This window comes from Dendrobates tinctorius, unplaced genomic scaffold (assembly GCF_039654945.1).
Source record: "Dendrobates tinctorius isolate UK_male_01 unplaced genomic scaffold, ASM3965494v1 ptg000032l, whole genome shotgun sequence".
In the NCBI taxonomy this organism is placed as follows: Eukaryota; Metazoa; Chordata; class Amphibia; order Anura; family Dendrobatidae; genus Dendrobates; species Dendrobates tinctorius.
In genome coordinates this window covers 27,283,092-27,427,270 of record NW_027361700.1, presented here as the reverse complement: position 1 = coordinate 27,427,270, position 144,179 = coordinate 27,283,092, and the positions used below count along the sequence as shown (strand labels likewise).

At 43.4% G+C, this 144,179-nt stretch overlaps 4 protein-coding genes and 1 long non-coding RNA gene across 6 annotated transcripts in view; 4 read left to right on the top strand and 1 right to left on the bottom strand.

The window, feature by feature from the left end:
* Positions 1 to 5,754, top strand: part of LOC141086529 (keratin, type I cytoskeletal 47 kDa-like) — a 13,906-nt gene extending 8,152 nt beyond the window's left edge. Inside the window, exons 7-8 of the mRNA XM_073572666.1 lie at positions 3,453 to 3,544; positions 5,654 to 5,754. Of these exons, the coding sequence (XP_073428767.1) occupies positions 3,453 to 3,544; positions 5,654 to 5,754 (193 nt within the window). The remainder of the gene's footprint in view (positions 1 to 3,452; positions 3,545 to 5,653) is intronic.
* A 78,197-nt stretch (positions 5,755 to 83,951) lies between these two features.
* Positions 83,952 to 88,461, top strand: LOC141086527 (keratin, type I cytoskeletal 47 kDa-like). The gene is made up of 8 exons (XM_073572665.1): positions 83,952 to 84,495; positions 84,912 to 84,994; positions 85,627 to 85,783; positions 86,464 to 86,625; positions 86,708 to 86,833; positions 87,168 to 87,385; positions 87,605 to 87,753; positions 88,219 to 88,461. Exons 1-8 carry the CDS (start codon positions 83,983 to 83,985, stop codon positions 88,317 to 88,319), a joined length of 1,509 nt encoding a protein of 502 aa, XP_073428766.1. The 5' UTR covers positions 83,952 to 83,982; the 3' UTR covers positions 88,320 to 88,461.
* Positions 87,479 to 118,840, bottom strand: LOC141086528 (uncharacterized). Its single transcript, XR_012231602.1, has 3 exons — positions 118,804 to 118,840; positions 96,662 to 96,750; positions 87,479 to 88,323 (listed from the first exon to the last, which is right to left on the bottom strand). It is a non-coding gene; the product is annotated as an uncharacterized lncRNA (long non-coding RNA).
* Positions 99,430 to 109,459, top strand: LOC141086525 (keratin, type I cytoskeletal 12-like). The gene is made up of 8 exons (XM_073572661.1): positions 99,430 to 100,113; positions 100,729 to 100,811; positions 104,395 to 104,551; positions 105,461 to 105,622; positions 105,705 to 105,830; positions 107,075 to 107,286; positions 107,371 to 107,786; positions 109,212 to 109,459. Exons 1-8 carry the CDS (start codon positions 99,502 to 99,504, stop codon positions 109,304 to 109,306), a joined length of 1,863 nt encoding a protein of 620 aa, XP_073428762.1. The 5' UTR covers positions 99,430 to 99,501; the 3' UTR covers positions 109,307 to 109,459.
* An 11,962-nt stretch (positions 118,841 to 130,802) lies between the features above and the next one.
* Positions 130,803 to 138,788, top strand: LOC141086526 (keratin, type I cytoskeletal 12-like). 2 transcript variants are annotated; one of them, XM_073572664.1, is made up of 9 exons: positions 130,804 to 131,121; positions 131,224 to 131,522; positions 131,958 to 132,040; positions 132,147 to 132,303; positions 134,702 to 134,863; positions 136,745 to 136,870; positions 137,033 to 137,250; positions 137,329 to 137,390; positions 138,558 to 138,788. In XM_073572664.1, exons 1-9 carry the CDS (start codon positions 130,875 to 130,877, stop codon positions 138,653 to 138,655), a joined length of 1,452 nt encoding a protein of 483 aa, XP_073428765.1. In that variant the 5' UTR covers positions 130,804 to 130,874; the 3' UTR covers positions 138,656 to 138,788. The 2 variants fall into 2 exon arrangements, with proteins under 2 accessions (XP_073428764.1, XP_073428765.1); XM_073572663.1 differs by having other exon boundaries at positions 130,803 to 131,522.
* Positions 138,789 to 144,179: the final 5,391 nt, after the last annotated feature.

Here is a 144,179-nt window from a genome sequence, read left to right as displayed (position 1 = left end):
GAGTAAGCCCTTTCACACCACAATTACAACAGAATGCAATGCTAATAACATGTCAAGTTGCTTATTGTCATTGGCCTACATCTACAGTTTATCTGGTTCACTTTCAAACCCAAATATGGCTATGATCTGGAAGCAATAAATCATTATGGTGCATGTGTCTGTAGGACCACAAAATGCCTGCATGTGGGATATACAGTGGGGCAAAAAAGTATTTAGTCAGTCAGCAATAGTGCAAGTTCCACCACTTAAAAAGATGAGAGGCGTCTGTAATTTACATCATAGGTAGACCTCAACTATGGGAGACAAACTGAGAAAAAAAAATCCAGAAAATCACATTGTCTGTTTTTTTTTCATTTTATTTGCATATTATGGTGGAAAATAAGTATTTGGTCAGAAACAAAATTTCATCTCAATACTTTGTGATATATCCTTTGTTGGCAATGACAGAGGTCAAACGTTTTCTGTAAGTCTTCACAAGGTTGCCACACACTGTTGTTGGTATGTTGGCCCATTCCTCCATGCAGATCTCCTCTAGAGCAGTGATGTTTTTGGCTTTTCGCTTGGCAACACGGACTTTCAACTCCCTCCAAAGTTTTTCTACAGGGTTGAGATCTGGAGACTGGCTAGGCCACTCCAGGACCTTGAAATGCTTCTTACGAAGCCACTCCTTCGTTGCCCTGGCGGTGTGCTTTCGATTATAGTCATGTTGAAAGGCCCAGCCACGTTTCATCATCAATGCCCTTGCTGATGGAAGGAGGTTTGCACTCAAAATCTCACGATACATGGCCCCATTCATTCTTTCATGTACCCGGATCAGTCGTCCTGGCCCCTTTGCAGAGAAACAGCCCCAAAGCATGATGTTTCCACCACCATGCTTTACAGTAGGTATGGTGTTTGATGGATGCAACTCAGTATTCTTTTTCCTCCAAACACGACAAGTTGTGTTTCTACCAAACAGTTCCAGTTTGGTTTCATCAGACCATAGGACATTCTCCCAAAACTCCTCTGGATCATCCAAATGCTCTCTAGCAAACTTCAGACGGGCCCGGACATGTACAGGCTTAAGCAGTGGGACACGTCTGGCACTGCAGGATCTGAGTCCATGGTGGCGCAGTGTGTTACTTATGGTAGGCCTTGTTAAATTGGTCCCAGCTCTCTGCAGTTCATTCACTAGGTCCCCCCGCGTGGTTCTGGGATTTTTGCTCACCGTTCTTGTGATCATTCTGACCCCACGGGGTGGGATTTTGCGTGGAGCACCAGATCGAGGGAGATTATCAGTGGTCTTGTATGTCTTCCATTTTCTAATTATTGCTCCCACAGTTGATTTCTTCACGCCAAGCTGGTTGGCTATTGCAGATTCAGTCTTCCCAGCCTGGTGCAGGGCTACAATTTTGTTTCTGGTGTCCTTTGACAGCTCTTTGGTCTTCACCATAGTGGAGTTTGGAGTCAGACTGTTTGAGGGTGTGCACAGGTGTCTTTTTATACTGATAACAAGTTCAAACAGGTGCCATTACTACAGGTAATGAGTGGAGGAAAGAGGAGACTCTTAAAGAAGAAGTTACAGGTCTGTGAGAGCCAGAAATCTTGATTGCTTGTTTCTGACCAAATACTTATTTTCCACCATAATATGCAAATAAAATGAAAAAAAACCAGACAATGTGATTTTCTGGATTTTTTTTTATCAGTTTGTCTCCCATAGTTGAGGTCTACCTATGATGTAAATTACAGACGCCTCTCATCTTTTTAAGTGGTGGAACTTGCACTATTGCTGACTGACTAAATACTTTATTGCCCCACTGTACATATAATGTATATGTATTGCCAGCTTGGATAAGGGCTGGTTTCTCTGCTGGGAAAAACTGCATCCACACATTTTACCTGATCCCTTACTGGAAGATTGTGCATTTTTGCCTGAACCAGGAAGTGTGCACGATCCCTCATGGGGGAGAAGGTGCTTCTGAGAGGCTGAAATGTGCAGAACAATGAAGATGTAGGAAGAGGTAGGAATATGGAGGTCCGCAGGCAGAGGAGAGGAGCGTGCTCTCCCTGCCAGTACAAGCTGCACAAGGCAGGGTATAGAGACTTCCAGGCTAAACTGAAAGACTACTCAGTTTTCATATAAGGAGCAGTAGTGTGCTTTTCCCCAGAAGCTCAGCAGCGCATAGAATCAGCGACATTGGTGTAAGAAGAAGCAAGTGTTCTGACAGGATTCACATTGCCTGGTCACTGGAATAGATCACAGATCCAGTAACTATTTACCTTGGACCTCTGGGGATCCAAAGAATTGTTCAGAGGTATAATTAGCAGCTGGAAGGCTACACAACCTCACATCAGAGACTCTGAACCCACACCATGCAAGACTGACAAAAACCCTGTATGTGAATTGTATGGATTTTTTTGGAACTGTTTGCAGAACTACAGTAATAGGTACCAACTGATCATTACCCTGCTTAAAACTGATTATTCTCTGCTGCATCATTCCTGCTCCAACTCCCCTGGGAGCCAGCTCTAGTTGGGAAAGGGTTAATCAACTGGCACGGTCCATCACCACCTAACTCCCAGGCACCCTCATCAGTGCCCGGCCATACCAGGCCGAACATCCCAACTTGTGTCACAAACGTTTTCATTTTTTTATTATTTACCCCAAAATTGACAAAGACTGGGGCGCGCCCCCGGTCGGACTCGACCAGCACTCGGAACCGTCGTGACCCAGTACCATTACTGCAAAAGACGGGCCGGGGCAGCACATCATTATTTCTTCACCTAGAGAAGGCTCCTGTATTCTGACTTAGTTGTGAATTTCCCTGCTTCCTTGGAAATCACATTTTACCTGTAGTATAATAGAAGTAGTAGTGGCATCTTTCACACATAGTAAAACTACACGGCTGTTCTAGGCTTTTGATTTCTGTTCCGTATTACAACTTTTCCTACCATAAATCTCCAATATATCCTGGCAAATACTCATGCTGTCTCCAAATCCTTCATCAGTGCTTTATTCACAATACTCCACCTGTAACTATAACAAAGAGTTCCATGTCCATGACTTAACACTTGATCCTGCTTTCTCTGTCATTAACCTCAGCTGTTTTCTTAGACAACCCTTGACAGAAATCCGTCTACTTTGGTAGATAGTACTGCTTAAACTAACCTGAACTGTTCATTAAGCGTTATTCTCCATTCAAAAATGAATGGCATATTGCTAGAATCTGACATCATGTATGACTGATGAGGAGACAATTTCAGCGACTGATACCAATTCCAAGAAAGCAGCGCTCAAACTACTCTCTAAATTACAAAAAACATACAAATATTTAAATCTCTTACCCACCACCTTCCTGTTGGCTTGTCCATGAAATTTGTTGAATGGATTTGTCTTTGGATGCACAGAATACAAAATTCATATTCAAATAGATAAGAAAACAATAAACTAATTTCTAATATTCCATCAACAGACAATTTTCAAGTGACAGCAAAAGCAAGTCATCTGCTGTATCATCCTCTCCCTCAGGGGTTGTGAAAACAGAATCAATTGATTCAAAAAAAGGTAATGTAATGTTTTCTTATTCCTCCCATACTTTTATGGAACGTACAAATATTCCTGTATAGGATAATTTCCTTATAGAAAAAAACTGCCTAAACGGGAAAAGTTTATCATATGACTTAACATATAGCTAGAATATTACCCTTAATTGTCCTACAGTTGGCCATGTTTCTAAAGCTTCAAAAGGAGATATCTAGGTAACGTGGCCAGATTATCTGAGTTTAAGACTAATATGAGAAACAGCACCACTCTTATTCCCAAGCCATGCATGGAGCGTCTTAAAAGTTATTGACTGGCAATATCAGATACAGGTTACAGAGAAGATATTTTTTTAAAATTAGGCATAGCTAACAAATAGTAAAATGATTGATCATCATCAGGTAGCACAATAAAAAAAACAGTAGCTTGTTGGTCATCTACTGCTTGGCAAAGTTTGAAAATATTTTTTCTTGGGTCTAACCAAATAAAATTTGTAAAAAAAAAATGTTTCAAACCAGCAACATGATTGTTCAATTATTCACACAGTGTAGATGATACGACCTTTGTGTTCATTTACACTGTTAGGATTGGCGGAACGCACCAAATATGAAATAATAATTAGGTGTGAGCGCTCTTGATCAAAATACCTTAGACGCACCAAACATGAACTTCCAAAAAAGACAGAAGCTACTACATTATACCCATCACTTGAAATGATATGTAATTTGATAAACATTTCATATTAGATGGGTTCTATGGTTTAGAAAATATTTCCTATTCAGTAATTCTAAGTTTATTGTGTGGGGTTCTCTGTTCAGGATCCTTATTTCTTAGCAGAGTGAGAGCAGTTACAAAAAGCCTTTCTCGTTGTGGAGGACCTTGAGTTAACTGGACAATCCATTAGTAATGAGCACTGTGTAATACTTATTTTCCTCTGTGGAGGTGTAGCGGAGAAACTGAACAACTACTGGCAGGTTTCCCCACAGAGTAAAGTTGAGGATAAGTGGGGATCCCAAACGTAGGACATTTTGTGGTTAGCATAATGTCACTGGACCATTTTCCTGTTATTGTCCAAGGTGGGCAACCCTTTTAAAGAAAAAATGGTTACAGAAAATCTGGTAATTTCACAACTATGTGAAGTATGAGAAGATCCATGAAGAACAAAATTATATAGATCTTGGAAGCCTACAAAAATCAATTAAGGCTGGAGGGACATAGTTGTGAACGTTATCAGAGCATGTGTTCAGCATGTTAGGAGCCAATCAAGGTACTAGGATATTTAGATAAAAGGCCAGGGCTGAATATGTGCCTTAGTGAAGCTAAGCCTACGGTAATTATAATATAGTTTCATAAAGGAAATGAAATTGTTATAGGGCATAAGATCTCCTCTGATTCAGAGAGTTTGCAGGAGTCTTAGGGTATGTGCACACGTTGCGGATTTTGATGCGTTTCCGCAGCGTTTTTGCACGCACAGAATTGCCTCAAATCCGCAGTGCCTTGTGCACACAATGTTAATGAATGGGAAATGCACAAACGCTGTGCACATGCTGCGGAAAATTCCGCGCGGATTCGTAGCGGATTATTTTCCGTAGCATGTCAATTCTTTTTGCGGATCCACAGCGCTCTCTCTCTCCACAGGCTAATCCGCAATGTGTGCACATACCCTTAAAGGGGTTATACAGGCTTTATAAATTCTTCATAAATATTATACAGTACGTGTGAAGGTTTGACTATTTACACCCTCTATAATCAGCTGTTTACATAGCATGCAGCACTTTTTAGAGTTTACTGTTGCTGCAGCCTGGTTCGAACTTGTCAGCACCATATTTTTTGTGGTTTTTCAAGCTGTTTCATTAAATTTATAATGGAAAAAAACTGCAATATCTAGATTGGCCAATTCAAAAAAAAAACTGCAGGTAAGTAAAAATGAGGCTACAGTCTATATAAACAAGGAAGATTGCAGCCCTTTCCTACAAAAGATCAGAGAAGGGAAAATATTCAGGCCTTCAATGATCTAACATTGATGGTTAATTCTAAGAATAAGCCATACATTTTTAAAGCTGTCATATGGAGAAATGTCCCTATTATAGAGAAGCAAACTATTATTCTGCTCACACAACCATTTCATTACAGACCCAAGCAAAAGCAAAAGGGTAAAAACCATCATTGAAGAAGTGGTAGATGGAAAGGTGGTTTCTTCTTCTTTCAATGAAGTTGAAGAAAAGTTGAATTAAGAAGATAGACCGAGACCTTCACCACAACTGGACACGGAACTTGTGGGATTCATGAAGCATAATTATCTGCTATCACTGTGATGAGAATGAATGGTATTGGGAACTTTACATGATCAAATAAATCTGTCTGCATAGTAATTCCTTTGCTTGAGTCTTTTTCTTCAGAGTGTCATAATAGTAGATTCTCCTACTCAATAGAACAAATAGAGGGTCCCTTGTGGTGATGGTCTTTTATGGAGGCTGGGGTTGCCACTATTGTGGGTACTGATCAGAAGTGTGACTGTTGCTTGAACTCTGGGAGGAGGCAGGGGGTTAGGTTTGGGATTTGGAGGGGAATCTTTATTTTATTACTCAGATTATATGGTTCACAACTTTAGCCTTTTGAAAACTCGTGTATAAAGTATTTATTATCCTATAGGCACACTCATATGTAAATAGAACTGATCCATCACTTGTGCACCAGATTTCATTTTTGAGGTCCATCAGTCCCATAAACTGGGGTAGAGGAGTTTAGAGGCAGCAACCAGGAGATACCTATATCACTTCAGAAGACATCAGTGTTATTGTATGAATGGCCCATTTTAGATGAGGGGTCCCTGTTACAGATTTTTGTTTTAGATCCAGGTATTTTAAGGTCTGCCTTTTGGAATTCATTATTTGCTATGATCTCTAAGTATTTTGTATATTTCCTACACCTCAAAAATACAGATAGTCCTAGTGGCACCTAGTAGAAGAGGTAAATCCTTCAGGTAGCCAAAATTTTATCCTGCAGGAAAATGCTCTCATCAGACACATTTAGTGAGGGGTACAGTTGTTGGAAGTACACCTAGACCATGGTCCACCTATGCGGTCAAAAAGTATTCTCCCACATAAAATGATAGCAGTACCATGAAAGGGTTTTCCCCCCACCTTCATTGATTGGTATTATTGAAAAGTGTTTGTAATGAAGAGCAATTTTGTAATTTACTAATTAGTAATATTCCCTGTTCACTGATTATTACAATTTTATTATTCCTTACTGATCATTGCCTAAGAGAGAGGCTGCAATCTAACATCAGTAGCTGAACATTTGCAATTTTTACAAGCTCTTTCGAATAGTAAGTGCTGCTCTGAAGCCGACCAAGATCATTGGAGCACACTGTTGTCTTCTGCTCTGGTCAGGTTCAGCGCCACTGCCCTTTTGATACTGCAGAGGCAAAGCTGCCTCTAAACTGTCTCATATGTCAGCATTGAGAGTGAACAGGTTTAGCCAGTGGCACAACAAATCATTCTGGTCTGAAAAGTCAATCAAGCGTAAACAATTGTTTAATCACTCTCCTCATACAGTATACTGTCACCTGCTCATTATATTGAGAGAATGGTGGATCTCATGAAGGGCACAGAAATTGTAAGGGAGGGATCAAATTGCTTGAGTGTAAGTGCTCATGACCCTGGTATTGTAGAGGTCCTTTTAGGAGTGAACCTCAACTGTCAGCCTCTTCCCGACTGTTCCCCTTGCCATGAGCAATACCCCCCCAAAGAACACGGACACCAATTTGTCTTTGGATAATTATGGCCACAGCAGCCTTTATTTAAACAAACAACCAAATAAATAAAATATAAATAACAGTTTACACACTGAGAGGAGTCCTTGAAGCTCACAAAATCTGGCTATTACCAAAATAAACCGATGGGATGGGAGGAAGGTAGATCAGGGTTAGAATTATGTGGTCCAGATTCTAGAGACTAGACTGTTTGGAAGACAGGGTCGTGGTGCGAAGCAGACTGCAAGTATTATTTGCAATTCAACCAACCACCTGTTCGCACTGTTCTGACTTCAAGAGCGGTGTCTGGCACACACCTACAAATTGGGCCATGAAGATAGATCTTGTGGATGAGCAAGTTTGCTGGGCTCCCGCAACAGGCACAGTTTCACCTGTCCCAGAGCCTCAGCCTCTGCATGCACCAACAAGAGCACATCTACTTCCTCGTCCCTTACCGCATGCCTTGCGCATTTTAAATTAAGCATACGGCTAGGAGCGGTATTAATATAGACTAGAATAGAAAAAATGTAGCCCTGATAATGACTGTTGGTTTTTGGTTTCTGCACCAAGGCCTGTAATGCACTTCTGGCCCTTCTCCAGCAGCCTGCCCTACACTAAATAGGACCTCTAACAGCAGTATTGGATAGAATAGATTTTTTTTTGTCTTCTGCAGCAATGCCTGTAATGCACTACTATCCCTTCGCCATCAGCTATCTATCCCTAGACTGCATAGTAAAGCTAAGGCCAGCTTCACATTTGAGGATGTCAGAGCTGCGGAGGGCTGCATAGTTCCTCCGTGAAGCACTGCCCACTGCCGCACCTCTTCCTTCAGCTACGACTACGACAGGCATGCATCCTGCATACCCCATCTTTAACATTGGGTACGCAGGTCGTGCGGATGTATGCGGATGCCTCCGCATGCATCGTTTTGATGCTGCGGCGACCTGCGTCGAACGCAACATGATGCATTTTGTTGCGGTCACCGCATTGTCAAACCGACGCATGCGGAGGCATCCGCATACATCTGCACAGCTTGCGTACCCAGTGTTAAAGATAGGTACGCAGGCAGCATGCAGACGTAGGTGGAGTTGAATGGTGGAGATGCGGCAGTGGCCGGAGCTTCATGGAAGATCTACGCTGCCCTCCGCAGCTCTGTTGAATGCTAGTATGAAACTAGCCTAACAGTAATATTGAATAGAATAGATGTAGCCATGAAAAGCACTATTTGGTTATAGGTTTTTCACCAACAAAGCCTCTTTACACTATTTCTGGGTACAGTGTGTCTTTTATAGACCCGATGATGCGATGTGACCGGCCAATCACAGTATTGCCAGTAACTAAAATGGCTATGGCTTTACTGTGGCTGGCAGGCAATTCCCGTATGTTTAGTGGCTAAAAAACAACCATAAAAACATGCAGGGCAGGGACTCGAGCATGTGCAGGACCACCAGGGATGCTCGATCGAGTATTGCGCAATGCTGAGAACGCTCGCACCTCATTAGTAATGTGCCTTTGCACAATATTGTACAGGTGTATTGCGTAAGTATGGAATTTGTATTATTAGTATTATTATTGTTTATGTTTAGAGCACTATTGATTCCATGGTGCTGTACATGAGAAGGTGTTACATACAAAACAGAAATTACAATGAACAAACTAATAGCGACAGACAGGTACAGAGGGGAGAGGACGCTGCCCTTGTGGACTTACATTCTACAGGATAATGGGGAAGAGACAGGTAGGTTTGGTGGTTGCAGCAGCTCCGTTGGTGAGACGGCAGCTCTGGAAGTGGTGAGGTGGCAACAACGTCATTGCAGACTTTAGGGTGTTCTGAAGAGTTCGATTTTAAATTTCCACTTGAAACTTTTGAATGTAGGGGATAATCAGACGTGTTGAGGCACAGTATTCCAGAGGATGGGGGATACTCTGGAGAAGTCTTGCAGGCAATTGGGCGAAGAACATACAAGTGCAGAGAAGAGAAGGAGGTTTTGGGAGGACCGGGGAATTGGAAGCCATTGAAGAGATTTGCAGAAGGGAGAAGCAGAGGAGTAGCGAGGAGAGAGGTGGACTAGTTTGGCAGCAAAGTTAAGGATAGACTGGAAAAGCTGCAAGAGTGTTATTACGAAGGCCACAGAGGAGGATATTGCAGTAGTCGAGGCAGAAGATGATGAGTGCATGCACTATTATTTTAATAGATTGAGGGTTGAGGAAGGGACGGATTCTGGAAATATTTTTATGTTGCAAGTGGCAAGAGGTGGATAGAGCTTGGATGTGTGTTTTGAAGGACAAGGCAACATCCACAGTTACACCATGGCAGTGGACTGTAGGTACAGAGGAAACTGTGATATCATTTATTGTGCTAAATAGATCAGGTAGGGACACATTTATTGAGGAGTACAGTTGTTGGAAGTACACCTAGACCATGGTCCACCTATGCGGTCAAAAAGTATTCTGCCACATAAAATGATAGCAGTACCATGAAAGGGTTTTCCTCCCACCTTCATTGATTGGTATTATTTAAAAGTGTTTGTAATGAAGAGCAATTTTGCAATTTACTAATTAGTAAAATTCCCTGTTCACTGATTATTACAATTTTATTATTATGTCTAACATCAGTAGCTGAACATGTGCAATGTTTACAAGCTCTTTTGAATAGTAAGTGCTGCTCTGAAGCTGACCAGGATCATTGGAGCACACTGTTGTCTTCTGCTCTGGTCAGGTTCAGCGCCACTGCCCTTTTGATACTGCAGAGGCAAAGCTGCTTCCAAACTGTCTCATATGTCAGCCTTGAGAGTGAACAGGTTTAGCCAGTGGCACAACAAATCATTCTGGTATGAAAAGTCAATCAAGCGTCAACAATTGTTTAATCACTCTCCTCATATACTGTCACCTGCTCATTATATTGAGAGAATGGTGGATCTCATGAAGGGGGCAGAAATTGTAAGGGAAGGATCAAATTGCTTGAGTGTAAGTAGAATCAAAGAATCATAGAATTGTAGAGTCTGAAGGGACCTCCTGGGCCATCTGGTCCAGCCCCCTGCTCAAAGCAGGATTCGCTAAATCATCCCAGACAGATATCTGTCCAGCCTCTGCTTGAAGACTTCTATTGAAGTACCACCTCTTGTGGCAGCCTGTTCCACTCATTGATCACTCTGTCAAAAAGTTTTTTCTGACATCTAATCTGTGTCTCCTCCCATTCAGTTTCATCCCATTGCTTCTAGTCTTTCCTTGTGCAAATGAGAATAAAGATGATCCTTCTGCAATGTGACAGCCCTTGAGATATTTGTAGACAGTTATTGTCTCCTCTCAGTCTTCTCTTTTGCAGTCTAAACATTCCCAAATCCTGCAACCTTTCCTCATAAGACAGGGTTTGCAGATTGGTCACCATTCTGGTCGCTATTTTCTGAACTTGCTCCAGTTTGTTGATGTTTTTTTTAAAATGTGGCACCCAAAACTGGACACAGTATTCCAGATGAGGTCTGACCAAAGAGGAGTAGAGGGCAAAAATGACTTCACATGATCTAGACTGTATGCTTCTGTTAATACATCATAGAATTGCATTTGCCTTTTTGCTGCTGCATCACACTGTTGACTCATTCAGTCTGTGATCTATTAGTATACCCAAGTCTTTTTCACATGTGCTGTTGCTTAGCCCTATTCCTCCCATTCTGTATATGCTTTTTTCATTTTTATTGCCCAGATGTAGTACTTTGCATTTTTCCCTGTTAAAAACCATTCTGTTAGTTGCTGCCCACTGCTCCAGTTTAGTTATTTCTTTTTGAATCTTCTCTCTCTCTTCTCTAGTATTAGCTATCCCTCCTAGCTTTGTGTCATCAGCAAATTTAATCAGTTTACCCTCAATTCCTTCATCTAAATCATTGATAAAGATGTTAACAATATAGGGCCCAGGACAGAGCCCTATGGTACCCCACTTGAGACATTCTTCCAACTGGATGTGCAGCCATTTACGACCACTCTTTGGGTCCGATCACTAAGCCAGTTATGAATCCACCTAACACTTGCCTTGTCCATTCCATACTTAGTCATTTTTTCAATAAGGATTGTGTGAGATACTTTGTCAAATGCTTTGTTGAAGTCAAGATATACTATATCTACAGCATTTCCCTGATCCACCCAATCAGTGATTCTGTCATAGAAAGAAATTAAGTTAGTCTGACATGACTTATTAGTTACAAACCCATGCTGACTCTGTTTAATCACTTCATTCTTATCCAGGTACTGACATACTTGTTGTTTAATAATTTGTTCAATGATCTTTCCTGGTATAGAAGTCAGACTCACCGGCCTATAGTTGCCTGGGTCCACCTTCTTCCCCTTTTTGAAGATAGGAACAACATTTGCTCTTCTCCAGTCTTCTGGGATTTCTCCTGTTCTCCATGAATTTTCAAAGATTATATAGAGAGCGGATCAAAAATTTCTTCTGCTATCTCCTTCAGTACTCTGGGGTGTAATTCATCTGGACCTGGAGACTTGAATTCATTTAGGTTAACCAAGTGTTGATTCACTATATTTCTGTCTATAGTTATCCTGGATTCCTCTATCCCCTTAATAGGACAGTGAAGAATAGTTGATGTTACATTTCCTTTCTGAGAAATATGTGCTCATGACCCTGGTATAGTAGAGGTACTTTTAGGAGTGAACCTCAACTGTCAGCCTCCTTCAGACTGTCCCCCCCGCCATGAGCAATACCCCCAAAAGAACACGGACACCAATTTGTCTTTGGATAATTATGGCTACAGCAGCCTTTATTTAAACAAACAACCAAATAAACAATAAAATATAAATAACAGTTTACACGCTGAGAGGAGTCCTTGAAGCTCACAAAATCTGGCTATTACCAAAATAAACAGTGAACAAAAAATACCACCAATTACTCCCAGCCATTACCCCGCTGGCTCGGGAGCACCACACCCACAAGAGTTCCAATGTTCACTAGATTTTCCCAACAACATTTCCCCAGATCCAAACCATGTTAAAACTCCAAAAGGAGGAAACCATATGCCCATGTATCCCCCATCCCAAAGTAAACCAACTTCAAGGACTCCCCCCAACTGCCACAACGAGGGCACTTGAACACCTCAAAGGTTCGAGATACCACCAGACCGAAAAGCTTGAACCCCTAGATTGTTACCACCCACATGTAAAACCAGGATATTGGGAGCTCAGTCCAAGCAGGCACTGTTATGAACCTCCTTCATGACCCTGTTCCAGGGAAAGTCGAGCTGTCTACCCGCCTTCCTTAGGTCGGCTCACAAAGCTCCCCAGTGGACATACGAGTGGCTGAAGATCCACATGAGCAATGGGGAAGAACCTGAAAAGAAACATATAAGGTCTAACAGACAACAACACGAAAAATCTTTAAGCAAAATTTTTACCCGCTGAAGCCTGCAACTACATCCTGTGGCCTAACGTAACTCCGATAACGCTTAGACCGCCATCCCCCAATGCGCTGAATATCTTCTGCCCTTAAGTCACCTGACGCTGCTTCCGTCGCCACGCCAATCTGGAAGGAATAAGGAGCGAAGTGGGACTCATCTAAACCCAACAGGCGAACGTCCTTCCTAAACATCACGGTAAATTGGTACCTAGACAAAAAAGATCCATCTGCATAACATAATAGTGCTCCCCCCACATTGGGCTGAAAATCCCAAAACAGATGCCAACACCTCACTGGACACATTAACGAATCTTCAACTGATACCAACATGGCCCACCTACCTTTGCCCTCCTGATCCTTTTTCGACTGACGCACCCGAAATTCTACACTACCCGACTTAGCTAGAACATCTTTGGCCAAAAGCCCACCCATCACCCTTTTACTGGGTGAAACCAGTTCTCCCACTTTCAACGCCCCAAAAAATGCAAAAGAAATGGCTAGCCTAAAAAGACAGACCTCAAAAGCTGACATGCATAACAATTCCAGTACACCACCCAAACTTTCCAACAAGCTGAATGAAATGGCATGCTTCCTGTTCCCTTAACCGTTAGAACTGCGAGCCCCTTTCACCACCTGTTTTACCAAAAAGGCCTTAGTGAAATCCTGTTGACCCCACAACATAAAACCAAAGGCCAAAGCTGCTACAACAAGTGAAACCTTTGCCGACGACCAACCTTCCGCCACACTTTGACTTAAACAGGGAAGCAAGATCACCACCTGATCGAACACTGCCAGCATGCTAGGGCAAGCAGCCAACAAACCCTCCCCAGTATGCCATGCCGTCTGGTTAGCTTCCCAGGTTCTGGAAGCCAATGACGCCCTAATCAGCGACTCTGTGGCCTGAAGACCACATTCAAAAGCTCCTCCGGACACTCCAGTCCTTGGACCTCCGCTTCTGGAGCTAACAACCGAAACCGCTCCCACTGTGAATGAGAGAGAGAATCAGTAATCTCATTACGAAGCCCCGGCACATGAGACGCCATCACATGATAGTTCAGCCCAACAAGCCAAACTAAGTGCCTTAGTGCCCAAACACCAAACCACCAGGGGTGACGACGCAGTGAGACCGTTAATTGCACAAACACCCCCCCATATTGTCACAATTAAACCGCACTCGTTGGTCCCAAAACTCCTGTTTTCACAGATGAATTGCAACCAGAATAGGGAAGATTTCCAGTAGTGCAATATTTCGAACCAAGCGCGAAGAAACCCACTCCTCAGGCCATTGCGCCACACACCACTGACCATTAAAATATGCCCCAAAACAAGGCCCTCCTGCTGCATCTTTGAACAAATCCAATGTTTCGCTATCAATCACCTCCTCCATGAGCAATGAACGTCCATTGTAATCCGAAAAAAAGTGTCCCAAACCTCCAAATCCGCCCTGTGCGCCGCCGAAAGCTGAACAACGTGGTGAGGCGCTCGAACATCCGCGGTAGCACTGGCTAACCTCCGCAAAAAATTCTCCCCATAGGCATAATCCAACATGCAAAGTTTATCTTCCCCAAAAGCGACTGGAGGTCCCGCAACGGCAATTTCCTCAAACATCGTGCCCTAGACACCTCCTCCCTCAGCGCCAAAACCTTCTTCTCAGGCAATATAAATTCCCAATTCACCATATCAATTACAATGCCCAAAAACGCTAACAAGTGGCCGGTCCTTCCGTTTTGTTTGAGGCCAACAAAACCCCGAAATGCCCAGCCACCCATTCAATTGCTCTCAAGATTCTGTAACAACATTTCAACTCAGCTGGACCAACGCAGAAAAAAATCATCCATATAATGAATGATAGAAACAAAACCCGAAACCTCCCTAACCACCCATTCTAAAAATGAACTAAAAGCCTCAAAAAAGGCACAAGATAAAGAATAGCCCATAGGCAAACACCTACCCACAAAAAAACCCTCTTTCCAGTAACAACCCAGCAGTTTAACACTATCTGGATGAAACGGCAACAACCGAAACGCAGATTCAATATCTGTCTTAGCCATGAGAGCCCCTTTTCCACACTTCCTGACCCAATTCGCTGCGTCGTCAAAAGACGCTTAAACCACAGAACAAAGTTTTGGGTTAATACCGTCATTAACTGACATCCCCCGAGGATAGGACAAATGGTGAATCAGCCGGAACTTATTGGGCTTGTTTTTCAGCTCAACCCCAAACAGAGAAACTACCAAATCCTCAAAAAGGAAGATCAATAAATGGACCTGCCATATGACCCAAAGCAACCACCTTATCCAATTTCTCCGAAACCACGTCCCCAAACAATGCCGCTGACTGAAGATTCTTAAGATCCCAAGGAATAGCAAAAGGAGGAGCTGGAATAACAAAACCATCCCGAAACCCTGAAAGCAGCAAGTCTGCTTTGCCCCTATCCGGATATCTATTTAGATAGGGGACAATCTTTTCCAGCTTCACAGGTGTCTCCCCCTTGTATATTACTACCCCCAGCTGGCAGCCCCATGCGAGAAGCCACTGCAATGTGAGCATAGGTGTTTAAATTTGCAGTTGGCCCCAAATTTACAATGGCCATCATTGAACTGCCAGCAAAAGGAGTTGTCAGACGCCGGAGAGTCGGCTAGTAGTGTTGAGCATTCCGATACTGCAAATATCGGGTATCGGACGATATTCGCTGTATCGGAATTCCGATACCGAGTACCAATATTTTTTCAATATCGAATACCGGAATCGGAAGTTCCCATAATGCAATGAGCCACTGGTGTGGCTGTGATTGGCTGCTGAAATGATGTCATCATGATACGCGGTCTGTGCGCATCATGATGCTGCGTGGGATCTTTCTCACACAGCAATTCCAAAAGTGAGACTAGGGACTATTTTTTTTTACAGTGGCGGAGGAATACAGTGCAGAAGGATACCTACCTCCCGTCATTGGATTTCTGGAGCCCCTAGAGAACAGTCACATCAGCTGATGCTGCTGTTCTCCACGGGAGATCGGTGTGGGACACTCGTGGATTTCTGCGGAACAGGGAGTATTTGGTGGTTGTTTTTTTCATATTTTTTTCACAGATGACACTGGCTTCGGGGAACAATGTGACAAGTAATGGTGAGTAGGTACTCTATGTTATATGTACTGTATGTCTATATGTATGTATTGTATGAATGCATGAATGTATTGTATGTAGTATATATGTTATATGTATGTATTGTATGAATGCATGAATGTATTGTATGTAGTATTTATGTTATATGTACTGTATGTCTATATGTATGTATTGTATGAATGCATGAATGTATTGTATGTAGTATATCTGTAGCATGTTTTATGTATGTATGCTGTATGAATGTAGTATATATGTAGTAGGTATGTATTCTGTATGAATGTAGTATGTATGTATGTTGTATGAATGTAGTATATATGTATTATGTATGTAGTATTTATGTATGTTGTATGAATGTTCTATATATGTAGTATGTATGTATGCTGTATGAATGTAGTATATATGTAGTATGTATGTATGAATGTTGTATATATGTAGTATGTATGTTGTATGAATGTAGTATATCTGTAGCATGTTTTATGTATGTTGTATTTATATATGTAGTATGTATGTATGCTGTATGAATGTAGTATATATGTAGTATGTATGCTGTATGTATGTAGTATATATGTATGAATGTTGTATATATGTAGTATGTTTGTATGTTGTATGAATGTAGTATGTATGAATGTTCTATATATGTAGTATGTATGTATGCTGAATGAATGTAGTATATGTAGTATGTATGTATGAATGTTGTATATATGTAGTATGTATGTAGTATGAATGTAGTATGTATGTATGTTGTATGGATGTATTATATATGACGTATGTAGGTTTTTTTTGTTTTTTTTGTTTTTACATTCAACACATTAGCTGGATGATGGGACTACTACTGTCCCATCATTGGCTAATGTGTCAATCACTGTCATTGTAGCAGGCATCGCCCGATGGGACTTGTAGTCCCATCAGACGATGCCTGCACACACACACAGACCCCCGGCAGTTGGCACAGACCCCCGGCAGGCCCATACAGACCGCCGGCAGAGACCCCCGGCAGCCGGCACAGACCCCCGGCAGGCCTGTACAGACCCCCGGCAGGCCCGTACACACCGCTGGCAGCCCGCACAGACCCCCGGCAGGCCCGCACAGACCCCCGGCAGGCCACCACAGACCCCCGGCAGGCCACACCGACACACACAGTGTCCGCCCACGCACCGCCCACAATTCCCCCCTCCCGAACTGGATGTACAAGGAAAGAAAGGGTTTTTTTTAAATCCGATATTTCTGTCCCATTGACTTGAATGGGACTTCCGGTATTGGAATCGGCGATACCCGATACTTTTTGTCTGTCGGGACGATCCAATCTGATCCGATATTTCTGGATATCGGATGGTATCGCTCAACACTACGGCTAGACATCATGCTTTGCTGATGAACGATTTTTCTTTGGGAAGGCTCTCCTCCTCTTTATCGACACGTCATACCTGTGACAGAGAGTAAGTTTCATATTTTAATCACTTTTATTTCTATCAGTTGTACATATTGTATTTTGTCTCCTTTTGTAATATAGTTTATATTTTTGAAAACACTGCCAATATTTTCTGGAGTAAACTTATACATTTACTAGTTTCAGTCTTTTTGCTCTATGATCGAACCGTCACATTCTCTGCGCAAAGTCCTGCTACCTTGGGTTGGTTCCTGACCCGATATAGGCTTTGGTATCAAAGACTCCTTGGACCCCTAATCTTCTACATCTATACCTTTAGCCTGGGAAAGATCATAAAGTCCTCTGCTATCAAATACCATCTATACATTGATGACATTCATATCTACCTCTCTGGTCCAGAAGTCACCACTCTGCTGTCCAGAATACCATAGTGTCTATCAGCCATATTCTTCTCTTTCTCCTCTCTTCCTAAGGTTCAATGTAGACAAAATTTAACTTATAAGCTTTCCTCCATCTCACCCATGTTTCCTACCTGATCTATATAGCACAATAAATGATATCACAGTTTCCTCTGTACCTGCAGTCCATTGCCACGGAGTAACTGTGGATGTTGTTATTCAAAACACACATCCAAGCGCTATCCACCTCTTGCCACATAAAAATATTTCCAGAATCCGTCCCTTCCTCAACCCTCAATCTATTAAAATAATAGTGCATGCACTCATCATCTTCTGTCTCGACTACTGCAGTATCCTCCTCTGTGGCCTTCGTAATAACACTCTTGCAGCTTTTCCAGTCTATCCTTTACTTTGCTGCCAAACTAGTCCACCTCTCTCCTCACTACTCCTCTGCTTCTCCCTTCTGCAAATCTCTTCAATGGCTTCCAATTCTCCGGTCCTCCCAAAACCTCCTTCTCTTCTCTGCACTTGTATGTTCTTCACCCAATTGCCTGCAAGACTTCTCCAGAGTATCCCCCATCCTCTGGAATACTGTGCCTCAACACGTCTGATTATCCCCTACATTCAAAAGTTTCAAGTGGAAATTTAAAATCCAACTCTTCAGAACACTCTAAAGTCTGCAATGACGTTGTTGCCACCTCACCACTTCAAGAGCTGCCGTCTCACCAACGGAGCTGCTTCAACCACCAAACCTACCTGTCTCTTCCCCACTATCCTGTAGAATGTAAGTCCACAAGGGCAGCATCCTCTCCCCTCTGTACCTGTCTGTCGCTATTAGTTTGTTCATTGTAATTTCTGTTTGTGTTTTGTATGTAACACCTTCTCATGTACAGCACCATGGAATCAATAGTGCTCTAAACATAAACAATAATAATACTAATAATACAAATTCCATACTTACGCAATACACCTGTACAATATTGTGCAAAGGCACATTACTAATGAGGTGCGAGCGTGCTCAGCATTGCGCGATACTCGATCGAGCATCCCTGGTGGTCCTGCACATGCTTGAGTCCCTGCCCTGCATGTTTTTGTGGTTGTTTTTTAGCCACTAAACATACGGGAATTGTCTGCCATCCACAGTAAAGCCATAGCCATTTTAGTTACTGGCAATACTGTGATTGGCCGGTCACATCGCATCATCGGGTCTATATAAGACACATTAACGTGATGCTCGCCACACTGTACCCAGAAATAGTGTAAAGAGGCTTTGTTGGTGAAAAACCTATAACCAAATAGTCCTTTTCAGGGCTACATCTATTCTATTCAATACTTCTGTTAGGCTAGTTTCACACTAGCATTCAGCAGAGCTGCGAAATGCTGCGTAGTTTCTCCGTGAAGCTCCGGCCACTGCCGCATCTCCACCCTTCAACTCCACCTACGTCTGCATGCTGCCTGCGTACCTATCTTTAACACTGGGTACGCAAGCTGTGCAGATGTATGCGGATGTCTCCGCACCCGTCGATTTGACGATGCGGTGACCGCAACAAAATGCAACATGTTGCGTTCGACGCAGGTCGATGCAGCATCAAAACGATGCATGCGGAGTCATCCGCATACATCCGCACGACCTGCGTACCCAATGTTAAAGATAGGGTACGCAGGATGCATGCCGATGTAGTCGTAGCTGAAGGAAGAGATGCGGCAGTGGGCAGAGCTTCACGGAGGAACTACGTAGCCCTCCGCAGCTCTAACATCCTCAAATGTGAAGCTGGCCTTAGCTTTACTATGCAGTCTAGGGATAGATAGCTGCTGGCGAAAGGTTAGTAGTGTATTACAGGCATTGCTGCAGAAAGCAAAACAAAAATCTATTCTATCAAATACCACTGTTAGAGGTCCTAATTAGTGTAGGGCAGGCTGCTGGAGAAGGGCCAGAAGTGCATTACAGGCCTTGGTGCAGAAACCCAAAACCAACAGTCGTTATCAGTTCTACATTTATTCTATTCTAGTCTGTATTAATACCGCTCCTAGCTGTATGCCTAATTTAAAATGCGCAAGGCATGCGGTAAGGGACGAGGAAGTAGATGAGCTCTTGTTGGTGCATGCAGAGGCTGAGGCTCTGGGACAGGTGAAACTGTGCCTGTTGCGGGAGCCCAGCAAACATGCTCATCCACAAGATCTATCTTCATGGCCCAATTTGTAGGTGTGTGCCAGACACCGCTCTTGAAGTTAGAACAGTGCGAACAGGTGGTCGGTTGAATTGCAGATAATACTTGCAGCCTGCTTCGCACCACCACCCTGTCTTCCAAACAGTCTAATCTCTAGAATCTGGACCACATAATTCTAACTCTGATCTACCTTCCTCCCATCACGTCTAGTTCCAGGAGACAAGTGATCTCAAACTTGGACAATCCAAGGAGCTCTTTACATATTCACTTACTGTTTCAGGCCTCTCGCCCTGCACCTTTCAAAAGGGACATGAGGAGATGGTGTGTAGCGATGCCCGCATATTTGAGCTGCCCACAATCAGAAGAAGACAACGGTGGGAATGGCAATTAGTGTCTCAAGAGGCAGATGATGATGAGACACAGTAACCAACAAGTTATGTTAAGTCAACTATTGAGGAGGACCAGAGTGCGGAAGTGGAGGACGAAGTGGTGGAGGATGAAGTCACTGACCCAACCTGGGAAGGTGCCATACAGAGTGAGCATAGCAGCACAGAGGGGGGGGAGGGATCCATAGCACCACAACAGGCAGGGAGAGGCAGTGGGATAGACAGGGGAAAAGATGGCAATTGTGCCCCAAGCACCCACACGTGGCAAGAGCCCAGCACAAGGGTTAGCTATTCCTCAGGCTGTTGCTTATTTACAGAGTGCAGAAGGCAAAAAAAAGGTCATTTGCAACCTGTGTCATACCAAGATCTGCAGGGACCTAACTAATACCAGAGTAACCACCACCAGTATGCTCAGGCACATGTCATCCAAGCACCTGACTAGATGGATCGAACACCTGAGTCCACAGTGTCTGTGAGTAAAATCACTGCCTCTTCCTCTGTGCTACGTGCTTATCAACAATTCCTTGTCCTAGGCGCCAATGCCTACTTTCCTTCCCCATATTGTTGGACCTTCATAAGCACCATCAGCAACCACGTCCTCTTCCTTGTCCAAGCACAGCATTCAGCTTGTGGTCAAGGATGCTACTGTAGAAGGAGAGGCCTCCGCCGAGTACCTGGGCCGGAACCGAGGGGGACCGTCTTCCAGGTTCCTGTGGTATCTGTTTCCAGGGAGCAGAGCTAGGGGATGGACTGCTGAGACTGACAGGGCAGTTGGGGGAGGAGTCCAGAGAAGAGGGGCGGAGAGGGCCAGACTGTGTGAGTCAGCAGAACGAGGGAGAAGGAGGTGGAGTCTTGGGGAGGGCCAGAGAGCAAGAGCCATGAGCAGCTTCCAGAGTGGAGGACAGTGACAGAAGGGAGACTCTCGGTGGACCGCAGGGAGACTGCGCCGAGCTTACCGACAAAAGAAGACTGCTGCCTCACTTCAGCTCTCGGCTGCGGCCTACTCGCAGCCGTCAACGGCCGACGCCGCCTCACTACAGCTCACAGCTGCAGCCTCTTCGCTGCTGCCCGCAGCCAACGCTGCTTTATTCCTGACCACGGCGGTGACTCCTCCTTTGCCGCCCGCAGCTGCCACTGCCCCGCTCCAGTCCGCGGTAGAGACTGGACCTGTGCCCGCTGGGGATCCTCCAGTGTGGCCATAGACTGCGCCTGTGGCCTATCAACTGCCACTTATCACTGCCGCTGCCAGTCCCTGTCAGAGAGTTGCGGCCTCCACTCTCCCACTCCCAGGCGGTATCCCGCTGCCTCCGCTGGGGGAAATCCCGCCAAAGAACTCTCCACAGACCTGTTGTGCCCCTACTCCTAATGGGCGTCGGAACGCCCGAAGACTACACCAGATCTTCAGCAGCTGGACCCAGCAGCTGCAATGCAGACACATCGTGGAACAGAACGCCGAGGGACCTCAGGACGGATAAGTGATACATAGTGACTAAGGACCCGTAGTCGGCCATTCCGCGGCCATATAGTGACCGGTCTTTGCTAGATTAGTCATGTTCTCCCAATCCTTGTTTATATGTATTGGCTCCCTGCGAGGACAACTACTGTTATTCTGTTGGTTGCGTAACAATAGCCCTAATGGCATTTATCTATAAAAGTTAACGTTTAAAGTCATATCTGTCTCGCGTCTTGTCACTGCATCCTGCATACCTGCTATTACCACAATACATTTCCCTCACGGTACACTGGGTGAACCTAGTGGAATCCAGGACCAGGTCGGACCCTGGGACGGAGGGAGACCAGCCTGTTTCCTCAGGCCCTCCTATACGTGTCTTCCAAGGGGTATTAAGTCCCTCATTCTAATTTTTGTCAGTCCTTGCACTTAGTGCATAGACATTACCATTGTTTTAAAAATTCTAAAAATAATTATTCTGAGATCATCTATATGTGTCTTCCAGGGTGTATTGCAATCCCTCCTTTACATTTGTGCTAAACCTTGCGCTAAGTGGATAGGCTTTACCAGTGAAGGGTCTCACTCTTTTTAAAATACTATCAAAATGTATTTATTATATCTCCTCTATGTGTCTTCCAGGGTGAATTGTATTCCATCCGTTAAATTTGTGGCGCCCTTGCACTTATTTTAAAGCCTTTATAAGTCTAGGGGTCCAACTACCTAACAATTTTAACAGAATGTGTATTAGGCTCTCCTGTATGTCTAATACAGGGTATATCGGAGCAGGGGTGAACCTAGCCTCTCTGCTGCCTGAGGCGAACAGCAAAATGGCGCCCCCCCCCCCTCGCACACAAAGTAAATTTTCATATCTATCCTGTAAAACTGAGTTCAATAGTGGACATTTTGATTTAGATAAATAGAAAAAAAGGTGTCCAAACACAAGGATGTCAGCGGCATCACACGCACATAGAAGAACAACACAGAAGTATCCAGAACAAGGGCCATTAATGGCAATGGTAGGCCTGGCACAGGGCCGGACTGGGACAAAAATGCAGCTCTGCCACACAAATCCCACCAGCCCACAAACTATAGCACTCATCACCCCGATAAGTGAATTTTTGCTATACTTTGTCGTCCCCATATCACTCGCTTTAAGGAGTTATTTGAAGAGCCACATGTGAATGGCACCACAGTGCGTATGATTGACCACAGCTCCATTTACATGATGCTCTTCAAAGCTATGTTTCCTAGGATCATGGGGGTCCCAGCGGTCAGATCCACAACAAACAGAAAGTCATCCCTTATCCCCACATAATGCTCTATACAGTATTATGGGGCCCATATATTACTGCATACAGTATAATGGGCACCATATACTACTTCATACAGCATAATGGGCACGATATATTACTTCATACAGTGTAATGGGCCCCATATAATGTTCCATACAGTATAATGGGCCCCATATAATTCTTCTCCCCAAACCCCGCTGCTCTGGTCTCCTCAGTGTATTCTGATCCTCCGCACTGCTTGGCACAGGGACATCGTTACCTTTACGTGCAGTATATAATTGTCCACTTGGACTGATAGTAATAGTGATTTGTTTGTACCCTGTTGTCTGGGGCTGGCCCTCTTTAAGGGGTGCTCAGGGCATATGATTATACACCAATAAAAAGTATGAGAGCCTCAAAGTGACCAGTGCCACCTAGTTTCCTACCCCCCTTATTCTACTGGTACTGTGGGCACGCTGACTGGTACTGAGGAAAAGAAAGAACAGAGAGAAAAAAGAAAACAGAGAGAGAAAGAAAGAAAGAACGAACACAGAGAGAGAGAGAGAGAGAGAGAGAGAGAGAGAGAGAGAGAGAGAGAGAGAGAGAGAGAGAGAGAGAGAGAGAGAGAGAGAGAGAGAGAGAGAAAGAACAGAGAAAGAAAGAACAGAGAAATAACAGAGAGAGAGAAAGAAAAAAAAAGATTAGAGAGATAAAGAAACAGAGAGAGAAAGAAAGATTCTATAAAGATACTATAGCAGCCCGGCTCCCACTGTAGTGCCCACCTGAGCCTCCCGATGCAGGACATATCATGATCCGCTCACATGGCCAGCATCCCCGAGTTCAAGGCGATCCTGCTATCCGCACTGTTGGAGGAGGACACGGTGATGGATCTGAAGCATTCCCTGAAGTGCCTCCATGGTTCCGTCACAATCTCCTCCTGAAATTACCTCATTTCCTGTCAGTTTCGAGCACGTCACTTGCGGTGGAACGTCACGTGCGAATTTTAAAGTGCTCTTCGGGGCCCCGCCATGTACGCCTGTGTCCATGGGAAAAGTAAGCTCCCAGCCGGGGCAGTATCTCTCTCAAAATCTGGACTGTCCCGCTGGGAGGTATAAATGCTCCCCACCATACACCTTGTACACGTATGGCTCCGCATACATCATACACACACGGTTCTGCTTTTTATGCCTCGTACACACGCCTCTGTTCTGTACACCTCGCTCACACATGGCTCCACTCAGAACACACATGGCTCCACTCCGTAAACCTCGTACACATGCAGCTCTGCTCTGTATACCTTATAGGCACGTGGCCACGCTCTAAACCTTGTACACAAATAGCTCCACTCCATAAACCTTGTACACATGCGGTTCCGCTCCATACACCTCACACACACGCGGCGCCGCTCCATACACACACGTGCGACTCTGCTCCGTACACCTCGTACACGTGCGGCTCCGCTCCGTACAACTCACACACTCGCGGCTCTGCTCCGCACACCTCGTACACACACACGGCTCTGCTACGTACACCTCGCACACACAGCTCTGCTACATCCACACTGTAAACCCTCCCTGACCCCACACATAAACTTCACCTCATCCAGGACGATGAGAACCAGCACAAACAGCAGAGTCCTGCATAAACCAAGGGCTGATACTGGGTACTGGGGGAACATTATACTGTGTATGGGGGGATGGCGGTACTGGGGGAACATTACACTGTGTATGGGGGGGATGGCGGTACTGGGGGAACATTACACTGTGTGGGGGATGGCAGTACTGTGGGAATATTATACTGTGTGGGGGGATGGCGGTACTGGTGAAACATTATACTGCTTGTGGGGGGATGGCGGTACTGGGGGAACGTTATACTGTATGTGGGGGGATGGTGATACTGTGGGAACATTATACTGTGTGTGGGGACAGGGAAGGGACATTGTAATATGTGTTTTGTTACTTCCTGTTTTCCATACTTGGGTCATATGCATCTATCAGAGGAAAAGCTGCAAAATGCTATGATTCTTAGTAAGTGACAACAAAAAAGCACCATGATAGTCTCAGCTCTGAAAAGGTTACTGCCCCCTGTGCCCAGTAATGGGGAATCTCCAGCACCTACCTCCACCCGCAGAGCCACACTCCACATGGAAGCCCCATTATTCTCTATGTGAATTGCAGCTCTGCGGGTGGAGGTCAGTGCTGGAGGCTCCATTATTCTCTATGTGGAGTGCGGCTCTGCGGGTGGAGGTAGGTGCCGGAGGTTCCATTATTCTCTATGTGGATTGTGGCTCTGCGGGTGGAGGTAGGTGCCGGAGGCTCCATTATTATCTATGTGGATTTTGGCTCTGCGGGTGGAGGTAGGTGCTGGAGGCTCCATTATTTTCTATGTGGAGCGTGGCTCTGCAGGTGGAGGTCGGTGCTGGAGGCTCCATTTTTCTCTATGTGGAGTGCGGCTCTGCGGGTGGAGGTCGGTGCTGGAGGCTCCATTATTCTCTATGTGGAGTGCGGCTCTGCGGGTGGAGGTCGGTGCTGGAGGCTCCATTATTCTCTATGTGGAGTGCGGCTCTGCGGGTGGAGGTCAGTGCTGGAGGCTCCATTATTCTCTATGTGGAGTGCGGCTCTGCGGGTGGAGGTAGGTGCCGGAGGTTCCATTATTCTCTATGTGGATTGTGGCTCTGCGGGTGGAGGTAGGTGCCGGAGGCTCCATTATTCTCTATGTGGATTGTGGCTCTGCGGATGGAGGTAGGTGCTGGAGGCTCCATTATTTTCTATGTGGAGCGTGGCTCTGCAGGTGGAGGTCGGTGCTGGAGGCCCCATTTTTCTCTAGCACCGACCTCCACCCACAGAGCCACACTCCACTTGGAGGCCCCATTATTCTCTATGTGGATTGCGGCTCTGCGGGTGGAGGTCAGTGCTGGAGGCTCCATTATTCTTTATGTGGAGTGCGGCTCTGCGGGGGAAGGTAGGTGCCGGAGATTCCATTATTCTCTATGTGGAGTGCGGCTCTGCATGTGGAGGTCGGTGTTGGAGGCCCCATTATTCTCTAGCTCCGACCTCCACCCACAGAGCCGCACTCCACATAGAGAATAAAGGAGCCTCCGGCACCGACCTCCACCCGCAGAGCCGCACTCCACATAGAGAATAAAGGAGCCTCCGGCACCGACCTCCACCCGCACTCCACATAGAGAATAATGGAGCCTCCAGCACCGACCTCCACCCGCAGAGCCGCACTCCACATAGAGAATAAAGGAGCCTCCGGCACCGACCTCCACCCGCAGAGCCACACTCCACATAGAGAATAATGGAGCCTCCAGCACCTACCTCCACCTGCGCTCCACATAGAGAATAATGGGGCCTCCAGCACCGAATTCCACCCACAGAGCCGCACTCCACATAGAGAATAAAGGAGCCTCCGGCACCGACCTCCACCCGCAGAGCCACACTCCACATAGAGAATAATGGAGCCTCCAGCACCTACCTCCACCCGCGCTCCACATAGAGAATAATGGGGCCTCCAGCACCGAATTCCACCCGCAGAGCCGCACTCCACATAGAGAATAAAGGAGCCTCCGGCACCGACCTCCACCCGCAGAGCCACACTCCACATAGAGAATAAAGGAGCCTCCGGCAGCGACCTCCACCCGCAGAGCCACACTCCACATAGAGAATAATGGAGACTCCAGCACCGACCTCCACCCGCAGAGCCGCACTCCACATAGAGAATAATGGAGCCTCCAGCACCTACCTTCACCCGCGCTCCACATAGAGAATAATGGGGCCTCCAGCACCGAATTCCACCCGCAGAGCCGCACTCCACATAGAGAATAAAGGAGCCTCCGGCACCGACCTCCACCCGCAGAGCCACACTCCACATAGAGAATAATGGAGCCTCCAGCAACGACCTCCACCCGCAGAGCCGCATTCCACATAGAGAATAAAGGAGCCTCCGGCAGCGACCTCCACCCGCAGAGCCACACTCCACATAGAGAATAATGGAGACTCCAGCACCGACCTCCACCCGCAGAGCCGCACTCCACATAGAGAATAATGGAGCCTCCAGCACCTACCTTCACCCGCGCTCCACATAGAGAATAATGGGGCCTCCAGCACCGAATTCCACCCGCAGAGCCGCACTCCACATAGAGAATAAAGGAGCCTCCGGCACCGACCTCCACCCGCAGAGCCACACTCCACATAGAGAATAATGGGGCCTCCAGCACCGAACTCCACCCGCAGAGCCGCACTCCACATAGAGAATAATGGGGCCTCCAGCACCGAACTCCACCCGCAGAGCCGCATTCCACATAGAGAATAAAGGAGCCTCCGGCACCGACCTCCACCCGCAGAGCCACACTCCACATAGAGAATAATGGAGCCTCCAGCACCTACCTTCACCCGCGCTCCACATAGAGAATAATGGGGCCTCCAGCACCGACCTCCACCCGCACTCCACATAGAGAATAATGGAGCCTCCAGCACCGACCTCCACCCGCAGAGCCGCATTCCACATAGAGAATAAAGGAGCCTCCGGCACCGACCTCCACCCACAGAGCCACAATCCACATAGAGAATAATGGGGCCTCCAGCACCTACCTCCACCCGCAGAGCCGCACTCCACATAGAGAATAATGGGGCCTCCAGCACCGACCTCCACCCGCAGAGCCGCGCTCCACATAGAGAATAATGGGGCCTCCAGCACCGAATTCCACCCGCAGAGCCGCACTCCACATAAAGAATAATGGAGCCTCCAGCACCGACCTCCACCCGCAGAGCCGCATTCCACATAGAGAATAAAGGAGCCTCCGGCACCGACCTCCACCCACAGAGCCACAATCCACATAGAGAATAATGGGGCCTCCAGCACCTACCTCCACCCGCAGAGCCGCACTCCACATAGAGAATAATGGGGCCTCCAGCACCGACCTCCACCCGCAGAGCCGCGCTCCACATAGAGAATAATGGGGCCTCCAGCACCGAATTCCACCCGCAGAGCCGCACTCCACATAGAGAATAATGGAGCCTCCAGCACCGAACTCCACCCACAGAGCCGCACTCCACATAGAGAATAATGGAGCCTCCAGCTACGACCTCCACCCGCAGAGCCGCACTCCACATAGAGAATAATGGAGCCTCCAGCACCGACCTCCACCCATGCTCCACATAGAGAATAATGGGGTCTCCAGCACTGAATACCACCAGCACTCCACATAGAGAATAATGGAGCCTCCAGCACCGACCTCCACCCGCAGAGCCGCATTCCACATAGAGAATAAAGGAGCCTCCGGCACCGACCTCCACCCACAGAGCCACAATCCACATAGAGAATAATGGGGCCTCCAGCACCTACCTCCACCCGCAGAGCCGCACTCCACATAGAGAATAATGGGGCCTCCAGCACCGACCTCCACCCGCAGAGCCGCGCTCCACATAGAGAATAATGGGGCCTCCAGCACCGAATTCCACCCGCAGAGCCGCACTCCACATAGAGAATAATGGAGCCTCCAGCACCGAACTCCACCCACAGAGCCGCACTCCACATAGAGAATAATGGAGCCTCCAGCACCGACCTCCACCCACGCTCCACATAGAGAATAATGGGGTCTCCAGCACTGAATTCCACCCGCACTCCACATAGAGAATAATGGAGCCTCCAGCACCGAATTCCACCCGCAGAGCCGCACTCCACATAGAGAATAATGGGGCCTCCGGCACCGAACTCCACCCACAGTGCCGCACTCCACATAGAGAATAATGGGGCCTCCGGCACCGAACTCCACCCACAGTGCCGCACTCCACATAGAGAATAATGGAGCCCCCGGCACCGACCTCCACCCGCGCTCCACATAGAGAATAATGGAGCCTCCAGCACCGAATTCCACCCGCAGAGCCGCACTCCACATAGAGAATAATGGAGCCTCCAGCACCGAACTCCACCCACAGAGCCACACTCCACATAGAGAATAATGGGGCCTCCAGCAGCGACCTCCACCCGCAGAGCCGCACTCCACATAGAGAATAATGGAGCCTCCAGCACCGACCTCCACCCGCAGAGCCACACTCCACATAGAGAATAATGGGGCCTCCAGCACCGACCTCCACCCTCAGAACCACATTCCACATGGAGAATAATGGAGCATCCAGCACCGACCTCCACCCGCAGAACCACACTCCACATGGAGAATAATGGAGCCTCCAGCACCGACCTCCACCCGCAGAACCACACTCCACATGGAGAATAATGGAGCCTCCAGCACCGACCTCCACCCGCAGAGCCACACTCCACACAGAGAATAATGGAGCCTCCAGCACCGACCTCCACCCGCGCTCCACATAGAGAATAATGGGGCCTCCAGCACCGACCTCCACCCGCAGAGCCACACTCCACACAGAGAATAATGGAGCCTCCGGCACCGACCTCCACCCTCAGAGCCACACTCCACATAGAGAATAATGGAGCCTCCAGCACCGACCTCCACCCTCAGAGCCGCACTCCACATAGAGAATAATGGGGCCTTCAGCACCGACCTCCACCCTCAGAGCCGCACTCCACATAGAGAATAATGGAGCCTCCAGCACCTACCTCCACCCACACTCCACATAGAGAACATTGGAGCCTCCGGCACCTACCTCCACCTGCAGAGCCGCACTCCATATATATGGCTGCTCTGTGCACACAGGACCTGTGATGAGGTCACAGGAGGGGAGGAGTCAGGGGTCACATGATCAGGGGGCCCTGACTACTTCAATCCTGTGAGGACCGCAGCACCAGCTGCAGACTCAGAGGCTAAATTGTAGGTGCTGCAGGTAGAGGAGTGCATAATGCCGCCCCCCTGCTGCCTGCCGCTTCAGCAGGTGGCTCAACTTGACTCATTATAGCTGCTGCCCTGTATCGCAGTCCTTCTTCCTTCTAATTTTTGGCAATTCTTCCATTATCTGCATAGGCTTTGTGACTTTGTGAGTCCCTCCTTCATAAATTAAACAGGATGTGTCTGACCATGTCACACACACCACATGCTCAGAAAAGGTGGTAAAATGATAAATTACATTAAAAGGTGAATGTGTTTTTCACCATTGAAAGCAATAAGAAATTGCAAACACGCAGCAAAAACACGCAGCCATGTATAAATATAATCTAAGGGGTGGATTATGCGGTTTTTTTCTTTTCTTTTTTTTCTTTTTAATTTTGCCTTATAAACAAGTCATTATACAGGAAAGAATGTTTCCTAGCATTTTTTCCTGTAAAATCCATTTTCTCTTCGGTTTTGAATGTTTTATTGTCACTCTATAAAAGTGACGCAATGCTCAGACATTGTTCGCAGAGGCGACTTAGGAGTCAGATATGTCCTGACGTCCACAACTCCCTATGCTGTTTCCTTTCATTTCAGCTCCTTTCCTGCTCTCCTGGTTGGGTCAGCAGGAAACTTGTTACTGACCAAGCGTTCGACATGCTTGATACGAGTAACGAGCACCAGAGCATTTTAATGCTTATTTTTCTTTTAGCTGCTCCATTTCTAGAAAGAAAAACTGAATGACAACTGAGCAGAAGGAGAGGCCCATGACTACAGACATTTCTATACTGTGCTCATCTAGTACACTTTGGACTAGTAAATGGAAATATTCTATCAAAATGTACAGCCAATCCCAATATCAGGCAATCTATCCACAAGTGATCTACAGACCTCTGTACTGAGCACTGACTGAGCAAAGGTAAATCATTAAATTCTGCAGATTTTTGCTGAGTAGTTGACATGTTTGACTGCCCCCTGCTGGTTGCAAATAATATGAACTAGCATTTACAAATAAAGCTTTAGTCAGATTTGTGGCTAAATACTGACATCATGTGAGTTTTTATTTCTACATTGAAAACTCAGCTTTTGTTCCATCCTGTTATGTGCTGTAGATCAGGGTTCCCCATCTCCAGTCCTCAAGGCCCACCAACAGGTCATGTTTTCAGGATTTCCCTTGTATTGTACAGGTGATGCAATTATCACCTGGGCCATACTAAGGAAATCCTGAAAACATGACCTGTTGGTGGGCCTTGAGGACTGGAGATGGGAACCCTGCTGTTGATTCCCTTAGTACTCTGTAGCCATCACAGCCTTTTAAAGTTAAATTTGATAAAACACCCACCTATTCTGTAGTACCGATCAGTCAGAGAAGTTTAACATGAAGTTTCTCAGCCCCAATGCAAAAGGTGTAATGGGGTCCCCAGCTACCATGTGCCATTTTGACCCATCAGATACCACAGACTGGCAGCGACTACTAGTTCTGCTCCCACTTAGCAGAACCCATGGTTACTCAACTCCTAGATGTCATGTTTGATGTTTTGTATTTGTCCTTGTATTTTTTTTACCAGACTGTCCCACCAGAGTACCAGAGAACCTCTAGCTGGCATTGTTCCCGCCAAGGTTATGTGCTCATGATGCCTTTTCCACGAGAAAAAGCACCTCCAAAAATGAACATAATGTACAGCAATGTAAAAACGATATTGCTGTGCACATGTTCCAGCTTTTGTTACTTCTTTTAACTGCTTCCAAAACTGTGAAGTGGTGAAAAGAAGTAACATGTTCATTCTTAAGGCAGGATTGCTACGCTTTGGACACTCTTTACGACGGAAAGTATAGGGAAGAGCCGCCTCAAGAACCGCCAGCAAAGCTGCTTTAGGAAAAAGACCACAGCTAGGAAAACTTAATGAGTTTTTTTCATGAACAAAGTTAATTTTAATCAACATTTTAATGGTTAGATCTTTAACCCCTTTACCCCCAAGGGTGGTTTGCACGTTCATGACCGGGCCAATTTTTACAATTCTGACCACTGTCCCTTTATGAGGTAATAACTCTGGAACGCTTCCATGGATCCTGGTGATTCTGACAATGTTTTTTCGAGACATAGTGTACTTCATGTTAGTGGTAAAATTTCCTTCATATAACTTGTGTTTATTTGTGAAAAAACAGATATTTGGTGAAAATCTTGAAAATTTTGCAATTTTCCAACTTTGAATTTTTATGCCCTTAAATCACAGTGATACGGCACACAAAAAACTTAATAAGTAACATTTTCCACATGTTTACTTTACATCAGCACAATTTGGGAACCAAAATTTTTTTTGTTAGAAAGTTATAAGGGTTAAAAGTTGACCAGCGATTTCTCATTTTTACAACAACATTTTATTTTTAGGGACCACATCACATTTGAAGCCACTTTGAGGGGTCTATATGATAGAAAATACCCAAAAGTGACACCATTCTAAAAACTGCACCCCTCAAGGTGCTCAAAACCAGATTCAAGAAGTTTATTAACCCTTCAGGTGCTTCACAGGGGTTTTTTGAATGTTTAAAAAAATGAACATTTAACTTTTTTTCACAAAAAAATTACTTCAGGTCCAATTTTTTTTTATTTTACCAAGGGTAACAGGAGAAATCGGACTGCAAAAGTTATTGTGCAATTTGTCCTGAGTACGCTGATACCTGATATGTTGGGGGGAACCACTGTTTCGGCGCATGGCAGAGCTCAGAAGGGAAGGAGGGGCGCCGTTTGACTTTTTCACTGCAAAATTGGCTGGAATTCAGATCAGACACCATGTCACGTTTGGAGAGCCCCTGACGTGCCTAAACAGTGGAAACCCTCCACAAGTGACCCCATTTTGGAAACTAGACCCCCCAAGGAACTTATCTGGATATGTGGTGAGAACTTTGAACCCCCAAGGGCTTCACAGAAGTTTACAACGTACAGCCACAAAATTAAAAAAATCTTTTTTTTCCACAAAAATGATCTTTTCACCCCCAATTTTTATTTTCCAAAGGGTAACAGGACCCCAAAAGTTATTGTGCAATTTGTCCTGAGTAAACTGGAAACTAGACCCCCCAAGGAACTTATCTAGATGTGTGGTGAGCACTTTGAACCCCCCAGGGCTTAACAGAAGTTTATAACGCCCAGCCGTAAAAATAAGAAAAACATATTTTTTATTTTTCTCACAAACATGATCTTTTAGTCCCCAATTTTTATTTTCCCAAGGGCAAAAGGAGAAATTGGACCCTAAAAGTTGTTGTCCAATTTGTCCTGATTACGCTGATATCCTATATGTGGGAGAAAACTACTGTATGGGCACACATCGGGGTTTGGAAAGGAAGTAGTGACGTTTTGGAATGCAGACTTTGATGGAATAGTCTGCCAGTGTCATGTTTCCTTTGGCGAGCCTCTGATGAGCCTAAACTGTTTAAACCCCCACAAGTGTCCCCATTTTGGAAACTAGACCCTCAAGGGAACTTACCGAGATGTGTGGTGAGCACTTTGAACCCCCAAGTGCTTCACAGAAGTTTATAACCTAGAGCCATAAAAATAAAAAAATCATATTTTTTTCCACAAAAATGATATTTTTGCCCCCCAATTTTTATTTTCCCTAGAGTAGCAGGAGAAATTGGACCCCAAAAGTTGTTGTGCCATTTGTCCTGAGTAGGCTGATACCCCATATGTGGGGGTAAACCACTGTTTGGGCGCATGGCAGAGTTTGGAATGGAAGGGGCACCGTTTGACTTTTTCAACGCAGAATTGGCTGGAATTGAGATCAGACGCCATGTTGCTTTTGGAGAGCACCTGATATGTTTCCAGGGACACGGTTGGAAAGTCATCCTGTGGGTCTCGTTCCACGCTGACGGCTGTCAGGTGGAGGAAGGAACCAGACTGGTCACAAAGGGAACGGCCCCTAGCCTAGTTCGCATTCCTCTGGGTGCCACTAGCAAGCCGATAGCTTTGGTTGCTTTATGGACCATCGCCCCTTCCACAGTTAGTCCGACCGGAAAGGTGGCTATATAGAGTCATGGAACAGTGGGTCATTGCCCGAACAGGATTCGCAGCTGCTGGTCCGGAACGCTAATTGTGAAGTGCTGGAGTGGAAGAAGGAGTTTAGGCAGCGTATAGTTTGGAGATGTGACATTTCCCATTGAAGTCAACGGGCCCAGCGCCGAGTACCCCACGGCCTCTGGGGCGTGTCATAGGCGTATTGCTCTACCCTGTTGAGGGAAGAGCAGAGTACAACAGTGCGCAGGCACCGGACCTCTCTGACCTTTCCCGGCGCCTGCGCACTGCAGTACTCTGCTCTGCCCTCAACAGGGCTGAGCAGTACGGCTGCGACGGGAAGCAAAGAAGAGGACATCATCGCTAGAAGATGGAAGGCGCCGGACCGGACCGCGACACCAATTGGACCCGAACCGCCCGAGGGTGAGTACAATATAACTCGTTTTTCTTCTCTTTCAGGTTACATCGGGGGCTTATCTACAGCATTACAGAATGCTGTAGATAAGCCCCTGATGGCGGTGGCCGCATCTTATATACAAAAAAATAGGTGACAGATTCCCTTCAATACATCAGTGAGTTTTCTTCCGTGAAAACGCTCAAGGGAAAAAAAAATTTCAGTTGATTTTCTGACCACTCCCCTACCGGCGTCTTTGCCCAAAGAGTGAACATTCTTTTAACCGCTTTCCAAACCTTGAAGTGGTACTACGGGATGAAAGTCCTATCAATGAATATGGAGTAGTGTCTCCAAGTCAGACATTACCTGGGTTTTCTTAAAGCACCACTCCTGCATTATCTTTTTAGTGCTTTAAAAACAAGTCCCCTGGCCCTGGTCACATACTCTTCTTTCGTCCCCTTCAGTTTTTTCCAGAGTCGCTCTGGTCCATCTACAGTGAAAAGTGACCGCTGGAAAGATGCAGTATCTGCTGGAGCGCGTTGGAGGTCACTTTTCAATACAAGTCTATGAGAGCCTTATTCTGGCCTCGTTCTGACTCTCATGGACTCTCATGGACTTGAATTGAGAGCTTGTATCGTAGCTTCTGACTTCTGGCCAGTCAGAAGCTATTGTCACAAGGTGGCGCCGTGGGACCGGAGCTGCACTGGTAAGAGATGAAGCCGCCAGAAGTTGAGTATATGACCGGGGGGCTAACATCTAAAACACCACTCCAGCGCTGATAAAAATGCTAAAGTGGTGCTTTAATTACCTGGCTCACTTTCCCGACACATCCCATTCACAAGTGCTACACTACCAGGCACCAGCACCTGTCAATGCTTTTTTCCATCATAAAACTTGCATAGAAACAATGATTGCGTGTGTGAACCTTGTCTTAATAGGGTTGGCCATTTTATCTTTAGCTTAGGATATGTGTAAGGCCACATTCACACGTTCAGTATTTGGTTAGTTTTTTACCTCAGTATTTGCAAGCCAAAACCAGGAGTGGGTGATAATACAGAAGTGGTGACGAGTTTCTATTATACTTTTCCTCTGACTGTTCCCCTCCTGGCTTTGGATTACAGATACTAAGGTAAAAAACTGTCCAAATACTGGACGTGTGAACGTGGCCTTATGGAAATGACCTTGTGGCAGTTACTAATATAATAGTATTGCAGGTTCTTATTTTCTCAAAATGACCACTGATGGGGGAGCCCAGGTCTGCAAAAATAGTTTTGTTATGTGCATTGTCTTTCCACCAGAGGAAGCTGATTGACCGGTCTGAGCACACGCTCCTCCATCAGTGGCCATTGTGAGAACACGAGAGCTGTGTAATTTGAGAGGAAGAAAAATCTGTAAAGACCTCTATATAAATACTGCCGAATCATGCCCCCAATATGTCTGTTAAAGAGGACAATCCCTTTAAATGGGTTATCCTGACTGGATAGTAGATGTAGAAGGGATTTGCCCCGTTAAGTTCCCCATCTGTTGGATAGAATGGCACCACCATGTACTACAGGGTCACCCATTCAGAAATATGTATGAAAGCTAGAAATTAGATTCATGACTGTCAGTAGAAACCTTAGTGTAATTCAGTCTGGGTGTGACCTTCTAGCATTTCCTTATACCTGCCAGTAGATGTCGCTGACAGCTTTATGTGCTGACTTAATACTTTTGTATGTTTTGTAGCCAAAAAAGACATAAATAGAATAGATGGAAGAAAGTTCCACAAAGTGAACTATCACTGCAGCCCTCCACCAGTCAGGCCTTTATGGCAGAGTGGTCCTACGGAAGCCCGCATAGAGTTTGTTAAAAAGCAAATGAAGGACTCCCAGACTATGAGAAATAAGATTCTCTGGTCTGATGAGATGAAGATGGACCTTTTTGGTGATAATTGTAAGTGGTATGTGTGGAGAAAATCAGGCACTGCTCATCACCTGCCCAATACAATCACAACAGTGAAACATGGTGGTGGCAGCATCATGCTATGAGGGTGATATTCAGGAGCAGGGACAAGATGACTGGTTGCAATAGGAGGAAACATGAATGCGGCCAAGTACAGAGATATCCTAGATGAAAACCTCTTCCAGAGTTCTCTGGACCTCAGACTTGGCCAAAGGTTCACCTTCCAACAAGACAATGACCCTAAGTACACAGCTAAAATAACAAAGGAGTGGCTTCAGAATAACTCTGTGACAATTCTTGACTGGCCCAGCCAGAGCCCTGACCTAAACCATATTGAGCATCTCTGGAGAGACCTGAAAATGGCTGTCCACCAATGTTTGCCATACAACCTGATGGAACTGGAGAGGAACTGCAAGGAAGAATGGCAGATGATCCCCAAATCCAGGTGTGAAAAACTTGTTGCATCATTCCCAAAAAGACTCATGGCTGTACTAGCTCAAAAGGGTGCTTCTACTCAATACTGAGCAAAGGGTCTAAATACTTTTGACCATGTGATATTTCAGTTTTTCTATTTTAATAAATTTGCAAAAACGTCTACATTTGTTTTTCTCAGTCAAGGTGGGGTGCAGAGTGTACATTATTGCATCTTATAGTTTCACCCTTTCCTGTCACATCTTACAATCAATAAAAGAAGGTTACAACTTTACAGCCTCTTTTTTCTTAAAGAAGACAGGGGGTTTAGCTACATGTCTCATTGCACACCATTCTAACGTGTATGAGGAAAGCATACCAGATCTCAACCCCATAGAAAACCTTTGGAGGGATTTGAAAGTCTGTGTTTGTTAGCGTTTGCGGATCGCACCAAATGCAAATTATGAGAAGATGCAATCGCAACCCAGGGTCCACCGTGCGGTGATGGAGAAACCACAGCTATAGAACAATGGCGGAGCTTAGCCGCAAGTAAACACCGTAAACACCCCAAGTTAAAAGTCACTCAGTGTGAACAGAGTGCAAAGCGCTTGACTCTATTACTCCACAGAGCAGTATGAAAACTGAAAGCACTCTAAGCCATGCTCTGTTAGATGTCACAGGAGCATAGTCGAAATGACGCTAGTGGGGTCCCTATAACTCACCCCCCTCTACGCTGGTGATTGAACATGCTCTGATACACAGTGGCTTTTAAGCCTGCGCCTGAGGATGGCTGGTGCAGACACTAAGTTCAAGCGGGAGTTCCCACCCTACACTGCCTGTCTAGAAACACATTCGTAGTGGTATTAGCGGCACACATGCATACAGGGTGGTAACTGACTCACCAACACACACACACAGCAAATATGCATGATCTTAGCGCGCCAAAGATCTTTTTATAAGCAGTGCCTATAAGAAAGGACCTTGCTAGGGGACCAATCCGACACAGGACCTCAGCAGCTGACAGCCGACCACCAATGAGAGGTCGCCACCTCACGAGCATGCTCATGGACTTAGCCTCAGGAACGACTGCTCGCCGCTGTCTATTGCAAGTTACCATAGCTGGACCTGGAGAGGTACCAGTAACAAAGCGCACAGCCCTAGTCTTAGCAAGACGCTGAGACCGATGTCTTTTCAGAGCAGCATCCGCTGCAGTGAAGACTGCAGGAGAAGATAAGACTTGGGATCCCTCCTGTGCAGGGTAAGAATCCCGGTGCCTAGCAGTGTTGCCCAACGACACACCCAAAACATCACTGCTCTAGAGGAGATCTGCATGGAGGAATGGGCCAACATACCACCAACAGTGTGTGTCAACCTTGTGAAGACTTACAGAAAACTTCTGTCCTCTGTCATTGCCAGCAAAGGATATATAACAAAATATTGTGATGAACTTTTGTTAATGACCAAATACTTATTTTCCACCATAATTTTCAAAATAAATCTTGCCAAATCAGACAAGGTAATTTTCTGGATTTGTTTTCTAATTTTGAATCTCATAGTTGTGGTCTACCTATGATGTCAATTACAGGCCTCTCTCATCTTTCTAAGTGGGAGAACTTGCACAATTGGTGGCTAGCTAAATACTTTTTTCCCAACTGTATATAGACAGGGGCGTGACTACCGCAGTCCCAGCTGCGACGGGCCCGGAGTGCTTAGGGGCCCGATCGCGGAGCTGCAGCACCTCATTGGCTGTGCAGCTCCGTGCTATGATTGGCTGCCAGGCTGCAATTGGCCTGACACGATGGCTGCTCTGTGCGCACAGGACCTGTGATGAGGTCACAGGAGGGGAGGAGTCAGGGGTCACATGATCAGGAGCCTCCGTGTATGCAGGATTCTGCTGTGCTGGTTGTCATGGTGCTGGGAGAGGGTAAGTTTATGTGTGAGGTCAGGGGGGTTTACAAGGTGGGTGTAGCAGAGCCGTGTGTACAAGGTGTACGGAGCGGAGCCGTGTGTACGAGGTGAGCGGAGCCATGTGTGTATGAGGTGAGTGGAGCCACGTGTGTACGAAGTGTACAGAGCGGAGCCACGTGTGTAAGAAGTGTATGGAGCGCAGTCGTGTGTATGAAATGTACGGAGCTCAGTCGTGTGTGCACGACGTGAGCGGAGCCGTGTGTGTACGAAGTGTATGGAGCACAGCCGTGTGTACGAAGTGTATGGAGCGCAGCCATGTGTGTTATGAATGGGTCACCGAGGAGAAAAAAGCAAGACAAGCTAAGTCACAGAAAACCAGAGAGGTTGGTAACTATGCAGATTGCAGATCCCTGATCCTACCACACAACTAGCAGCAGCCGTGGAGCGTACCTACGATGTTCCTAGACGCTTCGTCACAGACGGGGGACTAAATAAGCCTGAGGCATGAAAAGGGGAAGCTAACTGCCCCAGAGCAGACCCCAAAGGAATAGATAGCCCCCACACATGTATTGACGGTGAAACAAGATGAAGGCACAAACACAGGCAGGAAAATAGGCTGAGCAAACGATGGGGCCTAAATTAACAAGAAAGGAAAGGAAAGGAAAGACACTGTCTGCAACCTGCAAAAAACCCTACAAAAATAATGTCCAACACTTCTGATAGCAAAATTAACCCTGAAGTCACTAGACTTCTCCCACTATATCAGCACTCTGAAATATTCTGAGACAGAGCAAAAAGAGACCAAACTAGTAAGGGACAAAAAGCAAATTGGCAAAATACTGATAAATAAGAGTGGAAATTCAGCACAGCCCCCAGCCAGGGCTGGCTGACTACACAAAAAACTGAATAGACCAAAATCAAGTGTGAACATTAGCAGAAAAACTTAGCTTTAGATGACCGGAAACAGGCTGAAAACCAAGAGCTGACAAGCCAGAAGGAATCACCAGCAACTGAATAGGGTGTCGGCTGTCTTAAATCCAATCTGAGACTCCTGAGGTCCAATCGTCATCCTCATTCTCAGGTGGCAGATCTCCACCTATCAAATCAGCCTCACTACCTCCTGTTACCACCAGAGGGTGTCTGGAAGGAGAACTCACAACTGGCGAACCAGAGAATGAACTCACAACACGTGTGTGTACGAGGTGTATGGCGCGGAGTCGTGTGTGTACGAGGTGAGCGGACCCATTTGTGTACGAGGTGAGCGGAGCCGTGTGTGTACGAAGTGTACAGAGCGCAGCCATGTGTGTACGAAGTGTACGGAGAGGAGTCGCGTGTGTATGAGGTGGGAGGAGCGGAACCACGTGTGTACGAGGTGTGAGGAGAGGAGCCGCGTGTGTACGAGGTGGACAGTGCAGAGCCGCATGTGTACGAGGTGGACGGAGAGGAGCCGCGTGTGTATGAGGTGTACGGAGCGGAGCCGCGTGTGTATGAGGTGTACATTTGAAAGTTTGCATCGGGGCCCATAACTTTGCAGTTACGCCACTGTATATAGACATACTGTAGCACTCATATTTACAGTATATACACATAGCACACATACATGTATGCACACAGCACATACACACAGCCTACAGAGAACTTACCAGTCTGTTTATCTCTCTTCACTACTTCTAGACACATGCAGGGCAAGGACATTTGGTGACATGATGGTCACATGAAGGTCTCACTGCAGTTTAAACCTCAGAAACTACTCTGATAATGCATGAATGGTATTTTAAGGGCAGTTTCCACATGCAAACGCTTTGGTCCTTTATGTAGATGGCTACCCTGGGCAATTGTCCATTTTTTCCCAATCCCTCCCTATCGCCAGCCCTAATGTCAGAGAAAGAAATGTTCACTTGTCATTTTTGGAATGTATTTCTGCTATAATTTATGCTACTTTATTAAATGAGGTTATGATGAATTAATCATGTCATACTAGGCCATGCCCCTTCCAGTTAAGCTCCACTCACTTTCAAGCAAATTGTTAAAGCTATAGTGTAAAAACGCAAAATGTTGAACATTTTTGCTCAACTACATGTTGTGAAATAAATTTTACATTTGCAGCAGTGGTACACCAGTTTTCTGGCACCATCTGACAGATAAATCTGGGCTATAAAGTATGTACAAATAAGACAGAATACCACTTTATCACACTTCAACCCGAGACCCATTTTATGATACAAAACACAGTTTTATGATGATGGATGCCACTTTGTTACTTATAAAGTGGTTCTGTCAAAATATTACTTTAGGACGAAAAAAAGTTATATTTTTTTAAAATATAATTTTAGTTTGGAATCCAGAATACCATTTTGCAGTTTTTTTTGTTTGTAACACTATTCCCTATTTATTCAATATGTGCTGCTGGAGAATAATAGCGCAATAGGGTCTTATCCAGGATAAATGATTACTATGTCTATGGTCAAATTGCACTCACCAATTTGAGCCAAAAGACAAGCTAAGGCCGGGGTCACACTAGATAGAAATACGGACGAATGAGAAGCATTAAAAGCACGCATTACACATGGACAAATAATTCTCTATGGAGCAGCTCCCAACAGCCGTATAATTCTCGTCCGTATTCTACGGTCCGTGCCAAGCACAGCATGCTGCGATTGTCAGCGCACTATGCCCGTAGTACGCCAATGCAAGTCTATGGGTGTGCAAAAATTACAGATTACACACGGACCACACGAGAAATACGCAGGTCTTTTTGCAGGTGACAGGAAATGGGCCAATCCATCATCAGGAGGCTTAGACATGCTAATTAGCTCAAAAAGCGCTCCAGACATCCATGAAGTACGCCTCCACGGAGTCCTGCAGCGTCATGACACCATATTTCCTCAATGTGGAGATACTGATTGTATTAGTGCAGGAGCGCCCAGAAATCTGGGACCAATGTGATGCCCATTATCCCAACCGGGCAAAAAAGGAGGCATCATGGAGGCGCATATGTCACCAGATGTTCCACGATTTTGCTGATCGGCCACGTGAGGAGCAGCAGCAACTGAGTAAGTACAACCCAAAACTGTTTAAAATTACCTTACATCAAAAAAGGCATATAGAATCAGCCCCCCCTCCTGTGCTTGGACTTTTTGCCTCATGAGGCGGGTATATTTTTATGTGACCCATGGTTTTACACTGCCATAATTTGGCCCAGGCCACAAGCTCCTCATCCTCCTAGCCAACCAAGTTATTAAGTGTAGTTACTTGATACCTGAACTATTGTGTCCCTGTGTATCTGGCCTGGATGCCCCAATTATATATGCCAACCTGGGTAGAAAGCACACCCTACCCTAGAAGACCACATGCCTAAGCTACTGGTAGCAAATTTGACCTAGCAAATATGTGAAAATGAGATAATATGTTTTTCTAAAAAAACAAATAAAGCAAAAGTAAACATTTGTCTACTACATTTTACGTCTCTGTCTCAATTCTAAAAAAAAGGTGTCAGCATACTAACATATGCTTACCAATGCAATTACACAGTGATAGAATCATAAGGGGTTTAAATATATATAATTAGCCACACATAAACCAAAAAATTATAACATAGACACAGCATGTTCTTGCCAAGAAGTTTCACCCTCAGGTGACATAAAGTAATTTGTGAAAATATCACGCACTTTGAGCCCAGAGAGCGGTCTACGTTGAGGGTTGATAGGTGGTCTCGCCCTACGCACATTGTCCAACCCACGCACAACACCAGCAGAGGAGGAACAATCATGTATCCTGGGGAAGTTATGAAGAACGACACATGCTTTAATTACTTCATTTACATTTTGTTCACTCAGCTGAATGGCAGACTGGAGTACCCAACATTTGGCACAAAGAATGCCAAAGGAACACTCCACCAGTCGCCGAGCACGTGATAGGCGCAAGTTAAAAATTCTGCGCCGGTGGTCCAGGTTGCGCCGGGGATATGGCCTCATGACATTGTGTGTTAACTGAAACGCCTCATCTGCCACAAGGACATAAGGGACTGATTCTTGAGTGGAGCCTGGTAGCTGGTGTGGTGGTGGTAGATCCAACTGGTTGGTGCGTAGCCGCCGACCCATAATGGAAGCATTGAAGACTCTAGAGTCTTCCGTCCTTCCATAGGCCCCAATGTCAACAATTATAAACTTGTATTGCGAGTCGGCAAGAACCAACAATACAACAGAATAGTATTGTTTATAATTGAAGAATTGGGAGCCAGAGTTCGGCGGCTTACGCACCCGGATATGTTTGCCATCAACGGCCCCAATACAATTAGGAAACAGGCATTCCTCCTCAAAGTCCCTTGATATCCTCAGCCAGTCTTCCATCCTGGGCTTGGGCATGACGAGTTCATGTAGTCTTGACCATATTTCATTACATGTCGACCTGACTATGCCAGAAATGGTAGATCTTCCAATGAGAAACTCATGGTGGAGGGCGGCATAAGACAGGCCAGTGGACAGGAAGCTGAAGAACAGCAGAAATGGGACATTTTAGAATGCACAAATTAATAAAAGACCAGGTACATACATACCAAACTTGTTAGTGATTCAGATCTACTAACACACAGATATTTGGTCGCACAATGACTAAGTGATATTCAGTACATATTAGACATAACATTCTGGTCTGTAAGTTTAAACATATGTGGAATAAGATGAGGGCATTAAACTTAGTCCAAAAAGAAAAAAAATACATACTTTGGGCAACACATCATGAACATAGAGAATGTGGTTGTGTAGTACATACCGTAATGTGAGTAGAAGTCGCTCCTCTGCAGATATAGCTTTGCGCATCCTTGTGTCCTGAAAGGTTATCCCAGGGTGCACTGTCTCCAAGAGTAGATCAAATGTTGCAAGGCTCTTGCGACAGTATTGGTAAAATTTTTCAGGATGATCCTGCAGAGAAGAATAGAGGCGGTGAAAATTACCTCTTGTGAGTTGTTGCCTCAAAAGTGGATGGACCCACATGCGTCTCCTCCTCCGCGGATCCACTATCACTGGGTATGGTTGACCAAAGCGGCATGACAAAAGCCAGTTGAAGATAACCTGCTCAGTTGTGTTGAAAGTCAGACTGTCTGCCATGCTGCACATACAACACCAACACACCTAGTCAAGGCAAGGTCACAAATGGACAGAATGGAGGCAGCCACCTGTTCCTGAGCCAATAAATAGGGTGCAGGCTAATGATTTAAATAGTTTGCAGGCCTCAAAACCGTTAAATGTCCATTTTGCAAGCCTACGAGAAAATCTCGCCAAACGGATGCCATACGGATTACATACGGATGCTGACATGCGCAAAATACGCAACCACAACTTGCTTACGGATGACATACGGAGCACTATTTAGGGGTCATTCATCCGTATTACGCATGTAAAATACGGACCGTATTTTGCGTCGGTTAGTGTGACCCCGGCCTTATAGAGATATCCGCTGCTGCAGATCCACAGGTCCACTCGTGACCAACCGGAGATTAGCAAAAAAATGGGTAAATGTGGATTTAATCTGCACTGCTGAGTAACTCACCATCAAGACCATGTATCCATTAACCCCTTAACCCCCAAAAGTGGTTTGCACGTTAATGACCGGGCCAATTTGTACAATTCTGACCACTGTCCCTTTATGAGGTAATAACTCTGGAACTCTTCCATTGATCCTGGTAATTCTGACATTATTTTTTCGTGACATGTACTTCATGTTAATGGTAAAAAAATTTTATATAACTTGCGTTTATTTGTGGAAAAAAATGAAAATTTAGCAAAAATTTTGAAAATTTTGCAATTTTCCAACTTTGAATTTTCATGCCCTTAAATCACAGAGATATGGCACACAAAATACTTAATAAGTAACATTTCCCACATGTTTACTTTACATCAGCACAATTTTAGAACCAATTTTTTTTTTGTTAAGAAGCTATAAGGGTTATATTTGACCAGCGATTTTTCATTTTTACAACAGCATTTTTTTTAGGGACCACATCACATTTGAAGTCACTTTGAGAGGTCTATATTATAGAAAATACCCAAAAGTGATACCATTCTAAAAACTGCACCCCTCAAGGTGCTCAAAACCAGATTCAAGAAGTTTATTAACTCTTTAGGTGCTTCAAAGGAATTTTTTTGAATGTATTAAAAAAAAATGAACATTTAACTTTTTATCACAAAAAAATTACTTCAGGTACAATTTTTTTATTTTACCAAGGGTAACAGGAGAAATTGGACCCCAAAAGTTATTGTGCAATTTGTCCTGAGTATGCTGATACCCCAAATGTGGGGGAGAACTACTGTATCGGCGCATGTCAGAGCATGGAAGGGAAGGAGCGCAATTTGATTTTTTTAACGCAAAATTGGCTGGAATTGAGATCAGACGCCATGTTGCATTTGGAGAGCCCCTGATGTGCATAAACAGTGGAAACCCCCCTCAAGTGACCCCATTTTTGAAACTAGACCCTCCCCAAGGAACTTATCTAGATGGGTGGTGAGAACTTTGAACCCCAAGTGCTTCACAGAAGCTTATAATGTACAGCTGTAAAATTAAAAAATCATATTTTTTCCACAAAAATGATCTTTTCACCCCCAATTTTTATTTTGCCAAGGGAAATATGACCCCAACAGTTATTGTGCAATTTGTAGTGAGTACGCTGATACCCCATATGTGGGGGTAAACCACTGTTTGTGCGCATGACAGAGCTCGGAGTTGAAAGAGCGCCGTTTGACTTTTTCAATGCATAATTGGCTGGACGCCATGTTGCGTTTGGAGAGCCCCTGATGTGCCTAAACAGTGGAAACCCTCCACAAGTGACCCCATTTTGGAAACTAGACGCCCCAAGGAACTTATCTAGATGTGTCTTGAGCACTTTGAACCCCAAAGTGCTTCACAGAAGTTTATAACGTAGAGCCATAAAAATAAAAAAATCATATTTTTTCCACAAAAATGATCTTTTAGTCCCCAATTTTTTATTTTCCCAAGGGTAACAGGAGAAATTGGACCCCAAAAGTTGTTGTGCAATTTGTCCTGAGAAGGCTGATACCCCATATGTGGGGGTAAACCACTGTTTGGGTGCATGGCAAAGCTTGGAAGGGAAGGAGCACCGTTTGACTTTTTCAATGCAGAATTGGCTGGAATTGAGATCAGATGACATGTTGCATTTGGAATGCCCCTAATGTGCCTGAACAGAGGAAACCCCCCAATTCTAACTCCAACCCTAACCCCAACACACCCCTAACCCTAATCCCAACCCTAGCGATAGCCCTAACCCTAACCCTAACGGGAAAATTGAAATAAATAAATATTTTTTAATTTTATTATATTTCCCTAACTAAGGGGGTGGTAAAGTTGGGTTTGATTTACTATTTATAGCGGGCTTTTATATTTGGCAGCTGTCATATGCTAAAAGACGCTTTCTATTGCAAAAAATAGTTTTTGCATCACCACATTTAGAGAGCTATAATTTTTCCATATTTTGGCTCACAGAGTCATGTGAGGTCTTATTTTTTGCGGGACGAGTTGATGTTTTTATTGGTACCATTTTCGGGCATGTGACTTTTTTGATCGCTTTTTATTCCGATTTTTGTGACGCAGAATTAACAAAAACCAGCATTTCATGAATTTTGGTGGGGGGGGCGTTTACACCGTTCTGTGAGTGGTAACATTGATAAAGCAGTTTTATTCTTCAGATCGGTACGATTACAACAATACCTCATTTATATTTTTTTAGGTTTTGGCGCTTTTATACAGTAAAAATAATTTTATATAAAAAGTAATTATTTTTGCATCGCTTTATTCTGCGAGCTATAACTTTTTTATTTTTTCACTGATGCTGCTGTGTGGTGGCTCCTTTTTTGCGGGACAAGATGACGTTTGCAGCAGTGCCATATTTATTTATATCCGTGTTTTTGATTGTGTGTTATTGCACTTTTTGTTTGGCTGTATGATGATAAAGCATTGTTTTTTGCCTTGTCTTTTTTTAAGGGGTTCACTAAAGGGGTTAACTAGTGGGACAGTTTTATAGGGCGTGTCGTTACGGACGTGGCGATACTAAATATGTGTATTTTTATTGTTTTTTTTACTTACATAAAGAAATGAATTTATTGGGGATTTTTTTTTCTTTATTTACGAATTTTTGAAAAATTATTTTTTACGCATATTATTTTTTTTTACTTTATTACATTGTCCCAGTGTGGGACATTACTATATAAAGTCAGATTACTGATCTGACACTTCGCTGATCTGACACAGTGCAGTGCAATCTGACAGGCAGTGCAGGTGGCTTTCTCAGCGCCTTCTCTCAGCAGGCACTGAGAAGCCACCTCCCCACAGCCATCTTGGATTCGGGGGCCTGCATGGAGGAGGCTCTCGGAACAACGCGATCACATTGCATTGTTCTGATGGCCTCAGTGAAGCACACAGGGAGCCCTCTCCCTGCGCAATGCTTTCCTATGCCCTCGGAACACTGCGATCATGTTTGATAGCAGTGTGCCGGGGGTTAATGTGTCGGGAGCGGTACATGACCGCTCCTGGCACATAGTGCGGGTGTCAGCTGTGATAATCAGCTGACACCCGGCCGCGATCAGTTGCCCTCCCCCCGTGAGAGCAGCTGATCGCTATGACGTACTTTCCCGTCCATGGGCATCAATGCCCAGGGAACAAGGACGGGATAGTACGTCAAGTGTTGAGAAGAAGTTAAATAAGAATAAATCCACAATTTAATGGCTACATGGTCAGGATCCTGAATTATTCAGCAGCGCAGATTAAATCCACATTTACCCATTTTTTATTCTCTATTTATTAACATTAGTTACTGTTTTGTAAAACTATGACTGATTGATTCATTATTACATTTATGCCTTTTTTGTCTCATTTTTGGTGTTTTATACTTGTTTTTCAGTTGCACATTATTCATCTTTTAAAGTATATTTTAAATGTATTTATAACATGCTCTTCTCGTTTCTTTTTTGATTGTCATTGTGGGCAGAATTTTGGAGTCTCCAGATGTTTTCAGAAGATTCATCAAGTCACAAAAATATTTTGCAAGTGTCTTCTGCTCCCCCCTCTCACTTCCCCCCACTCTCTTCCTCGATGTGATTTTATTTAGGTCTGAATTTTTGGGGTGCAATTATTTTTAAAGATTTTAGTGAAACATGCAACATTTTTAACTAAAAAATTGAAAAAAGGGTTAAAGACAAAAATAAAGAGCATTATGATTTTGGGCAAAATAAGAAAAGTGACTTAACACATAACTGATGAATCAGGCCCTACATTTTTCAAATACAAAGGCCCCAATTCATCAAAGTTATTATGTCAGAATTAGGGAGTAGATCGTTTTGAAAAGTAGCAAAATTTTTAGGCAACGCTGAGTTGTGCAAAGATTTTCATACTTTTGGCAATTTCATGCCAGTTTTTCTCAGCTGTGCCAGAATGGACGGGCCTTGGGTGCGAAAAAGGTGGAATTACAACAGCTTGCCTAATTCATGACAAGCTGTGCCATTCCCCATGCCAGAAATCTTACTCCATTCTGCAAATAGAGTAAGATTTGTGGCAAGGTGCACGGAGTCGCACAACACTTATCAGACGCTCATATTTCATTAAGAGGAGTCCAATGTTAATGAAACAGGAGTGTTTAATGCCAACACGCGACCTCATCAACACTGCCGTTGTTCACGTCAGTGGTGATGAATCGGGGCCTAATGAAAATTTTGTAGAATTTTTTTTAGTTTGGTTTAACCTAATTATTTCTATTCATGTTTTTTCCATTGATAATTTTTTAATATTTTTATTCGTGTGGACATCATACAGTGGTCTTGCCAACTTGGACCCCCTTTTTTTCAATCACTTGCTTCTCATTTTCTCTGTCATGGTCACGTGTGTCAGGACGCAGATGTTTCCGCAAGGCGAACCCATGTGACACACGTGACCCTGGATACACCGCCTCCAGTGGGGCGCATTTAAATAATAAAACGTGCCGGTGGATACGCCGCCTCCACCTGGCGAATTTGGGTATTACACGTTATACATACAATCTGGAAACCCCGCCTCCAGAAAGGCGAATTTAAATAATAAAGGGGGAACCTGGGAAACTTTAACAATGGTGGGCCCTGCAATAGGGAATGGGGGACGTGGAGACCTCCTAAGCTCCCCTGAGCCAGTGTCCCTGCACTCCTTACATTCCCTATACAGGCTCCGCACCTGTCGCCGCACGCGTACCTTAACGCCCTTGCTCACCCTGACCCTAAACCCTCACTAGGGAATGGGTCGATGCGGAGACTAATCTCACCACTGCACTAATAACACACATGAGGAAAGAGACAATACAGGGGAAACACCACTTAGCTTTGCTCTGTTGCGTGCGCTTCTAGCAACAGAGCCCACCACCTGCGTGCGTCTTCTCCTCCACCCGGATCCATCACCATAACAGGATCCTTCACCTTAGTGCAGCCTTGGAGCAGAGTCCACCACCAGTTGCAGCTGCTTAGTAACAGAGTCCCAAGGACGAGTTCAGCTTCTGACACGAAGTCGAGCATGCTTGAGTCCAGCTCAGCGGCCAAGTCCCACATGGTGAGTGCCACTCTCCATAGTCGCCACTCCACCAGTCCATGCAGACACTTCCCGTTGACACCATCACTGCGACCCCACCACGCCATGCCAGCCCTTCGTCCAGACACCATAGCTGACACACATCCCCTCTGGCTAAGCTGCGCAGGACTCCTCACCAGCTCCATCCTTCCACCAGGCTCTCCAACTCAGAGTGAAAACAATCTCACAATATCACAGGCAGTGATTGCAAACCCCTAGCACACCTTTATAGGGTGTCACACCTGATCCATAATTAAGTGCACAAAAAACCTAAAGTGCAATACAACTAACCACCACCAGGGACAGTCAAGACACCTTGGAACTTTCCAAAGTAAAAAAGTTCACCTAGTGCAATTTAAAACTGTCAGATCATGACATTCTCCCAATGGTTTTTCCCAAATATTTTAATATGGTTCGGGCTCACAAACCTCACCAAGAGCAGGTCATTCATAAATGTCTACTGATGATTTTATTTCATTTCCTCAAATATTTCCTTTGAAAAATAATGATTTTACTACAATATACAGTGACATCCCAACAATGAAGATGAATCACATTGTTCCGATGAATCAGTGGGGGAGGGAGTTGGATATCTTTTCATCTAGATCTTTCTTAAGGTTATCAATCATTTTTGGAAACTTCTGAGAATGGTAGCAGGGCGAGTTATAGCCTCAGGGTAGTAAGGTTAGTATACTCACACAATCTATAGTGGTGATTCAGATTTTTACAGCCTCATTCATGCAAATGATACAGTGATAGTAAAATGGTTCTGTGTGAGGTTTTATTAGACGGTGACCATACATTTATAGATTTTTTGGGTTGGACCTGCAACATTTTTTTTTTTTTTACAATTTCTGGATTATATTTACTAGGTAAATTGAAAGATCTTTCAACAATGAGACATATTGTTTATTGCTGCATATTAGTTCTGCTCATCTACTGTACATTTCATCATGCCTTATCTAGTCCTAGAGACCTGCAGGGCCAGCGGAACTCACTTGAGTACATGCACTTGTGAGTGTGCATATAGCTTGTGCTGTATGGCATTAAGGCAGAAAAAGGAAATCAGAGGGACCAAATTAAGGCCACCTAGATCATTTCTTGACTCTGGAACATTTCTAATAGCCCCTTTGGATATTTATGTTATGGCAAATAAAGGGTGTAAAAAAGCCATGTGTGGGTCTGCCTATGCCAGATATAATAGCAGTCACTTTGATCACCTCTGCATTGAAGATTCTTTTAACAGCTTCTATTGCAGTTTATGTAAAATTTTTAAAAAATAGAAAAAAATTATGAACACTGTGGCGCAACGCAGTAAAATCAACCAAACTACAATGGGGTGTGTCTGGCGTCCAGGTTTTCTATCACGTGATACATCCATTACTGCACTGAATTCTGTTTTACTGATATGGTGGAATAGAAAAATGGAGTTTTTTACGTAGATGTGAATGCAGCGCTAGCTGAGAGCAGGGATACCTACGTATTGCTTCTAGCCTGTAAATGTAAATGTGTTTTCATTCACTGATCGCAAACACATCTTGAAAATGGTGGGAAATGAAAGTACATAGGCCTTGATCCATCAAAACTGGTGTTTTTGAAAAACGCTGTTTTGATTCATATGCACATTAGGTTTACGTGCTATGGGTTTGTCAAAGCACTTCCAAACCTGTGCCATTATGGCTTTTTTTTTTCCATAGAAGCACCATACTGCACCTTACTTTCCCATCTGTAATTGACATCATAGGTAGACCACAACTATTAGAGTCAAAATGAGAAAACAAATCCAGAAAATCATCTTGTCTGATTTGGCAAGATTTATTTTTCAAATTATGGTGGAAAATAAGTATTTGATCATTAACAAAAGTTCATCTCAATATTTTGTTATATATCCTTTGTTGGCAGTGACAGAGGTCAAACATTTTCTGTAAGTTTTCACAAGAATGGCACACATTGTTCGTGGTATGTTGGCCCATTCCTCCATGCAGATCTCCTCTAAAGCAGTGAAAAGGTTTCCTAAGCATTTAAATGGGTCCCTTAGTTTGTTTCAGTAGGCTCCACAATCATGGGGAAGTCCGCTGACTTGACAGATGTCCAGAAGGCAGTCAGAAAAGTTGAGTGGAAGGAAAATGTGTGGTGGAAAAAAATACACAAGCAACCAGGATAACCACAGCCTTGAATGGACTGTTAAGAAAAGGCCATTCAAAAATTTGGGGGATATTCACAAGAAGTGGACTGCTGCTGGAGTCAATGTTTCAAGAGCCACCACACAGAGACGTATCCAGGACATGGGCTACAAGTTGTCGCATTCCTCGTGTCAAGCCACTCATGACCAATAGACAACGCCAGAAGAGTCTTACCAGGAAAAAGAAGAAAAAGAACTGGACTGTTGCTCAGCTGCCCAAGGTGTTGCTTTCATATTAAAGTAAATTTTGCATTTCATTTGGAAATCAAGGTCCTAAAATCTGGAAGAAGAGTGGAGTGGCACGCAATCCAAGCTGCCTGAGGTCTAGTGTGAAGTTTCCACAATCAGTGATGGTTTGGGGAGCCATGACATCTGCTGGTGTAGGTCCACTGGGTTTTATCAAGACCAAAGTCAGCGCAGCCGTCTACCAGAAAATTTTAGAGCACTTCATGTTTCCCTCTGCCGACAAGCTTTTTGGAGATGAAAATTTAATTCTCCAGCAGGAATTGGAAACTGTCCACACTGCCAAAAGTACCAATACCTGGTTTAAAAGCAACAGTATCACGGTGCTTGATTGGCCCGCAAACTTGCCTGACCTTAACCCCATAGAGAATCTATGGAGTATTGTCAAGACGAAGATGAGAGACACCAGACCCAACAATGCAGACAAGCTGAAGGCTGCTATCAAAGCAACATGGGCTTCGATAAAACCTCAGCAGTGCCGCAGGCTGATCTCCTCCATGCCACGCCGCCTTGATGCAGTAATTGATGTAAAAGGAGCCCCAACCAAGTATTGAGCGCATTTACTGAACATACATTTCAGTAGCCCAACATTTCTGATTTTAAAATAATTTTTCAAGCTGGTGTTACAAAGTGCCATGTATACGCGTGTATATGCCGACCTGAGTATAATCCAAGGCACGTAACTTTGCCTAAAAAAACTGGGAATACTTATTGACTCGAGTATAAGCTGGGAATGCATTGTCCCCTAATCCCTATTCTGGTATGCATGGTTCCTCATCCCCATCCTGGTATGCATGGCTCCTTATTCGCATCATTGTATGCATGGCTCCTTATTCCCATCGTTGTATGCATGGCTCCTTATTCCCATCCTTGTCTGCATGGCTCCTTATCCCCATCCTTGTATGCATGGCTCCTTATCCCCATCCTTGTCTTTATGGCTCCTTATTCCCATCCTTGCATGCTTGGCTCCTTATTCCCATCCTTGTTTTTTGGCTCCTTATCCCCATCCTTGTATGCTTCGCTCCTTATCCCCATCCTTGTCTGTATATTTCCTCATCCCCATCCTTGTATGTTTGGCCCCCATGAGAAAAGCAAAAAAAAAACCTGCTTACCTTCCCTGATCACCCTCGCAGCATCTCGTTCAGATGCCATCTGCTCCTGTGGCCGAGCAATCGCATGTCCCCGCTCATTAAGGGAATGAATATTCACCTCTCTCCATGCCTATGGGAGTGTAGAGAGGTAAATATTCATCACCTCAATGAGGGGACACCTGTGATAGCCCGGTAGCTGCTGGAAGCTGGCAACTGCTGCTGATACTGTGCGCACACTATTAGAGAAATGAATGTTCACAGGAAGTGTAGTGAATATTAATTTCTTTTCAGCAGCGGGCACAGGCTTTAGCTGCAGCCACCGGCTTCTGCCTCCTGTTACCCGCTGCTGCGCCGCTCCCCCTCTCCTGTCGTATTCTGGGACAGTGATTCGTGTATAAGCCAAGGAGGGCATTTTCAGCATAACTCGGCTTATACACGAGTATATACAGTATTCTAATTTACTGAGATGACTATTTGGTTTTCATTGGCTGTAAGCCATAATCATTAACATTAACACAAAATAAACACTTGAAATAGATCACTCTGCTTGTAATGACTCTATATAATATATGAGTTTCACTTTTTATATTGAAGAAATGAAATAAATCAACTTTTTGATGACTTTTTAATTTAGTGAGAAGCACTTGTATGTGGATGACTTAATGTGTTCTTATAAATGTGTTAGATATAGGTAAAAGATAAGATTAGAACATAGGACATAGGCTATGATTCAGCTATAGGATAGGATTGATAAGACAGGTTTAGGATTGAAACAGTTAATGTGTTCAAGAAAAGCTCCAGTTTGTGAGGAGCAGGGCAAGTTAACAAGAGGAACACTTCGTGGTTAGTAAGAGATTGGATGGAGAGAAAGGAGTAGTTGGAGTTCTCAGGGCACAAGGACCATGGGTTCTTCAGCTGCAAGAGAACATCAGTCAAAACCTCGGAACAGATATTCCTGGAACGTTCAGGGCCTATGGTTCAACTGAGGCACAGAGAAGCACTCCTCAATATCTTCCTAGGAAGAGGAAGTCAGGCAGGAAATCTCATAAGGAAGTTGAGACAGAATTCAGGGACGCTGTAGGGCCAGAGGGAGTATCCCAGGGGTTAGAAATGCCAGAGAGGAAAGGGATAGCTCAGGGCGAGCAAACAGCGAACATCAGAATATGCTGTGCTATGGACTTTGAAGACAGAAAAGTTTGTGCTCTATACTGCGTGTTTCAATATGAAGAAAATGGACAGTTAAGTAAATTTCTTTATTATAAAACGAATTTGATGTCCCCTAATGTGTGTTCAGCGGTTCCTGAAGTTGAAGAACCAGATACAGTAGAGGCCTGCGACCAAATTGTTAGTGTTATGCACCCCATGCATAGAACAGGAGAATCAAGCCACCATTTACCTGTATTTGTAGAGTGTCAGGGTGTGGGAACACAGCAGCCCCTCGCTCATGAATACCACCATATGCTCCTTACAAGAGTATAATTATTTTTTAGGCACACTATTCATACTGACATGGTTGCAGGCAACACAGAGGCTTTTTAGAACAATACCCCCACAAGCAGGGGTGCAGAGTGCATACAGAGATTTATAGGCAAATCTTTACTTTTCCACCTCCCCAACCACTCCATATACCAGACCTCTGACCTTCCCTAATAACCTCCCTCTCCATCATAACTGGAGAGCTTACTCACCTCCTTTTCAAATCACACCTCACCACCTCTGCACTTGACCCCATCCCTTCCCATCCCACCTGCTCCCCAACCTCACTAACATGATCATTCCAGACCTAACCCAGCTCTTCAACCTATGGCTTCATACCCATCTTCTGGTACCTTCCCCTCTGCCTTCATGCATGCCACCATCACTTCCATCCTCAAAAAAACAAACCTTGACCCAACTGCTATGCCCAGCTATTGCCCCATATCACTGCTCACGTTTGCTTCCAAACTCCTTGAGCAGCATTCCATGCTCAACTTTCCTCCCACCTCTCATCTAACTCTTTCCTTGACAACCTCCATTCTGGCTTCCGCCTCCACCACTCCACCGAAACTGCCCTGACCAAAATTACAAATGACTTTCTCCCAGCCAAAGCTAACAGACAGTTCTCCATCCTCCTCCTTCTTGACCTGTCCTCTGCCTTCAACACAGTTGACCGCTGCCTACTGCTACAGATTCATTCTTTCCTTGGCATCAAAGACCTTGCCCTGTCCTGGATCGCCTCTTACTTTCCGAATGCACGTTTAGCGTTTCCCACTCCCACACTACCTTTTCATCCTGCCCCCTCTCTGTTGGAGTCCCTCAAGGCTCCTTCCTGGGGCCTCTACTTTTTTCCATCTATACCCTTGGCCTAGGACAACTCATAAAGTCCCATGGCTTCCAGTACCACCTGTATGCGGATGACACTCAGATCTACCTCTCTGGCCCAGATGTCACCTCTCTACTGTCCCGAATCCCAGCGTGTCTATCAGCCATATCCTCCTTCTTCACCTCTTGCTTCCTTAAACTCTATGTAGACAAAACCGAACTCATCATCTTTCCTCCATCTCACTTATCTTCCCTACCCGATCTATCTATTATGATAAACGGCATCACGCTCTCTCTCGCACCTGAAATCTGCTGCCTCGGAGTAACTCTCAACTCTGCCCTGTATTTCAAACCACATGTCCAAACTCTTGTCTCCAACTCAAAAATATTTCCAGAATCCGTCCCTTCCTCAACCCTCAATCTACAAAACTCTTTGCATGCCCTCATCATGTCCCGCCATGATTACTGCAGCACTCTTCTCTGTGGCCTCCCTGCCAACTCTCTTGCACAACTCCAGCCTGTCTTCAACTCTTCAAATCCCTCCACTGGCCCCCAACTCCCAAACTAATCCAGTTCAAACTACTAACACTGACCTACAAAGCCATCCACAACCTGTCCCCTCCCTATACCTCTGAACTAGTCTCCCAATATCTTCCCTCATGTAATCTTCGATCCTCCCAAGACCTCCTGCTCTCCTCCACACTTATTCGTTCCTCACACAACCGTCTCAAAGATTTCTCCCGAATATCCCCCCATCCTCTGGAATTCCACCCCTCAACACGTCCAATTATCCACCACCCTCGGATCCTTCAGACGGAACCTGAAAACCCATCTCTTCAGGAAAGCTTACAGCCTGCAATAACCATTCTGCACCACAACCCGAGCTGCTGCACCCTCGACCTTCTGTCTTTTCCCCATTAACCCGTAGAATGTAAGTCCGCAAGGACAGGGTCCTCTCCCCTCTGAACCAGTCCAGTCTGTCACTGCAAATTTCTTTACTGTAAACAATATCTATAACTTTCTGTGTAACCCATTCTCATGTACAGCACCATGGAATTAAAGGTGCTATATAAATAAATAATAATAATAATAATAATAAAAAATGCACAGTACTCCCACAGGCAGGGTGCAACATATACCCAGAAGTTTAAAGGCACAGTACTCCAACAGCATAGTACTCCCACAGGTGGGGTTTCAGAGTGCAGAGAGAGGTTTTTTGGCACAGTGCTCCCGCTCCCACAGATATGGGCACAGAGTGCACAGAGAGGCTTTAAGCCATTGTATTCCCACAGATATGGGTTCAAATTACACAAAGTGGCTTTTTGGCACAGTACTCCCACAGATATTGCAGCAGAGTACACACAGTTTTTGCAGAGTGCACACACACAAATTCTAATGCTGTCCCTCACTCTAGCTGCATCCTGTCCCTACACTAATCAGAGCAGAATAGCGGCTGCACCCATCATCCGGTATTTATACAGGCTGGATCACATTGTGCGCTGGCCGATCACAGGCATGCCAATACTTGGCATGTCTATGATGGCTCTGGACAGGACCAGCTGCAGGATTTAATTGGTCCCTGAGGAAAAGAGTCTCAGTGGGCCACTTTAATACATACCATGATTCATGATTCATAGAAAAGAAAAATAGGTATAGTACAATGCCAAACGATTTCAGTTACTTCTTATGGAGCGCCCTCACTCACCAGGGCCTTGGGGTACTCGGTACCGGGCCGGTTGATCTTCTCAACGGGGGGTTGTCACGGCAGCAGTGACCCGGTCCATGGCCCTGGGGCTCCATTACAAAAGGAGTTGTTTCAGTGTGCTTATGGTGGTGAAAGTTTATAAGTGATTCGTAGTTTCTAAGTGATTCGTGATGCCACCTGTGGTGTTCGGCAATGAAGATGTAAGCCGACGCTGCCGACAGATCCTCTGGGACAGATGGTGTGGTGCAGCAATGATGTTATAGCCCTCCACAGTCAGGGCTGTAGTCCCAGGGCAGAGTAGGTGAAGTGACACTTAGATGGTGTAGTGTCGGGCGCAAGGGATGTAGCAGTGGTGGACGGGTTGGCGCAGGAATAAGTGGAGGACACCAGGGCATGCAGTTCCAAAGCTTTACACACAGTCTGTTGCAGGTACAGGTGCCCGCGTCCTCCGGGTCAGGAGCTCAGCCAACTTCCAGGCAAGATGAAGTACTCCTTTCCAACACTCCGCCAACATATGTGCCTTTTCTGAACGTCTCCCTCTTAGCGCCTTTGAGTGAAGTACTCACAGTACTGAGTTACACTGGAGTTCCTCCTGTCAGATGTTCCTATGAACTCTATTGTACGGCAGACAGCTGTAGCCTACTTCGAGGACTCCTTCTACCTAGTCCCGGCTCACTATCGTTGCTGTTGTGCCCCCAAGTCTTGTGTGGGAATAAAGTGGTCACTACTTCTATTCCTCCGGTGTCTGCTGCAGGACCATTAGTATCCATACAACCTCGGGGACCGGGCCCCGGCCTTGCGCTTAGAACTTGGGAAGGGTTCTCCTCTAACCCTGGTCCTTGTTCTCTTATTCTCCTCACGTTCTATACTAATCCTTTCCTTCTTATGGAGAGTCAGGCTTTCCTTCAATGTTCCTTTCTTGTGCCAGTGGACCCAGATCACTGAGGTTGGCTGCAGCACTTCCTTCCTCCATCCCACTCAGGGGATCTCCTTTCACAGACCCCTGTGACTAACTAACTGACTAAATCCTATCCTCTTCCCGCTCTTTTAGTGCAAACTCAGCTCCACCCACCTCCCAGCACATTTCGTGTTCCAAGCAGGGAGCCACCATGGGGTGCTGTGCTACACTCCAAGCAGGGAGCCGCCGAAGGTGCTTTGCTACACTTCTTTGTGGTGTGGGGTGCAGGTGTTGGAGTGTGGTCAGGTGTCTCCACCTTACCTGGATAGTGGGGTACCACACCTCAGGAGGAGATGCAGTACCTCTGTGGCGACTGAACCCTCAGGGGCGCCACACTTACATTACATGAGTGCTATCTATATTAAATTCTATAGTAGATCAGAGACCGGGGAATCCGGTGTGAGTGCAGCCTTATCATTTTAGACCGGACCGTATAGTCATTCATACAGTATTATGGACACCAAATAGTCATCCATACAGTATTATGGGTACCACATAGTTCTCCATACAGTATTATGGGCACCAAATAGCCCTCCACACAGAATTATGGTACCACATAGTCCTCTATACAGTATTATGGGCACCACATAGTCCTCCAAACAGAATTATTCGCAACACATAGTCCTCCATACAGAAGTATGGGCAACTCAAAGTCCTCCATACAGTATTATGGGCCCTGTATATTGCTCCATACAGTATAATGCCCTCATATATTGCTCCATACAGTATATAGTGTCCTATATATTTCTCAATATAGTATAATGGATCCCATATATGGCTCCATATATGATTATGGGCCCCATATATTACTCCATACAGTATAATGGCCTCATATATTGCTCCATACAGTACAACGTGCCCCATATAATGCTCCATACAGCATGATGAGCCCCATATCATGCTCCATACAGTATATAACGACACCCGTATATTGCTCCATACATTATAATGGGTCCCATATATTAACATAGTAACATAGTAATTAAGGTTGAAGGGAGACTTTAAGTCCATCTAGTTCAACCCATATCCTATCCTAACTTGCCCTAACATGTTGATCCAGAGGAAGGCAAAAAAAACCCATGTGGCAACAATAAGCTTCACATTGGGGAAAAAAATTCCTTCCCGACTCCACATACGGCAATCAGACTAGCTCCCTGGATCAACGCAATATTATGGAGACTAGTGTATATACCCTGTAATATTATACTTTTCAAGAAAGGCATCCAGTCCCTTCTTAAATTTTAGTAGTGAATCACTCATTACAACATCATATGGCAGAGAGTTCCATAGTCTCACTGCTCTTACAGTAAAGAATCCGCGTCTGTGAGTATGCTTAAACCTTCTTTCCTCCAGACGTAGAGGATGCCCCCTTGTCCCCGTCACAGGTCTAAGAGTAAAAAGATCATTAGAAAGGTCTTTGTATTGTCCCCACATATATTTATACATTGTAATAAGATCACCCCTAAGCCTTCGATTCTCCAAACTAAATAACCCCAAGTGTAATAACCTGTCTTGGTATTGCAGACCCCCTAGTTCCCTAATAACCTTGGTCGCTCTTCTCTGCACCCGCTCCAGTTCAGCTATGTCTTTCTTATACACCGGAGACCAGAACTGTACACAGTATTCTAAGTGTGGTCGCACTAGTGACTTATATAGAGGTAAAATTATGTTCTCCTCATGAGCATCTATGCCTCTTTTAATGCATCCCATTATTTTATTTGCCTTTGCAGCAGCTGCTTGACTCTGGCCACTAAATGTGAGTTTGTCGTCCACCCATACACCCAGGTCTTTTTCAGTGACTGTTTTGCCCAGTGTTTTACAATTAAGCACATAATTATACAACTTGTTCGTTCTACCCAAGTGCATGACCTTACATTTATCCCCATTAAAGCTCATTTGCCATTTATCAGCCCAAGCTTCTAGTTTACATAAATCCTCCTGTAATATAAAATTGTCCTCCTCTGTATTAATTACCCTGCAGAGTTTAGTGTCATCTGCAAATATTGAAATTCTACTCTCTATGCCCCCTACAAGGTCATTAATAAATATGTTAAAAAGAAGCGGGCCCAAAACTGACCCCTGTGGTACCCCACTGCTAACCGTGACCCAGTCCGAGTGTGCTCCATTAATAAATAATAATTAATTAATATAATTAATAATTAATATTGTTCCGTACAGTATAATGGGCCCCATATATTGCTCCATGCAGTATATAATGGCCCCAATATAAAGCTCCATACAGTATAATGAGCCCATATAACTCTCCATACAGTGTAATAGTGCCCCATATAATGATCCATACACTAAAAAAAAGAAAATCAAATACCTCTTCGCAGGTTTCGCCACCTCAGCATCTTTTGACTTTCTGCACTGCAGTAACGTCATCGCGCCCTCTGCTTTGAGACGTCCCAAAGTCAGAAGACGGCAACGCTGAAGACACTTGAGCCGCGGGAAATGTGGAGAGGTGAGTAATAGAGGGGGCTCCCCTGACTCACGAGCTCCATAGCGTGTTGTTGTCCCTGGCGCCGAGTGGGCCCCCCCATTCATCCAGAGCTTTGGGACGTGCCCGGGTGCACTCGGTGGTGACGCCCCTGGCTTCAGAAAGGTCCACAGCCTAAAAGTTTGCTGAGTGGCTGCACTGCAGCCTTTCAGTAAATTTTATTCGTCACCGAACCCAAACAGTAAACAGGACATCGGGTAAAAAATCTGTCTTCGGGGTTCTTTAACGGACACTAGATGCCCGGTTCAAACCCCGAACTTTACAATCCAGGTGCGCCCATGCCTACTCATTAGCAGGAGTTAAATATTCAGCAAAAATGCTGAAAGAATTGACATGCTGCAGATTTAAATCTGCAAGTCACAAATAAGGAACATGTATATCAGACTTCAGGATTCTCATTCACTTTGCTAGCATCAAAAAGTCCCACAGGCATTGTGACAAATCTGTGCAGAAAAAAGCGACAAATCTGTGACAAATTTCCAATGTGTGTGCATAATAGTGAAGAAAATATATATTGATATTAAACGATTAAAAGGAATGTTCACATTATCTTTATTTTAACACATGTTGAGGACATGATTTTATGGCCCTTACTAAGATATACGGTAGGTATTACAGGTTCTCCTACTTCTTTTTAGTGTAACTTTCCTCAGACACTGCACAACTCTCCTGTCCACAAAATATTCACAGCTAGAGGCGCATGTGATCAGACCTGTCCATCAACCTTCTCCAAGTATGCACCAGACATATGCAAATATTAACAAAGTTATTCAAGTCCCTTTGCAAATTAGGTTTATTCGCAAATTTAACGAACTTCCTATTGTTTGCAAAAAAACAAATAAGAGCAAATTAAGAATCTCAAACAACTAAGGCCTGTCTCACTCCACGTCTTATATTATAGATGAAACAGTCTGATGCAAATGGATGTGTTTTACAGCAAGTATAGCCATTTTTGTTTAGCATGTACTATACGTAGCACCTCATTTTAAATAAAAACATGCACCCGTTTGTTCGTTTTTTGATTTTTTTTAAAGACATAGGAAGGAGCGTCAAGAAATTGTGTGACTTGTTTTCTGAAAAAAAAAATGAAAAAGGCGGCTGAAAAATCGGATGCAAACATATGACTATATGTTTGCATATGTGTTCCATGGACTGCAACGTTCTAAAAACACCTGTTTTTTATCTGTGTTTTTTATGTGTTTTTGCATCCTGTAATAAGCTGATGGAAGTTTATATGTGCACAAACATGTTTAGATACATGATTTTTCCCATTATGTTCCATGTAAAAAATACATTTTCAGTTAAACAGTAAACTACAAAAATGTGGTTTCTCTAAATTCAACACAAACTCACACTTTTATTGAATACTGCTACACATGTCTCAGAATTATTCAGACGCTTCATAACAAGCATCTTTAGTACTTAATAATGCCTCTTTGGCTATGGATGTATCACGTATGCAGAAGGTCGTAACAGACAGACACCAGCCTCTGGCAGAAGTCCTGAGTAGAGTTGAGCAAATTTGCTCGGGTCCCTGCTTATTCGGCAGGCTATAGCGCTTACCGAATAAACTGCAGAGGGAACTCGGCTTCCTGGATCGCGTCGGCTGATCAGCTGCTCGGCTCCGCATCTACCTGTGTCGCAGCTGTGTGACAGTCACAGCACATGCATGGAGAGCCCAACAAAAAGGCTTTCCATGTATGTGTCGTGACTTTCTATCTCTTTGTTTTTTTTTCTTTGTGTGTGTAATGTAGTGATCTCTTCTTTGAATTTTTTGAAGCAATCTCTTGATAACCTCAGAATATTAGTGGACTGGAAACCATTGCACAAGAATGGACTTAAAGGATATTTACACTGCAGGATAATAAAAAAACGAGCGCTGTTAACGATGTTCATTTCACAATTATCTTGTCGTGTAAACAGGCTGACAATGACCACATGAATGAGCAAAACGCTCACTCACTGGGTGAAGTGATCTTTTGTGCAGCACAAAAGACCAGTCATCGTTCTTGGTGGTGCAACGACCGATGTAAGTGGATGAGACTCGCACCGCAAAGAGCCATGGCAGCCTATGCACACTGCTTATTTTGTGAAAACAGGCTAATAAACAACCACCAATAAAAGTTTACTGATCAGCTATTGTATCATGCTACAAGTTGGCCGGTGTAAATGGACCTTAAAATTCCTCAAGAACTCTGTCACTGTCAGTGCTTATACTTTGCAGGCAAAAAAGAAAGTACACCACTGACCAAAAGAGCTTACAACTTACAGGTGAGAGAGAAGACCCTGCTGATCATAAGATCTTACACTCTACAGGAAAGAGAGGACCCTGCTGACCATAAAAGCTTACATTGTATAGAAGAGAGAGAGAGGACCACGCTGACCATAAAAGCCTACACTGTATAGAAAAGAGAGGACCATGCTGACCATAAAAGCCTACACTGTATAGAAGAGAGAGGACCACGCTGACCATAATTGCCTACACTGTATAGAAAAGAGAGGACCACGCTGACCATAAAAGCCTACACTGTATAGAAGAGAGAGGACCACGCTGACCATGAAAGCCTACAATTTACAGGTGAGTGAGAGGACTCTTCTGACCATAAGAGCTTAGACTCTACAGGTAAGAGAGAACAATGCTGACCATAAGAGTTTGCACTGTACAGAAGAGAAAGAGGATCCCACTGACCATAAGAGCTTACACTCTTACCCAGTGACTCTAGCCATTGAGAATGTCATATAAACTGTGCTCCAATGGGAACCGCTGACCTGTGATGACCCAGATACTGACCGCCACTGTACAAGGTATAATCTGCATGGTGTCATACCTGTAGGGCATTATGGGGAGGCCCAAGTGGTAACATGAAATTACATTAGCCTGCTCTCTGATGTTTCAGCAGCTTAGGAAATCGTGCAAGTCCTTTTCTTTTTGGAAATCGTAAATTGAATCTCAAAATGATCAAATTTGCATGAACTTCAGGAAATTCGACTCGAACATCGATCATAAATGAATCCATCTGTTCATCTCTAGTTGCAGATCCTGCTGTGACAGGCAAATGTGTTCCTACATTTACCCTTTAAAGTCTGTGAGCACATTAATGTATATGTTGGAAAGGATTACTGCAATATATCATGACACTGCACTATAGAATGATTATGTTGGCACCCAATAGATTTTTGTGAAACATTTGTTGGACTTATCACCACAATAGGTTGTGCGAAAGAAGAAAAAGAAGAATTATTCCTGATTAGTGACAATTGGGTTGTCTGAGATTGAAAAAAAGACACAGATATTCTTTCCAAAACAGCACCACTCTTTCCGTCTGGTATCACCACTCCTCAATATTTGCATGCAAGAGGCTGACATGTAATATTGGACACCACAAATGTACACAGCCCTGGAAAAACAAGCAGACTATTTTCTGAACTGAGACAAGTGCTCTCTTTAGTTTTACTTACCTTGGCTTCAGAACATGCGAAGTATTTATTCCGTGATGAATAACATGAGCTGTCAGGACATTATATAACGTTCTCCATTGTCCTTCCTGCTGCAAGGAATTGAATAGCTGACCCAAGATAAGGTCAATGACTGCCTAGACTTGCTTTGCACGTAGAGGTCAGAAGATCACTGAGGTGTAATGCCTGTAAGAAAAAAGTGCCCTTCCTTCTGGGCATGCTTCTGAAACTACTAAATTCCGGTGGGACCATCTTTGCCCTTAAATTGTGATGGTGACATATCATATATCCTTTAAAATTGAAGGTTTTCCAGAGAGACCTAAAATGCATGAAACCTAAAGACAGGGCTATAGTAGCTATAGTGATTGCAGGGGCACATAGAGGCCTGTTAGGTAATGGGGCAAATCACCCCATTGACTTATATGAGAAGAACAATTTTATTAGAGACCTGTCATAGTTGGGTACCCTGTTGGAAATTTCTATTTTGGGCTTTCACAGTCCTTTTTTATATGTTTCCAGGGAATGGTAACTGTCATCCAAGACACAGTTCTGAGCAATAAATCTAATTATTCAATGTTATTAGATTGTTGGATTTGTCCGCGTGTAGCTATGGAAAGTGCAGAGGTAGCAGTAACACCAAGCCCTGGTGCATGCTACAGGATTTTTAATAGTGTCACATCTAATTGCAGGTTCTGTAGAGTACTGCAGCTCAGCAACGGAATATTCACTTAAAACGGTTGTCCAGTACTATTTTTTTTTAATATGGATCTAAAAACTAACAGGCAGGTAGTTGCTAACAGAAGCAAATACCTGCCTGTTCAATCAGGTGGCGGTTCAGGGTGGTCACTGATCACTCCTGCCAGTGATTCAACTGCTCTACGTAAACAGAGCAGCTCTTCATCTGGGCTGTGCTGTCAATGGGGTGTGACTGCCGACATCTTGCTGATTGACAGCCGGCTCCCCGCAGTGGAGCAGCAGGAAGCCAGTTGTCAATCAGCATGACGTCAAATATCACAAATCATTCAACAGAGCAGAGCGGATGAGAAGCCGCTGCCCTGTCGAAGTGACATCAGCGTAAGCTGCTGATCACCAGCACGAGAGGTCTGTGATCGCTCGGTGCAAACAGAGGTTGGCGCCGGGCACAACAGGATGGTAATTAGAAACTACCTGCCTGTTAGTTCCTTGGCCCATAGTGAAATATTGTCATAGTTCTGGATAACCCCTTTGAACACAACTGAGCTGCTATATCAGACACACAGAGTGGACAAGAGTGGCGCTCCTCCTAGAAGAAAGCAACTACGTATTTTCAGTCTTGAATAAACAGCTGAAATGATTAAATTACTTAACAGATGTAGAGATGACAAAAAGAAGTACTAGACGACACAGTACTGTCCTAATTGTCTAATTGTCTCCTATTGTAGTCGCTCCATATCCATAAATCCATAAGAGAATAGCCTTCACTTTAACACACTTATTGCTCCTGAGTAAACTTGCCGAACACGTTTGATGCAGAAGTAATTTGTCAGCCTAAAAGAAGATAATGCAAATTCAGACAACGCCCTTACCAATAATTGTAATGCCGCTGACCCTGTCATCCGACATTCTTTAAAATTATGGCTCCGAGATATAACAGAATTATTCTTATAGCTAAGGTTTGCAATGGGTTTATTAGGGCAGATGTTTCAGTACACGTTTTGAAGCAAATGGAATTATGGACAACTAGATTGTATTCCTTTTTTCTTTTTGCTTTTCAGAATTTGAACTGCTAATTATATTAAAAAACACCGCCATATACTTCCCAAATATTACTTCTATCTAGATCCTATGTAGTGCTACTATTGAGCACGCTCCTAATACTGCTATATATGACAGACACGGTACTATTATTCAGAAACTAATATTTAGCTAATATAATATTGCCATACAATGGCCTAAATGAAACTCCATATAGCGCCACACAATATCCGCCATATATATATGTTAATCAGGATCTCTCGCAGTACAATAACACTTATTTTTGGTTCACTATGTGTAAATGAGCGCCCTTCAGACAATGGGACCTCAAAGTTTAGTCCAATTTTAGTAGAGGTTGAGTCCCCTGGCCCCCTAGGAGAACAGGTAATACCTGCTAGTACCAGTCCTTAGATGTATATGCTTTGCCTGTGATACACCCCGGGCATTATTAGGCTACGTGCACACAGAGTGTTTTTGGTTTTTTTTGAGGTGGTGAAAAACAATGTGTTTCCTAGTAGTACTGCTTCTTCAGTACTGCTTAAGCAGTTTGAGAAGTTTATTAAGTACTTCAGGAACATTTTTCCTGCAGTGTATTTTGCTGTCTTTTGATTGAACAATGCCTAATTTGGCGTGGATTGCATCAGAAGTTGCATGACAGAAGGGACATAGACTTTCTTTTTTCCCCAATAGTTTTTTTTAAATATAAAGGGAAAAAAACATGTTGACAGCATAGCATAGCACATTAGAAATTAATAGGAAAAGTCTTTCAAGCATTTTTGACGCTATTCTTCTGAAACTGACAATCTCACAGCCGCTCACTGACTACCGCTGACGTCAGTGAGGCTGTGCAGAGTCCCCTGGCTGACCTGAGGTGAACTGATGAGCGTGGGAAAAAGTTCAGAAACTTTCCCACGCTTATTAGTTCATCTCCAGTCAGCCGGGGTGCCGGCGCAGAGATGAATTCATTCTTTCTGCATTGGTTTACAGCGGCGCCGGTAGCATTAGCAACAGTCTCTGTTGTAAACTAGCTAAACCCTTGTGATGGACTGCAGCGGGGGACCTGACTGAATGGCGGAGAGGTATGGATATTGTTGTTTTTTTATTTATTTTTTTTACAGAATCCAACAAGGGATTCTGTTGGATTAGCAGAATAATAAATTTGGTCAAAAACTTTGTGTGATTATTTCATTAAAAGACTTTTTATTTCATATGTGTGTCTTTTTTAACCCTTTACTACTATAGGATTAATAATGGATAGGTGTCTTATTGACACCTCTCCATTATTAACCCGGCTTAATGTCACCTTTCAATAGCAAGGTGACATTAACCTATTATTATTAACCCATGAGCCACCACTAAAGGCAATGGGAGTAGAGAGGCTAAGTGCCAGAAAAGGCACATCTTATAGATGCGCCTTTTCTGGGGTGGCTGGGGGCAGATTTTTTTAGCCGGGGGGGGTAAAAACAATGGTCCCTTTCTAGGTTATTAATATTTGCCCTCACTCACTGGCATTCCCTCTCTGGTGGAGAAATTACAGCGGGAGCCCACGCAATTTTTATCAACGAATTTACCCATTAATTTAACACCTACATGTCCCAAATTTTACACACATACCCTAATCTAATTACTAGTCAAACACATAGAAAAAACTAAATTAAATGAAATGGTTTACTGTATGTAAACCATATGTCATTTCATGTCGGGTTTTGTAAAGATTTTACAGAAGCCGTCAATTGATTTAGTGGCTATGTAGAACTCTATGAAATGTAAATATATATATATACAGTATATATATATATATATATATATGTGTGTGTGTGTCGCAATGACATGTGTATTGTCATGGCTTGAACAGGGTTCTTGCCCTGCACTCACAGGGTTAAGTGTTCGTGGCCTCTTTCTGGATCTGGGAGGGGTATTTATACTCACTCTTTACCAGGGTTCTCTGTCAGCTATACTGTTGTTCTGGTGTGTCTGACCCCTGGTGTGCGTGTATTCTGCGTTGCTTGTTTGATTCCCGTGTATGACCCGGCCTGTTCCCTTACTCTGTACTCCGTCTCTCACTTTGGTACTACTGTCTTCTCCGGTTCTGACCTCCTGGCTTGGCTATCGTTACTCCGTTACAGTTTGTCCCTATTGTGCCGTCTATTGCCCGTTCTGGTTTTCTGACCTATTGCTACGTCCTGACTATCCTTTCTGTCTAAACCCCGTGGTACTGTATTGCTATCTGGTGCTTTGACCCTGGCTTCATCTGGTTTCTGTCTCTGTCTATGCCCCTTGGTAACATTGCCCCGTAGTTACCTTTCTAGGAGTTTCCCTGCAGCTCCTAGATCTGTGGAGCTTAGGCCACGCCCCCAGCAGTCATGTGCTTCAGGTCCTGATACTCTGAAGCACGCATCGTCACCGCTGCTGCCCTGCTCCACAGGTATCTGTGAGTACTGTCTTTGTACTCAGGACACCCGCACTGGCACAGTGAGCAAGTGCAGTGCGGTGTTCCTGACATTATAGCTGACCATTTCAGTTTTTTTTTTCCCCCTCTGAGAAAAAAAAAAAAAAAAAGTGTGTTATCCTCATGGATCCCATACAAGCCTTGGCTGATCAGGTCAAGCACCTGACCCAAATGTTCCACAAACTTAATGTGGAACAGCGCATGATGGCCCAGACCCAGCAACAGTTGGTGGATACGGTACAGGGGGCTGCCTCTACAGGGGATTCTTGTGCTGGGGAAAGAGATGTGTCATTGGCATTCCCAGAATCTCCGGTCAAATTGCCAGACCTTTTCTCAGGGGATAAAAAGGAGTTCAGGTCTTTCAGAGAAGGATGCAAGCTTTTTTTTTCTCTGAGGCCCCGCTCTTCCGGGGATGAGTTCCAGAGGGTGGGGGTCGTCATTTCCCTACTTCGGGGGGCTCCACAGGCATGGGCTTTCTCTCTCTCTTCCTCTGCTCCTGAACGCATGTCTGTGAATTTGTTCTTTGAGGCTCTGGGGCACATTTATGATGAGCCTGATAGAGTGCATCTGGCAGAGGATATGGTGATGAGTGTGACACAGGGAAGGAACTCTGCTGAATGGTTCTGCTCTGAGTTCAGACGCTGGGCAGCGGAGGTCTCCTGGGATGACGCTGCCCTCCGGGGTTTGTTCTGTAGAGGCCTGTCCGAACGTTTGAAAGATGCCCTAGCCCTTCATCCTCCACCGGATTCTTTGGAGGACGCTATGATCCAGGCTGTCCGCATGGACCGCAGGCTGCGGGCAAGAGGGGTCATGCTGCAGGAGACCCCTTTATTCTCCAATCTGAGAGACTCTGCATCTAGTCCTGAGCCCATGGAGGTTGGTGCCACGTCATTGGAGGAAAAAGAGAGGAGACACCGAAGAAACAACCAATTGTGCTTTTACTGTGGATTCGCTGGACATTGGAGAAGGAACTGTCCTTCTTGCCCTTCTTCAGTGAAGCCGTCAGGAAAACGACTGAGTCTGGGTAACAATCGAGGAGGTTGCCCAGACTCCCAGGTACCCTTTTACTCGCTTACTAAAATTCTGCTTCCGGTGGAACTGGAACTTACAGGCGGCCCGGTTGGGACTACCGCCTTTGTTGACTGTGGTTCTTCTATTAATCTGATCGATGCCAAAGTTGTGACTTTTCATAAGATAGGGACAGTCAGGTTAAAAGATCCTGTTAAAATCGTGGCAATTGATTCTTCTCCTATCACCCAGGAGGGAATTTGTTTCATGACTGATACCTTTTCTCTGAAAGTGGGTTCCACTCACGTGGAAAAATTAAGATGTTTTGTCATAAATAATCTGCCGGCTGGACTGATACTGGGTATGCCTTGGCTTCAACGTCACAATCCTACTATTGACTGGGTCACAGGGGAGATCATTCAGTGGGGTTGTATGGCTAATGGTCTATGTTGTAACTTGACAACCCTTGTCACCCCAGTAAAATCTGTGTCAGTGTCGTCTGTCGATCTGGAAGGTATTCCGGAGTGCCTGAAAGATTTTCAAGACGTATTTTCTGAAAGTGAGGCTGAGGCGCTACCACCACATAGACCCTTTGATTGTGCCATTAATCTAGTCCCTGGAGCCAAGTTACCCAAGGCTCGCGTGTTCAATTTGTCCGGGCCCGAACGTCTAGCCATGAAGGAGTACATTACTGAGAGTCTCCGCAAAGGGCATATTAGGCCTTCTGTTTCACCTGTGGCAGCGGGCTTCTTTTTTGTTAAGAAAAAAGATGGTGGTTTGCGGCCGTGCCTCGACTTTCGGGAATTAAACAAAATTACTGTGAAAAATACATACCCTCTCCCCCTAATTCCTGATTTATGTAACCAACTCACCGGGGCCAAGTGGTTCTCTAAACTGGATTTACGTGGGGCATATAACCTTATAAGAGTCTGTGAAGGGGACGAATGGAAAACAGCATTCCTGACGACTGAAGGGCTGTTCGAAAACTTGGTTATGCCCTTTGGTCTCACCAACGCTCCTGCTGTTTTTCAGAATTTTATTAATGTAATTTTCTCTGATTTAATCGGTCGTTTTGTGGTTATCTATTTGGATGACATTCTGGTGTACTCGGTGGACAGTCAATCTCACTTGCACCATTGGCGGATGGTTCTCATGAGACTGAGGGAGAATCATTTGTATGCCAAGCTGGAAAAATGCTCATTTTTCATGCAAGAAGTATCCTTTCTGGGGTTGATTGTGTCAGGAGAGGGGTTCTGCATGGATCCTAAGAAAGTCCAGGCTGTTACGGAGTGGGTGCAACCTCATGACTTGAAAGGGTTGCAACGATTTTTGGGCTTTGCCAACTTTTATAGGAAATTTATTAAGGGCTTTTGGCAGGTGGTAAAGCCTCTAACGGACCTCACTCTCAAGGGAGCTGATGTAAAAAATTGGTCTGTAGCTGCAAAAAACTCTTTCATGACATTAAAAAAGTGCTTTTCTTCAGCCCCTGTATTGGTACAACCCGACCCGTCAAGACTTTTTGTCGTGGAGGTTGACGCCTCGGAAGTGGGGGTGGGGGCAGTTTTGTCTCAGGGCCCTCCTACCCTTACTAACCTGAGGCCTTGCGCCTTCTTCTCTAAAAAATTTTCCTCTGCTGAGAGAAATTACGATGTTGGCAATAGAGAGTTGTTGGCGGTAAAGTTGGCTTTTGAAGAACGGAGGCATTTCCTGGAGAGGTCTGTTCATCCCATTACAGTCATCACTGATCACAAAAATTTGGCCTATATCGAGTCTGCCAAGAGATTGACCCCCAGACAGGCTCGGTGGGCACTTTTTTTTTCTCGTTTTCAGTTTACCATCACATTCCACCCGGGATCTAAAAACATCAAGGCTGATGCCTTATCCCGAAGCTTTGATTCGGTGTCCCCTCCAGAACCTCCCTCCTCCATTCTTCAGCCAGGAGTAGTGGTGGCCGAAATCTCATCTGAGTTACAGAGAGGGATTTTAGAGGCCCAGGCTCGGGCTCCTGGTGGTAAACCCCCGGGTAAATTGTTTGTACCGGAACGTTTCCGTCTCGGACTTATGCAGGAATTTCATGATTCTGTGTTGAGTGCTCATCCTGGGATTGCAGCTACCCGGGGGGCAATTGCGAGGGATTTCTGGTGGCCCTCTATGGTAACAGATATTAAAAAGTTTGTGACTGCATGTGGGGTGTGCGCTCGTTCTAAAAGTTCTCAGGTCCGGCCGGCCGGGGAATTGGTGCCTTTGCCAATTCCGGATAGACCATGGACACATTTGTCCATGGATTTTATCACAAATCTTCCCCCTTCCAGGGGCAACTCGGTGATATGGGTGGTGGTGGATAGGTTTTCAAAAGAAGCTCACTTTGTACCTCTCCCCGCGTTACCATCTGCTGAAACCCTGGCCCGCTTATTTATGCAGCATATAATTAGGTTACATGGAGTGCCTATGAATGTGGTGTCAGACAGAGGGGTACAGTTTGTAGCCAGGTTCTGGAGGGCTTTTTGCAAAAAGCTGGGGATTTCGTTGTCCTTCTCCTCTGCCTACCACCCAGAGTCTAATGGACAGACGGAGCGCACAAACCAATCGTTGGAGCAGATTCTGAGATGCTTGGCCTCTTGCAGGCAGGAGGACTGGTGTGAGGTATTGCCCATGGCAGAGTTTGCATTCAACGGTCGTGTGAGTCAGTCTACTGGGAAGTCTCCTTTTCAGGTCAACTATGGCTTTAACCCACATTTTGGAGAGTTTTCCCGTATGGATTCAGGTTGTCCTGGTGCTGAGGATGTGACACAACGTCTTCGAATTCTTTGGAGGGAGGTTCAGAGGAATATTTCCAAGGCCCAGGAAAACTATAAGCGGTTTGCTGACAGGAGGAGGGGGCCAGGTCCAGCATTTGCAGTAGGGGAGAAGGTGTGGCTATCCACCCGCAATATCAAGCTTAAGATACCTTCTATAAAGCTGGGCCCCAAGTTTATTGGTCCATACAAAGTTGTGGAGGTTGTTAACCCAGTAGCCTACCGACTGCAGCTGCCCACCTCCTTTAAAATTTCTAGTGTCTTCCACAGGTCCCTGTTAAAGACTGTGGGGACGGTGAGAGAGGATCCCTCATCAAATGCTCCGCCAGTGCTGGTAGAGGGGCAGCTGGAGTATGAAGTAGGGCGCATTGTTGACTCCCGGTGGGTGCGCCGGAGACTCCAGTATCTGATACACTGGAAGGGGTACTCTCTGGAGGATCGGTCATGGGTTCCGGCCAGTTCGGTGCATGCCGATCGTCTGGTGCGGGCTTTCCACGCCAGATACCCAGACAAGCCTGGGGGTCCAGTGGCCCCCCATTAAGAGGGGGGTACTGTCATGGCTTGAACAGGGTTCTTGCCCTGCAATCACAGGGTTAAGTGTTTGTGGCCTCTTTCTGGATCTGGGAGGGGTATTTATACTCACTCTTTACCAGGGTTCTCTGTCAGCTATACTGTTGTTCTGGTGTGTCTGACCCCTGGTGTGCGTGTATTCTGCGTTGCTTGTTTGATTCCCGTGTATGACCCGGCCTGTTCCCTCACTCTGTACTCCGTCTCTCGCTTTGGTACTACTGTCTTCTCCGGTTTTGACCTCCTGGCTTGGCTATCGTTACTCCGTTACAGTTTGTCCCTATTGTACCGTCTATTGCCCGTTCTGGTTTTCTGACCTATTGCTACGTCCTGACTATCCTTTCTGTCTAAACCCCGTGGTACTGTATTGCTATCTGGTGCTTTGACCCTGGCTTCGTCTGGTTTCTGTCTCTGTCTATGCCCTTTGGTAACACTGCCCTGTAGTTAACTTTCTAGGAGTTTCCCTGCAGCTCCTAGATCTGTGGAGCTTAGGCCACGCCCCCAGCAGTCATGTGCTTCAGGTCCTGATACTCTGAAGCACGCATCGTCACCGCTGCTGCCCTGCTCCACAGGTATCTGTGAGTACTGTCTTTGTACTCAGGACACCCGCACTGGCACAGTGAGCAAGTGCAGTGCGGTGTTCCTGACATGTATATATATATATATATATATATATATATATATGTATATACTGTATATGTATTCTATGTGTCCACTGTATATCTATTCTTTCCATGCTTTATTAAACATGTCAGTGTGATTTTACTGTATCGCGCACTGAATTGCCGGCTTTTGTTAAAGGACATCGGCGCGTATTTCTTGCAAGTCACATGTCTGGTCCGTGTGTAATCCATATTTTTCTCGCCCCCATAAACTTGCATTGGCGTATTTTTGGAGGAATATGCTGACAATCGCAGCTTGCTGCGATTTTCTCAGCCTGTAAAATACGGCTGAGAAATATACGGCTGATGGGAGCTGCCCCATAGAGAAACATTGGTCCGAGTGCAATGCGTTGCATTTGCACCTCTCACTCGTCCGTATTTCTCTCTAGTGTGATGCCGGCCTAAGCCCCCCATGCACATTAGACTAATATTAGCTGAATTCAATGGGTTCAGCTGAAATTCAAATACGTATGGGCGCCCCACATATTTGATTGTCGGGGTAGTCAAAAGTCTAGCATGTCTGATTTCGGACCGATGATCCTTTTGTTTACCCTGAGCTAAGCCACCATAATACATGTGTGGCAGCTGCTCTCTCATAGAGAACTTTGGAGTAAGCACTACTGTGTATGGGAGAGATGGCTGAGGCATCCATCTAATGTGTTTGGATGGGGTGTTAAGGTCAATATGAAGTCCAATTCCATTACAATAACACCAATACTGATTTACTGTCCACCCTTTATGTGCATATAAAGCCATCAGCTCGTTTTGTATTTTACTGGTCAAACCTCTTTTTCCCATTCCTGAAATAAGAGGTACAATAGGTGTTTGGCAACTACCATTAATCCTTTTTTGCTCTCAGGCTGAGCATGTAAAAGGCAAGGTTCCAAAACAGTGGAAACCATTGTAACTTGGGTGCTTTCCGCTATCGCTAATAAAGGGGAAACCTAAGCGGGGAACCCCTATACAGTGGGGCAAAAAAGTATTTAGTCAGTCAGCAATAGTGCAAGTTCCACCACTTAAAAAGATGAGAGGCGTCTGTAATTTACATCATAGGTAGACCTCAACTATGGGAGACAAACTGAGAAAAAAAAATCCAGAAAATCACATGTCTGTTTTTTTTTCATTTTATTTGCATATTATGGTGGAAAATAAGTATTTGGTCAGAAACAAAATTTCATCTCAATACTTTGTGATATATCCTTTGTTGGCAATGACAGAGGTCAAACGTTTTCTGTAAGTCTTCACAAGGTTGCCACACACTGTTGTTGGTATGTTGGCCCATTCCTCCATGCAGATCTCCTCTAGAGCAGTGATGTTTTTGGCTTTTCGCTTGGCAACACGGACTTTCAACTCCCTCCAAAGGTTTTCTATAGGGTTGAGATCTGGAGACTGGCTAGGCCACTCCAGGACCTTGAAATGCTTCTTACGAAGCCACTCCTTCGTTGCCCTGGTGGTATGCTTTGGATCAGTCATGTTGAAAGACCCAGCCACGTTTCATCTTCAATGCCCTTGCTGATGGAAGGAGGTTTGCACTCAAAATCTCACGATACATGGCCCCATTCATTCTTTCATGTACCCGGATCAGTCGTCCTGGCCCCTTTGCAGAGAAACAGCCCCAAAGCATGATGTTTCCACCACCATGCTTTACAGTAGGTATGGTGTTTGATGGATGCAACTCAGTATTCTTTTTCCTCCAAACATGACAAGTTGTGTTTCTACCAAACAGTTCCAGTTTGGTTTCATCAGACCATAGGACATTCTCCCAAAACTCCTCTGGATCATCCAAATGCTCTCTAGCAAACTTCAGACGGGCCCGGACATGTACAGGCTTAAGCAGTGGGACACGTCTGGCACTGCAGGATCTGAGTCCATGGTGGCGTAGTGTGTTACTTATGGTAGGCCTTGTTACATTGGTCCCAGCTCTCTGCAGTTCATTCACTAGGTCCCCCCGCGTGGTTCTGGGATTTTTGCTCACCGTTCTTGTGATCATTCTGACCTCACGGGGTGGGATTTTGCGTGGAGCACCAGATCGAGGGAGATTATCAGTGGTCTTGTATGTCTTCCATTTTCTAATTATTGCTCCCACAGTTGATTTCTTCACTCCAAGCTGGTTGGCTATTGCAGATTCAGTCTTCCCAGCCTGGTGCAGGGCTACAATTTTGTTTCTGGTGTCCTTTGACAGCTCTTTGGTCTTCACCATAGTGGAGTTTGAAGTCAGACTGTTTGAGGGTGTGCACAGGTGTTTTTTTTATACTGATAACAAGTTTAAACAGGTGCCATTACTACAGGTAATGAGTGGAGGAAAGAGGAGACTCTTAAAGAAGAAGTTACAGGTCTGTGAGAGCCAGAAATCTTGATTGCTTGTTTCTGACCAAATACTTATTTTCCACCATAATATGCAAATAAAATGAAAAAAAAACAGACAATGTGATTTTCTGGATTTTTTTTATCTCAGTTTGTCTCCCATAGTTGAGGTCTACCTATGATGTAAATTACAGACGCCTCTCATCTTTTTAAGTGGTGGAACTTGCACTATTGCTGACTGACTACATACTTTTTTGCCCCACTGTATGTAATACGGAGACAACCCCCAAACTTTGAATGCAATAGTTTTCAAATCATTATAATAGGTGAAAATCTGCATTCACCTTTATGCTGTTTTAATATAAATTGCACATTATAAATCATAACTCCTCAGTTCTCATACATTACATGCAACAGATGTTTAGTTTTTCAGCTTTAGATTCCATGTCTGATCTCTTCCAACATTATCCGTGTTGTCTTCAATAAGCTTCAACTTTGATATAATAAAATTTTGGAAAAACGCATGGTGCCAGGATGTGATTTTCTATCCAGTAACAATTTACTGAGATGTTTCTGTAAACTTGTCCATATATGCTCGGCAGGTGGTAAATTTGCCCAAGGTCACATCAATATGGGCTCTCATCAACCAGATGATGAAATATTATATACCGGGACAGTCTACTGCTTAGGAAGGTATGGCAGAGTAGTTTTACATTCTAACCCCTCAACAATCCTATGCGTGGTTGCTTATTCTTCCAATAAGAGACCCTGTATACCCTGTATAGACCCTTCAAGGGCTGAGTGTTGATTTAAGTTTCTCCAACTCTTTCATGGGTTAATGATAATCACTGAGCAGAGCATATGGATTCTCAGAGGCTACCCTCAGGAATGAAGGTTGTTAAAGTAAATCTGTTGAAAGAGATGAAATGTAATACTGTATAAACCAGGTATAGAGGAATGTAGAAGTGATAGAGGGAAAACTGTTGCCCAAATTAAGGTGTATGGTTTGTTTTCTGAGTCAGTTAAGTGTCTGTTGACACTATGCCTATTATTGTTGGCCATGCACATGTCCTCCTCATAGAAGTTTAGAAAACATGGGCTATCTTTGCCATTATTATTATTATTATTATTATTATTATTATTTATTATTATAGCACCATTTTTTCCATGGCGCTTTACATGGGAGGAGGGGTATCTCTATATATAAAAGTGAATGTATGTATGCATGTGTGTGTATCACCAACCAATAACGAAGCATCTTTCATTTCAACAGAGCAGTTTAAAAGAAGCTGATTGGTTGCTATGAGCAACAGTTTTCCTTGCAACCAATCACTAAGCAAAGAAGCTGAGCTGTGATTGGTAGTTTTCTCACTCCACGACAACACCTCAGCAGACACTGCCATGGTGGGAGAAATCTAGCATCCCCGGGAACATAAGCTCCCAGCCTTTGTCTGCCCCCAGAAAGGAGCAGAGAGCGCAGGACCGAAATGAATCCCCCCCTCCCTGCCCATATACCCACCACACATCCTCCATCCCATAGGCACATCCATCCAGCGCTTTGGTTTTGACCTCAGCCCTCTCTTAAAGGGATTCCCGTTATGGAAGTTAGGATGTGGGATATTAGGGGTAGTAGTCCGGTGGCTCTGGCTGATAGGATGATGTGGCATATTAGGGGTAGTAGTCCGATGGCTCTTGCTAACATGATGAAGTGGGATATTAGGGGTAGTAGTCCGGTGGCTCTGGCTGACGGGATGATGTGGGATATTAGGGGTAGTAGTCCGGTGGCTCTGGCTGACGGGATGATGAGGGATATTATAGTGAATGTGGCTATGCGGAGTGGGAGGGGCTATACACTCAGCATTCTATATATATATATATATATATATATAATCATTACAATTTGTTATAACTAAGCGTAGTTAGTTACTATGCCAGGGCAGCGCCAGGCTCTTCAGCTAATACATAATAAATACAAGTACAGTAATCTTAAACAATACAAGTCACGACTGGTACAGGATGAGAGAGGACCCTGCTCGCGAGGGCTCACAATCTACATCAGAGAGTATGTTCGTACACACAGGTAAAGCAATGGTTTATAGCAGTGGCGTAACTGCAAAGTTATGGACCCCGGTGCGAACTTTCAAATGGGCCCCCACATGCCAAAATACACGCACATCTCCACTCCATACACCTCATACACACGCGGCTCCACTCCGCACACCTCGTACATGCGTAGCTCAACACACCATGTACACACGCGCCTCAGCTCCGTACACCTCGTACACGCGCGGCTCCGCTCCGTACACCTCATACACACGTGGCTCAGCTCCGTACACCTCATACACACGCGGCTCAGCTTCGTACACATACGGCTTCTCTCTGTCCACCTCATACACATGCGACTCCGCTCCGTACACTTTGTACGCACACGGCTCCGCTCCGTGCACTTCGTACGCATGTGTCTTTTCTCTGTTCACCTCGTACACACACGGCTCCGCTTCGTACACCTCGTAGACATGCAGCTCCGCTCCATACACTTCTAACACACATGGCTCTGCTCACCTTGTACACACACGGCTGCTCTCCATACACTTTGTACACACATGGCTCCGCTCCGTACACCTTGTACACACACAGCTCTGCTACATCCACCCCATAAACCCCTCCTGATCCCACACATAAACTTACCCTCATCCAGCACGATGACAACCAGTACAGCAGAGTCCTGCACACACTGAGCCTCCTGATCATGTGACCCCTGACTCCTCCCCTTCTGTGACCTCATCATAGGTCCTGTGCGCACAGAGCAGCCATCGCATCAGGCCAATTGCAGCCTGGCAGCCAATCAAAGAAGCATGGAGCTGCACAGCCAATGAGCAGCTGCAGCTCTGCAATTGGGCCCCCAAGGACTCCGGACCCCGTCGCAGCTGCGGTAGTCCCACCCCTAGCACTCCTTTTTCTGTCCAGGTGTTGCAAATCTACAAGTGCCAGGATATTGCGTCATGATGGTAGCTGCAGAGCCACAGGTTGGAGACCACTGGTGTTGACTAAAAGGATTCTGGAAAAAACCTTGGAAAACCATGTACACTGTTCATAGCTTAGCCATACTTCAATAGGTTTCCTGGAATGTTCTTGCTCACAGAAAAAGGGGAGACATCATTGTTGTCAGAAGAGATGGTGCATTTCTTGGGTGGCACAGAAACCTTTAGTAATCTCATAGAAAATAAATCTCCCCCAATGTTCTCTTTGCCATTATCCTAAGTCCTAACATACAGAGGCCCATTCAGGGAGAAGAAGTAGCCTTTATATTGGATGAGAACACAAAAGTGCCCTAAATATAAATACGGAGGACCGTGACAACAGAAGAGACCTAAGCAAAGAATTAGTCCTGCAATAAATTTCCACATAAAATATAAATTTTATTGAAATATATGTTACAAATTCTCTTGAGGAAGGAGATGTGTGGTGACCCTGAGGCTCAGTCGCCACAGAGGTACTGCACCTTCTCCTAAGGTGTAGTGCCCCACCGCCTAGGTAAGTTGGGAACTCCTTTCCACACTCCAACACCTGCACCCACACACAGGATAGTTCAGCACTGACCACATTGCGGCTTCATGCTTAGAGGGTAGCAGAGCACCTTTCGTGGGTCCTTGCTTCGTAACACGAGATGTGCTGGGAGGTGGGTGGAGTTAGATATGAAAGAGTGGGAAGGTTTAGAATTACAGATCAGTCTGGAGGTCAGTCAGTCAGGAGAGTCTGAGGACTGATCCCTGGAGGAAGGGATGGAGGAAGGAGTGCTGCAGCTGCCTCAGTGACCTGAGCCAGCTGGCATGGGAAAGGAACAGAAGGAGAAAGACGTAGAACTGCAACCTAAGCTTCCAAAAGAGAGAGAAGGAACAGCGCGGAACGAAGGAGTAGGAGAACAGAGAGGAGTTGTGGGTTGGAAGAGGAACCCTGCCTATAGGTTCTCAGCGTAAGGCCGGGGCCCGGTCCCCGAGGTTGTATGGACACTTATGGTTCTGCAGCAGACACCGGTGGAGTAGTTGGCTGTAAATGCACTACTCCCATCTAAGACTTGGGACACAACAGCAACCGAATAGAGAGCCAGGACTCGGAGAGGAGTCCCCGATAGAGGCTACAGCTGTCTGTCATACAAGTAGAGTTGTTAGGAACATCTGACAGGAGGAACTTCAGAGTACCACGATACTGGAGCTCTCACACTAAAGGCGCAATAGAGAAGTCGTTCAGGAAAGGTACATGTTGGCGGAGTGTTGGAGAGAAGAAGCCTAACTTGCCCGGGAGGTTGATTGAGTCTCTGCCCTGGAGGACACAGCATGGAAGCGGGCACCAGTCAGTTAAAGCAGGATCATCTGCTGAGGTTCCCCTATACCCATGATTAAAGTGTGCCACTATAGTTGTAATCAAGGGCTAGGGGTCCATTCAGATGTTTTGCCCTCCCCCTGAGCTGAAACCCTAGCTACACCTCTGGATAGAGGGTAACTTGCTTTTGGAACTAACATTTTAAAGGTATTATTCACTAGTATGATATTGAGGACCTTTGTTTAGTTTAAGTCAATAATATTATATTATTAAAATAGATTAAAAATACATAAATAAAGATTATTATTATTATTAGATTGATGGGGGTCTAACACCCAGCACTCCAACAGACAGGCTGTTTCCAATTTTGGCAACTGTATACAGTATAATTACAGATTCCCACTGTATTATCACATGTTAAATTACTGCCGGAATTAATACAAGTTGATCATTGGGTGTGCCATGTATTGGACCGCCATCAGTCTATTATTGAAATATTGATGACTTATCCTAAGTTATCAATCTTATAGTACTGGGAAACCTCTTTGAACTTTGGATGAAAGAAATTAGTTTAGTCAAGTTACCTTTTACTAAAGTAATTTATACAGAATATATTGCCATCCTGCCAGAATGTAATGTCATGGATTTTAGTCTAGTTTGGGGTTCAGAATAAGTAAAAGTGCTTGATGGATGAAATGAGTTGTAACAAGTTTTGGGTCTGTAATAGGCAGTCACTTGTATGATGTCAATCAGATGTGTGATCTTTAAGATACCCTACCCACCAAGGATCATTTATAACGCTTGTGTCTTACATGGTTCAGGGGCCTTTGGGCCTCCCAGGCATCAGGGTTAGGGCTATGCCCCTATGCTCAATGGCAGAAGTTTATAGAAAAGTCTTTTGAAGGTCCTGGTTTTCTGACAAGACGGTCAATCAATATAATATGAGAGCACACAGGTAACATAGAGCCATTAATGCACGTGTAGTTAATTAGTGATTTAATAATAGTGATAAACAAGGAGGGCGCGTAGATCAAACAAGAGAGACTGACACACAGATTACAAAGAAGAATGGAAGAAGAAACTACAATGTAGATATATAGGCTCATCACACAGACAAGGCTAACAGGCTAAAGGTCCATTTACACTGCGCCATTATCAAGAAAGATAATCTTGCAGTCTAAAGAGGCTGCCAATCACCCATCAAACAAGCATAACGCTCGTTAGTCGAGTGAAATGATATATGAGGCAGCACAAAAGATGCGGTAATCGATCATCATACTTTTTTTATTGTTTTCTCAACTCACTTTTAACGGTACAGACTGGAACACATATATACGTATTGAAACATACTGCTATACACTTCAATACGTCTCGCATCGAGAATAATAGAGAAAAAATATATATAGGTCTTTCATATTTTTTGGGGGGACCAAAAAAGTGGTCATCTACATTTATTTATATGCAATACAGTGTAAACCTGAGAAAGCATAGTCAAAAAAACATTGCTTTGACTACAACTTTAGTGTATGGATACACTGCAACATACGTCTGAGTACAGTTTTTTTTTTAATTCCACCCCAGAATGCACTGTATAATTGTGAATCTAGCCTAAGCTGCATGCAGGGCAACACACAGGGAAGGCCAAAGAGAAAATCACCACAAATACAGAGAAAGTTCTTTACAAATGACCAACCTTCTCAATGGCAAAACAACTGGTTGAAAATTTTTCTAAGCCAAGATCGAAGACACAGAGAAGGTAGAAAATTTTTTTGCGAAAAATACATACTTGCCAACTTTTGAGACTAGGCCATGTCTTTTTCATCCCACGTTGATGTGCGCCTGGACGTCAGGGCACCTTCATCAGACAAGGCAACCATGAGTCACGCACAATAAATATACATATACTTCTTTCAGCAAGGTTTTTGTGAAGTTTCACTGGCACCAATGAGATTTACCAATTCCTCTATAAGTCCAGGAAGTCTTCCCTTTTTCTGAGAGATTCCCAGATGTCCCAGGAGAGTTGCCAGGTTTAGAGTAATGTATCCTTATTTTTTCTCAGGGTTCATCACTTGTTCATATTATGAACTGCCAGGGTTCCATTGGCAGTGCCAAAGGCCTTGGCAGTACCAAAGTATGGATGTGATTTCATAAAAAGAAGACGCCATACCTCAGATCCTAGCTCTGTACTAAGAAGCTGAGTGATCTCTGTGCACTGTCATCCAGGCTTTGAGCCAATGTTCATGAGCCCTTCTCGAAAAATAAAGGACTGTACCCAATGGTTAAGCCAATGTTCATGAGCCCTTCTCGAAAAATAAAAGACTGTACCCATTGAGGGACCTACTGCACTAATGAAATAAAGATGGGTCTAAGTAGGGGAACATGTCTATAGATAACCACATTTTTAGATTATTTATTAATGAAAATCTCCTCCAGGTCCTCTGTGGGTAGTGCTCTGCACCAGCCCTTGCTACATTTCATGATAATAAGAAGATAAGAATTTTTAGATGCCTATGTCCAAATTCGAACAGGGTGTACAGGACTTGAAAAACATGGCCATTTTCCCCAAAAAGAGCATTATTCCTTCCCACAGGTTGTGTGTGGTTTTTGCAGTTCAGGTCCAGTTATTTCAATAGAGTTGAGCTGCAATACTAAACAAGGCTCATAGAGAAATGTGGGGCTGTTTTTGTAGGAAAAGCCTTAATAATAACAGCAGATCATTTGATTATTATTATTATTATCATCATTATTATATCAAATGACCTGTTTAATAAAAAAAAAAAGCCTAGTGGAATATAAGGGCTAAAAATGTAAAGTTTTTGATATTTAATATAATAAATTTAAAAGGCATTAATAACTGGTCTGATAGCTCATTATATAAAACAGACAAGATAATTCTTCCACACACATTTACTGTATGGAGAGGAGGTCCCACTGCTCCAGCGTGAAAAGGTTTGTCAATGAAAATTTTATCACCTATCCTATCCCTGGGATCCGCACCGATCAGCAGAAGGGGGCACTTTCACCCCTGTTAACATAGAATCAGTGCACATGAATGACCGCCATTCAATTCAATCCCTTTTGGGCTGCAAAACGCTTTAATCGGTTAATTCAGTCAGTACCATGGAAAATGAATGGAGCAGCGGTAGCGAGCGGGTTCCACCTGTCTTGACCACCAACAATCTATAAAGTTATTACCTGTCCTTTGGATAGATGACATTGTATCTTCAATGGACAACCCCTTTAAGGCTTTGCGTGGAAGGCCATAATCACACCAAAAGCCGCTATTGCTGAACATTATGACAAACTGATACTTTTTTTGTAAAAGAAAATGCCCTCATTCATTCTAACACCGGGTTGTGGCCAAACATGAACAAAATAAGAAAACGTCAAATCTGTGACTCACCCAAAAATAATCGTGTAATCTTGAAGAAATGCACTTAGAAATGTCTCACCACCTGAAACTTAGGCCCCGATTTATTAAGACTGGCGATTTTCATGCTCGTCTTGATGGGGGTTTGTGGTGGAGTCAAACACTCCTGATTCATTAAATGTCACTTCATGAATCATGAGCACCTGACAAGTGGTGTGCACCTTTGCGCACCTTGCCACAAATCTTACTCCAGTCAGAGGCTGGACTAAGATTTCTGGATTTAGGAACGCCACAGCACATCATGGATTAGATGAGCTGTGACGTCGTGCCTCCGTCCTGCCCCAGCTCTGCCCATTTTGGTAGAGCTGGGAAGAAATTAGCGTAAAAATTCCAATGGTCTCAAAATGTTGCAAATTTTTATGCCTGTTTTCTGGCATAAAAGCTTTGATGAATTGTGGCCATAGTTCTTACCTCACTATATGAATTGTGCACCCCAAGGAGCAATTTGTAGCCCTGAGACACAATGTATATTCAGGGACTCAAACATCAAAAATATCAGGTGAAAGCATATTCACATTGTGAATCCATATCATATGGCTCCATTACATGGCTGAGATAATGGATAGCACAGTGGCCTCAGAAGCAAATTCATCTAAATGGAGTTTGCATGTTCTTCCTGTGTTTAAAAAGGTTTTCTCTTGTTACTCTTTGTACCTTTCAAAAACTTATGCTTGGCTGTATATAATATTTGGCCTGAAATATGGGAAATTAAATAAAATAATTTAGATGGTGAATTTCAGTATGCCTAAGAGCAACCACTATTGCCACGTGGTAATATGGTGGTACACTACAGATATAATGAGTAATAAATAATGCACATCCCATTAATTTCTCTCATGAATAACCTTACTAAAAGTGCTCTACAAATAGTACAGTGCACTAAGTAACTTTATGTTTCTACACTAAACTATGTGCTACAAAATGTTTTTAGTTAAATTTATGAGAAAAGAACACGTGCTTGCATTTGCTAGGGAGACATCCTAAAGATTTACTTGGATGGCCTCCGAACTTAAGAAATTGCCCATAGGTGATAGATTGTAAATTTGATCTGATGAAGCCGAGGGCAAGGTGAAAGAAAGTGACTGTATTACTTTTTGAATCAATGAGGAATTTGCCTCTCCCAGTTTCTAGCCCAACGTATAACAAACAGCCCAAGGGCTTCATACATTCTAAAAGAATGGTCTGAATCTACCAGGAAAGCTGTTAAACAGGTGTTGACCATGCAAAATGTAGACTTTTTTTTCTCTAAGAGGATCATCCTTTTAAAGCTGAAACACCCCTGACAAGCAGTATAAATAGAGTGTGAAGACCACAGTCTTTATCCACACTTCTTATTTTATACACGTTGCCCAGGTTTGCTCTAACAGGAATTCAGCCACCATGTCCTCTTATCGTGGAAGCTCCGCATCATCCTATCAAGTTTCAAGTTCTGGGGGCTATGGAGGTGGCTTCAGTGGTAGCAGCTATGGAGGAGGCTTTGGTGGAGGCTATGGTGGTGGATCCAGTGGAGCATTCTCCTTGGGCTCTGCTGTAGGATCCGGTGGTGGGTTCTCTGCTGGTGGATTCTCTGCTGGTGGCTTTGGTGGAGGAGCTGGTGGCTTTGGTGGTGGCTTTGGTGGAGGAGCTGGTGGCTTTGGTGGAGGAGCTGGCGGCTTTGGTGGAGGAGCAGGTGGTGGCTTTGGATCCTTTGGTGCAGGTGAGAAGCAGACCATGCAAAACCTCAATGACCGCCTGGCTTCCTACTTGGATAAAGTTAGAGCTCTTGAGGCTGCCAATGGTGAGCTGGAAGTGAAGATCCGAGACTGGTATGAGAAACAACTTAGTTCTGGAGTAGGTGTACCCGGCAAAGACTACAGCAAGTACTATGAAACCATCAATGACTTGAGGAGCAAGGTACTGTTAATTGTTTTTCTGAGATATTAGCTATCAAAACATTGTAAATATTTCAGAACATTACTGATTACCTATTTTGTGCTTAAATAATAAGCCTATACTATCAATCTGCCATTAATTAATGTTAGAAACAATAAGCCCTAAAGCATTAGCAGATTAAGTTATTGCTGTACTATAACTAACCACAAGATTAACTTCACATCACATTTCCGTGTACTGAGATCACAGCCATGCTGGCATATTTCTTTTGTAAATGTTGTCTATACAAAAACAGTCTGTTTCATCGACTCATCAATTAGGTGCACCTTTCAGTATTTCAGAAAATTTCAGACCTGCATAAATACTCCTTACATTGTTAACCAGTAACCCTAGATCAATTGTAATGTATGCTCTTTTGTTTTGTCTTTTTTCCCTAGATCTTGGCTGCCACCATTGATAACTCCCGTGTTGTCCTCCAAATCGACAATGCAAGACTGGCTGCTGATGACTTCAGACTGAAGTAAGATCAAGCATCAACTTAATCTAATTTCTGACACCTGTATCGATAATATATGTTGTTAAAGAGTCTTTAGGCTTCTCCAAATAAATAATTTATGATGAACAATGCTCCTTGTCAAGCAGTGCAGTGGCTTTAATATCTTCAAGCCATTGCTTAATACATAACGGCATAGGCAGTGGGTAACACAATGTTGGATCTCATTTCATGGAGATGTGGAGTTGTAGCTACATAAAAAGACTGGTGGCTCCATATTACCTTTATAACACATGGCCCCCTAGTAAAATGGCAGTCAGGACAAAGCACAGGATTCAAGATTAGCTACATGTATATATATATATATATATATATATATATATATATATATAGTGTAACCTTCCTATTTGGCACATCTACAATCATGTGGTCATATAGTAATTTAATAATACACTTTAATTATTGGAAAGGTTCTGTTTTGGGGCGAACCCATTGTGGAAAACTTGCTTTTTTTATTTTTTTCCAGCGAGCGCCTTTTTTAATATCAAAATGTCTGGTTACTGAAATCTATATTGGTTGGAAGGTTTGTGGATGGCATTGCATTGTTTGCTACATGCTTTTTTATTGCATATATTGAATGTCTTGTTACTTTATGCAAGGTATGAGAACGAGCTGGCTCTCCGCCAGAGTGTGGAGGCTGACATCAATGGACTCCGCAGAGTCTTGGATGAATTGACCCTGGCCAGAGGAGACTTGGAGATCCAGATTGAGAGCCTGTCTGAAGAGTTGGCCTACCTGAAGAAGAACCATGAAGAGGTAGGCCTTACTTCAGATCATATATCCTTTCATAGGGAATGAGCAAATGGACAAATTGGAATACAAGCATCATACTGATAATTTGATCAATTGTGATATTATGGAAAAATATTGTACAAATGTATCTTCTCCCAGTTGAACTATAGTCCTCATCCTATTTATCTCCAAAATTCAACAGAAGACATCTTGGAAAAATGATCCTCTCCAACCTATAGACATAAGCATTTTTTTTCAGCTTCCTTACTAACCACAATCTTAAACCTATAACCTGACTTCTTACTTACCTGGTTCCATTTGTTTTATTAGTGTCTTCTAACATAGCAGAAGGGCTTCTGGTGCTCCTCTGGTACCAAGGTCTTGGTCTGAGTGATATCTCGGCACACCTCATAGTTACATATCTGTCTAAAAGACCAGGCTAGAAATACATTGCATGTATTTAGCACATTAAAAAAAATCTAGCATATAAACAAAATGATCAAATACCATATAATAGGATAAAAAATGATTAAATACCCTATAGTAAGATCAAAAAAGCGTGAAAGACATCCCACCACGACAAGATGTACCCAATCAGGATGGATCCTAACTCTTGCAGTTACCATCGCTATGTGTCAGCAGACCTCAAAATAGATAGGGGCAGAACAGGACCCAGATCTAACTTCTAATATTTTAATGAACAGGAAATGCAGATTGCAAAGAGCAGCGCTGCTGGAACAGTGAACGTGGAAATGGATGCTGCACCAGGTGTGGATCTCACTAAGCTTCTGAATGACATGAGAGCAGACTATGAAGCATTGGCAGATAAGAACCGCAGAGATGCAGAGGCATGGTTCAACTCAAAGGTGAGAATGATTCATACATTTATCATTAAGGTTAAGTTGCCCTTTCTAGCAAACTAATATAAAACATGTTGACCTATTCCAGAGCAATGAACTAAAGAAGGAAATTTCAGCTGGTGTGGAACAGGTGCAGACAAGCAAGTCAGAAATTTCCGATCTCAGACGTACTCTCCAAGGACTGGAGATTGAACTCCAGTCACAGTTGGCAATGGTAAGTCAATATACTTAGTATAAAATACAACATACACTAATAACAATATAATGACATCTATTAACATTAAACTTCTCCAAAAGACTACTTTTTTGAGAAAACCAATCCCTTATGGAACGAATTCTATAATATTCTATATATGTTGGCCATCTTCCAGTAGAAGACCATTTTCCAACGCAATTTTGAAGTTTATCTCCAAGATGTTTCATAATATCTAAAATATAATTTTGAACATGACATTAACAAAACCAGTTAATATGGTTAAGAATCTGTTAATTTTTGGCTTATCGCTATTTCATGTAAAATGTGTAATGGTGCAATGTCCCAATTGTAGAAAAAATCCCTTGAAGACACCCTGGCTGAGACTGAAGGCCGCTATGGAGTACAACTGCAACAGATCCAGCTTGTTATTAGCGGAATTGAGGACCAGTTGCTCCAGATCAGAGCAGACATGGAGAGACAGAGCCAAGAGTATAGAGAACTTCTTGATATCAAGACCAGATTGGAAATGGAAATTGAAACATATAGACGCCTGCTGGATGGCGAACTGGGGTACGCACAAGTGATGCAAAAACTGTGAAGAGGCATAATGGCGGGCCATATGTGTTTATTTAGAAGTAACACTAGGTTAAAAATGGTCTAACATAGTATTTATTAGTCAGCTACAGCACTAACTCATCTTCAAAGACCTGCCATTGAATATTTGATTGCATAATTTCATGTTTCTTCAAGAATACAAAAAGTCTTAATTATAAATGTTTCATCCCACAGTCAACTCTCCCAGTCTTCAGGGAGCAAGTCTTCAGGAGGCAGGACTTCTTCATCCTCATCATCTGCATCCGCATCAGCATCATCAGCATCAAGGGTTTCGAGCTCACAGGCTTCAAAGTCACAGACATCTTCTGTAGACTCCAAAAAAGGTAGGTTGCTGGTCAAAATAAAATGACCAAGTTGCTAATCAACACTAAAATAAAATCTTAACCAAAAAATAGAAAAATAAAAGAAAAAAAATGTCATGATTCATGAAAGTTTTATGTATGTATAAATGTCCTCACTGTAGCTCGGGGGGCTAGATTGGCTGCATTGCAGTACTAGTATCCAAGATTTGTATCTAGTTAGAGCTTTATAATCCCCTAAAAAAATGAAATCATTATAAATCAACTAAGCGCTGGGCATGAGGGCAGCATCCAAATGCCCTTATCCAGCATAAGGCCTAGAACACCTGTGTGGCTGAAGCGCAGAGGTCTTCCTACAACTACTAGATAAGAATTAGATACAATCTCCTAAAGGCATTGTGTTAGCCAAGGTCAAATGGATTATATGGTTGCCATGACTGTTTATACCAGCGAATCCTTACACAACTTAAAATGAAAGATTTCTTCTAGATCCAACAAAAACCAGAAAGGTGAAGACCATCGTTGAAGAAGTCGTGGATGGGAAGGTTGTTTCATCCAGGGTTGAAGAGGTTGAAGAAAAAGTGAACTAAGGATCTAAAAAGAGAAAACAAGTTGTGGAAAGAAGAGAGTGGTGTCAGATTTTGGGATACTTCAGTAATTCTGCTCTTTGAAATTAATGTTACATTAAGTTGTTCTCCTTGGTGATTCAATAAAACCTTTTCTGCATCTTAATAGACTTGTAATGGATATTTTTGAGAGGAACAAATTATGTGTAAATGTGAATGTACAGATACACTGTGTATTTAAAAGAAAAATCAATCCCAAAGCAGTAGTCAGTGTAGTAATATGATACACAAAGAATGAAAGAAATACATAGGAAACCAATACACCTTCAAGATTAGTATCATATATCCCACAGGTCTCCCACCTGTAGGTCTACAGCTTCTAGGCCATTGGCAGAGGTGGTTTTGAGCTTAATTCACTTTTGTCCACCGATTTTTTTAACACGCACTTTGTATCCTGGTGATCTTTGTATCTGTAAACTAAGGACCCCAGTAGTCTAGAAGTTATTGTACAATAACCCTTGAGCTGCTCTTGTTTTTTTAAATATTTCACATGGTTTATAAAAGTTTAGGGGTTATATTTCAGTGATTTTTATATAAATTGTATTTTTGTGGCATCCAATGGTTTCTCAGCATTGAAGGTTTCACCTCAGCCATTGTGAGTCAAAATGCAATAGTGATCGTTTTTAGCTGATTATTTTGGAAAACCATCCCAGATCTTAACCAGTTTAAATATGCACCATCTAGTGGTGAATACAGCATAATTGTTTCAAGACTATCCGTTTGTCATTGCCAGTTTTCCAACAATCACAAAGTAGATCATAGTGCCAGCAGTCAGGGGTTGACATACCATCGGTGTAGCCACTCCGAAGCCAAGGAGGTAATGGGGCCACATCCAGCTCCAAAGCAGGTGAAATCATGAATCATGATGAAATATTGGACTGCAAAGGGCCCAAATACTGTCCTTGTACAGTGGTCTTCTTCTATCTGCTAGTGGTGTACGTGTTCTGCTCTGCTAAGAAAGTTATGCACTTAGTATCTTAACATCATACACATCAGGATCAGCACCTAAGCTATCCACAGTTTTATCATAATTCATCATAATAGTAACAATAGGGTCCGGCAACTGGACCTACGCCATTAGTGCCTTTATGTGTACCACACAAGAAAACTTCCTGTGCCAACTATGTTGAGACCTATTCATGACTTCATTGCATCTTTAGTTCTGAATCCTTGAAAAACAGGATTCATACATGTCCCCCAAAGAGACACTAACTGTAAACGTACAACAAAATATGAAATTTTGGACTCTGTATGGCCTCCTATTTGATGGTGCCTATCATTAGCTTTGGATTAAAAGATGGCCCTTGGAAGAAATGAGCCCAAATCTTCATATTTTAGGTTTAATTTACCTAGTTGGGCTCAGATTTCTCCTGCAATGCATAGAGCAGAGGTCGAGCATGCACACATCCAGTTCATTCATCATATGGTTCTGCAGAGAGCGGTTCCTGGGTTTCAAAGACCTGATCTCGGGATCTAGGCAGAACTCAGAGGTCTGATTCTCTGTGATCAGTTATATATCCCCTTTCCTATGGATAGAGGATAACATCACACTTTGGGAATAACTGATTAAAGTATGATTATTTTGGAATAAATTAGTGGCATCTGAACTATTTAATACCCAACTTTTCACAGTTAGAATAAATGTACAATATAATTTAGGCATTTGACTTGATTCATATTGGGTTTCTCTTTTTTAGTCAACTGGAAAATAATGCCATTAGCAGTGTCATCTGGTGCCCAAACGTGTTTAACGTTCCACCCCCACAATGCCTGCTGGCGACCACACACGTACGTATGAGGATCCAGGAGAACATGGGATTAGTCACGAGATATAAGAACATTATGGTTGGGTCATGGATTATGTATGCTCATACAAAGAATCTAATACAATCCTTCATTAATTCTTTATCTAGTCCTGGAGCAAGAGAGCCCCAGGAATACAGGATTGAGATATACAAGCGCAAATCTTATATTAATGCCAAACTGGTTAATGTGTTTATTCTGAAAATATCATATGCAGGCTCTGATACTGGGGTACTGGGTTTAAGTCCAGCTGAGGTCAACATCTGCATGGAGCTTTTATGTTCTTCATGTGCTTCTATGGGTCTCTTCTGGCTTTACCCATACTCCATAAAAATACAGAGAATTCAGACAGGGAGTGATAACTTCTATACAGCAGTCTAATATGGTAGAAACCTACTGTATATACAGTTGTGGCCAAAAGTATTGACAGCCCTGCAATTCTGTCAGATAATATTCAGTTTCTTCCTGAAAATGATTGCAAACACAAATTCTTTGGTATTATTATCTTCATTTAATTTGTCTTAAATGAAAAAACACAAAAAGAATTGTCCTAAAGCCAAATTGGATATAATTCCACACCAAACATAAAAAAGAGGGTGGACAAAAGTATTGGCACTGTTCGAAACATCATGTGATGCTTCTCTAATTTGTGTAATTAACAGCACCTGTAACTCACCTGTGGCACCTAACAGGTGTTGGCAATAACTAAATCATGAAGAGAAAGAGAAAAAAATCCAGCTCCAAGCGAAATTCAAGTTTCCAAAATTTATTCCAACATGGACAATAGACAGATCAGCTCCAGGACTGCATCAGCTCACACAGGAGCGATAAAGCTGGATTTTTTTTTTTTCTCTTTCTCTTCATGGAAATCGACCACTGCAGGATGGTGTTCCGCGCTCCTATTGAGTCGGTGAGCTGGCTTTATATCTTTATATGAATAACTAAATCACACTTGCAGCCAGTTGACATGGATTAAAGTTGACTCAACCTCTGTCCTGTGTCCTTGTATGTACCACAGTGAGCATGGAGAAAAGAAAGAAGACCAAAGAACTGTCTGAGGACTTGAGAAACCAAATTGTGAGGAAGCATGAGCAATCTCAAGGCTACAAGTCCATCTCCAAAGACCTGAATGTTCCTTCGTCTACCGTGCGCAGTGTCATAAAGAAGTTTAAAGCCCATGGCACTGTGGCTAACCTCCCTAGATGTGGACGGAAAAGAAAATTTGACAAGAGATTTCAACGCAAGATTGTGCGGATGTTGGATAAAGAACCTCGACTAACATCCAAACAATTTCAAGCTGCCCTGCAGTCCGAGGTACAACAGTGTCAACCCGTACTATCCATCGGCGTCTGAATGAAAAGGGACTGTATGGTAGGAGACCCAGGAAGACCACACTCCTTACCCCGAGACATAAAAAAGCCAGGCTGGAGTTTGCCAAAACTTACCTGAAAAAGCCTAAAACATTTTGGAAGAATGTTCTCAGGTCAGATGAGACAAAAGTAGAGCTTTTTGGGCAAAGGCATCAACATAGAGTTTACAGGAGGAAAAAAGAGGCATTCAAAGAAAAGAACACGGTCCCTACAGTCAAACATGGCGGAGGTTCCCTGATGATTTGGGGTTGCTTTGCTGCCTCTGGCACTGGACTGCTTGACCGTGTGCATGGCATTATGAAGTCTGAAGACTACCAACAAATTTTGCAGCATAATGTAGTGCCCAGTGTGAGAAAGCTGGGTCTCCCTCAGAGGTCATGGGTCTTCCAGGAGGACAATGACCCAAAACACCCTTCAAAAAGCACTAGAAAATGGTTTGAGAGAAAGCACTGGAGACTTCTAAGGTGGCCAGCAATGAGTCCAGACCAGAATCCCATAGAACACCTGTGGAGAGATCTAAAAATGGCAGTTTGGAGAAGGCACCCTTCAAATATCAGGGACCTGGAGCACTTTGCCAAAGAAGAATGGTCTAAAATTCCAGCAGAGCATTGTAAGAAACTCATTGATGGTTACCGGAAGCGGTTGGTCGCAGTTATTTTGGCTAAAGGTTGTGCAACCAAGTATTAGGCTGAGGGTGCCAATACTTTTGTCTGGCCCATTTTTGGAGTTTTGTGTGAAATGATCAATGTTTTCTGCTTTTTGCTTCATTCTCCTTTGTGTTTTTTCATTTAAGACAAATTAAATGAAGATAATAATACCAAAGAATTTGTGTTTGCAATCATTTTCAGGAAGAAACTGAGTATTATCTGACAGAAATGCAGGGGTGTCAATACTTTTGGCCACAACTGTACTCTATGTAAGTCTTACCTGGATTTTAACATTGTCAACAGTTGTACATCAGCAATAAAAAGGTATTCTCATTTTGTAATGTCATTGGAATATGACATAATATACTCTATTACTGAAGGCAAGTGTTTGAGCCCCTCTGACCCTGAGAAATAAGGATGCAATATTATTTTGATATTTCCTCCGGACAGAGTCACACTGGGGTGCCAAGAGCCCACCAGTAACCAACTCCAGGGCCCAACTTTTCAGCTACATGCAAATGTGATATTATCCTCAATCACAAACACTGTATATATCGATGAAATGGCTAGATTGTTACATGAATGAGATACTGTCTTTGTCTATACATAGAGATTCAACTATATAGTGCCAAGTACTGATCGTAGAAGAGGGTCGTGACCCACTCTTGTACAAAGGGACCACCAGAGGATTCTCCAGTTCTCCTGTTTGCCAGTCCAAGACCTGGTTCAGGCTACCCACAAAGAAGAGGCAATAGCTGCCCCTTCAGCCTGAGGATTGTGAAGGTCCTGTCATATTACATTATTTTCTATATGAGGAACACTCCGACATTGACAGATGAGTTGATCAGTTTCACTTATCGTGACTCGGTCGTCCGCTTCTTTCTCAGAGTCCGATGGCTGTTTGGCTGCCGGCTGAGGCCGGTGCTGAGTCTTCAGGCTTCCCTGCCTAACAAACGGTCCTACTTCTGGCAGCAGCAGGCGGTCACCGGTTTTGCCCGCTGAGCCCCTAGTCCATCACGCTGCTCTCTGCTGCCGGGAGCCTTTCCCAACAATCTCCTGCTCAGCTTGCTCTGCAGTCAGGAGTCACGCAATCACAATCTCCCGCTTGGCGTGCTCTGCCTGGCACTCCCGCCGATGCTCCCCGGTCCTTCCTGCACTCGTACCCTTCCGCTGCCATGTGGCCTAACGCTACTCACAGCGCAACGCAGGTCTGCAATCTCGCTTCTCTCTGGCGTGAACTCTCTCTTGCTTCCTGTGCAAACACCCCTTATTCCTCTCTGGCTTACCACACCCCCTCTCTGCAGGTAATGGGTCCGTTCCGTCCTCAATTTCCTTCCCAGCAGTTCCGGACCCGGTGCTCTGTTAGCACCCACAGCCCGGTCTTCTTCCTTACAACTGAATGTGTTTAAAATAATGTTCCTGAGCTGAGATAACATAATAAATGTGCCCCTGCAGTGTACTGTGTAATGGCTGTGTCTGACCATGCAGGAACATGGTCTGATCATACCACAGCTCCTGGGCGGGGGAGGAGGTAAAAGAGAGTGTATAGACAGGACAGCATGGGATCGCAGCTGATTTCACTGTCCTGTTTTTAAGCAATGTTCTACCTCAAACAAACAAGTTGCGATCCCATGCTGCTATGTCTGTATACTCTTTTGCCCCCCTCACCCTGCCCAGGAGCAATGGTATGATCAGACCATGTTCCTGCATGGTCAGACACAGACATTATCAATGTGAAATGAAAAAAGAAGGCATATGCAGCACTCACCAATAAAGCTGAAAAACTGTGCGTCTTTATTTCACATGAATTCCATCAATAGATATGTGGACATGCAGGACGTTAGAGGAATGCTAGGGGAGGTGCTGGACAACGGCCGTTTCGCGATTACTCGCTTCTACGGGTCCTGTATTCATGTTTTTTCATGCAAGCACCTCCGTTTTTTGACTAAAATATATGCCGCAATACTTCAGATAAATATCTCCGTCTGTTAATGTGGTGATTTGTGTGCCCTAGTCTGCCGTTCATCTGTTTGCTTTTTGCTGAGACACAGACATTAAACAGCACATAGCAGGGGCACATGTATAAGATTTTCTCAGCACAGGAACATTATTTTTAAATACATCCAATTGTGGAAATTATTATTATTTAAAGATTTATTGATTAAAACGTTGACTAAAATTAACTTTGTTCATGAGAAAACCCCTTTAAGGGTCTGTTTAAATATGTACATATTGATTCTGTGAAAAGATAACAAAAAGACTGATCTCCCTAGCTTTTAAAATGTCTGGTAAATCTTTGAATTTCCAGAGACAGTAGGATGTGCAGTAGGCCGCCAATTTGCAATAGAAAGAGAGAAGAGCCAGCACTGCCAGTGGTCAGAACGCATAACATGAGGTGCATATGCACATATCTTACTGCATTCAAAATGAGACATTTAGCAAAATATTGATCGATATATTGAGCCACCCCGCCACGTCAAGGCAATCTCATATGGGGGGTCCTACTCTACATTTTTATTATTCACTGTGCCATTGCGGCCTCCTAAATGTTTTAAAAGCAAGACCATATCAAATGCAATCCATACCTGAAGCATATCTGCATCACTCCCGTGCAGCCAGATGGAGCAGGTGCAGATGAAGGCCAACCAGGTCTGAACACAGACATCTCAGGTTTGACCTCCACACACTGCCTGACCAGCAAACACAGATGAAGGGCAATGCAGGCTCAGACATGGATGCAAAAATAAATGAAGCCTGGGGCAGGGCGGGGCTGCCGTGAGTGTGCACAGCAGCCTAGATCAATCACAATAAACACAGAAAAGATGGCGAACATGACCCAGCGTGCATGGCAACAGTGGTGGTCAGCCACAAAACCAATTTGCAATAGAAAGAGAGAAGAGCCAGCTCTGCCAGTGGTCAGAACGCATAACATGAGGTGCATATGCACATATCTTACTGCATTCAAAATGAGACATTTAGCAAAATATTGATCAATATATTGAGCCACCCCGCCACGCCAAGGCAATCTCATATGGGGGGTCCTACTCTACATTTTTATTATTCACTGTGCCATTGCGGCCTCCTAAATGTTTTAAAAGCAAGACCATATCAAATGCAATCCATACCTGAAGCATATCTGCATCACTCCCGTGCAGCCAGATGGAGCAGGTGCAGATGAAGGCCAACCAGGTCTGAACACAGACATCTCAGGTTTGACCTCCACACACTGCCTGACCAGCAAACACAGATGAAGGGCAATGCAGGCTCATTCATGGATGCAAAAATAAATAAAGCCTGGGGCAGGGTGGGGCTGCCGTGAGTGTGCACAGCAGCCTAGATCAATCACAATAAACACAGAAAAGATGGCGAACATGACCCAGCGTGCACGGCAACAGTGGTGGTCAGCCACAAAACCAATTTGCAATAGAAAGAGAGAAGAGCCCGCCCTGCCCCAGGCTTTATTTATTTTTGCATCCATGTCTGAGCCTGCATTGCCCTTCATCTGTGTTTGCTGGTTGGGCAGTGTGTGGAGGTCAAACCTGAGATGTCTGTGTTCAGACCTGGTTGGCTTTTATCTGCACCTGCTCCATCTGGCTGCACGGGAGTGATGCAGATATGCTTCAGGTATGGATTGCATTTGATATGGTCTTGCTTTTAAAACATTTAGGAGGCCACAATGGCACATTGAATAAATAAAAATGTAGAGTAGGACCCCCCATATGAGATTGCCTTGACGTGGCGGGGTGGCTCAATATATTGATCAATATTTTGCTAAATGTCTCATTTTGAATGCAGTAAGATATGTGCATATGCACCTCATGTTATGCGTTCTGACCACTGGCAGTGCTGGCTCTTCTCTCTTTTTTTAGGCCGCCAATTATCCAACAAATGCACCAATATGCTCGTGTAAGGCTAGTTTCAAACTAGTGTATGGCCGAGCTGCTGAGAGATGTGGACTTCCTCCGTGAAGCTCCGCCCACAGCCTCACCTCCTGCGGTCAGCTCCACCTACATTGGCATGCGGCCTGCGTACCCTATCTTTAACATTAGGTACGCAGGCCATGCCGATGTATGCGGATGCCTCTGCATGCATCATTTTGACTGTGCGGAAAACCGCTCGAACGCAACGAGTTGCATTTTGTTGCGGTCGCTGCACCTTCAAAATGATGCATGCAGAGGCATCCGCATACATCGGCATGGCCTGCGTACCTAATGTTAAAGATAGCGTACGCAGGCCGCATGCCGACGTAGGTGGAGCTGACCGGAGGAGGTGTGGCCGTGGGCTGAGCTTCACGGAGGACGTTCTCAGCCCTCCACAGCTCGGTCATACGCTAGTGTGAAGCTAGCCTAAGCAGGATATGTGCTGCCGAGAACAATGATATTCTATGTACAGAAAACAATAGTATTAAAGGGATTATCCACTTCTGGGACAATCCCTTCTGAATCCCTATATTTCAACCTTGTAATATTATAAAACCAATATTCACCTGCAGATGTATGTGATTCGTCCGAAGGCAGGGAGAGGGTTGTCAGCGCTGATTGGCTGCATGGATCCCCAGGAGAGTCACTTCCAACACTGCTGAAACCGAAGGTGTGTATAGGTGTTATTATTTTACAACGGGGAATCATCGGGATTGAGAAGGGGTTTTCTGAGTAGTGCACAACCTCTTTAATGATTATACTTTGTGCATGGAAGTGAGGTTGGCCTGTATAAACAGGGTATCAAACGACCGCTTAGCAGCTTATGTGTAGCCAATGAGTGGCCATTGAACAGCCGTAATTGTCCAGTGTAAATGCTCCCTTAGGCTGGTTTCACACTTGCATCTGTGTGCGCAGCGTTTCATCCGCATAGATCCGCATGCGTCTTGTGTACGTATTTTTAACATGGTGTACGCAGCGGCATGCGTTTGCATCAGTTCGCATGCGTCTGTGTACTCTTGCGTCGTTTTCGGTGTGCGGCAGGGTCCAGCAAACGCAACATGTTGCATTTTTGGAAGCGGTAAAAATCCATCAAATATGCGCAGTCATGCGCATGCGGATGAGTGCGTAAAAAATGCATTACTGTCTATGGGAACGCATGCATACACAAGGACATGCGCACGCATGCGTTCAATACACATGCGTTCTTCAAAATGTAAATAAAATCCCATGAGACAACCATTTTTGTCTGATGTCATATCGAACGCATGGGCATAAACAACGCAAATGCATGCAAAAATGCATACAAATGCATGCGCACGCAGCTTTTTTTGGCGTTTGCATTCGTTTGCGGATGCGAATGGTACGCTGCGGACTCAAACAGTAATGTGAACCTAGCCTTAGTCTATGCTTAGCAGAAATACTCTCTAGTCTTATTGATGTCCTATAAGTGGCAAATGTTCCCCCTTGAAGAGATGCCGCAGATGAAGATGTTCTCATCAAGTAGTGAAATTAAATGTATACAGATAATAATAATTGCAGAAGGAGTAGTAATCTACACTGCAGTAAAATCATATTTGGCAGCATACAGTTCTACTAATAGGCCAAAGTAATGACAAATATTACTAAACCTTTTAATTATTCTATTCTGACATATAATTTAATGTAATTTAGACCTAATGGAATCATGTAACTATCCACATGTAATGCAAAGTAATTATAAGCACTGCTCCACCTACATTGTAAGCTTGAAATCTGAACCATAAGTCATCATGTTGCCAAAAATACAAATCGGCTCATTGCTGGAAATATGCTTATCCACTTTACAAGAACTTTGTGAAATATACTCCTTCATTTTGTGACGGTTCCTCCAGCTTTTTCTAGCGCATTCAATTAGGCATATACCTTGCTTTGTATGTGCCACATCTTTGCAGTTGGCATACCCCTTTTTGGGTAATTCTTGGGAAGTTACATTTATTGCTTTTGTCACTCCAACAGACTATACCAGAAAGAGCTCTAGACAATTAAGGCCGGCTCGTCTCTGCTTCAGCTTCACTCAGTGGTGACTATTGACCATCTTCTGTGGTAGATTATGTGACCCCTGTTCTCCAGAAAGATGGAGATTAGTGATGAGCGAGTATGCTCGTTACTTGAGATTTGTGAGCATGCTCGGGTGTCCTCCGAGTATTTGGGCATGCTCGGAGATTATGTTTCAGTTCCCGCAGCTGCATAATATGCGGCTGCGAGACAGCTTGAATACATGTGGGGATTTCCTAACAAACAGGCAATCCCCACATGTATTCAGACTGTCTAGCAGCCACAAATCATGCAGCTGGGGCGACACAAACTATATCTCCGAGCACGCCCAAATACTCGGAGAACACCCGAACATGCTCACAAATCTCCAGTAATGAGCATACTCGCTCACCACTAATGGCGATCCCAGCTATGACAGCCTTGCCTTTTGAACATTTATGGGTTATCCTAAAAATCTCATCCTCAAATGAAATTTTGGGAGCATCACAATATTTTAAGTGTTTTCCTGATTCATATTTCCCCTCTCCCTTATTTATGGTCACAGCCTGGATTAAATTGAGGTCATAAGACCCGTTCTCGTAAAATGTGGATGTCCCAGAGAGGAGAGTCCTACCTGTCAGATATACGGTATATGGCATGATTTGTGGTAAAAAATATCTGTTGGAATTCCCTTTGATATCCTTTTTTGTTACTGTTATTCCCTTAGTCTATGCTAAGAGCTGAGAGAGCTGCACAGCTGTGTGACCTTTTCTTCTCTTACTTTTTTTTTCTGTGGCCAGTGCCTCACTTTTATTGAGGTCACCATACTAGTCCTGACATTATAATCAAAGACAAAATTTAGGATCATTCTAAACTCATCAAAAAAACTTTATGCATACAAAATTATTTTTATACAATTTTCAGAAGGACGTTTCTTCCATAGAATACCATTTTTTGTGTAGAATGATGACCACTATTGTGGTAAATATGAGTGGTTGTTGTAACTTGAGTCATACTTGTTTTTTCTGCACAATACCAGACTATCTCAGATTGCAATAGACTGATACTATTAAACCTATAAATTACCTAGCATCACCAAAGAGAACACACTGGGAAAATGTAGAAGTTGCTTCATAGTGTATTTACCTTACTAAACAATTTAATTAAAGGGTTTTGTCATTGTTGCTGTCCTCCTTCCTAACGATAAATAGTACTTTTATCGAATACAGGCTAAAATTGGGCTTGGACTAATAGTTTGCTGTCACAACGCAATATATCAATATGGCACACCTACAATGCTTCTGTATAAAATAACAACACTCACTAATATTATGTTCCTTCTCGTACCATCACTTTCGTAGGCTGTGGAAGGTATCATTGTGCTTTATGTACTATGGCAAATCAATATAGAAGTAGTGGAGGGGTTAGCAGGGGTTACGGTTCTACTTCTGCTTCTAGTTATAATGTCAGTGTCAGCAGTTCATCTTATAGACAGCAACGCGGTGGTGGTTTAGGCTTTGGTAGTGGCCAGGGAGCTGCATGTTTTACCGATGGATATAATGGAGGACCAGGAGGACAATTTGGTGGTGCCGTCTCAGGAGGTAGTTTTGGTGGCGGCTCAGGAAGTGGTTTCGGTGTTGGCTCTGGAGGAGGCTTTGGATCTGGTGGTTTTGGTGGAGGTTTTGGCTCTGGTGGCTCTGGGGCAGGTTTTGGATCTGGTGGCTTTGGAGGAGGCTCTGCTGGTGGAAGCTTTGGGGGAGGTGTCACCGGTGGTGGGTTTGGTGGAAATGATGGCTTACTCTCTGGAAATGAAAAGCAAACAATGCAAAACCTAAACGACCGCCTGGCCTCTTATTTGGACAAAGTTCATGCTTTGGAAGAGGCAAATACAGACCTTGAGGCAAAAATCAAGGACTGGTATGATAAGAATCAGCAAGGATCCACTAGTACAGGATCCAAAGACTACAGCCAATATTTTCAAACAATTGAAGATCTGAAAACTCAGGTGAGAAAAAAATAATCTGTACTATAAAATAACTCGGCATGAAGTCAAATCAGTGCTAGTATTTCAGATTTTTTTTCATTTAAGCTTTTTAAAAAATGTGAAGGTTATTTGTTTTTTCACATTACATCTTGATCTGTGGCATATATAAAACATGAGGCCTCCATGGCATAGTTAAATATCTGACCTTTGTGGTGCCAATTCTATTTCATACCTTGAGTAAATTGTCACCTTCCTTGTTTGCTAATATTGCTCCACCTGTGGAGACCACATACTTGTTCTGGTTCTCACCATCCTACCTACCTAGAATGAGCCCCTATTTCCAGGGACCACTAGTAATCTGTGCTTTTTACCCTGCATTTTTGACTGATTTGAGTGAAGTCAATTATGAAAAATGGCGGGCAAAAAGAGAGAATTGACATGCCACAGATTATTTTCTGCACCAAATCTGCAAGTCAAAAAATAAGCAATGTGGGCATGACACTTCAGGTTTCTCATTCACTTTGCTGGCATCCAGATTGCTTCAGGTTTATCTATAAAATCTGCATGGCAAAAAGGCACAGGTCTGCAATGTGTGCACACAGCTTAAAACAAAATTATTTTTTTGTTGACATGCAGATACAAAATGCAGCTACGGAAAATGCCAGCATCATGTTGTCAATTGACAACGCCCGACTTGCAGCAGATGACTTCAGGATGAAGTAAGTAAAGAAATATGTTTTCGATTAAAGGTCTTTCTAACTCTTACCTAATTCTTGAAAGGTTCCATAAAGCTACCCAATATTTCTAAGCTTGTATGTCTATTAGCTTACTATTCCCATTTTAATATTTCCCTCTAGACCTGAGTTATGAATAATAATATTATGCTATGATATACATTATATTTATTGTAATGTCTCCAGATCCCAAAATTCCAAGCGGCAGAAGTTCACCGACCGCCATATTGGGACACCCAAGTGATGGGTGTCTCAATATGAAAACTGCTGGTGGTACTCGCCTCTTGCGTGGTACCACCAGCGGAACACCATCGCAACACACACACTGTATACGCCGTACACACCACACACACACTGTATACGCCGTATGCACCACACACACTGTATATGCCGTACGTACCACACACACACACACACTGTATATGCCGTATGCATCACACACACTCTGTATATGCTGTATGCACACAACACACAGACACACACACTGTATACGCCGTACGCAGCCTCTTGCGCGGTACCAACAGAACACCATTGTGAACACGCTGCCGCCGGGATTAGCCGAATGATTCACTGACCGCCGCCATCTTTGTACAGGTGGAGCTCATGAGCAGTTTTACTGTGGCCACCGCTATCTGTCTGCACAAAGATGGCGGTGGTCTGATTTACTGCGATTGTGCGAATTACGCGCAGGCGCAGTGAATCATTCGGCTGATCCCGGCAGCAGATGCGCGACGTGTCTACAGGCAGAGGAAGCCGGTCACATTAAAGGGGTTTTCCCACGAACGAAAGTTCATTTTAAAAATTGTCTGTGTCTGACCGTACGGAGCATACCACATCTCCTGGGCAGGGGAGGAAGCAAAAGACAATACTGTGGTATGTTCTGTACACTGTCAGACACAGACAATTTTTAAAATGAACTTAAATCAGCACATGGGGAAAGAGAGAGTGGATAGGCGGGTGAGCACATGGGGGGAGAGAGTCTCAAGGCTGCAAAGCCTGCCCCCATCGTGACATTACTGCATCGCATTGGGCCTCCATCTAGTTTTATATATTTATGATTAGACATTTAGATCTTTTTTTTAAACTCTGTCTATTCAGCCAGGAACAGATTGGGCAAAGCGATCCCTGATGGTCCATGGTGTGAAGGGCCAACAACTCTTTGATTAATTTGAGCAATAAGTTTTCAAGGACTGAAATTTATTTATCCAGAATATTTATTGTGGTATAATTATTGATCCAGTACACCCTGAAACTTAAAACCTAGGGGTTATTAATTATCTTTGTCCATTCCCACTACAGAACAAAAGTTATCATTGTCCCCATTGGTAGCAACAGAAATCCCAAAAACATATTGAATTGTCAAAGAGGTGGTAGATAATACTAAACACCCCCCAGACTAACTGCATCTACTCCAAAGACAAAGTAAACAGCGAAGAACAAGGAGCAAAAGATGATCTAAAGATAAAATCAATTTTATTAATCAACTAGCTGAAGAGCCCGGCGCTGCCCGGCATAGTAACTAACTGTGGTTAGTTATAGCAAATTATAATTATCCTCCATCCCATAGTCCCGTGCCCATATACCCATCATACATATCCACGATCCCATAGGCCCGTGCCCATATACCCATCATACATATCCTCCATCCCATAGTCGAGTGCCCATATACCCATCACACATCCTCCATCCCATAGTCTCATGCCCATATACCCATCATACATATTCGCCATCCCATAGTCGAGTGCCCATATACCCATCACACATCCTTCATCTCATAGTCCCACGCCCATATACCCATCATACATATCCGCCATCCCATTGTCCCGTGCCCATATACCCATCATACATATCCTCCATCCCATAGTCCAGTGCCCATATACTCATCACACATCCTCCATCCCATAGTCCCATGCCCATATACCCATCACACATCCTCCATCCCATAGTCTCATGCCCATATACCCATCATACATATTCGCCATCCCATAGTCGAGTGCCCACATACCCATCACACATCCTTCATCTCATAGTCCCACGCCCATATACCCATCATACATATCCTCCATCACATAGTCCCGTGCCCATATACCCATCATACATATCTGCCATCCCATAGTCCGGTGCCCATATACCCGTCATACATATCCTCCATCCCATAGTCCAGTGCCCATATACCCATCACACATCCTCCATCCCATAGTCCCGTGCCCATATACCCGTCATACATAACCTCCATCCCATAGTCACATGCCCATATACCCATCACACATCCTCCATCCCATAGTCAACCATTATGACATCATAATGAGCGGTGGGGCTTGCAACCTATGATGACATCAGCGTCGCCATGGCAACCATTATGACATCATAATGATGGGTGGGGCTTGACACACACACACACTTTTTCCCCATTATGTAGATAGGGGCATTATGACATCATAATGAGGGGCGGGGCTTGATACACACACTTTTCCCCCATTATGTAGATAGGGGCAAAATTGTTTGGTGAATTGGAACGCGTGGGGTTAAAATTTCGCCTCACAACATAGCCTAGGACACTCTCGGGGTCCAGACGTGTGACTGTGCCAAATTTTGTGGCTGTAGCTGCGACGGTGTGGATGCCAATCCCGGACATACACACACACACACACACACACACATACATACATACATACATACATACATACATACACACACTTGAGCTTTATATATTAGATATACAAAATATATCACACAGTAAAGATAAAGTGCCAATCAAATGCGGAGACCATTCACCCAAAAAGGCCATCCCCTCCCACAGAATGGAAAAAATCCAGGAATTGGCACTATCAGCACGTGACCGGGGCGCCGGGCTATTTGAAGGTCCTGGTGGAACCCTGCGCTACATCCTCTTGATAAAGCGGCCCCGTGCTGCTGCGAAACGCGCATCAGGGGTAGACTGCCTGGCCGTTCTCCTCCCCCCTTATCCATTGGTAAGCTCCCATGGTTATTAATTTATTATGGAGTATTTTTTCTACTAGCCTTTGGGCCCTTGGTGCAATGTGCATGGTGACATACTGATATTCTCTTAGTTCTCCATATTGTGTCTTAGATATTCCCTATTAAGTCACTTGACATAATTATCATTTATGGGACTTAAGACTCGAGACACATTGCTATACAAGGGATTTTTCCTGGATTTTTTCCATTCTGTGGGAGGGGATGGCCTTTTTGGGTGAATGGTCTCTGCATTTGATTGGCACTTTTTGGTTACTGTGTGATGTATTTTGTATATTGATTAATAAAATTGACTGATTTTATCTCTATATCATCTTTTGCTCCTTGTTCGCCGCTGTTTACATGGTCACCATCGGGGATAAAAATCTAGATTCCCTATCAGTATGTCTTTGGAGTGTGGGATGAAACATGAGTTCAAGGAGGAAACCACACAAACACAGGGAGAACATTTAAACTCCTTGCAGATGTTGTCCTTGGTGGGATTTGAACTCAGGACTCCAGCACTGCAAGGCTGCAGCGCTAACCACTGAGCCACCATGCTTCCCTGTATTAAGATATTCTTCACCACCAGGTATGAAAGTGAACTTCACCTACGCCAGAGTGTTGAGGCAGATACTAATGGCCTCCGAAAAGTTTTGGATGATCTGACCATGAGTAAATCTGACTTAGAGATGCAAATTGAAAGCTTGACAGAGGAGCTGACCTATCTTAAGAAGAACCATGAGGAGGTATACAAAATGTTTTTAGAAGTAAATTTACAGGATCTCATCAAGTTTGTAAATGAATGCCAATATATTAAAACTAATGCCTGTGAGTGCTAACTTATTACCGTCACACCATAATGACATATCTGTGGGCATGTACTTGTTATTGACAGTTAGGTCGCCATAGTACAGATTGTATTGGGGTCCAGTAACTTCATGTTATTATGTGTGATCTAATATTCACTATTAGATCTTGGTAGTTTTCATGTTGTCTAGCTTGATCAAAGTTGAATGACGGTTCAAAAATATAATAAGAGGGAATCTGTCAGCAGGTTTTTGCTATGTTATCCAAGAGCAGCATAATGTAGTGGCACAGATCCTGATTCCAGCAATGTGTCACTTACTGGGCTGCTTGCTGTAGTTTTGTTAAAATCACTGTTTTATCAACATGAGATTATCATTAGAGGACTAGTAAATCAGCTACCAAGTAGTCAAGCATATTCATGAGCTCTGTATAACCCTGACCCCTCTATTGACTGGCAGCTTTCTGTGTGCACTCTACTACATGAGCAGTGGTATGGGTGGGGTTATTATAGAGCTTAGTATTCAGAGAACTGCTAGCTCTGTCGTAGATAAATCAATAATTTTATCGAAATGACAGCAAACAGCCCACTAAGTGACACATTACTGGAATCAAGATCTGTGCGCCTACATCATGCTGCTTTCAAATGGGATAGAAAAAAAACTGCTGAGAGATTCCCTTTAATAAAAATCATGCAAAAGTAGAACGAGATTTATAGAAAAAAAAGTGAGTTAAAAAAACCCAGCTGAACAAGGTCTACTATTGCATAATATATTTTTGTAGAAACACTAAATTGATTTTCTGCCTATTTTATTGGTCAGAAGAAGCTAAGTTTCTCCTTCTACGGTTAGGATGCACAGTCAAACCAGGGAACCACTGTTGGACAAGTCAATGTTGAGATGGATGCAGCACCAGGAAAAGATCTGACAAAGATCCTCAACGACATGAGGACCGAATACGAAGCGCTGGCAGAGAAGAACCGAAAGGATGCTGAGGCCTGGTTTAACCAAAAGGTAAATGTCTAGACTGTGTCCCTACTGATATGAAACTTGTCATAACTTGGTATTTTAAGTTCTGTTCTCATTATCTTTCCAGAGTGGTCAAATACAGAAGGAGATCACTGTAGGAGTCCAACAAGAGCAGACAAACAAGACTGAGATTACTCAACTGAGGCAGACTCTTCAAACTCTGCAAATGGAGCTGCAAAGTCAATCTGCCATGGTAAATTCCCAACATTCGTAATGTATTACTGGATAAACTAACTCTCAGGTTCTTGTAAGCGTCTCCTTTGCATTTAGAAAGTTTAGACTTATTGTGGTAACCAAACATCAGATTCACAATTATTTAAAACTGAGGGATATAGGATCTTTCCAGGACTTTAATAATAGTAACCTATTGTCTATCTCTTCCCACGCACGCCAATCGAGGGATTGAAGGTGGCTGCTGTACACCACAAGTCACACAGCGCCATACATTAAGTAGTGACCATGAACTGTTGTACAACTCAAGTCAATGGGTGAGAGACTCTGTACTGTTCAGGACCCCTATCCAATGATTTGCCAGTTTTCTTGCATTTCTGCAAGTTAATCTGTTGATCGATGATGGTCCCAGGCTAAGGAACCAAATTCTTGTAAGTAGGGAAGTCCCAATAAATGTTTATATTATTATTATTTATTTTTAGAGCACCATTGATCCCATGGTGCTGTACATGAGGAGGGTTTACATACAAAATACAGATATAGATTACAGTGAACAAACTAACAATCACAGACTGATCTAGAGGGGAGAGGACCCTGCCCTTTCGGGCTTACATTCTACAGGAATATGGGGAAGGAGCTAGTAGGTTGGAGGCTGCAGCAGCTTCCGTGGTGGTGAAATGGCAGGGGGGTCATTGAAAGCTGCAAGCTTTCTTGAAGAGATGGATATTCAGTTTCCATCTGAAAGGTTCTAGTGTGGCAGATAATCAGATGTGTTATGGCACGAAATTCCAGAGGATGGGGGATACTTGGGAGATGTCTTGGAGGCGACTGGTTGAATGCATGAGTGTGGAGGAGAGAAGGAGGTCTTGGAAGGACTGGAGGTTGCGTGTCGGAAGATATCATGAGATTATTTCAGAGATATACGGAGGAGGAGGTTATATTTAATCATTATTATGGCTTTATACACTGTAATTGCTGAGTTGAACATAACTGTAATATCTCTGATAGAAGTTTATGAGGGCATACATACAAGGTCCTCTTGTCAAATAAAAAAACAGCATTACAAATGCCCTATGGTGGGTGGGAGACCCTCTTGCAAAATTTGCATTGGCTCTCAGAATTGCGTTACCCCTCTGCACATGTGCCAACATACTGACTTCCTCCACACAACCCTGCCCCTATGAACACATAAATGAGCCTAACTAGATAAATTGTGAAATTGGAATGTGTGAAGAAGTTAATAAACTTTCTCATATTTTAAACTAGAAACAATCTTTGGAGAGTTCACTGGCAGAAAAAGAAGGAAGCTACTGCTCACAAATAGCCCAAATCCAGATGGCAATCAGCAGTGTGGAGGAGCAGCTCGAACAAATAAAGAATGAAACACAATGCCAAAAGTCTGAATATGAAGAACTCTTGGATATTAAAGTTCATCTTGAACAGGAAATTGCAACCTATCAAAAGCTTTTGGAAGAAGGGTAAATAAGAAAATGACTGCACCACTTTTCTAACATAATGCATTGGTAGTTGTCCATTTTCTTTATATTTTGTTTTTCAAACAGAGATGCGGAGACTGGACAAGGTACAACACAAGGAAGCGGAACTACAACTACTACTCAAGGTTCCGGAGCTGGAGGCACATCAGCTCAGTCTTCCAGAGCTTCTGCAACTCAAAGCTCCAGGTCTGCAACTTCAACTTCCCAAACTACAAGACCAGGAAGTGCAGTTTCTGGAAGTGGAGGCTCTAGTGCTTCAGATACTTCAAGTAGAGGTTCTGGTGGCTCACGTACTTCTAGTCAGACCTCTAGCACAACATCATCTTCTGCATCTAGAGGTCAAGTTAGCTCCTCAGGCTCTGGAAGTGCAGGTTCTGCTGGCCAAAGCTCTAGTGCATCAGCCTCTTCTAGCACTGCAGGTGCAAGATCTGGTGGTCAAAGTTCATCAGCCACTGCTGGATCTGGAAGTCAAAGCTCAGATGGTAATTATGGCAATTATAATGCTCTTAAAGGTGATGTCTATTACTGGACAACCCTTAACTCACCTTCCACAGTGATGCCATTTCAGAAGAGTGACACCGTATTGTTGTGCTACATGCAAGCTGCAGCTAATGAGTGGACCCTGTTTGGCTGCAGTTCATTAATGTTCCACAAGGGCGGACATCCATTTTGACGAAATAGTCAAGGCCTCATTTCATGAGCATACACTCTTTGGCTGCAAACAAAAAAGTTCCAGCAACAAACATCCAAATCAGATTGTTGAATAGACATTAAAACTTAATCTTTATTGCAATGCCTTTAAAAACATACTGTTAAATTTGTAAATCCAGGGGATTATGCGTTTCGAACAAAAATGTTCTTAGTCATAGCCAACATTTTTGTTCGAAACGCGTAATCCCCTGGATTTACAATTTTAACAGTATGTTTTTAAAGGCATTGCAATAAAGATAAAGTTTTAACGTCTATTCAACAATCTGATTTGGATGTTTGTTGCTGGAACTTTTTTGTTTGATTACCACAGCCACTTTTTCCGAGCACCTTACTGGAGTCCACACTCAAAGCCACAGGAATTCATCTAATGGGGAGCTGAATAGCTTTTTTTTTGTTTTCTTCTATATTACTCTTTGGCTGCAGTTTTCATGTCACACAACACTGTTATTTCACTTGCCACTGTGGGAGGTGAGCATAGATTGTTTTTATTTTAGCTAGAGTCCTGAATTGATTAGGCTGCGGTTGTCTAGTAATGGATAGTCTCATTAGCTTGTATTGATGTCTTACCATGTAACACGTGATAGCATAGTACTACTGGGTACCTTTCATAATGTTATAGTATTTTCAAACTGAACATCATAACAACAGTTTCAGTAACTATACAATGCCCAATGTATTTGAGATATGTACTATCGATATGACAGTGGAGTTGAAAAATTCTGCATCCTGTTTTACTGGTTGTGATCACTGAAGTCTCAAATCTTAATTGTAAAGTCATAGATCTTGTTACGTACATGCTATGTTACTAGTCCTGCCATTGGTAGTAGGACTCATGGTAGTACACAAGATATAGTGATGATTGTAGCAGCCGTAGTAGTTGTAATGGTGGTACTAATACTATTGATAGTAGTTTTAGTGCTAGCATGGTAGTAGATGTAGTGGTAACACTGGTAATTGTTGCATTAGTAGCACTTGTAGGGATGGTTCTTTTAGCGGTATCCATTTAGATGTAGATTTAGTCACAGTAGTTGTAGTTGTCATACACTAGATGTAGGGGTGGTAGTAATAGTGGTGGTAGTAGGTGTAGTGATGGTACCATTAGTTGTGCATTGATTGTATTATTAGTGATAGTGATATTATTATTAGTAGTACTAGTAGGATTTCTAACACCTTTTCTTTGTTCTTTACACTTATAGTAAAAACTAGGAAGACAGTGGTGAAAACCGAAACCTACGTTGATGGCAACATAGTGGACTCAAAAATTGAAGAGATTGAAGAACCAGTCAAATAAAATAAGAAGCAACAAGTAGAACAAAAGAAACCGCAGTAGTACAGCTATCTTTCTCTATTGCTATTAAGGGTCCTCCGCTTATTCTATTGTTTTTCCACATCTACATGCTTCTTCATATCTAACTTCAATTCAATAAATTCCTGAAGCAACTGACTTGTGTGTGACCCATTATGAGATTTTTTTTCCTTAAGGTTGGATAGTAATTTAAGCTAACTAACTTAACCAAACAGTAATATGAGAAAAAATAGCCTTGAGTATAAAACAAATCATGTCAAGAACATAGTGGAACAAAGGAGTCACTTATTCTACAACCAGAACTAAATAGTAACAAAGCGTCATAAATTTGACAGATCTTCCAAAAAAAAAAAAAAGAAATGTCCCTACTTCTACAGCAACCAGAAGAGCATTTATGGTCCAACCATTATGGCTTACCATAATATTAAGCTGCTGGAACCAATATTATTAGTCTGGTGAAGTCTTAGGGATGGACATTGTTCCAGAGTAGGTTTCCTCTTTTTGAGACAGAACCCCTGATGTCTCACCTAGGCTTCTAACCCTGGGACAATGTTAGCGATACTGGTTGCTGCACCATGTTTTGTACACTTGTCCTGGTGGATGTCTTGCAGCGACACAATAGCATTTTTAAATGCAACACACTTTTGGGTTAATTAAACCTATGTTTCAGACAGATGTAGATCTCTAAATTGTCTCAACCATCTCTGGTATCTAATGTGAAGCATGGGTTGTCTTTTAATACTAATAAAACTCCCTGCTACTAGTGATGAGTGAACGTGCTCAGATAAGATGTTATCCAAGCATTCTTGGGTGTGCTCGAAAAATATGTTCGAGGCCCCACAGCTGCATGTCAAACAGCTGTTCGCCAGCCACAACACATGCAGGAATTACCTGTTAGGTAATCCCTGCATGTGTTGTGGCTGTTGAACAGCTCCGAGACATGCAGCCTTGGGGTCTCGAACATTTTTTTCGAGCACGCCTAAGATTCTCGTATAGCACCCGAGCATGCTCCCATAACACCTTATCCGAGCACGTTAGCGCATCACTACCTGCTACCCATTGCAACCCATTTTCCAAGTTTCTAAAGGTTTATACAAGATTGCAGCGAGTCTGCTTCCTTACATATAGTGCCAAGCTTATTCAAGAGCTGTGTGGCAACAGCAACTTGTCCTCATGCAGGTGAGCGGACATGTTCTTCACATATTATTACCCTTAAGCATTTGAACTATTACCAATATTATGTTGTAGATATTACTTTACGTGAATCCTTCTGATCTGCAACAACATGCATAGCCAGACATGGTCAAGCGTGACGCTGTTATCACTTCTCACAGTCTTGGAGTATGGAAGCATCAGATTACAGTCAACCTGCAGCTTGTGGAGACTTGTACAGTAAGATTAAAGGACTTATTAACAGTTTTATGCCTCTGGAAAAGTTGCAGGTGTTTCTTCAAAATAATATGTTAAAATTCCAATTTCTCATAGAAAAATTACCTTCAATATTTATTAACGATTAAATTAATTATTCTATTGTCAGAACCATGTAAACAAATGAGACCAGTAAACTTTCAGTTTCTATAATCACCTCCACATCACCTATAGCAACTTTTATGACGTCTCATTCTCAATCCATAGGTATTAATATGGAGTCAGTTTCCCTTTTTCAGCTATAGCAGTTTCCACTCTTCTGGGAAGGCTTTCTACATGATTTTATAGTATGTCTGCGGGAATTTTGGGCTATTCATCCAAAAGAGCATTTGTGAAGTCAAACACTGACTTTGGAGGAGAGAGCCTGGCTTACAATGTGTGTTCTAGTTCATTCCATAGGAGTTTGACTCATCTTACTTTATACCAAAACTCAACCAACCATGTCTTTATGAACCTTGCTTTTTTCAGCACAGTCTTGCTGGATCAGAAAATGACCTTTCCCAGATGATTATCACACATTTTGAAGCAGGCAGCGTGGTAACTCAGTGGTTAGCACTTTTGTCATGCAGTGCTGGGGTCCTGGGTTCAAATCCCATCAAGGATATCTTCAAGGAGTTTGTATGTTCTCTCCATGTTTGTGTGGTTTTCCTCTGGATGCTCGGATTTCTTTTCACACTCCAAAGACATACTGATAGGGATTGTAGATTGTGGGGACAATGATGATTGTGGGGACAATGATGATTGTGGGGACAATGATGATTGTGGGGACACGAGGGTCAGTGGGCTCTCCCATCTGCTGGCCTGGCTGTCTTTAGAAAAACCCCATGGACCAGGGCTCATCCCACTGAACGCCTGCACTCCTTTTCCGTAGGCAGAATACTACTCAGACAACACAGAGTGAGGGTAACACACTACGGTAATTATTAATTGGATAAACAACAGTCAATAACATCAAGTACAGACACAGTAAGGGGTGATTCATATTGCGTTAGGGGCCATGCGTTGAGTACATCCGTTACATAGCAGCACTAATGCTATGTAACGGGTGAGTTAGCGCACCCATTGGCTGCAATTATAGTAACGCATCCTAGGGCACAAAAGATGTTAAAAATGACATCAGCGTTAGCGCATCCTTTAAACGGATGCCCCTAACGCACTGTGAACCTAGCCTAGGTACATAAAATTTTCATTTGCACTGAGTTTCACCTTTCCACTGGTTCGCAGGGAATTAGAACATCTGTGACTTCAGGTATTGCAGGGCCAACTACCCCAACTAGTAGCACCCCGCTTTTGGTGAGCACACACAGAGAGGAGGCAGGGGCCAGCTTAGGAAGCTGACAGAGTTTATTGAGCTACTTGCCCAGGTGACCTAATTGTCTCAACCTGGATTTTCCTAACTTCTCCATGGGTTCAGTGATGGGCAGTGGATCAAATCTGTATTCCTCCAGTAGGATCCTTAGTGCCTTGGATGCTGTCCTCTAGAGTCTCACAAGGGGTGACATCCTCATACACGGTACCTCCTTCAGCTGCATCAGCGTCCTGTCTCCAACATCTGACTGTGCATTAGGTGTGAGTCCTACCTCCGCTTCTCTGCTCCTTCTCTGGGATTGTCGTCATCTTCAACTTCCATGGCATATAACAACTCCACCTGAGTCGCTTTCAAATACCAGGTTAATGCAGATGTCTTACTGCAGGCAACTGACACCGTCTTCCTCATCCCAATGCTCCATCTTTAATTGGGTAAGCTTCTTCTCGGCTCACCATCCCATTTCCTCCAGGCCTTTGGTCATCCTCTGCGATCACTCTGCGACAAGCCACTCTTATTTCTCCAGTCCAGACCATGGGGGCAGGCTTTCCTTACCATGGACCGACTCCTCCAGGCACGGCACTCCCTCCAGTAGACATAACCTTCAGAGGACTGGGCGAATCTTCGTGCTCTTTCTCTTTTCAAACTCCAATGATGAGCAGGGCTTTCCCTTTGTGTTATGTCACTGTTCGTTAGGAACGGTCCTACTTCCTTCAGAACATTCATTCCCAAGGTCATGATGGATCCATTTCTGATGGAGCCTTTCACCGGTATGATCCCCTTCTTACACAAATTCTTCCCACAGACACACATCTCCATCCTTACCATCTCTGCCACAGGGAACTAGTGTGCAGACTTCAGTCTGATAATTGGGTCTCCTCTGAATCATGCGACGTTAGGGAAATGTTGACAGAAATATGCTTCTGGTATTGTGGTCACCTGGGACCCGGAGTCTATTAAGCAGCAAATCCTCTGACCATTTAACTCAGCCCACATAGTGAGACTCTCAGAAACGTCGTCAGAGCCTTCATTTCTCAGTCTGGTTGGGCCTAGCCCCACAGTGTGCTCCCTGACCATGGGGCACATTGGTTTAACAGACATTTCTGCTTTTGACTGCCTCAAGTGGGGAAGTCTCTCAACATCTGTCCTATACTTCCACAGGTCCAACGTTCAAGTCGATGCTCAGCTAGTTGGTGCTACGTCTTTGGCACTGCTCTGTGGGTAAAGGACACCCCCCACTCTGGTCGATATTCATACTGGGGTGAAAAATACGGATCTGAGGTAGCTATAGGGGTCTTTCTTATGTTCCATAGCTGCCTTCTAATTTCTGACATCTCTTGTTGTAACTCACAGGCCTGGTCTGGTTTGTCATTGTGCACCCCCGAGGTGGCCATTTCATGGATCCGGAGCAGAACCCCTACAGTAAGAGCCTCTTGTTCTCACTCCCTAGCTTCTGCCGTGACTTCAAGGAAGCTCAAGTTCGGATTGTATCATATCCGACTTCTATGCAGGCTTCTACTGGCATGGGTCATGGACCTTCTTCAAAGCTCAGGCCTTCTTTGGCATCTGACCACTCCCAGAACCTTTTGTGGCGATGGTGGCTTTAAGCCCACCTAACAACCACACATGTCCTAGTACAGATTCTGGTGCCAACTGCCTCTTTTTGGCCCAAAAATGCCTTTTATAGTTAGTTACTGCAACACAGGTGTCACCTGACCTAGTGTTATCTTTAAACTCTTCCTGTGGGAACATGGGTTCCCACTATTATATTCCTACTACTGTAATTCTTTATTTACTTTCACTTTCGCTTTTGACGAGCAGATGGCGGAAGATCGGCAGATCGCTTGCAATTACTCAGCTGCGCATCAACTTCAACTGTATTCGTCTCCCTTGTACATTTCCTTACAATTGTAGTGTGCAATCCAGAACAAAACAATGATAGTTGAATGTGTTACAGAAAAACTTGTTCTGAGCTTGATAGTTCTACTAGTACTTCAGTTCCTCGAATCACCAGAACTGTCACTCCAGGAGGAGAACCTGCCTCACCTGAAAAAAAAAGAAGTGAAAAAGATTGCATAGCTCTGAGCTGCTCAAGAGACATCTTCAGAATGCAAAGCTAGGTTACCAGCAGGTATTATTGTTCTGGCATACTCCAAATCTAGTGTTGTCCACAACATTGCCAGACAGAAAAGCTTGATTTGGCCCAAGGGAACATATGGCAATGTTTGGTTGGGTCTGTGAGAGACGACAAAAATGAGTACTGTGAAAAAGACCCTTGCAAGAAGACCTAAAGTGTAGAGGTATACAGAGCGCAGTGGCTGTAACGGCGCCCCTGGCACTGACTGACAGCCGGTCCTAATGCAGAGTCAGTGTCAGTCAGGGGCAGGGGCTCGATTACAGTGGCCGCTCTGTGCTTTGTATGCTCAGAGTGGTGACTGAACCCGCGCCAATGCCGCCCCTGTGCCTGAAATCCGAACACTGCCAGGAGGAATAAAGTTAATTTTCTCCCCACAGCGTTTGGCTAAGTGCAGGCAATGGGCAGGTTATTAACGCTATTAACCTGAAGATTAACCCCATATCTGCAAGTTAATAGCATTTTTTTGGTGACAGGTTCCCTTTAAGTATTAACTCCTAGACCGGACAGAAAGCATCATGTCAAATTACATTACAAGCAAAAATCTCATTAAGCAAAACTACTTAAATAACAAGTTTGAAATATAAAAAGAGAGAATCTTCATATATAACGTCGCATGCATTAACAATAAGAGGTGCAAAAACTAGTTTGTTAAACATAAATCACGCAAAATGAAAGCAAAAAGGTTTGATTACAACTGCGCATAAAAGCAAACACCTGAGGAAAAAAAATTGAGTCTGAACTAGGTTTACTGGTCTATTCACATTGCAAGCAAAAACTGCATTAAGAAAAACTACATAGCAAGCTTGATATAAGGCAATCCTTCAGAAAAATAATATATATATATATAATATATATATGTATATACACATATACTGTATATGAATGAATACACAATAAAAATTACAAAAACTGTTTTCTTGTTTTTTTTATAGGAATCCTCCTGTTTTTATATGAATTTCTAACTAAAAGATTAATTTTATGGTTGGAAGTTCCCTGAAGTTCCTTTTTTCTTTGTTGGTTCTACAATAGCTGAACTTCACCACCAGGAATTGGCACTCATTCATCAACTTTACAGTGTATCCCAAACAATATTTTGCATTTTCATAATGGTAACAGGAAAAATTGCACCATAAAATTTGTTGTGCAATTTCTCCTGAGTATGCCGATACCCAATATGTGGAGGAAAACAAATGTTTGTGCACACAGCATGGCTTGGAAGGGAAGGAGCTCCATTTGATTTTTTCAGTGCAAAGTTTGCTGGAATAATTGGCAGACGCCATGTTGCGTTTGGGAAGTCCCTGATGTGCCAGAACAGTGAAAATCCCCCACAGGTGACACCATTTTGCAAACTACACCCCTCAGGGATCTTATCTAGATGTGTATTAAGCACCTTGAACCCCCAGGTGCTTCACATAAGTTTATATTGTTGAGCCATGAAAATAAAAAGAATCAAATTTTTCTAACAAAAATATTTTTAGCCCCAAATTTTTCATTTTCCCTAGGGTAACAGGAGAAAATGGACCATAAAATTTGTTGTGCAATTTCTCCTGAGTACACTGATACCCCATATGTGGTCTAAAACAACTTTTGATGGACAGTGCAAAGCTCAGAAGGGAAGTAGCGCCATATTACAGTGCAGATTTTGCTGCACTGGTTTAAGGGTGCCATGTCACAATGGTAGAGCACCGGAGGTGCCAGAACAGCAGAATCCCCCATAAGTGACCCTCTCAATAAATTAATCTAGGGGTGCAGTGATCAAATTTTATACCATTGGGCACTGAAAAAAAATAGTTTACATTTTTATTATTAAGATAGTGTGTTAGCCCCAAATTTTACATTTTAATGCTGGGAAATGGGTAAAAATGGCATTAAGATTTGTCCCACAATTTCTGCTGAATGTAGAAATACCCTATATAGGACTGTACAGTCCTACTTAGCCACAAGGCAAGATTTGGGAGGGATGTAGCGCTATTTGCCTCCTGGAGTGCAGTGGGGACTTTTTTTGTGGATCGAGTTGAAGATTTATTGGAAACATTTTACATAACATTTAGGTTCACATTTATCCGGCACTCTATGCTGAGCACTTATTTTGGGGTTTCCATCTAAATCACTGAGTGACATGACAGATGAAACCCCCCCAATGGATCCATTCACTATAACGAGGCAGCAGAGTTGCTCTGTACTTTGTCTGGCCTCTGTTCAACAGCGTCCTTCTTTTAAGAAGTGCAAAAAATTGTCAACTGTGCTTTTATGGTCGCCTAAATAGACAAACACCATCGGATCACAGGTCCTTTGGTGCCCACAGTGCTTCCATCTGCCTCATTATAGGCAATCTTCCACCGGGGATTCCATCTGAAGCATGCATTTCAGAGATTTACATGAAGACCCCGATGTAAGAGCTCAGTGCAGAGCGCAGGAGAAATGTGAGTAGAGCCTTACTGCGATCTTTGGCAGGCAGAATGAACAAATCAACAGCAGGTGAAGAATCGGTTTTATTTATTTTTTACTAGATGTGTTCCCGGTGTTATCGCATCGGGAGGGCAGTAACATCGCAATGGGGGCAGCTTTGTGGCACTGGGGGTGGCAGCCCAGCCACTTCCTTGCAGTCACCTACATCAGGAAAGATGGTTTTGCGGCCTGTGCTGGAGATGGTGTGCGGCGCCACCAGAGGGTGGCCGCACCCAATCTCCAGGACAGGCCTCAAGCCGCGGTCTTTCCTGCTGGCTGTGACTGCATGGAGGTGGGTGGGAAGGCAGCGGCAGGATCCGGCACGTGTAGTCAGGCAGTGGGTCCTGGCGGGGGTCCAGCGGCGGCATCCCTTTCATTACACTCTCTCATTATACCCCCTTCATTACACCCCTCTCATTATACCCCCTCTTTACACCCTTTTAACAGCCTTGTGATCACAGCGGCGGCCTGGATCCGAGCGGCAACTGGGATCTCAGTGGCGGCTGGGATCCAAGCAGTGGCCGGGATTCCAGCGGTGGTCGGGATCGCAGCAGCGTTCGGGATCACAGCAGTGGCCTGGATCGAGAGGCTTCACTTGGGTGTTTAAAAATGGCGGTCGGTATACTTCCAGTGCGGCACGGTGAATTGTGGGATTCGGGGACATCCAGACGGAAGTGGATGACAGACAATTTAAGGCAATTATATTTATAGATGCGACTCCTTTTGCGGTATAAGTGATTAGATGACTTTATTCTTCAGGTCAGTGTGATTATAGCGATACCAAATTTATATCGGGTTTTTATGTTTGGCTGCTGTCACACACTAAACACGCTTTTTTTTGCAAAAACTAGTTTTTGCATCACCATATTTAGACAGCTATAATTTTTCCAGTATAGTTCCAATTTTTTTTATAATTTCAGCTGTCAGAGTCATGTGACAGCTTCTTTTTTGCAGGACGAGTTGACTTTTTTATTGGTACTATTTTCAGGTACATGACATTTTTTGATCGATTTCTATTTTGATTTTTGGGGGCGTTTTTTATACCATACCGCTTGTGGTAAAATTGATAAGACAGCTTCATTCGTTGGGACAGTACGATTACAGCGATACCCTATTTAAATTATTTTTTTATCTTTTGGTGCTTTTACACAATAAAAACTATTTATAAAATTATTATTTTTGCAACGCATTATTCTGAGAGCTATAACTTTTTTATTTTTCCGCTGACGGAGTTTTATGGCGGCTTGTTTTTTTGCAGGACAAGATGTTGTTTTCAGCAGTACCACTTTTAATTACATTCTTCCTTTTTAGCGTGTTTTATTGCACTTTTTTTGTTTGGCAGTATGAAGATAAAGCATCGTTTTTTGCCTCGTTTTTCTACTGTGTATACTGAAGGGGTTAATCAGTGGGTCAGTGTTATAGGTTGGGTCGTTACGACACGGCTGTACCAAATACAGTATGTGTACTTTTTTTTACAGAAATAAATGTATTTATTTGATTCATATTTTTTCTTTTTTTGGTTGGGGATTTTTAAAAAAATACTTTTACACTTTTTAATAACTTTTTTTAAACTTTTTTTTGCAATTGTCCCAGGATGGGACATCAACTATATTATGACAGATCGCTGAATGTTTCTGCCCTGCAGGGCATCAGAGCAGTGTCTGACAGGTAGGGGAGGAGTCATGTCAGCTCTTTCTCTTATCAATCGCTCACAAGCCACCTTCCCCACAGGACCCTGAAGGACCGTGCGGCCATCTCGGCACCATGTAGACCATCGATACAACGCGATCGCATTGCGTTGTGCCGATGGGAGCAGACAGGAACCATCCTTTCTAGCATTGCTCCTCGATGTCGCTATCACTATTGACATCAGAGGAGTTAAACACCTGCGATCAGTTCTAGCACTGATTGTGCGTGTTGCTGCAGGTTGTCAGCTCTCACACAGAGCTGACACCCGCTCCCGATTGCAGTGGCACTAAGCATGAGCCCGCGCAATCGCAGCACCGTACATGTACTGCTGTTTGCGGGAACGCAGCTGCCGCAGCGCCATATATATACGGTGTATGTCGGCAAGGGGTTAATGGAGCCTTGGGGCAGCATAGCATACCCAATAAGACAAATGTCACAGAAGGCAGAGAGAGGGAATATAAAGCAAACACTTACCAGAGAGGAAACTTACAAACATACTATATGTCCTTCACCTGGTTTAGGCTCATAACAGATTCTCCTATGAATTCAGCCCTCTATAAAGCTCACAAGACAGGTCAATATTATGTAATTTGGATAAAACATTCTTTAAAATCTGCCCAGAAGCAAGTTAAAAAAATATGTAGGAACATTTTACAAAACCCTCAAGACTTAAGCCCCCGATCTGTGAGCTCTGCTGTGTGTTGGCAAGCATGTTATAATTTCTAAGATATTTGGCAGAGCTGCTTGTTCTGTCTGATCATGTTCAGAGTCAATTAAGTAAACTCCCTTACCTCAGGAAGCAAATAATTCATTTACATTCAAGAAGGGGAAACACAGTGCCTGGAACAAGGTATTTTGCAGTCATTAATGTTTATATTTCATAAATGGAAAATATGTCAATGAATGCTTGGACTGGCTACCCACAGGGCTAAGCATATAGGATAAATGTTACTAACAAATAACATTGTGTCAATAACCATCGTGAAAAACATTATTTCACTTGGATCACTACTACAGCAGGATGTAGCTCTTAGCAACCAGGAAATAGACTGCTGTAGAAAGGAGGGAAATAGGAGTGCAGCAAAGGCCAGATAGATGTTGGTGGCAGGGGACTCAATAATTAGGTAGATAGACACAGTGATTTGCTGCCGAGAACGTGAATACCAAACAGTGTTGTCAAGACACACTGACTGTGTGTCCTAAGTGTATGTAAAGAGGAGAGGTCCCTTGGATGCAGTGAATAGCCGGAGACAGAGTAGGGGTTATCGGTAACTTATCGCTTGCAGTTCTTGCAGGGGAAAGGCTGCAAAATCTCCCATTGACGTCGCAAATCGTAGACAAAGTCTCTGGCTCTGCTACAGAGTTTCGAGAAGCACTGTCTCCCGACGGTGCTGATTAATTCGGTCCTGCTTGACTTGAGTGCGTCGGAATGTGGAAACAGTCTTTTAGGCGGATTCTTCAGCAATGGCGCCGGACAAGAGACATGGGCACGCTTACAGTCAGCGGCAACGGGCGGTCTTTCAGAATAGGCTATAGGCAGTTTATCCTCTATCACAGTCACAACAGGGATATCCAAAAGTACGGGTCCAGACGGTAAATTAATAGTGTCAAAGGAAGTCTTTAGGTTAGCACTCCGAGGGTTGGGTGATGTGGCGTTGTCAGTGTGAGCAGCGGAGAAGGAGTCAACCGTCTCCTGTCGTCTTCCCGACAAGTCTGTCTCTTTCCTGAGCTCAGGTCTCCTTATATACCCCATGCCCCCTGCTGTCCAACAGAAAGGTCTCTTCCTCCTAGAAGAAACCTTCCACGCCAACAGTGGTGACAGTCCCGATAGTTCCGGCCTTAAAGGGCACCAGACACCGTTGACTCTGTCTCGGCTCATCTTCTTACACCTACACACGAGGGAGTGTTGTGGAAGGGGCAGCAGTCTCGAGTTGGAGTGTGCAGCCTCCGCTGTGTATAAGCTGCACCAGAGCAGGACCTGGCGGGGCATGTGATCACCGGGGCAGTGGCTTGAGGTGTAGCTAACCCCCGTACAGGAAAGAGAGTGAGATCGAGAGCTGGCAGCGCCGGGAGAAACGTCAGACTAGCTGAGATCAGTAACCGGAGGGTAACGCAGGATCTTAGTGATGAGACAGGAGAATAGTGCAGTACAAGCCGAGGTCAGAAGCCAGACAGGAACACAGTAACCAGGGGCACAGACAAGGGGGAAGTCAGAAAACTAGCCAAGGGTCAGAACCGGAGAAATTTAAGAGGTACAGAATTACAAGGCAGACACAAAATGAGGGACATGCCAAATCATACACAGTACAAGCACACAGAGGAACAAACGGTATACACAAGTATCACTTGGGTCAGCTGCTCAGCCGAGAACGGAAGTATCACTGGCAAAGAGCCTGGTTCAAGAGTGGGTTAAAATAGCCCTCCCCAAACCAAAGAGAGGCCTTACAGAGTTAACCACAACAAACCCAGGATGGGGAAGGAAATCCCATCCTGAGCCATGATAAGTGTGTTGTCTGCCGGATGCTTGAGTTCAACATACTACAGATCAGATAGACAGATTGCTGGGAGGGGCTGGAGAAAACCCAGCGGTCATGGTATAAACTGGTACCAGTTGCAAAGTTAGAGGGAGGTGAGGTGGAAGGACTGAATAAAATTGCTGACGATACAAAGCTAGGAGGGATAGCTAATACTTGAGAAGAGAGCGAGGATTCAAAAAGATATAAATAAACTGGAGCAGTGGGCAGCAACTAACAGAATGGTTTTTAACAGGGAAAAATGCAAAGTGCTACATCTGGGCAATAAAAATTAAAAAAGCATATACAGAATGGGAGGAATAGGGCTAAGCAACAGCACATGTGTAAAAGACTTGGGTATACTAATAGATCACAGACTGAACATGAGTCAACAATGTGATGCAGCAGCAAAAAAGGCTAATACAATTCTAGGATGTATTAACAGAAGCATACAGTCTAGATCACGTGAAGTCATTATTGCCCTCTACTCCTCTTTGGTCAGACCTCATCTGGAATACTGTGTCCAGTTTTGGGCACTACATTTTAAAAAAAACATCAACAAACTGGAGCAAGTTCAGAGAAGAGCGACCAGAATGGTGACCCGTCTGCAAACCATGTCCTATGAGGAACGGTTGCAGGATTTGGGAATGTTTAGAGTGCAAAAGATAAGATTGAGAGGAGGCTTAATAGCTGTCTACAAATATCTGAAGAGCTGTCACATTGTAGAAGGATCATCTTTATTCTCATTTGCACTAGACTAGAAGCAATGGGATGAAACTGAATGGGAGGAGACACAGATTAGATATTAGAAAAAACTTTTTGACAGGGTGATCAATGAGTGGAATAGGCTGCCACGAGAGGTGGTGAGTTCTCCTTCAATAGAAGTCTTCAAACAGAGGCTGGACAGACATCTGTCTGGGATGATTTAGTGAATCCTGCTTTGAGCAAGGGGTTGGACCAGATGGCCCAGGAGGTCCCTTCCAACTCTACCATTCTATGATTTTATGACTTTACAAATGATTACAGGGAACTAGGAGAGAAGCTGAAGGCCAGGACCTCCAAGGTGGTGTTTTCAGAAATACTCCTGGTGTCATAAGCATCATTAGAAAGACAGCGGGAGATTAGGCAGATACAGTCATGGCCAAAAGTATTGACACCCCTGCAATTCTGTCAGATAATACTCAGTTTCTTCCTGAAAATGATTGCAAACACAAATTCTTTGGTATTATTATCTTCATTTAATTTGTCTTAAATGAAAAAACACAAAAAGAATTGTCCTAAATCCAAATTGAATATAATTCCACACCAAACATAAAAAAGAGGGTGGACAAAAGTATTGGCACTGTTCAAAAAATCATGTGATGCTTCTCTAATTTGTGTAATTAACAGCACCTGTAACTTATCTGTGGCACCTAACAGGTGTTGGCAATAATTAAATCACACTTGCAGCCAGTTAACGTGGATTAAAGTTGACTCAACCTCTGTCCTGTGTCCTTGTGTGTACCACATTGAGCATGAAGAAAAGAAAGAAGACCAAAGAACTGTCTGAGGACTTGAGAAACCAAATTGTGAGGAAGCATGAGCAATCTCAAGGCTACAAGTCCATCTCCAAAGACCTGAATGTTCCTGTGTCTACCGTGCGCAGTGTCATCAAGAAGTTTAAAGCCCATGGCACTGTGGCTAACCTCCCTAGATGTGGCCGGAAAAGAAAAATTGACAAGAGATTTCAACGCAAGATTGTGCGGATGTTGGATAAAGAACCTCCACTAACATCCAAACAAGTTCAAGCTGCCCTGCAGTCCGAGGGTACAACGGTGTCAACCCGTACTATCCGTCGGCATCTGAATGAAAAGGGACTGTAAGGTAGGAGACCCAGGAAGACTCCACTTCTTACCCCGAAACATAAAAAAGCCAGGCTGGAGTTTGCCAAAACTTACCTGAAAAAGCCTAAAACATTTTGGAAGAATGTTCTCTGGTCAGATGAGACAAAAGTAGAGCTTTTAGGGCAAAAGCATCAACATAGAGTTTACAGGAGAAAAAAAGAGGCATTCAAAGAAAAGTACACGGTCCCTACAGTCAAACATGGCGGAGGTTCCCTGATGTTTTGTGGTTGCTTTGCTGCCTCTGGCACTGGACTGCTTGACCGTGTGCATGGCATTATGATGTCAGAAGACTACCAACAAATTTTGCAGCATAATTTAGAGCCCAGTGTGAGAAAGCTGGGTCTACCTCAGAGGTCATGGGTCTTCCAGCAGGACAATAACCCAAAACACACTTCAAAAAGCACTAGAAAATGGTTTGAGAGAAAGCACTGGAAACTTCTAAGGTGGCCAGCAATGAGTCTAGACCTGAATCCCATAGAACACCTGTGGAGAGATCTAAAAATGGCAGTTTGGAGAAGGCACCCTTCAAATATCAGGGACCTGGAGTAGTTTGCCAAAGAAGAATGGTCTAAAATTCCAGCAGAGCATTGTAAGAAACTCATTGATGGTTACTGGAAGCGGTTGGTCGCAGTTATTTTGGCTAAAGGTTGTGCAATCAAGTATTAGGCTGAGGGTGCCAATACTTTTGTCTGGCCCATTTTTGGAGTTTTGTGTGAAATGATCAATGTTTTGCTTTTTGCTTCATTTTCTTTTGTGTTTTTTCATTTAAGACAAATTAAATGAAGATAATAATACCAAAGAATTTGTGTTTGCAATCATTTTCAGGAAGAAACTGAATATTATCTGACAGAATTGCAGGGGTGTCAATACTTTTGGTCATGACTGTAAATAAGTGGCTTAGAAATTGGTGCAGGGAGGAAGGGTTTGCGCTCATGGAGAACTAGGCAGACTTTCCTATCATCTAAATGCTCTATGGTAGGGACGAGCTGCATCTCAATGGGGAGGGTGCAGCTGTGTGTAAGGGGGTAAGATATGTCTTTTATGCTTCCCTTCCATCTGATTGTCTTATGTTTATAGATGTGTTTTATGATAATTGCCTGCGGTACTGCTACATGTATAACTATGTATTACTGCTCATTGCTTATGGTAATGCCACTTGAATGTGTTACCATTATATAGAGAACTGTAATATATTGCCTTGAATTCCTGTATTATAGTATTGCATATATATTATGTGTTCTTGGTAAATGTACAGTCAGGAAAAGTTAGTGTATCCTCCTTGAGACATTAGAGGAGGGCACTCTTAGTATATCGTTTCCCCTATAGCCCGGGTAGTTGTAATTATGTTGCGGACCACTAGATGGGGGTATACTAGTGGGGCCTGATAGGAGGTTCATAGAGGGTTAATTGTAGGAGGGGCTGCTGAGAGTTAAGGTTAGTGATGAAGAGTGGTTTAGTCAGACGGGGCCAGGGCGCCCAAGTGTTCACATGGACTATAGGCCCGGACAGATCAGCAGTCACATAACGTTAAGTCGTTATTGCCCACGTCACCCACGGCCACTGCCTGCCTTAGCAGTGAGTCAGAACAGGAAAAGGAAGATGTGGCGTCTTACTGCCTGGGCTAATGCTTTTAGGGCAGAAGTTGGCTGGACTAAGGAGATGAAAGGAGTTGAAGCTTCAACGAGATCGGTACAGACGGGCTGGATGCTTCACCAGGGGTCACCAAACATAGCGATTGATGAATTCATGTCTGGGGTGAAACAGGGTGAAGGAAATGTCTTTATAGTGAGGTCAGGCCAAGAAGGAACTTGGAAACAGTCTAGTACGGTCCGGTCCGGGCATGTACTGCACAGAAGTGACAACAAGCAAGGGAAAGTTCAGGAAGCAAGCAAATGTTATAATGTACCAACAGTGGATGTAACGTGCAAAATCCTAAGTAAAGAAAGTATTATAGTTGTCTCGGACTGTGTCTTCATTGATGGGGTTGCCTAGAAGAGGGACCGTTATGGCCTGGGAAGTGCCCAGGTGAAGCTGAATTTGGAGCTGCAGGTATGACGAGAATAGTATTTTTTCAAGTAGGGGAAGGGCTGGACACAGCTGCCACTGTAATACAGGTCACGACTATAGTCCTGTCCCTCCCTTACATATGGTTGCGGAAAAAATTGTCAAATAGATGAGCTTTTAAAATAAGATCTGGGGAGAGGGATCGTAGTTGTGCAAATAAGAGGATAGATAGAGTAGCCAGAGACAGTATGGGTTAATGAAGATTTAGTGGGAATCTGGGCTATGCAAGGAAAATAGAGAGGCAATGAAATGTCCAGGAATAAAAACAAACCTTAACGGATAAATAAGATAGTACAAGTTTAATAAGGCAAAAACAAAGGACATGGCATTCAAAACCATGAAGGCATAGAATACAGAATACAGCATTTCAGGAATATAAAGAGCTAAATAAGAAATGTAAAAAAGAAAAATCAAACTAGCAAAGTTATCTACAGAAAAACAAATTGCCAGTGACTTTAAAATAAATCCCCCCAAAATTTATAAATACATCAATGCCAAAATGAAAAAAAAACTGATGGTATTAGCCCCTTAAAAGACAAAAATAATAAGATAATTACAGAGGACAAAGAAAAGGCCGAGATATTAAACAGGCACTTTTCACCCATGTTCACCTTCACCAATGAACTGTCTGTTCCAGGAATCTTTCAACAAAGCAAAAATCAAAGTTCACCACCTGATATAATAAGTTTAACACAAGAATAAGTATGCCAGTGTCTGAGCAAATTAAATATTGACAAATCCCCCGGTCAAGATGACATTCATCCACGGATATTGATGGAATTGAGCTCAGTAATTGACAGACCGCTGTATCTCATATTCTTAGACTCTCTTGTAACAGTTTTGGTGCTACAGGATTGGAGAATGGCTCACATGGCGCTATTTAAGAAAGGTATGAAAGTGGATTCAGGCAACTACCATCCAGTAAGTCTGACATCAGAAGTGTGCAAATTTTTTGAGGGCATTATAAGAAATGACCTGCAGAGATACACACTGACGAACAAAAGGGGAACAATATTTTGAACTTTTGACTTTCAGGCTCCAAATCTAACCATCCATTTTATAGACAATTATCTTAGTTATTCGTACATAAATTTTGACTTGCAACTGTTTAACATATGATTAGTTATGCAGATTCTGGTCATGTCACTGTATTGTTACTGTATTGCTCCTGGTGGTTGAAAAAAAAAATTTCTTCCTGTATACTACAAAATACAACCTGTTCTCACATTCCCTAATAGCTCAGTGTGTTATTAGGCTTTTTTCCCAAGTGAAAGGTCACAGGTTTGAATTGAGGAGCAGCCATGAAGAAGAATTCCCAAGAAAAGAGAAACAGCGTCACCCAGCTCATCGATAGGAGTCTCTCGGTCAAGAAAATTGCAAACTGCATTATGTGAGTGTCATGACAGTTGGAAGAATACAAACTCTAGTCCATCCACCCTTTCATAAGCAAAGAGATGGACGTCCAAGAAAAACATCTGAGTTAACAAGTTGGCTTATCACAAAGTCTGGTGCGGCAAATGCGACAGTTGAGGTAGCTTGTATGCTTTGTAATAGTGAGATCCCATATGTCCATGCAAGAAACGTGCGATGCAAGTTACACATGTCTGGAATGGTGCCTCGAAAAAAGGTCAAGAAGCGTTGGCTTGAGTTTGCAAAAAAGGTTGAAAAGTGGACAGTCGAACATTAGAAACGGTTAGGGTGCAAGTGTCAGTCTCGTATGCTGTCTCTCTTGGGCAGCGCGTGTGCGGTACTCACTGTCACGTAGTGTACAGCACCCGGTTCTCTGGCAGCCACTGGACACACATATTCAGTGTTGAAAGGCTGAAAACCAAAGGTGGATGTATAAAATACTGACAAAATAATAAAAATTAAAATTTAGATTTTAGTAGAAAAACAGTAACAATGCAGTGACACGACTAGAATCTGCATAGCTAATCATATGCTTAATAGTTGCAGGTCAAATTTATGTGCTGGTTACTGGTTACAAGTAAAGCCCCCGTTACACACTGCGATATCGCTAGCAATATCGCTGTAAAGTCACCGATTTTGTGACGTTGCAGCGATATTTCTAGCGATATCGCTGCATGTGATACTTACCTCCGACCGGCTCCCCCGCTGGTTATCGCTGGTCACGCGAGAAGCTCCTGGACCATTCCTCGTCGGTCACTTCCTGCGGCGCTTCCTGCTGTGACGATGAGCGAGGCGTGGAGCCGGGCGGGAGGACGCAGGATCGCCTAGTGTGACAGGTAAGTAGCAATCCCCGTCCCCTGCGATGTCGCTGGTGAGATCTGCCTGTGTGGCAGCTCACTAGCGACCACCTAGCGATTCACCAGCGATCCTGACCGCGTCATATCGCTGGTCGGGATCGCTGGTGAGTCGCTAGGTGTAACGGTACCCTTAGCAGCAGCACTCAATGTCAATAGCAGCCACAAAAGCAAACAAGATTTTAGGGTGTACAAAAAGAAAGATAAAATCCCACGATCCCAACATATTATCTCCCCTTTATAAATCACTGGCACATCTGGAATGTGGGATCCAGTTTTGGGCACAACATTTTAAAAAGGATTATTCAGAAATCAGAGTCAGTTCAAAGGCGGGCGACAAGATTATTACAAGGGAAGAAAGGCCTCTCATATGATAAGAGGTTGTAAAAGTTGGGCTTGTTCAGTTTAGAAAGACATCTCAGAGGAGATCTCCATTACATGTATAAATATATGTGTGGTCAGCACAAAGGACTGGCACATGACTTATTCCTTCCAAAGACCATACTTAGGACCAGATGGCACTCATTACCTGTGGAAGAAAGGCGATTCCGACAGCTAAATAGGAAAGAGTTCTTTACAGTTATAGCAGTCAGACTGTGGAATGCCCTACCACAAGAGGTAGTAATGGCAGACACTAGAACAGCTGGGAACATTTTTGCACATTTGGTCAAAAAAGCCTTTATGAGGTCAGACACTATTGTTCGTCTGGTTCACAATATTTCATTAATCTGAAAGGTTATTGATGGAGTTCCTCTACACCAGTCTCATCAAACCACATCAAGCTGGAACAGGAAAGAATCACAAAGTTGGATAAGACAATTGTCTAAAAATATTCTGAAACATTAAAGGGGTTGTCCACTACTTGGACAACCCCGTATCAATCCTTATGTTTCTGCCTTGTAAATTAATAACAGCTATACTAACCTTCGGTGATGGTGCCTTTCCAGTGATGTCAGCATTGGCTCTCCCAGGAATCATGTGACATTATTATGTCATGCGATCCCTGCAGCCCTGGCTTTACTGTCTACATTGAGAGAAATCACACACATCTAGAGGAAGTGAGAGAACAGCAGCTCTCACAGTGCAAGCTGAAGAACTCCATACACATTGAATATAAAGGGGTTTCTCACACTTTTCTCTAAAGCCCCCCATACACATTAAATGACTGTTGTCTGAACGACTCTTCAGTCAGCAACTGTCCCAGCTGTCTCTCCTATAGACAGGAATGAGTGCTTGAGCACTCCTGTGTTCTCTGTGATATGTCTGGTTGTCAGTCTGAAAGTGATTATGTTGGATCTTCAATTCCCTCAAAAATCAATTGCCCAGGCTCTGATACACATTTGTCAGTCAGACAATACCTTTTGTTGGCAGGTCTGGCTGACATTAGTCTACTGTATATTGGGGGCTTAACTTCATATAAAGTCCCAGTGTGGTTAAAAAAGATATAGGAAATTGAATGAAAGTACTTACTTGTGGTGGAGGCCACTTGACGGCTGATAGGCTGCAGCGATCATATGCTGACCAGGTAGTTAATAATAATAATAATCTTTATTTATACAGCACCAACATATTCTGCAGCGCTTTACAGTTTAACAGTTTCAAAACACAAGTCATAAGTAACAACATTAACAATACAATAAATAAAGCAAAATAAGACGAAATGAGACGACCCTGCTCGTGAGAGCTTACAATCTGCAATGAGGTGGGGGAGATACAAAGTACAGGTGTGTATTTACAATGGTGTATTTACAATGATGGTCCAGCCATCTTGAGGGAGTGAGGGATGGATGGAGATAGTAAATGGGCTATACATGCACACTTACACATAGAATGACTTTGATTAGGGAACGTGATAGGCCGCTCTGAACAAATGTGTTTTGAGGGAGCGTCTGAAACTATGCAAATTGTGGATAGTCCTAATTTCTTGGGGTAGAGCATTCCAGAGGATTGGCGCAGCGAGGGACAAGTCTTGGAGTCGGGAGTGGGAGGTACGGATTAGTGCAGAGGTTAGTTGAAAGTCTTTTGGAGAGCGCAGCGGTCGGTTAGGCCGATAGACAGAAATGAGGGAGGAGATGTGGGGGGGTGCTGCACTGTGGAGAGCTTTGTGGGTGAGAACAAGTACTTTGAATTGGATCCTATAATGAATGGGCAGCCAATGTAAGGACTGTAGGGTAGGTAATGGCAGGGCTGCAGTAATGAGGCAACAAATAGGCTTAAAGTCTAATTTCAGTGGTTTAATGTCACTTTGCAAACAGCAGGTTAACAGAAAATAAGGAAAAACATAAATATACTCCAGCTTGGAGAACCACTGGTCCCAGACTCACCCCTTGCATGGGACGGTCTTAACTAAGCGGTTGCCAGGTCCTGCGGTATCCGCCAGGTGCCATTCCCAGGGTTGTTGAGAGTCTTGCTGCTATAGTCCTGCAGCACGGGGATCCTGTATACAAGTTCAGGCTAAGTCCAGCCAAGTTCCTGTAACTTCCAGACACACACTCACCATGTGCCAAATGCCAACCTCCATTACATAGCCCATAACCCCTCCCACCGGTGAGGTAGACATCACATGGGCTGATCACGTGACCATGACATCATCGCAGGTCCTGTCTTTAGGGAAAAACCCGGCCAAACATTAATCTGCTGGGAGAAATGTATCTCCCATCCAGTAAAACACCCTTTTACTGTACCACAGGACCTAAAGGTTTTCTTCACAACTGGACAGCCCACTAATTATGACACCATGGTGCTATATAAATTTAAAAAAAATCTATACTTACCTTCCCAAAAACCGTGTTTCTTGAGGTTGGACTGAAATGTGAAGGCTGCAGCCAATCAGCTTTCACAGTGTAACACTCTGAAGCTATTAATAACTGGTTGTCTGGTGGTGGGTAACATCTTTAAGCACTTCAGCCGCTTTTTGTTCAGGAGCTGAGCCACTACATGAATATTCTGCTAAACCAACTAGTTATGTTTATGTGGGAGTCAGAAGAGATAGCTGTCTGCCCAACAAGCATTCACTTGACAGGTATGGCATTTGCATGGCCAGCATTAGTCTCATGCTTAACAATTAGGTCAAGCCAGAGGATTGGTAACTTTATTGACTACAACTTTTTTGAGCATAAACAAACTGTTCTACTTTTCTTTTCTAAAAAAAAATGGAAGGGGCAGCCACAATAGTGTCGGTAATAGACAACGCACTGTACCGTGGTTGACTTAGCCAACAGAATCATTTTGGCTTAGAAGGTTCTTATTTTCCTTTCATGCTTTGTCTACACTTCAAGACATTTTTAGATACCCACAACTTTTTTCACCTAGTGTGTACTACTAGAAGTCTGCTGAATTATGTCTTTCTTCAGTTATAAAACCTATATATCCCCAGGCAGAAGAACACTTAACAAAGACAAAGATCAATGGCAACCTAGGATGCAGAAAGTAGGTACCTGGTCACCTGGCAAAGCTCCAATGACATTCAGCAAAAATCCAGGACTATAAGGCATAAATAATCTGTTTAGACAGGCCTAGAAAGGCTTCAGCACTATAATGATGGTCTAATGACACTCCACCCATTTTATCCTTTTGATTTAATAAACATAGCCATGGGCTAAAATATTTGTGCAGATAAGAACATAAGAAAATGGAATAAATTATTTATCTGGGCACTAAATTCCTGATCTGTCGCAACAGTGATTTATTCTAACACAAGTCTGTAAGAGGATACACCCACCATTATTATGTATAAAAGGATAGAAACACTGCCAGCACTACCATTTGGTCGATATTAGGGCAGCATATTACACTGAGCAATCCATCTCTTTTCCATCATCATGTCAACCCAATATGCAAGGTCTCTGGGTGGTTCAAACTCTGCTTCATTTCGGAGGTCAACACAAAGCTTTCAGCAAGTTGGAGGAGGCATTGGAGGTGGAGGATTTGGTGGTGGTGGGCAAGGAGGAATTATAATGAATGGAGCAGGTTTTGGAGATTTTGGCTATAATGAATTTGGTGGTAATGAATTTGGTGATGGATTTGGCGGTGGTGCTGGAGGTGGTTACGGGGGAGGATTTGGTGGAGGTGCTGGTGGTGGTTATGGAGGAGGATTAGCTGGAGGTGCTGGTGGTAGCTTTGGAGGAGGATTTGGTGGAGGAGCTGGAGGTGCAGCTGCATTTGGTGGAGGTGCTGGTGGAAGATTTGGTGGTGGCGCTGGTGCAGGATTTGGTGGAGGTGCTGGTGGAGGATTTGGTGGTGGAGGCAGTTCAGGGATTTTTGCAAGCAATGAAAAACAAACCATGCAAAACCTAAACGATCGCTTAGCTTCCTACTTGGATAAGGTCAAAGCTTTAGAGGGGGCTAATGCTGATCTTGAGCAAAAAATCCGAGAATGGTATGAAAAACAACGTCCAGGCTCCACTACTGGTGATGGAGCAGCAGACTACAGCAAATATGATCCAATTATTGAGGATCTCAGAAATAAGGTAAGACATATACTTGTACACAATATGGATTAGAGATAATCAAATTAAGTGTATCCTGGTTTACAGTCTGCTCTGGTTTGGGCAGCATGAATTATCTAACAGGCCTCCTTTAACTGTATGAAGCAATGAATAACCTAAAAGGAGTTTCAGCTACTTTAACTAAATATGAGAATTGTAGAGATAATGTTGACAAAGGTCTTTGACTAAATAGTATACTTTGAACATCGTAACCACTGATAAATGTACCAGAGAGTTTGTCTCTCTGGATACTTTCAGTCATGACCACTTAGGAGTAGCAGTTAATTATTTTTCAATTTGAAGGATGGCAAGAGTTTTGTCATACCATACCTCTTTTCGAAAAGAAGCAAAAGAATCATCAACCATTCATGTTCTGGTTTTGGGTGAGTAAGTCATTGTTTACACCTTGTATTTTAGATCCTGGCTGCCACTATTGATAACGCTAAGATTCTTTTGCAAATTGACAATGCTCGGCTGGCAGCTGATGACTTCAGACTTAAGTGAGTAATATACGTATAATATGGGTTACATATGTATAAATGGACAAGTGGTGCACTTGAACTCACAAAGCTGACAACACAATGATGAAAATGTTATCTTCAACAGATATGAGAATGAACTAGCTCTTCGACAGAGTGTGGAGGCTGATATTAATGGCCTACGGAGAGTCTTGGATGAACTGGTCTTAACAAGATCTGACCTGGAAATACAACTTGAAAGCCTTACTGAAGAAATGATGTATCTGAAAAAGAACCACCAAGAGGTAAGAAGTTGAACTCTATACAGCATGTCATATTGTTTATGTCACTGGAGCGAGGCAAAAATTTTGACCCTATAACTTGAAATGATAAAAATATCCTGGGAAATGCCTCAGTTACTGTCAGATGGAAGCTCTCTAAAATATGACCTCTTTCAGTTGACCTCTCCTGATTCTGACCTGGTTTTTCAGTCTGAAAAGACTATCCCTCTAAAAGACCATAGATAAGTGCAATTTTTAATAGTAATTTCAAGGAGGTTTCCCCATATGGAATAGCATGTTTCTGTAAAGTGACATCTATCAATTTTATGCCAGTACCAACCCCATTAGGCGCCAGTATTGCACTGATAGAAATGTCCAGCAGAACTTTGATCACTATTATGCAAGCCACCGATCGTTTCACCCTTTATTACGATATTGTGTATACTCCAGACACCAATGTACATTTAGCAAGTTACATAGGTGATGAACTTTTGTATGGTTGGTGTTTCCAATATGACATAAAAGATAGAAGATGATTGGTATGGTATCCCATAATCTGCAATTATCCTTTAAATAAATAAATGAAATGTTTTCAAGTATCTGAAAGATAAATACATCTGCCCTCTGGCAACTTCATCTATGGCCAAAACCTGCCTGTTCATGACTTCTGCAGGAATTCTGCAAAGCTTCATCATTGCTCTGTAATTTACATTCTCCACTCGATGGTGTCAGACAAGCACCAATTCTACAGTGGGCATAAGAAACTCCAAATCTTAGCAGCAGCGTTCTCATCTACGTATTAGATATATTTAGGACACTATTCATGTGGTCTTTAATGGAATTGTATGAGATTGGAACAAAAACGTCTATGTATTGCATAGAAACAGAATCGCAGCTGTATTACAAAAGGCATGTGAATGGTGCAGCGTTGCAATATTTGGAGAAAAGAACACTGCTTCTTCTTCACCCTATCACTCGATTCAATGTATATAGAAGCAACAGAGATAGGCAAGCCAGCTTTTGTTTAAAGAAATCTGTCAGCAGGTTTTTCCTACCTCATCTGAGAGCAGCATAATGTAGGGGCATAGACCCTGATTCCAGTGATATATCACTTAGTTTACTGGGTGCAGCAGTTGTGACACAATCAGAGTTCTTAGATGTAGCATGTAGCAGAACTGAGAAAGCTAACCCCACCCACACCAGGCTCTCTGTATACATCATCTATAGACAGTAAGCTGCTTATCAGAGGAGGGGGTGTGGTCAGATGACTTGGCACGAGGCAGCCAGTCTGGGCAATGATAATGTCCTAGTGAAAAAACTTCCTTATAAGTAAACAACAGCACACAGCCTGATAAGTGACACATCGTTGAATTCAGTATTTTAACCTCTATCTCATTCTGTTCTAAGATTACATAGTAAAAACGTGCCGACAGATTCCCTTTTAAAATCAAGCAACAGTCATTAATGTCCATTGAAAATATCTCTCACTACTGTCCAACAAAATTTGGGCATTCATCTAAGGAAGATCCATCAGCTTCAGCCTGTATGACATCACTGTGTAATAAATACTTGTATTTCCCATGTAATGACTGTGTATGCACTGTATGAATTAATGTTATTATGTAATGTGAGAGCATATTTTCTTCTAGAATTCAGCATTGTGCTGATCCTCTGTTATCCCTTCTGGAAATGAAAGAACACATTAGCAACTATTACCATTGTCAATTGGGTGTGTTCGTATGCAGTCCAAAGCCGGTCGTGCACATACGGTAGCTGATGGCCGAGTGCTCATTTTCCCGTCAGCAATCTCTTCTGACATCCATACTTGTTATCAATCAGCTTGGCTGATTTTTCATGTGTTTTCAAAAGGGAGAGTGGAGAAAGCAGCTGCCAAATGGCTCTGGCAGGGGCTTATCTCCTAAAGAACAAAAGTGTTGGCCATGAAAATTCAGACTGCCCGAGGAAACTTGGTGGAAAGTTTGATGGCTCCGATACACAATAGACTGTTGCCCGGTGCTGCCGATATCGGCAGGTTTGTCCAACTTTATTCTAATGAGTAGGTGGCCTATATATACAGTCCAATTTTTGCTAACAGTGTTAAATTTTAGCGGGACATGCCTCATCGACAATGGTAATGTTAATCCCGAGTTGTCAATTTATGCATACGTTTTCAGAACAATAAAAGAAGACCAGTATAATGCACTATTGTAAGAAAAGATGCTCCAGAATAAAATATTTCACTAAAGAGATCAGGAAAGTGGGAATGTTCTCTACAGTCATAGATCTCAAGCGGTTTATCCTATTACATGATGTTCTCCCACACTTTCTCTACCGCTAAGCTAATGAGCAGAAATCATCATATTGTCCATCAAATCATAATGTTGAGGGTATTACATTTTGCTTTTCCTTTTGGTGTTTCCAGGAGATGGGATCTCTTCATGGTTCACAAGCCGGACAAGTCACTGTTGAGATGAATGCCGCGCCCGGCGTTGATCTGATGAAACTTCTCAATGACATGAGGGAGCAGTATGAAGCCATTGCGGAGAAGAACAGGAACGAGGCTGAGGCTCGGTTCCTCGAACAGGTAATGGGAGATCTAATGTTCTCATGCATATAAGAGTAGGCAAGCGGTCGCGGGCTGCATTATCCTACTCAGCCCTAGTGCTCATTGCAAAGCAAGCCCCTCTGCCATGGCCACCATATTTAGATTCAGGATCAGGAAGTCTTTGCTGTAGAAGATATTTTGTATGACTCTGGGGAGATGCAGACCCAGGCATTAAATAGTACACCTGGTTAGGAAACCTATTTGTAGGCAACTTATTTGATAAGTTGCAAATATTTTTCAGAGTTTCTGCACCTATTAGGTAAATTAGGTTTCTTGCATTTTTAGCATGTTTTGTTGCTGTGTTTTTGTCTCATTTTGGTAGGTCGTATTTTAAATAATGCTGCTTTGCTTTTAACCCAAACTTTATTGGTAGCCTTTTGTGAATTACATGCAGTTTTAGGTGCATTTCCGCAGCATTTTTTATTTTTGGATTTTCCACATCTAATACAAATCTATGGGGGAAAATCTGCACATAACAATCTGCGTACCTGCAAAGAAAAATGTATATGTTACAAATTTCAAACACGCACCGCAGATCAGTTTGCTCAGAATAAAAAAAGCACAATAGGCATGAGATTTCAATAAATCCCATCCACTTTAGAAAATGTAAGACACTGCATGTTTAGTGCACCGTATGCAGCATCTAAAATTCATCTTAAAGGGTTATTCCAATCTCCAAGATCCTATCCCAATAGGTAGTAGGTGTAATAATAATAATATTAGCAAATACTTCCAATTAGAAATGTAAGATAGTTCTTCTGATTCACTATGTCACTTACCCCCTGAGTAGGCATTGCAGCAACTTTGGTATCCATGGTTATGACCACTAACAACTAACTAACTGTCACTATATGATTGGTCATCATAACCATGGATACCTATGCTACTGAAATGCCCTGCACATGGGGTAAGTGACATAGCTTATCAGAAGAACTATACTACATTTCTAATTGGAGATATTTGCTATTATTACTATTATTATTATTACTACACCTATTACATTCTGGGATAGGATCTTGGAGATGAGAATACGCCTTTAACATTAAAAAGTAACCGTTGTTGTAAGTTTTTCTTCATAAATTAATAGTAAAGTTGAAAAAACGAAACTTTGTAGTATTGTAATGTTACCAGAGCAATCTGCTTCTTTCCCCTCCTGGATGGAATCTTTTCTTTTCAAGCTTGTCAATTTGCAGCTAAACTCTGTATTCAATAAAGATAGAATCTCAGAATTAGTAGCAATGCTCACCTCCAATGTAAACCAGAGGGGATATGAGGTGGGAGGAGCTCTGCCTTTAGCTCCTCCCTCTTCCTCTTCACACAAAACAGATTTTAACAGTGAATTGAGAATTCTGAGTATGAACAATTAGTTCTGATGGAGAAAGAAGTGGATTTCTCTGATAAGACATATTACAAAGTTGCTTATTTGCATGTGTACTATTAATGTATAAAAAAAAAATAAAACATCGGTTACTCTTTTAGGAAAGTCTTTTTACTTTACAGTAAGTCCCTATCTCCAATCCCCCATCTATTAGCCAAAGCAGAGAGAGGCCACAAAGAACATTTCACCTTTAGAAGGCCTACTATGTCTATGTATCACACATAGAGACTTTTCATTGCAATAGCAACCATGTTCCGTAATTCTTTAGTTTCCTTGTAGGGATTCTGTAAGGAATAGTCTATACACCTTACAAAAAAGTAAAAAAACCTCAGCATATTGTTATGGGGCCATTCTCATTCTTCAAAAAAGGGGACAGTTCAAAACAGGCAATCTTTTTCATTTATCACATACACTCAACAAAAATATGTTATTTTTTATATTACTGTGGGATTGATTTGTAATGTATCACTTTGCTTTTATAGAGTAAGGAGTTGAAGAAAGAGATTTCAGCTGGGGTGGCTCAGGTGCAGTCCAGCAGTTCCGAGATCTCTGACTTGAGAAGAAGCCTTCAAGCCCTGGAAATAGAGCTGCAGTCCCAGTTGGCAATGGTATGAAAATAATAGTGTGTAAGAAATCTATTAGAGCCTACATAAGTCTTATGAATAGATGATACATGAGATCTTCACAGATCTTCTTCAGCATTTTCGCTAAATACATTTGCCAACAGAATCTGATATCCTTAAAAATATGAGTTTTATTCATGTTCACAGAAACAATCCCTAGAAACCACATTGGCAGAAACAGAAGGTCGATATTGTGCTCAGATCACACAAATACAAAATATTATCAGTACTGTGGAAGAACAATTGAGCCAGTTGAGGTGTGACATGGAGAACCAAAGTGATGAGTATAAACGGCTGCTCGATATAAAAACTCGTCTGGAGCAAGAAATTGAGAAATATCGTCAGCTGCTCGAAGGAGAAGGAGGGTAAGGAAGGAAAATTCTCGAAGATCATGGTGGTTCTCGTGCTGATGCTTTGACTAACAAACTCCTTCTTTATTCAAGGTCATCTTTGGGAGTTTCATCAACTTCTTCTACGAGTCAAAAGTCAGTGGATTCTTCTAAAGGTAAGCGGTCCTAAAGAATCCTCATTGTGAAAGACCGCATTGTCCATGCACTCAATTTCATATTACTATACTGCTATTTCTCTGCCGTATCAGAGGATCATGACTTGTGGCATGTGTTAAAGGAGCCCAGTGACACTCTTTGGCTTTGGCCCAGGGCCTACGAAAATCTGGAGCCAGCCCTACCCCCCCCCCCACAACTTTAGCCAAATAACCCCCAGTTTTCAATGCCTAACTATTATTATAAAGTAAATTAAGGTTGACAAGCTTAAGTAATGAGAATTGATGTTTTTGGCATTAAAATGGACACTGTAGGTGTGTTTCCTGTCCTCCACTCACTGCCGACCTTGGTTCCCTATTGACTTGCATTGGGTTTCGTGTTTCAGTCGGCCTTCGACTTTTCACGATAATCAGCCGATTGCTTTCGACCCGACTTTTGAGAAAGTCGGGTTTCATGAAACCAGACTCGACCCGAAAAAAGGCAAAGTCGCTCATCTCTAATCATTATCAACCATGAAAACAAGTAAATAAGCCAGGCAATATACTAAAGTATAGCTTTGATAGCTATCATTCGGCTGATCGTTCAACAGGCACCTATCTACCTGACTCTCCCATACATATGTGTTCTCATTGAGAGAACTTCTGGCAGATATCTCTAGCGGCGGCTTATTTCTTAGAGATCAAAAGGATCAGCTTTTTGAAGTCGGACAAAACTAATTATGATCTCCCTCGATCATCTATCAGGGAAAGGTCGATATAAAGTATATAGCAGACTGTTGACCGAAACAGTCGATATTGGCAGATATAGCCATTGTTAGTCCAATGTGTATGGTGGCCTTAAGATATTAGCATAGATTCAGTCATCTTGAGGACCACACAGCAAATCTCCAAATATGTTGAGTCTACTGTTGACCTTGATGGGGTTGTGTCATGAAAATATGGCCATTATAAGTCGACATCACAAATACCATAAATGCAATGCAATGTGATAAAACCAGTAAGGGTATAACTACATTAGACATTTATGAAATTTTCACAGAATATAATATTAGCCATGACTATTAGGAAAGTACATTAATTTGTTTCTCACACATCTAAAATGTACTCTCACATATATGAAGTTATTTTTACAATTACTGTAAGTGAACATTTTTTTGTTTTCTTCCAAAGATCCAAGTAGAACAAGAAAAGTCAAGACCTTGATTGAAGACGTGGTGAATGGAAAAGTTGTTAATACACAAGTGAGAGAAATTGAAGAGAAGTATTAACCCAGGCCTTAGCAGAAGTCAGGAAACTTCAAAGAACATTCTCCTTCACAGACCGTCTAGTGTCACTTCTATGCTTTTTGTTTTCTTTGCATTTTTCTGTCCAATAAACTTTTGCAAACAAGTTGATACATAATTTTGCAGAGTTAGTCTTGACATTAGAAACTTTTCTGAGTTTTTCCTGAAAATAAAAGAACATGACAACTGTCAATTCATGAGTTGTGCAGTGCTGGCAATATTCAGTTTTAGGTTGGATTTAGACAAGGATCTGTAGTGATTTACGATGGATTCACTAGAATGATTGGTGGCCGGGGCATTACACCAAAAATATGCAACTTTAAAGGGGGTAGAACTTATGCAAACATAACCAAAGTGGGAGTCTCTTGCAGGTATTATTGACTTTCCAGGATAAGTAGGGTGGGGCACACAAAAAGTCACACAAATGAGATTTCAACAGTTGGAAATTATTGGAATGCAGATATTAAAATATATTATGGCTATCTGATATTGGACCTAGCCTCCAACACTGCATGAACTGGTATGTTTAAAGAGTATGGGTAATAATACTACTCCTTTAATGTTCTAATGATCCCTCACTGTAGTCACCCAAATGGAAACCTATGCGGATCAATTGAGCAGTATTGGCATATGTCACCTGCATTGCACATACTACTCAACTGCCAGCCACTGCACAAGCTAAAAGTTAAAGCTTAAAGGGTCTGTCCACTACCTAAAAAATACATCTATATATATAAAATTAAATGTATGTGTGTATGTATGCGTGTATCACCAACCAATCACGAAGCATCTTTAATTTCACCAGAGCTGTTTAAAAGAAGTTGAGCTGTGATTGGTTGTTATAAGCAACAGTTTTTCCACTCCACGACAATACCTCAGCAGACAATGACCGGATGGGAGAAATCTAGCATCCCTGGGAACATAATCTCCCAGCCATTGTCTGCCCCCCAGAAAGCAGCAGAGAGCACATGACAGAAATGAATCACCCCCTCATTGCTCATATCCCCATAACACATCCTTCATCCCATAGGCACATCTTCCCTCTTAAAGGGATCTCCGGTATGGAAGTTAGGGCAAATCCGTCAGCGCTCTGATTCTGACCCCAAGCTTCTATTAAAGGGATCATTGGTATGGAAGTCAGGGCAAATCCATCCAGCGCTTTGGTTTTGACCCCAGGCCTCTCTTAGAGGGATCCCCGGTATGGAAGTTAGGACTATTCCACTAAGCGCTGTGGTTCTGACCCCAGGGTCTCTTAAAGGGATCATTGGTGTGGAGTTAGGGCAATTCCACTAAGCGCTATGGTTCTGACCCCAGGCCTCTCTTAAAGGGATCCCCGGTCTGGAAGTTAGGACCATTCCACTCAGCTCTCTGGTTCTGACCCCAGGCCTCTCTTAAAGGGATCCTCGGTATGGAAGTTAGGACCATTCCACTCAGCTCTCTGGTTCTGACCTCAGGCCTCTCTTAAAGGGATCCCCGGTATGGAAGTTAGGGCAATTCCACTAAGTGCTCTGGTTCTGACCCCAGGCCCCTCTTAAAGGGATCCCCGGTACGGAAGTGAGGGCAAATCCATTCTGCGCTTTGGTTCTGACCCCAGGCTTCTATTAAAGGGATCATTGATATGGAAGTCAGGGCAAATCCACTCAGCGCTCTGATTCTGAAGCCAGGCCTCTCTTAAAGGGATCCCCGGTATGGAAGTTAGGACCGTTCCACTCAGCGCACTGGTTCTGACCCCAGGCTGACGGGATGATGTGGGATATTAGTGGTAGTTGTCCAGTGGCTCTGGCTGACGGGATGTGTTTGATATTAGGGGTAGTAGTCCGGTGGCTCTGACGGGATGAAGTGGGATATTAAGGGTAGTAGTCCAGTGGCTGTGACGGGATGATGTGGGATATTAGGGGTAGTAGTCTGGTGGCTCTATTATAGTGAATGTGGCTATGCAGAGTGGGCGGGGCTATACACTCAGCTTTATATATATATATAGATAGATAGATAGATAGATAGATATAATCATTATAATTTGTTATAACTAACTGTAGTTAGTTACAATGCCCAGGCAGCGCCAGGCTCTTCAGCTAGTTTTAAATAAAGTAGCTCCCCTTATAAAATAAAAATAACATATACTAACGTTTTGCACTGGTGCCATTCCAGCGGTATCTCTCCTAGGGCTTGCATGACAATATTGTGCCAAGTGAGCACTGCATCCAATCAGCAGCTGCCGTTGGGCTGCTGTATCCTGACTTCTTCAATTGTTTGAGGCTCGTCCAAAGAAAGTAAGTGCTCAGCAACCTAATAGCAGCTGCTGATTGGCTGCAGACAGAGCTCAAATGACATAACAAAGTCACGTGAACCTCAGGAGACTGTGTGCTGACATTTCTCTGTGCAGAAAGGTGAATGGTATGCCCATGTTGGATATTTATAGCATATCCGCAGGATATACCATAAATGTCTGATAGATTTGTGTCCCAAGTGTGCTAATCAATTTTCAGAAAAGCCTCCATTAAGACTGATTGGATCCAGCGATCTGGACAGCTTTAGATCAGCGTGAGCAGGCAGTAAAATATAGAGCGTGCTCACTAGGGTGACCGGATCTCATATGGGGGGGAAAAAATGTCAGAATCTTGTTCGTCTGGACCCCACAAAACGATTCCCCTTTCCAGATATTGAGATAGCCAAAATTTGAGCTCGATCAAACGACGTTAACCCGTGCCGCTCGTCACTCAAAGTTTGAAAAAATCCAAATTGAGGTATTTTAAGATTTAGGTATTTTGCATAGTCTGTTAGACTATAAAGAATGTGACAACAACATTGCAGAAATAGCCCTGACCAAATTTTCGAACCATTTGTGGCATTTGAATGCAGAGTTGGTGGGATTATCGTTTTTTGATCCCACCATTACAGACAATGAAAAGTTGTTAATGGCTAATAAATTGCTCAGTAGCACAGATGAACCATCAGAGCACGCTAACCTACATGAGTTGATAATTTTACATAGTTATCTAATCTATTCTAGAGCTTTTCTTAAAGTAGTTTTTGAAACGTCAGAATATAATGCTCGGCATTTGCTTACAACTTGCAGGACATATTGGTTTTGTTCTTCATCTTTTGTCAGAAGGTCGCTAAAGTCGGTTACTTCCTACCTCTTTTAATTTTTCTTTCCTAACTTTTAGATTTACAACCCTAGCGTGCTCTGATGGTTCATCTGTGCTACTAAGCAATTTATTAGCCATTAACAACTTTTCATTGTCTGTAATGGTGGGATCAAAAAACGATAATCCCACCAACTCTGCATTCAAATACCACAAATGGTTCGAAAATTTGGTCAGGGCTATTTCTGCAATGTTGTTGTCACATTCTTTATAGTCTAACAGACTATGCAAAATACCTAAATCTTAAAATACCTCAATTTGGATTTTTTCAAACTTTGAGCGACGAGCGGCATGGGTTAACGTCGTTTGATCGAGCTCAAATTTTGGCTATCTCAATATCTGGAAAGGGGAATCGTTTTGTGGGGTCCAGACGGACAAAATTCCGACATCGATTTTTTGCGGTCACCCTAGTGCTCACGCTGTGTGCTCCTTTTCAAGGCAACAGGCCAGGCTGTAACTCCAGGGTGGTCGGTATCCTAAGCAACAAACTGTACACTATAAAACTAAAAATCCCTTCATTCTTGAGAATGGAGATGATTGTTAAAAAAGGTAAATTGTAAATTCTCTCGTTTTTACAAGCACTTTGCAATTTTACCCATTTATGAACTTGAGTTAACCCCTGTAACATTGCACAAGACATTAATCGATGTCAAATTAGATGTTGAATGACACCTTTTTGTGCAGTGATGTTCGATTGATGTGTTATCTGAGTCAAAGTAACCTTTGATAGACCTGTACTCTCGGCCTGTCACACTAAGCAATATCGCTAGCAGTATCGCTATAACGTCACTGGTTTTTGTGACGTAGCAGCGATATTGCTAGCGATATCGCTGTGTCTGATACTTACCTACGACCGGCTCCCCCGCTGATTATTGCTGATAGCACAAGAACGGCCTGGACCGTTTCTCGTCGTCAGCTTCCTGCTGTGACTACGAGCGACACGTGGACGCGGGCGGGAGGACGTCAGGATCGCCTCGTCTGACAGGTAAGTAGAGACCCCCGACCCCTGCGATGTCGCTGGTGAGATCTGCCTGTGTGGCAGCTCACTAGCGACCACCTAGCGATGTACCAGCGATCCTGACCGCGTCATATCGCTGGTCGGGATCGCTGGTGCATCGCTAAGTGTGACAGTACCTTAACTGATAGATGATAGTCTCAAAGACATGCCAAAAGTATTTTGAGATGACAGCTTTGCAAGCGTCCATCATGTAACAAGCAACCGCAATTGATTCAAGCAATTTATAATACTGGAGGGAGGTTCACAAAGCAAAAAAATAAACAAAACAAAATACCCTCAGTATCTTTTTGTACATGAGTGTGAGTTAGTTGGGTATGATCTGAAAAAGTTTTTAGCATCTGAATGTAAAGTAAAGTATGTCTCTATTCACTGACTGCACGCAGAATCATGAAATTGTGAAAATGGAGCAGAATTAAAACTTATGTATGAACATTACATACACATGTATGATGCTTTAATGATATGAAATTGTACAGATGTAGAAGCCATCTACATGAGCGCTGCTCACTCAAAGTCAATAAGATCGGCATCACATTACATATCGAACATTTGTGCAAGTCACTTCTTCAGCCGCTAGACTGCACCGCACCTTGACAAGCTAAGAGGCTCCTTAGCCAATAACTCCTCTTCCCATATGTAAAGAACACATATGACTGCTTGTGACTTGGGTAAAATTGCCATTGCAGCCTTTTATTAAATTTTAATATAACAAAAATTCTGGAGTACCCACAATATTAGCGACCCCAAAACAATACATATTTTCCTAACTACTTAAAGGCTAATATGCCCAGGCCAGAGTCAAACCTCATGTCCTAGTGAACTTTCTCTTGATGCACCACACCAGCCCAAGGAGTGAGGTATTAACCCCTTCCTGACATGTGCCGTACTAGTACTGCTCTGCCGGAATTGCGTTTTCGCAAACAGCAGCATTAGTGCGGCGCACTGATCGCGCGGCCTTACGCTGAGTGCCGAGGCGATTGGGTGTGGGTGTCATCTGTATGTTACAGCTGACACCCCACAGCAATGCCCACGATCGGTGCTAGCACCAATCGGGGGCATTTAACCCCTCTGATGCCGCTGTCAGTAGTGACAGCAACATAGAGAAGTATTGCGAACGGAGGGGGCTCCCTGTGTGCTCCCATCAGGACAACACGATGCGAAAGCATTGACCTGATGGCTTCCATGGAGACCCCCGGCACCAAGATGGCCGCGGTGTAATTCCGAGTCATGTAGGGAGGTGGCTTGTGAGCGCCTTCTGGGAGCAGGCGCCGACATGCCTCCTTCCCTGCCTGTCGGATCACTGATCTGATACTCTGCAGTGCAGGGTGTCAGATCAGCGATCTAA

What these genes read in the sequence shown, in the direction of transcription:
- LOC141086525 (XM_073572661.1), top strand. Translation starts at nt 99,502, where the DNA reads ATGGCAAATCAATATAGAAGTAGTGGAGGGGTTAGCAGGGGTTACGGT. An exon ending in TTGAAGATCTGAAAACTCAG is followed by an intron (nt 100,114 to 100,728) that starts GTGAGAAAAAAA and finishes GTTGACATGCAG; the next exon opens with ATACAAAATGCAGCTACGGA. An exon ending in AGGCCTGGTTTAACCAAAAG is followed by an intron (nt 105,623 to 105,704) that starts GTAAATGTCTAG and finishes TTATCTTTCCAG; the next exon opens with AGTGGTCAAATACAGAAGGA.
- LOC141086526 (XM_073572663.1), top strand. Translation starts at nt 130,875, where the DNA reads ATGTCAACCCAATATGCAAGGTCTCTGGGTGGTTCAAACTCTGCTTCA. An exon ending in AGGCTCGGTTCCTCGAACAG is followed by an intron (nt 134,864 to 136,744) that starts GTAATGGGAGAT and finishes TTGCTTTTATAG; the next exon opens with AGTAAGGAGTTGAAGAAAGA. An exon ending in CTGCTCGAAGGAGAAGGAGG is followed by an intron (nt 137,251 to 137,328) that starts GTAAGGAAGGAA and finishes TCTTTATTCAAG; the next exon opens with GTCATCTTTGGGAGTTTCAT.
- LOC141086527 (XM_073572665.1), top strand. Translation starts at nt 83,983, where the DNA reads ATGTCCTCTTATCGTGGAAGCTCCGCATCATCCTATCAAGTTTCAAGT. An exon ending in AGGCATGGTTCAACTCAAAG is followed by an intron (nt 86,626 to 86,707) that starts GTGAGAATGATT and finishes GACCTATTCCAG; the next exon opens with AGCAATGAACTAAAGAAGGA. An exon ending in TCCAGTCACAGTTGGCAATG is followed by an intron (nt 86,834 to 87,167) that starts GTAAGTCAATAT and finishes TCCCAATTGTAG; the next exon opens with AAAAAATCCCTTGAAGACAC.